General features: G+C 32.5%; 13 protein-coding genes and 2 long non-coding RNA genes across 30 annotated transcripts; 7 read left to right on the plus strand and 8 right to left on the minus strand.

Annotated features, from left to right (window-relative positions):
- Positions 1-24,276: 24,276 nt before the first annotated feature.
- LOC107421417 (probable F-actin-capping protein subunit beta) lies at positions 24,277-28,907 on the minus strand. The gene is made up of 8 exons (XM_016030649.3): positions 28,523-28,907; positions 26,955-27,025; positions 26,146-26,259; positions 25,907-25,989; positions 25,754-25,827; positions 25,480-25,599; positions 24,779-24,874; positions 24,277-24,611 (listed from the first exon to the last, which is right to left on the minus strand). Exons 1-8 carry the CDS (start codon positions 28,649-28,651, stop codon positions 24,528-24,530), a joined length of 771 nt encoding a protein of 256 aa, XP_015886135.1. The 5' UTR covers positions 28,652-28,907; the 3' UTR covers positions 24,277-24,527.
- Positions 28,908-31,236: 2,329 nt separating this feature from the next.
- Positions 31,237-42,175, minus strand: LOC107421405 (uncharacterized). 6 transcript variants are annotated; one of them, XM_060817721.1, is made up of 16 exons: positions 41,996-42,175; positions 41,374-41,433; positions 41,122-41,239; positions 40,675-40,747; positions 40,127-40,172; positions 39,202-39,312; positions 38,594-38,681; positions 37,151-37,247; positions 35,873-35,933; positions 35,629-35,759; positions 34,508-34,625; positions 33,716-33,839; positions 33,377-33,484; positions 33,203-33,274; positions 32,633-32,700; positions 31,237-31,782 (listed from the first exon to the last, which is right to left on the minus strand). In XM_060817721.1, exons 1-15 carry the CDS (start codon positions 42,104-42,106, stop codon positions 32,657-32,659), a joined length of 1,362 nt encoding a protein of 453 aa, XP_060673704.1. In that variant the 5' UTR covers positions 42,107-42,175; the 3' UTR covers positions 31,237-31,782; positions 32,633-32,656. The 6 variants fall into 6 exon arrangements, with proteins under 6 accessions (XP_060673704.1, XP_060673703.1, XP_048332314.2 ...); XM_060817720.1 differs by having other exon boundaries at positions 31,237-31,834; XM_048476357.2 differs by lacking the exon at positions 31,237-31,782 and adding an exon at positions 32,259-32,424.
- Positions 42,176-48,398: 6,223 nt separating this feature from the next.
- On the plus strand, positions 48,399-52,545 carry LOC107421418 (MA3 DOMAIN-CONTAINING TRANSLATION REGULATORY FACTOR 2). The gene is made up of 4 exons (XM_016030650.4): positions 48,399-48,547; positions 49,518-49,971; positions 50,173-50,267; positions 50,367-52,545. Exons 2-4 carry the CDS (start codon positions 49,746-49,748, stop codon positions 52,179-52,181), a joined length of 2,136 nt encoding a protein of 711 aa, XP_015886136.2. The 5' UTR covers positions 48,399-48,547; positions 49,518-49,745; the 3' UTR covers positions 52,182-52,545.
- Positions 49,838-60,848, minus strand: LOC107421407 (pentatricopeptide repeat-containing protein At1g05670, mitochondrial). 5 transcript variants are annotated; one of them, XR_009639035.1, is made up of 3 exons: positions 58,046-60,848; positions 52,949-53,101; positions 52,648-52,798 (listed from the first exon to the last, which is right to left on the minus strand). XR_009639035.1 is itself a non-coding variant. In XM_060817423.1 (2 exons), exons 1-2 carry the CDS (start codon positions 60,354-60,356, stop codon positions 58,101-58,103), a joined length of 2,073 nt encoding a protein of 690 aa, XP_060673406.1. In that variant the 5' UTR covers positions 60,357-60,848; the 3' UTR covers positions 57,822-58,100. The 5 variants fall into 5 exon arrangements, 1 of the variants encoding a protein (XP_060673406.1); XR_009639038.1 differs by lacking the exons at positions 52,648-52,798; positions 52,949-53,101 and adding an exon at positions 49,838-49,962; XR_009639036.1 differs by lacking the exons at positions 52,648-52,798; positions 52,949-53,101 and adding an exon at positions 56,750-57,738 and having other exon boundaries at positions 58,046-60,847.
- A 2,214-nt stretch (positions 60,849-63,062) lies between these two features.
- LOC107421419 (receptor homology region, transmembrane domain- and RING domain-containing protein 2) lies at positions 63,063-67,321 on the plus strand. Its single transcript, XM_016030654.4, has 4 exons — positions 63,063-63,560; positions 64,134-64,364; positions 64,931-65,335; positions 66,326-67,321. The coding sequence occupies exons 1-4, from the start codon at positions 63,431-63,433 to the stop codon at positions 66,898-66,900; spliced, it is 1,341 nt and encodes a 446-aa protein (XP_015886140.1). The 5' UTR covers positions 63,063-63,430; the 3' UTR covers positions 66,901-67,321.
- Positions 67,322-68,809: 1,488 nt separating this feature from the next.
- LOC107421415 (ubiquitin-like-conjugating enzyme ATG10) lies at positions 68,810-70,970 on the plus strand. 2 transcript variants are annotated; one of them, XM_016030645.4, is made up of 6 exons: positions 68,810-69,121; positions 69,210-69,281; positions 69,379-69,441; positions 69,559-69,658; positions 69,863-69,957; positions 70,734-70,970. In XM_016030645.4, exons 1-6 carry the CDS (start codon positions 68,957-68,959, stop codon positions 70,968-70,970), a joined length of 732 nt encoding a protein of 243 aa, XP_015886131.3. In that variant the 5' UTR covers positions 68,810-68,956. The 2 variants fall into 2 exon arrangements, with proteins under 2 accessions (XP_015886131.3, XP_015886132.3); XM_016030646.4 differs by having other exon boundaries at positions 68,814-69,109.
- A 5-nt stretch (positions 70,971-70,975) lies between these two features.
- Positions 70,976-75,134, minus strand: LOC107421408 (uncharacterized). Of its 3 annotated transcripts, XM_060817519.1 has the most exons (10): positions 74,847-75,134; positions 74,513-74,594; positions 74,151-74,230; positions 73,618-73,720; positions 73,346-73,502; positions 73,040-73,168; positions 72,523-72,609; positions 71,936-71,980; positions 71,204-71,399; positions 70,976-71,111 (listed from the first exon to the last, which is right to left on the minus strand). In XM_060817519.1, exons 1-9 carry the CDS (start codon positions 74,953-74,955, stop codon positions 71,244-71,246), a joined length of 948 nt encoding a protein of 315 aa, XP_060673502.1. In that variant the 5' UTR covers positions 74,956-75,134; the 3' UTR covers positions 70,976-71,111; positions 71,204-71,243. The 3 variants fall into 3 exon arrangements, with proteins under 3 accessions (XP_060673502.1, XP_048332492.1, XP_048332493.1); XM_048476535.2 differs by having other exon boundaries at positions 70,976-71,399; XM_048476536.2 differs by having other exon boundaries at positions 70,976-71,384; positions 74,847-75,131.
- Positions 75,135-75,781: 647 nt separating this feature from the next.
- LOC132803876 (pentatricopeptide repeat-containing protein At2g22410, mitochondrial-like) lies at positions 75,782-76,812 on the plus strand. Its single transcript, XM_060817666.1, has one exon. The coding sequence runs from the start codon at positions 75,931-75,933 to the stop codon at positions 76,810-76,812; it is 882 nt and encodes a 293-aa protein (XP_060673649.1). The 5' UTR covers positions 75,782-75,930.
- A 28,757-nt stretch (positions 76,813-105,569) lies between these two features.
- LOC107421421 (probable magnesium transporter NIPA4) lies at positions 105,570-111,700 on the minus strand. 2 transcript variants are annotated; one of them, XM_016030657.4, is made up of 9 exons: positions 111,073-111,698; positions 110,245-110,301; positions 109,496-109,586; positions 108,265-108,425; positions 107,616-107,743; positions 107,376-107,513; positions 106,441-106,533; positions 106,167-106,272; positions 105,570-106,073 (listed from the first exon to the last, which is right to left on the minus strand). In XM_016030657.4, exons 1-9 carry the CDS (start codon positions 111,242-111,244, stop codon positions 105,961-105,963), a joined length of 1,059 nt encoding a protein of 352 aa, XP_015886143.1. In that variant the 5' UTR covers positions 111,245-111,698; the 3' UTR covers positions 105,570-105,960. The 2 variants fall into 2 exon arrangements, with proteins under 2 accessions (XP_015886143.1, XP_060673591.1); XM_060817608.1 differs by lacking the exon at positions 106,441-106,533 and having other exon boundaries at positions 111,073-111,700.
- A 2,938-nt stretch (positions 111,701-114,638) lies between these two features.
- Positions 114,639-116,898, plus strand: LOC112492050 (uncharacterized). The gene is made up of 5 exons (XR_007241365.2): positions 114,639-114,744; positions 114,866-114,947; positions 115,801-115,964; positions 116,410-116,529; positions 116,683-116,898. It is a non-coding gene; the product is annotated as an uncharacterized LOC112492050 (long non-coding RNA).
- Positions 116,899-116,999: 101 nt separating this feature from the next.
- Positions 117,000-120,949, minus strand: LOC107421412 (alpha-(1,4)-fucosyltransferase). Its single transcript, XM_016030643.4, has 3 exons — positions 120,119-120,949; positions 117,936-118,109; positions 117,000-117,789 (listed from the first exon to the last, which is right to left on the minus strand). The coding sequence occupies exons 1-3, from the start codon at positions 120,626-120,628 to the stop codon at positions 117,223-117,225; spliced, it is 1,251 nt and encodes a 416-aa protein (XP_015886129.2). The 5' UTR covers positions 120,629-120,949; the 3' UTR covers positions 117,000-117,222.
- A 953-nt stretch (positions 120,950-121,902) lies between these two features.
- Positions 121,903-127,365, minus strand: LOC107421416 (uncharacterized). 3 transcript variants are annotated; one of them, XM_016030648.3, is made up of 6 exons: positions 127,208-127,365; positions 125,745-125,944; positions 124,387-124,488; positions 122,681-122,732; positions 122,434-122,578; positions 121,903-122,318 (listed from the first exon to the last, which is right to left on the minus strand). In XM_016030648.3, the coding sequence occupies exons 1-5, from the start codon at positions 127,302-127,304 to the stop codon at positions 122,457-122,459; spliced, it is 573 nt and encodes a 190-aa protein (XP_015886134.2). In that variant the 5' UTR covers positions 127,305-127,365; the 3' UTR covers positions 121,903-122,318; positions 122,434-122,456. The 3 variants fall into 3 exon arrangements, with proteins under 3 accessions (XP_015886134.2, XP_048331164.1, XP_048331165.2); XM_048475207.2 differs by having other exon boundaries at positions 121,903-122,322; XM_048475208.2 differs by lacking the exon at positions 121,903-122,318 and adding an exon at positions 123,116-123,234 and having other exon boundaries at positions 122,482-122,578.
- A 153-nt stretch (positions 127,366-127,518) lies between these two features.
- On the plus strand, positions 127,519-130,161 carry LOC107421414 (nuclear intron maturase 2, mitochondrial). Its single transcript, XM_016030644.4, has one exon. It carries the CDS (start codon positions 127,768-127,770, stop codon positions 129,931-129,933), a length of 2,166 nt encoding a protein of 721 aa, XP_015886130.2. The 5' UTR covers positions 127,519-127,767; the 3' UTR covers positions 129,934-130,161.
- A 4,514-nt stretch (positions 130,162-134,675) lies between these two features.
- Positions 134,676-137,209, minus strand: LOC107421410 (UPF0481 protein At3g47200). The gene has a single exon (XM_016030641.3). The coding sequence runs from the start codon at positions 136,393-136,395 to the stop codon at positions 134,836-134,838; it is 1,560 nt and encodes a 519-aa protein (XP_015886127.2). The 5' UTR covers positions 136,396-137,209; the 3' UTR covers positions 134,676-134,835.
- A 2,071-nt stretch (positions 137,210-139,280) lies between these two features.
- Positions 139,281-141,390, plus strand: LOC132803865 (uncharacterized). Its single transcript, XR_009639112.1, has 2 exons — positions 139,281-139,673; positions 140,070-141,390. It is a non-coding gene; the product is annotated as an uncharacterized LOC132803865 (long non-coding RNA).
- The last annotated feature ends 1,493 nt before the right edge of the window (positions 141,391-142,883 follow it).

The raw sequence follows: 142,883 nt of genomic DNA on the forward strand, positions 1-142,883 counted from the left end.
GTGAAAACTCTATTTTATTTTTTAATTTGAAAATAAATATCAAAATTTTATTTTATGATAATTTTCTATGATAGTAATTAAAAATTGTAATTTATTTATCATTTCAAGTTATATTGTTTATTACAATATTATAAAATTAATAAATAATAAAATAGTAATGTTATGTTTATTTTGACATATATAAGTGTGAAATAGATTTTCTATAAATTAATTTTATAAAAAATCAATTTTAAAAGTGGTAAATGATAGTTATCCAAATCTCAAAGAGTAAGTGATGATGATAATTATCCAAATCTTTGGAAGTAAGTGATGATTTTTTAAGCTTTCAAGAAATCAATAAGAGTATAATTATATGTTACCAGTAAGCATCTTACATAGCAATGGTCAAATGTTTATGTGACTTTTATATATATATGGGACCCAGTGCCTGTAAACTATTTTTACTTATATATATATATATATATATATATATACATGGGATCCATTACCATATAGGATGGTGATAGTCATTACTAGTGATAAACATCATTTTTCAATCAATAAAGGGTGTAGATGAAATTTTCCCTCTCTCTCTCTCTCTCTCTCTCTCTTTATATATGTATATATATATATATAGTAATCATTTCATTTATATAGAAAGGAGAAAGAACACAATTAAAAGACCAAATTATAGCTAAAAAAGGACCAATTAAACTTTTTTATTTTTTGGGAAATTAACCTTAATTATAGGTAATAAATATATAAAACTCCACTACCAAAATTTCCATGCTAGCAACTCACGAGATAGAAAAACATATATGACATAACTCCAATATGAGTTTGTATATTGTTCTTCTTTACCATCTTATAGCTCATATAACAATCATGAATCAATGGTTTAGAAAAAAAAAAATGGATAGCCTATTCATCTTTCAGCATGTCTAAAAAAACTCATAACCAAAGTTTAATAATTATTGCTAAATTAAAGATTGCAACAAAAATAAAATGCCAAAAACAAAAATAAATTATTGTTAAAGATAGGTAATATATATGTGAAAATGTGGAATAATAAGAAAAATAAGAAATAAAATTTAGAACCTGTTTATCTGCTAGCTGATAAATTTGTCTGAGACCTGTGTGATACCACAATATCCTTAAGACGATTTCAATTCCACCGGTGCAGATAGATCTGTGACAATCATCTTCCAGGATACAACAAATGCAAAGGCTTGGACATGGCACTACCAAAGCCTTTCTCTGCAAACCTTTCAGTCCCTTCACTTTGCCATATAATGCTCACACCACTAGAACCTTAGTCTGTTTCTAGATAGAGGACTCTGTAAGATGCAAAATCACATTATATTTTTTCAAAAAATACTTCTTTTTTCAAAAGACACATGCTTTACAAAAACCAAAATGTGAAAACCATGAAAAGCCTCCATCATAACACATTAAAGCCCAATAATGACAATTAAAACTCAATAATTACAAATCATTCAAAACCCAAAACATTTTGGACATTACAATTATATAATAATAAAGAATATTTTTTTCCTTTCCCCAAAAAAAGAAAACAATGATAATGTTAGCACATTGACATTCATAGTTGACTGTCAGGCTAACATCAGAAACCACCAAGCGAGCCGACCTTTGCCCAAGCCCATTTGCCCACAACCCAACGAGCACCTAGCCCATACCCTTAGCTAAGCCATCCAATCCTAAACGAGGTCAAGCATAGTGCATTGAAACTTTTTGTTTTACCGTTTAATATCTATTATACCCTTAAAAAATTTTCAAAAGACATACATGTCCTAAGTGTTTTACTTTCTCCTTCGTCCAATTTCCACAAAAACACCACACCACTATTTTTTTTTTTTCAACTTTTCAACTCAAAAAAGCAAAAACCCACTTTTTGATCCGGCATTCATCATTACTTTTTGATTCAATACAAGCAAAATTCGATCTTGGCTTTCAATCTTCTCCCTCAAAAAGCATCTCAGGTAAGGTTTTTCTTTTTTTTTTCTTTTTTCATTCGTTCGCTGTGTATATGTCTATATATTATAGACTTCATATTTACATAGTATACTTTCAATTTTAGATATACATGGCATTTTTGAGTACTTTGTAATACATTTAGGAGTTTGAATCGTTTGATTTACGTTTAAAACCGGTTGAAAATTTGAAATTTTTTAAATTTATGTTAGATTAAGGTTTTTGTATAGAAGTTATTATAAACTAGGTTTAAGGATAAACTGACATTGGGCAGCAGTAGGAAACTAAGAGACAAAAAAAAGGGGACCGGTTTAGCTGGAAAAGGTGGCTGAAGGTGGGAGATACGGCCGGGTCAGGATTCGGGTGCGAGACCCGGTCTGGTGGGTTCCGGTCGACCCAACTAAAGCTTGAAGGAGAGCCTGTGTCGTCTGGGCTAGACGTCGTGTCGTTCGGTCATCCAGACCAGACGACATGTCATTCTAGACAAACAATGTTTTGTCTAGTCTAGACAACCAAATAGCATGCCGTCTTTGCTGACGTCATTGAAGAAGTCAGCAATTTTTTTAAAAAAAATTTTAATTTTTATTAGTGTATTTTTAATTTTTTTAAAATTTAATTTTTTAAGTTTTTTTTTATCTTGCTGAAAAGAGGAATTTTTTTGTTTTTTTTGGTTAAAACATTAACATTACAATGATGGCATATATATGGCTTATAGATGCATCAATTTCTAGATGTTATTGATTCTTGAGTCAATAACTAATATTTTATAAAGTATCTTTTTGCAATAATTAATTTTTCTTGTATGATATATTATAATTAATTTAACTTAGAATAATTATAAATATGGGACCATAAAAAGTTATTTATATTTTTTAGCAGTTCTTAACAGTGTAAAGGATGTGATAATAAAAGTTTTATAATAAAGATAATAAGCCACATTTTCTAAATAATGTCATATCATTTAAATATATCAACCATGTAAGATTCATATAAGTGATTAAAAAAAAAGGTGGAATAGTTTGGACGAATAAATGTGTTTGTCAATTTTTATGTCATTTAAGTCATTCATACATAGTTATATAATACTGTAAATGTGGATGAAAATGAGCAACGTTAAGAATTTAAATTTATATGTTTATTTTTGCATTGGTTTGAATTATATATATTTTATTCGTAAGTTAGGGTTGTAGTTATTTATATATGTATACATAGTTGACAATGTGCTTAAAGGTAGACAAAAAGTTATTGGTGTTGTCAATTTATATTTATAGGCTGTACGTTAGAATGGCACCAAAGAAGAACCTACGATCTCAATCAAAGAAGGAAGGTAAGAAGCTGCGAACCAAAAGACGCAGTGGAAGCACATCAACACGTGACATGAAGCATCAACAAACTTCTAGGCAGCAATCCAAATCTAAAAAGGAAAGCACCAAGCTTCTAGGGCATGTTCCAATCTCCTCTCCCCCATCTAAGATGGTAAGTTTTATATTCTTTTACATAGCTTGGTGTGTTAAATGTGTGATTTGGTTTAAGTCCTAACTCATTCTTGTTTTACTATATTTTATAAATATGGAAAATTATGAGATTTTGATATTCATTTTTGAATTTCGTGAGGTTTATATCAGTGTTGTTGAAAAGACGTCTTTAACTATTTAGCCTCTGTTTGGCAAGACCTTTTTTTTGTTTAAAAGCTCTACTAGAAGGTCAAAAGCTATTTTATCAAATAATAAAGGTGTTTGGCAAAAATCAATAAGTACTTATTGACCAAAACAATGAGTTTTTTTTTAAGCTATTTTAGAGAAGCCCATTTTGAGCTTCTCTTAAAAAGTTCTTTTTTTTAACTTTATATGAAAATTTAATGAGCATTTAATACAGTTTAATGAGTATTTAAAGCAGCTTTTTTAATTTACAACAAAACACTTATTAACTTTTTAATAAAAGTTCTTTTTTAAAAAAATCTATTATACAAAGCTCTACAGGTTAAAACTCTATTTTCATCAGCTATACCAAATGGACCCTTGTTTATGAATGTGGATACAAAAGATAAACCTTGCCTGATGGCCATCAATCATTGCCAATAGGCCATCGAGATTATTTTTAGTTCATTGTAGCTTTATTACTGATGAATACCACTAGTGCAAAAATGTTAACAAATATGTCTTAAAATTGGCTTGAACATATTATTAACAAGTTGAGATGAGAAAATAGTGTATGAGGAAATGGTTGATTTCATTCCATTTATGTGAATTATTTTGTAGGCCAGTGAAGCTCCAATTACCAAGGAACGGATTTTTAAGGATGTGGAAATATTTAAATCTAGGGTACACTCTGACAAGAACCCAATGGAAGCCAATGTAGTAATTAAAAGTGTGCTCACAGTTAATCAACTGGATAAGTACAGGCAAACATGTTTGGGACCCTTGGTTGAAGTGAAGAACCTTAGGTTCTCTGGTCACATAGTTCATAACCTATTATGCAGACAAGTTGTGTCTGACGATCCTAATATACTTGAGTTTAACTTTAGTGAATCTGGAGTTCGGTTTACGAAATGGGAATTTGCATTTATTACCAGCTTAAAGTTTTATTGGTATCCCTCTGAGTTTGGTATGCAAAATCTTAAATCAACGGAGCTGTATTAAAGGTTGCTCAAAGATAAGTCTGACTTGAAACCACCTGAGTTGGAACGAATATTCAAGAGTACACATTTTGGGGATGATTGGGATGTAGCAAAGATTGCCTTACTATAGTTCCTAGTTCATGGTGTGCTTGAAATGGATCTAAGGGTCCAAATTAATAGAAAGTTTGTTGAATTGGTTGATGATATCGAGCTTTTTAATTCCTACCCTTGGGGTATTCTGAGCTATAAAGAGACGATAAAGTCCTTGTATAATGCATTCCATCACAAAGGAGATGAAGTAAAAAATAAATCACGCATGTACGATCTAAAAGGTTTTCCATTGGTGTTTTAGGTACATTTTAACATCAAATGTAAATAGGATTTAATTAAAAATTATATTTGATAACCAATATTTTATATTTTGTAGGTGTGGGATTTTGAAGCCATTCCAGATTTCGGTAAACATTTTGATAAGTGGTGGAAAACTACTTGTCCTAGGATCATTGGATGGCATTTAACAAGTCAACTAAACCATAGAGTTGTGGATTCTTGGTTCACCTCAAATAGCGATGTAAGTCAAACTATTTCGACTACATGTTTTACCAAACTTATGTTTGTCATACTAAATTCAACTTGATTGCTATTTCATTTAAGTTACATTACATCTTTTGCTACTGATATATAATTTTTTATTTTTTTCTTTCTTAATTTCATGTAGTATGATGCGCATTGGAGAGTAGATGCTATCGATGATGAGGAAAATATGGATTACTGGCGAACAGTAACAATTCACATACATAAGGTTCACTATGCAGAACCACCACTTGTAGAGCTGATAGCATCCGAGGCAACTGTTGGTGGTAAAGATGCATCCAAAGATGAAAAGTACTCTAGTGCCCCACCAAATGATAATGTAAGGTTATGTAACTATTACTTGCAAAATATGTATTACATAAGTTGATGAATGTTGTACTAATATATATTTACTTGTTTTTGGATATTGATATTGATTAGATTAATCGCATGGAGGCAAAAGTTGATAAATTAAAGAAATATGTGATTAATAAATTTGATGAAGTCAAGCAGGAGATGGCTGCTTTAAGGATAATGCTTGGTTTTGTTGTTGACCAACTAAAGCATCAGGTATCATTTAGGGTTTACATTATATTTTCTGGTTACATTATTATTAAATTATACATTGTTATTCAGCGATGATTTGTTGTTAGTTTTTGGAAACCACAAAATAACCATTATGTTATGCATGCCGAACATCAAGTGCACACACAGTTACCACTGTATTCGGTGTGACGGTCGTCCCTTTTGGCACCGTCTTATGGTGAGTATGGACGAATGAATTCTGAACGAGAAGAAGAATTTGATGCACCCATAGATGGTGCCAGTGGTAATAAAATGGATGAGGACTGTAAAACACTGCTCGATCTTATCATACCTGGTGGATCCCATGTAGATGATTCATGAGCTTTGGTGCCATATCAACGATTGCAAATGGGTTGGGATAGTACTGCTTCAGTCGATAGTCCATAACATGACCCATCTGTGGAAGGGGAGAGAGAGGTGGAGCCATTGAAGTATAAAGTTGTTTAGGAAATCCGCTTCGGTAGAGTTTACCACCAGTCACATCACGTCATCTCTCCATTTTTGAGTAATGGTATAGATTGGCACCAGCAAGATCAAGCATGTGTACATCTTATATGACGGTGGACAAAAAAAATTTTGATGTTCTACTTACCCCTGCTAGATGGTTGACATCCGATATAAGTTATATACTTTATTTTCATATAAGTTCATTGTATTTACAATTGTGGAATGATATTTTGTTACCTCACACTTGTTTATGATTTCCTCATAATCTTGTTTATATTGAGAGATAGAGATGGAAGAAACTCTATTATTGCTTCACCATTAAATGGATTTTAGTAAAGCACCCACTAAGCATAACCAGTGAAGCATACCAGACAAACATAAAAACACCTTGCTCGTCCTTTATTAAGTCCCAACTTATCTAGTAAACTACAGCAAATAAAAGGTGGTCCTAACTCCTAACAATTTATATGAACATTTTTTTTTCCCCATCTTCGTCTATTCTAGAAAGTTTTATCTAGTAAAAAAAATAAAAATAAAGCATAACAATAATAATAATACATATCAAACATGCTACTCCAAAACAAAGAAATTTTATTCAACATGCTACTCCAAAACAAAGAAATTTTAATCATAATCCCTCTACATCATTGGTTTTTTTTTTTTCTTGGTAAATTTTTTTAAAGGTATATGTCCTATTTTGCTCAATTCAAGGTGTCTATAACATTAGCAAAAACCTTCTCTTAAAGATTTCAATAATATGAAATTGAAAATATCAAAAAATTGAGTGGGTTTTGCTATGTAAATATGTACCTGCTAAGGTCAAATTGTGCAAAGTGTCCTTTGGGTTAAGGTCATAAACTTCACCACCATAATAAACCCAAAAAGGTAGCTATTGGGTGGTAGGAAAATGGAGGATAATACACTAATTAGTCTGTCAAAGTTAGAATTCTAACCACTAATTAAAAAAACACAAATGGCAGAGTCATAGAAAAGAAAACAGAGAAACGTTTTCTTCTTTTTTTTTTTTTTCCTTTCCTTTTGTTTTTATTTATTTTTTATTTTTTTAAGATCCTCAATTAGAGAACAATGTCTACCATTTCTCTGTAAAAACTTCAACGATGACCTTATGCTGATGGTGTGGATTTAGTGACAAAAAACAGGGCAAAAGCTGCTCAAGATCTTTAATCGAGAAGATTTGTTTCTCTATGATCATTTCCACCATTAAGTCCTAAAATCGTTGTGGGGATCACTGGATTTCTTCACCACCGCAAAGCTTCCTTTCAATTTCCCCTATAATGGCACTAGATCCACATTAGAACTTGCCTTTGTCCTCCAAAACGACCTATTTCCTTTACTCCAAGAAGAAGAATAACAGTGGTACCCTTGTTTCATGAAAAAGTAAACCTTTGTTTTTTATATATGGGTATTTTAGGAATATTGAAAAAAGAGAGGGCAAAATAAAAAGTTTCACGAATTGGCGGGTATAAATCCTTAAAGCCCTACCACAGGGGCATTCATCCAAGTTCCCCTTCTTCCTCCTTTAGCTGGGTCAAAATTTGACTTGAATTTCTACAAAATGGGTGACCCAATTTTGGACCGGATCAAAATTTGCAATTCTGGCCACCATTTTTTAGGTGAGTCCCATTTTATTCATCTCATCATAGGCGATGAAAATGAGTTGAATTTGGCTAAAAAAATTTACAAAAAAAAAAAAAAAGAAAAAGAAAAACAACATTTAAATCAAAGAAAATTAGCTACGAGAAAGCCAAATTTTTTTCGACCTCAAATTCCAGCTAACTTGATAGTAAACTAATATATAACACCTTAATCCAGGGGTTGATTGAGTGGGTTTCACTGTTGATTTTTTGATATGACTAGAGCTTGGTTTTGACTAGGACATCATTGTTCATCATGAGTACGTAAACTAGCAACACACCAAAATTAGAGTTGAGATGAGAAAGTTATGATTAGATCAATGTAAGATTTAAACTGATTGAACGAGGCCAAGGTTGACTTTTAATTTGTATAAATCATGGCTTTGACTAATGTATCATCATATAGTGCTTATTGATATGAGTCTATAAACCAGCATCATACTTTATTTGGATCCATAGTTGAAAAGTTATAGATCCATAGACTTTACCACGTAGTTTTGTTGAAAAACACGTAAAGGGATGTTTGAAAATATCATTGATGGGTGCAATTTGTCACCAATCTACAAGTGACACATCGCCAACTTCATTTTCATTTTCTTTTTCTTTTTCTCTTTCTCTCTCCTCACACACAATGGACTCCCTCTCTCTCCCCCTATCTCTCTCGGGTTTAGTCAGAATTGACCATTTTCTGGCCATTGGTGGTGATTTTGGTTAATTGGAGCTAAGTATTCTCAATCACTGTCTTACTAGCTTTTATTTGATATATAGTTTACCAATTATGGTTGAGTATTTAAAATATTACCATTTTAAAACTAATTTTAATAATTACTATAAAAATTAATGTGTTGAAAGTTTTTCCTAAAAATTTTTATTGCATATAAGTTCACAATGATTAATAGAAATTAATGAAATATCCAATTTCATGAAATTGAACATAAATAGGAAAATCTTAAATTTTTGGGCAATAGCTCATTCGGAGTCACTGTATAGGTGGACTCCCTTGGAATCCAACTTTGGAAATCTGAAGCAATAAAAGTAATTTTAGAATATCTAAAGCATTTCAAATATTTTTGGATAACTTACTTGATATCTAAATAATACTCATGGTACATATTAGGCACCTGAACGATAATTGTGACTAACCCTACAATAGAGCAAGGATGGGTAAGCATCAGTATTGTAAGTGATATAGTTTTCTAAATTATATATTGGGGTAAAATATATATATATATATTATTAAATTTGGATTTAATTTGTTATTTAATAAACTATTATTAATAGAATATTCTATAAATTTCTAAAAGATTTAGATGCTTACGTTTAGTTAAAATTATTTTATTCATTAATATAACTGTTTTAAATGTTTATCCATAGTTTGGTGAAATTCAAATAATTGGTTCATGCTTATTTATATCTTCCAGGAATTTACACTGTCAAAGGAGCATTTTAATATTTTAAGGTCTTCTCTACCAGGTTCACCAAAGTGAAATGATGGAAATTGGTGTTCATATTAATAAAATGTATAAATTTATTTTAATATATTATTATAATTATATATACCATATATAATAATGATTATTTTATGAGATTGGGTTGAAAGTGGTTTCTTTCTTTCTAAAGTAAATCGAGCACAATTAAATATATTACTTATTTATTTGCGTTAATTATATAACTAAAAAGGTATTATTTATACAGTTTCTTTTTAAATGCTTCAGTGCCTCAATCTTGACTATAAATATATTTGTGTGTATAAGTGTAAATCATATAAATATGACAAATATGTCATTTTCTTAATTAATTATGTTTGAGTTGTGAAAACATTTATTATTAATTTTAGTTTTGGTAAAGTAAGTATCATATTAAAACCTGTTCCTTTATATATATATATATATATATATATGTCTGTGTGTATGTGTATAAGTAAATACATGTATATGATTTCATAAGATTATTTATCTATCAATTATTTATTTATTTATTTATTTATTTTATTCATTTAATTATTCATATTGTTTTAAAAAGAATTAAGAGTAATATAAATATTTAATATTAAGATGATTTTAATAGTATATTTTGTAAAAATTATATTTGGTTTTCTTTTCAAAATTGTTATTACTAGTTATTGAATTTTATTAATACTTAAATGAATAGTTACGGTTTATTTTATTTTAAGGAATAAATAAAATTATTCATTAGGTTTAATTCTTATTATTTTTATTTATTTTTTCATTTATTATTCATTTATTATTCATTTATTTATTTATTAAAAACATTTATATGGATTTTAAAATGTAATTACGAAAACTCAATGATTTCATATTTATATTTTTATTGGTGAGTCGTTGAGTTCGGTACCAAGTATGTATTTAGTCATTCTTCATGTGTTATAGTGAGTAAGGATAGTCAAGTATTTTGCAATGATAGGATTAGCCACCCTCCCAATAGCCAAAGGATAGCACGTTATACTTAGTCATCCTATGGAAGCTAAGGTGAGCGGGGTAGGCATGTACAATGATGGCATTAGCTATCCTCCCTTTAGCAGTAGGGTAAAAGGTTATTCAGCACCAGGGTTAGGCAGGTATTTTGTAGTGATGGCATTAACTACCCTCTCATTAGTTGTAGGACGGCAAGTTATTTAGCATCGGTGCCTTTGGGACATTAAAGAGGCCACATGCAAGTCTCTCTCTTCTCCCTCCCCTTTTTGTCAAGCAATACCTGGGTTGTCAAACATCACTTTACAGCACTGGTATATTGTATAATACATCAAATGTAATTCTGAAATATATATATATATATATATATATATATATATATATACTTCTATGTGTTAAGTGTACTAGACAATACTATGGTAATAACCTAGTTATGCCGACGAGAGGTTTAATATCGTATTTATGTTGCCGACCAATTCGACAAGTTGGATGGTCATGGTAGACAGCCAACCCTGACATATTACTAGCAGGAAGCATACAAGTTATTACATGTGTGGATTATGCCTTTGGGCGATCGATACTATAGAAGTATGGTACATCAGGTATTTATCTGTTATGAGTAAGTGATTTAAATAATATAGTTATTGTTTTTAATGCTTTTCCTCTTCATATTATCCATGTTATTCAATTTTAGTTTAGTATATGTTTTATTTTTAGTTCTATGTTTATCTGTTGTATTTGTCACAATTGATGATTTTATGGATTTGGAAGTATGTGCATAACATTTTAAAGCAGTGAAAAAATAAGTATAGTATTGGTTATAAAAATCTAGATTAGCTTTCGGACAAATATATTAACTTACGGTCATATTCTTTAAGTAACTATATACATATTCATATTTGTGTATATATATATAACAAAATATGTATATACATTAATTCTAAATAAATGTGATATTATCGAAATTATTGTTACGACCCTAACTATTCAATTTAAAATAACATCTCTATACATTATTTTAATATAATTTATTTAGGGATCTCTTACAATTTCTTCTTTCTTAACGGCATTGCATCTTTATATTTCCTGGACTTAGGATCCAGGTTATCTTTATCCATTATTATTATTATTAGTATTATTATTATTATTATTATTATTATTATTATTATTTATTTGTATATGTATGAAGTGCTATAAATTTGTGGAACTTAGTAAATGGGTGGTGTGAAAGGCTATGAATTTATAGGAATGAGTTTCCTATGTTGAGTTAAAAACTTAGGAAAGAGCTAGAGCTATCCCAAGGTTCCAGTGGCAAACTCAAGGAATTCTTGAATTTATTATTTATTTACACTATTATTATCGAAATCCTACAAATTTATGAAAATTTGTAGTAAAAGAGGGAGGATTAAGGCAATTGTACCTTTTTGGAGTGTATTTTTTATGAAAGGAAGTTTTCAATAAAGTCCAATTTATAGGCAAGACGCTGCCGGATTTTTCATAGAATTTTTTATGGAATTTCTCCTAGTCAGGGCTGTCCTAGTGTTTTGGTAGGTAATTCTTAGAAGGTCTTGCAATAATCATATCTACCGCGGTAACAAAACCTACTTTCCAATTTAGTCCAATTTCAATTGGAAAACAATTCCCATACCTGAGATCAACCGACCTCAATCGGCCTTTGATATCTCACAAAAATACAAAGGTTAATGTAAGGCCGCATCGCCACTGGGGTTCCACCCTCTTGCTTTATCAATATTGTCTTTAATTTAACTACCGCACATCAAATGGTATTGGATTTTCTTTTTCAGACTTCCCATATAATCACCCATCCTAGGATTATTTTTAGAATTCTTTAAAAATTTGAATCTAATCTCTTTTAAAAAGCTTTATTTGTTAAGTATTTACTTTACATCCCACACTTGAGCGATATAGAATTGGACATTAGATAGCTTTTACTAATAAGATAGCCTACCAATACCTGGCATTCGTTTACAGTTACCTTGTCACGGACTTGTTTCTTATCCCTTCAAGCCGTGCGGCCTTAGTTGCTATTCCAACCCTTTGTTGCAACTAAGTAAACCTTTTGCTCACTAAAAGAGAAAGTTAAGCAAAGAAAGCTAGAGCACAAAGAGAGTTTGGGAGAATGAAAGTATATTGCTTAAAAGAGAGCTTTACAAGTGTAGCTTGGATTCTTGAATCCTTGGATAGTTTGGCCAAATGAGGCCTCCACCTATTTATAGGCATACAAAGTCTAATCCTACGGCTATAATTGCTCTAATCCTACGGTGAAGAATGGGTGTCTAGATCCTTCCCACCTCCTTTACAAAAATATCTAAAGAAGCATCTGGAAGTGGATATGTACATGGCTTGACCTAGAGTTCTCCATAAGGTTCTAGAGAATTCTACACTACTCTAGGTGCTTGGCCCATTGTAAGGCCCAAAATGGAGAGAATGCTCACCAAGTGTTTGATGAAATGCCCCAACCGTGACATTCTCCCCCACCTATGCCGTCGACGTCCTCATCGAGCTTGCTTCATGGAACCTCTTGATGTGATCTTCAAATTGCCAAAGCGCGGTAGCAGGTTCCCAACTTGCTTCACTCTTGGGTAGTCCTTTCCATTTTACCAAGTACTCATGACTCGGATGGTTGTCCCTTCCACAAACTATTCGATCAGCTAATATGCTATCCACATCCTTGTCATAAGTGTTGTAGACACCTATTGGTGCTCGCTTGGACTCCCCTCTTGTATGGTCTTCCTCATCCTTGTAGTATGGCTTTAGACAACTTACATGGAAGACCGGGTGAAGTTTGAGTGTAGGAGGTAACTCCACCTTATAAGATACCTTGCCCACCTTCTTGACGATTGGAAATGGTCCCTCGTATCGGCGAACAAGGCCTTTGTGTAGCCCTCGGGTAGACTTGTGTTGGGATGAAAGGATTTTGATGAACACCAAGTCTCCCACTTGATACTCCACATGCCTTCTTTTGGCATCCGCCCACTTCTTCATTTTCTTGGTGGCCTTATGAAGGTACGACCTTGATAAGTCCACTTGTTCATGCCAACTTTTGGCAACCTTGAATGCGGCAGGACTCCTTCCTCCATACTTGGTAACGAGTGTTTGTGGAGTGAGTGGTTGTTGTCCCGTGGCTAACTCTAACGGACTTCGATTGGTAGACTCGCTCCTTTGCAAGTTATATGAGAATTGGGCAACATCTAGTAACTTTGCCCAATCATGTTGTTTGGCACTCACAAAGTGCCGTAGATATAGCTCCAATAATGCATTAGCTCGCTCGGTTTGCCCATCGGTTTGTGGATGAAAACTTGTAGAAAAATGCAACTCCGAGCCCATGAGCTTGAATAACTCCGTCCAAAACCTTCCGGTGAACCTCGAGTCTCAATCACTTATAATTGATCTTGGAAGTCCCCAATACTTCACCACGTGCTTGAAAAATAGCCGTGCCGTCTCCTCAGCTGGACACTCCTTTGTCGCGGCAATGAATGTAGCATACTTGGAGAATCGATCAACCACTACGATTATAGTGCTACATCCCTCGGACTTGTGTAAGCCAATGATGAAGTCCATGGAGATGCTCTCCCATGGTCTCTCAGGAGTTGGTAGTGGCTCCAATAAACCTGCGGGTTGTCGTTGCTCCACCTTGTCTTGTTGACAAACAAAGCAGGTCTTCACATACATCTCGATGTCATCCCGCATTTGTGGCCAATAGTAGTTGGTCTCCAACAAAGCTCTCGTACACTTTTGCCCCGGGTGGCCGGCCCATTTGGTGTCATGACATTCCTTGATCAAATTCTTCCTTATGTTGCCCCACCTTGGTACATAGATGCGATGCCCCTTTGTGTAGAGAATGCCATCTTCAACCCAAAACCTTTTAGTCTTGCCCTCCATGGCAAGTTGTAGGAGTTGTTTGGCCACAACATCACGGTCCATGCCCTCCTTTATTAGGTTGAGCAGTTCCCCTTGGAACTTGGTTATCGATGCTAGTTCGGCTTTCCTACTTAATGCATCGGCAACTACGTTGGCCGTACTGGGCTTGTATTCGAGCTTGTAGTCGAACTCGGCAAGAAAGTCTTGCCAACGAGCTTGCTTGGGGCTTAACTTCTTTTGAGTTTGAAAATAGCTTGTGGCCACATTGTCAGTCTTTACCACGAATTTAGACCCCAGCAAGTAATGCCTCCAAGTGCGCAAGCAATGGATGATGGCGGTCATCTCCTTCTCTTGGACCGTATACCTTCTCTCCGTGTCATTGAGCTTGCGGCTTTCATATGCGATCGGATGCCTTTCTTGCATCAACACGCCCCCTATGGCAAAGTCAGAAGCATCGGTGTGCACCTCGTATGGTTTGGAGCAATCGGGCAATGCCAACACGGGTTCCTTCATAATCGCCTCCTTCAAATTCTCAAAGGCTTGTTGGCATTGGGTGGACCAACTCCATGTCTTGTTCTTCTTTAGTAGATCGGTGAGTGGTGCGGCTAGGGCAGAATACCCTTTGATAAACCTCCTATAATAGTTAACAAGACCAAGAAAAGATCGCAGCTCACTCACCTTGGTTGGAGGATCCCACTCTTGAATGGCTTTCACTTTGGCTTCATCCATGTGCAGCTTGCCATCCTTGATCTTATGGCCGAGGAAGTACACCTCATTGGTTGCAAATGAGCACTTCTCTTTCTTCACGTAAAGCTCATTATCCTTTAGAACCTTGAACACAATTCGTAGGTGGTGGATGTGCTCCTCGAGCGTCTTGCTATAGATGACGATGTCATCCAATTAGACCACCACGAATTTGTCCAAGTAAGGATGGAAGATCTTGTTCATGAGAGTGCAGAATGTGGCGGGTGCGTTGGTGAGACCAAAGGGCATGACGAGGAATTCGTATGCTCCATATCGAGTAACACACATAGTCTTGGCTCATCACCCTCCACAATTCTAACTTGGTAGTACCCCGACCTCAAGTCAAGTTTAGTAAAGTACCTTGCTCCTCCAAGTTGATCAAACAAATCGGCTATCAATGGTATAGGATACTTGTTCTTGATGGTAACCTTGTTGAGCGCCCTATAATCGATGCATAGCCTCAACGAGCCATCACGCTTCTTCTGGAACAAGACAGGTGCTCCATATGGTGCTTTTGATGGTTGAATATAACCGGCATCCAAAAGCTCTTTAAGTTGTCTCCTTAGCTCCTCTAGCTCCGGTGGAGACATGCGATATGGTGCTTTTGCAGGTGGTTTTGCACCGGGCTCCAACTCGATGCAATGATCCACCTCCCTCCTTGGTGGAAGTTTCTTAGGTAATTGTGGTGGCATGACATCTTTGAACTCCTCAAGGACTTGGCTAACCTCCTTCGGTGGCTCTTTGGAAGTAACTTCTTCTTCCTCGCGTAGAGTAGCAAGGAATGTAGGCTCCCCTTTCTTTACTCCTTTCTTGAGTTGCATGGTGGAGAGGCGATTGGAAGTACTTGGCTTGTGCATTGTTGGAATCATGCAAGGGCCTCCCTCCATTATGCACACCGTGTTGTAGCGAGGGAGTGGGACCACATTGAATTGCCTAAGGAATTCCATGCCAAGTACAATATCAAAATCATCCATAGGAGCAATGGAGAAGTTTACGTTACCTTGCCAAGTGCCAAGGTGCAACTCCACGTTACGGGCCATGCCATCTAGCGGTTTAGCCTCCGCATTCACAGTTTTCAACCACCCTAGACCTTTGTCGAGTTTGAGGCCAAGCCTCATGGCCTCCTCCTTCCTTATGAAGTTGTGAGATGCACCGGTGTCTACCATGACTTGGGCATCTTTCCCGTTGATACGCGCCGCCACGTACATTAGGGAGTTGTTCTTCGTATTGTTGGTTGGGATTGGACTAGCCTTCAGTGAGTTGAGGAGTTGTAGACAACCCATTTGTGTGTGCTCTTGAGTTTCCCTCTCTTCGAGCATGGCACTTAAGGACTTCCTCTTCGGACAATCTCTAGCCCAATGGGGACCATCACATAAGAAGCAATTTTCCTTCGGCTTGAATTCGGGCTTGCCTCCTTTCTTCCAATCTTTGTTAGGTAGTGGTAGCCTTCTTGGAAACTCCTTACTTTGGGGAGTTTTATGGAACTTGGCTACCCCCACCTTTAATATAATTATTCTTAGGCTTAGGGTTGGAAGACTCACCTCGCCTATATTCGACAAGTGTTTCGGCCGTAGTGAGGGCAGTGGAAATATCTTGTACTCCCTTTCGTTGAAGCTCTTGGCATGCCCACGGTTGCAACCCATCCATGAAGTTGAAAAGGAGATCCTCCTCACTCATGTTGCGAATTTGGAGCATTAACCCAGAGAATTGCTCCACATATTCACGGATGGATCGTTGGTGCTTCAACTCCTTCATGTGTTTCCTAGCATCATTCGCCACATTCTCGGGATAGAATTGCTTCTTCAATTCACTCTTTAAATCTTCCCAAGAATTGATAGCGCATATGCCTTTCTTCATTTCTTCATGCTTTCTACACCACCATACCGCAGCAAGATTAGTAAGATAGAGGGTAGCGGTGTTTACCTTTTGCTTCTCGTCTTGGAAATCCAAGGCCTCGAAGTACCGTTCCATATGCCACATGTAGTTGTCCAACTCCTTTGCATCCCTTCTCCCACTAAACTCCTTGGGCTTGGGAGCATCTACCCTTGGAGTAGAGACTATTTGTTGGGTAGTGACTGTGCCACTAGTTGCAGCTCTCTTGCATAACGCCCAATCCCCACGTGTCTCCTCTAAACTCTTCTTAAACTGATCTAATTGAGCTTGCATAAGGGACAAGGTTTCCATTACCTTTGCTTGGAAAGCTTGGCTTTCTTGACGCCATGCCTCGGTGTTGGCCTCGTTGGTGTCTTACATGGTACCTCTAAGCTCCCCCACTTGGTCTTCCACCCGACCATCGAGCTCCTCCATGCCTTGCTCCACCCGATCAAGCCGCTCCATCATGTCGGCAATGGCCAACTCCATCTTGACCACCTTGGTCTCCATGGCGGTGAGAACGTCCTTCGACTTTGAGCGCCCACGTCCCTTCCTTGCAGTTTCGAGGATGACCTCCCTTCCCCTTGCTTCTTCAACCACAACCTCTAATGAAGACATTGTGCTCTAAATGCTAGCTCTGATACCACTTGTCACGGACTTGTTTCTTATCCCTTCAAGCCATGCGGCCTTAGTTGCTATTCCGACCCTTTGTTGCAACTAAGTAAGCCTTTTGCTCACTAAAAGAGAAAGTTAAGCAAAGAAAGCTAGAGCACAAAGAGAGTTTGGGAGAATGAAAGTATATTGCTTAAAAGAGAGTTTTACAATTGTAGCTTGGATTCTTGAATCCTTGGATAGTTTGGCCAAATGAGGCCTCCACCTATTTATAGGCATACAAAGTCTAATCCTACGGCTATAATTGCTCTAATCCTACGGTGTAGAATGGGTGTCTAGATCCTTCCCACCTCCTTTACAAAAATATCTAAAGAAGCATCTGGAAGTGGATATGTACATGGCTTGACCTAGAGTTCTCCATAAGGTTCTAGAGGATTCTACACTACTCTAGGTGCTTGGCCCATTGTAAAGTCCAAAATGGAGAGAATACTCACCAAGTGTTTGATGAAATGCCCCAACCGTGACACTTGGCATGATCACATTAGTTCACCCTTGGTTGTAACAATGCATCCTAATAATATTATTCACTGATTTTACCCCTTCTTCTTTTGCATCCTATAGGTTCATAAGTCTTATATTTAAAGACTAAAGTAAGGACCAAAACGCAGTCCATTTTATCTAGAAATAATGTAAACCCAGGTTTTAGATTGTTCATAATTTTTTTTCTCAAAATTGTTTAAGAGAATATGGGTGTTCTTGTACATGTTTAACAAAAAGTGTCCGAAAATAAAATTCTACTGATCAGAAAGCTTGTCTAAAAACACTTCAACCAAGAGAATAATTTTTTTTTAGGTTATTACCAAAAACAAAAATGAAACTTCAATGATCAGTCTAGTCTCTAGATCAACGTGATCAACTAGTATGTCTAGATAGCTTCGTTCACCCAAAAAAATAACACAAAAGAAAACGAAAGAAAAAAGTCTTTTTGCAAGAGACATTAGTATTGATCAAGAGTGGAAATCACAAAAACTTAATTTCCAAAAAATATGAATCCTTTTACCACCTATTCTTGTTTTAAAACTGGAATACAAATGTGAGCCAAAAAACTCGTATATACAAATTGCGGATAAGGAAAATATAAACAAAAATATAAAATCAGGAAAATAAAAATTCCCAAAACTCATGTTAGCTTTCAGTTGAAACCCATAAAGATTCATGGTACACTGTTAAAGCACCTGTACACCTTGCTTAAATATCTGTTTTAAGATTGTTAGAAATTTTAAATAAAAATATAATTTACATAAGGATATGGGTAATTCAATTACAAATCATGCTATATTTACAAAAGCCTTGTAAAAATAAAATACATAAAGCTAAAAATCTTTACATAAATAATTAAGGCAAAATGAAAACAAACATAAATATTAATATAAAAGACCTAATATAATATGTAGGATTTGAACTTTAGGTCTGAGGCTTATGTTCTATACTGTACCTTTAAAACATATTCGTCCTTCATCGGTGTTTGTAAATCTAGGTGCATCTATCTCCTATTTGTCCCTCGTGTTTGTAAATCTAGGTGCATCTATCTTCTAAGGTATCGTACACTAGCAGAAGATTTAAATGTTGCACCTTTTAAGCTTCTCTTGATAAATTTAAAATTGTTTAAACTCCACTACATTGAAGATCTCAAGACATCTCTAAACAAATTTCAAAAGTATATAAGAAAAAAGCTATAGAATTTCTTCTCTTGCTCTCCTTATGTTCTATCTCAATTCTGTATCTCGCACTAAAGGAAGTTTATGCACTTTATAGATTTCAACTGAAGCAAGAGATTTAATATGGTTCTAAAACTTTTAATTATGTTTGCCATTGAATTCTCGTAATTTAATTAGCCATTATAAGCATTTGCCATTAAATTTTTATAATTTAATTGGCCATTGCAAAATTCAATCCAAAATTGTAATTCTCATATTAAAAATCATTTAACAAACCACTAAAATGGATATTGTAACTACTAATTCGGTTTTTAACACCAAAATTTTCCAATAAAAGATATATATAATCCGAATGCTTACCTTCAATCTCTCTGTATAACTTCATTAAAATGACAGAGTTAGACCTCTCAAAGCATTTGACAACCTTATCTAAATCAAAGTTTAAAATATCCGATATTTTTTCGAAATTTTTTTCGATATTTTCATTTTTTGAAGTGGTCGACATAAAATTTAGATTCGAAATGGAAATAGATAGAAATTTTCTGTAAAATATTTACATCAAATCCTTAACAATATAATTAAAAAATCTATAATTTCCATGCAAATTTCTAAAATTTCCATGAAATTTCCACTGAAAATTTTGAAAATATCTACGGAATTTTTTAATTTTTTTAAAAAATTCATAAATATTATGATATTTAGAAAAAAAATTATCAAATTAACTGCATTGATAATTTTTTTACTTTTTAATTGCTTTTTAGATATTTAGTGATATAAGCAAAATAAAATAAATTGAATTGAATAACATCAATAAGTTTTATTTATTGAATATCGATAAAGCAAAAATATAAAGATTGTGGATTATATTTTTGAACCTGAGAAATCTTATTGTCGGGAATATCTGTTTTACAAATATGGATAAATAGATTATGAAATATATGCATGTCAAATAATAATGTTCGTTTGAAAAATAAAAATAAAAAAATTCCTAACAATTGATAATTTTTTTTTTTTTTTTACATTTTTGAAAAGAAGAAAATTGTTCAAAATATATTCCTTATAAGTTATAACCGGTTTTATTTTTCATTTTTTTTAAGAAGAAGACAACATATTATTCAATTATATCAATCAACTAAATACTCTCCACGAGTTTTTTATGCCACGGAGTATCTTACAATAGTATTATAAAGTTTTAAAATTAAATGGATATTTATAGAACGTCATCAAGTAACAACTCGTGGGTACCATCTCAAACTCAATCATCAGATGGTAGTAGTTATGCACATAGTCAACAAATAATGTAAGATCTATATGATTGGTATATTAATAATTATATGCAAAATTATCAGGGAGATACATATTTTCATAACTACTTCTCACATTTCACATCTCAAAATCAAAATGAGGAAGAAACCGATAATTTTCAACCATGAAAAAGTTCTATGTGATATTAAGTTGTCATTTATGAACTATAATATAATTGTAATAATTGTTTTATATATTTTAGTTAATAAATAATTTTATCATATATGTATTTTTTTGACATATTTTTATTAATAATAATTAATCTATGATCATTAATGCTTATTATAAATGAATTTACTAAGAAGAATATATCATTCATTCAATATTTTAGCAAGTTTTATAATCAATTTGATAATTGATGGATTAAATAAGCTAATTCTAAAGTTTCAATAAAAATTTTCATTTATTAAAACAAATTTCTATCATTTTCTATAATTTTTTATTGATATTCGATATTTTTCGATATTTTCATGAAAATTTTCATATTTTAAATTTTCGATATTTCCATCGATATCGATATTTTAAACCTTAATATAAGTGTCATCTTAAAACATTTGATTCATTTGAAACATAGATTTCTGGATCATATAGAAATAGATTTATAGATCATATAGAAATTCTTTATCAACATAATCACCTATGTTCCATAGCATGGAGCAGAAAAGAGATCATAGTGCCTTGAAACAACAGAAAGGTAATTTCTGGAATGTCCAAAGAAGAAGCAAGCTTTGGTGCCCATGGCTGAAGAAAATCATAAATGACGAGGTCGGGTTTAATGGTGGAGAAGATGTAAGAGAAGTTGGGGCTTGACATTTCAAAAAGGCTTTCATGAGGGTGGGTATGAAGTTTGGTGGGACCCTTTTTGTTGTGTGGTAGTGAGGAGGAAGATGGAGCTCCACTGGGGTTATAGAAGATGAATAATTTTGGGCGAGTTTTAGTTTAATTGAAGTGAGATTTATAGGGGTTCAACAGTAGTATATTTGAAAGCCTTTTTTGCTAACTCTAAGAATGCAGAAGTATTACCATCAGCCAACCATGGAAGCATCAAAACTTTCAAATTTCTCTACCTATTATCATCATCTTCTTGCCTCTCTCTCTCTCTCAAAATCTTGGTTTTTCTCTTCCTCTTCTTAAATATACATCACCATTATATATATATATATATATATTATATTAATGGGAGAGGTACATACTAAATAAATTTACTATGTGTCAATATTTTATTAATTAACATATTAATAAATATTAAAATAATCTAGCAATGAATAAATAAATTTATAAAATGATATATGTAATTAAATAAAAAATAATTAAATACTGACATATGATATTTGATATACATCTTAATAAAACTATTTTGTAACTCTAACATTATATATATATATATATATATATATATATGCATATATATTTATATAAATGTTATATATATATATATATAAATTTATCTAGATGTTATCATAGGAACTATTTCTCATTTTATCTTGGAAGACATGTTGATATAGATATTAAAAATGGGATCTATATGATCCTATTAAAAATTTAAATGCTTATCTTCAAGGATTCATTTTCCCATTTTAGATTTAGTATTAAAATAATATTGTTTTTAAAGAATTAATATGTAAAACAAAACAAATTAGTTAATGTGGGTTCCATTTTTGTTGCCAACATTATCATGTCTTTTAGGATAAAATGAAAGATAATTTCCAAAAAATCAATTATGTATATATTATATATATATAAAGTTAGATTCACATCAGAACAACCTAATTATATTATTATAAAGTTCTTTTTTATTAGCCATAGTTTTAATATAAAATTATTTTTTATTAACAGTTTGATCACATCAAATATTAGAATTTAAAATTTAAAAATAATAAAATAATATATTTAATGATATACTAAAATCTTATTTAGAATAAGTTAACAATGTTGAAATCTGATAATTAATAAATATAATTTCAAATATTAACCGTGTTATGATTCAGATTTGAAAAAAAAAAATCCTAATATTGATGGTGATATTAAAATTTTGATTTAAGTTTAATCATATGCATATATAAATATATATATATATATATATATATTTGTGAGTGGGCAAGCATTACTTGAGATGTGGCATTCCCTTTCTTTCATTAGCAAAGGTGAACTTCGAGTGAAGGGAGCAAAAGTAATGAAGATACAGAATTCGGCATCCATTCATGCAATTTTTTTCTAGGTGTCAATCTCCAACACAGATTCTAATTCTGTCTATGTTTTTCTCTACCCAAGTTTAAACTTTTTCATCATTTTATCCAGTAATATCAGGATAAAAATTTCATCAAAATTTTAAATTAAATAATATGATCATTAATTATTAAATGTAAATAAATATTTTTTCATAATTATAAAAGGTAAAAATCAATCAAACAATGCCAATTGATCATCCATGATCAAAATTTTAGTTAAAAATTTGGTTGGTGGGTAGTAGATTAATTAGATCTAGTTCTCCTAGTAGCTCTAAAACTGGTAGTTCTAAAATTCTAATATAGTTAATGAAGAACATTACGGTTATCAATCAACTGAAGATATTGATTTTAGTGGTTGGAACAGTACCAAGAGTACCCCATAGTGAAGTGTATAAGAAAACATAGTCCTATCTCTTCATTCACAAGTGAACACCATGTCAAAACCACGGAACAAATTTATGCCATTAGTAAAGAAAATGAAGCCATTAATAAACATATAAAGGGTGGTCGTAATTTCCTTCATATAGGACTAGTCCAAGTTGGTATTGGACCATTAACGAAACTAGGTCTGAATACCTCAGTTTCATTATGTTTAAGAGATGCTGGTTCCACAGACTTTAGTGATAATGTATTTGGAGTCGTAGTGACACTCATATATTGGAAGTACCAACTTTGAACATTAAAAATTCAGGTTATAAAATTATAGATGGAAGACAACCTTTAGTCTTAATATATAGGATTCATTATAGTCATAGGAACATATATGAATTTTCAAGCCATTTTTAAACGTCCTAAAGATCAGATACTGTTAATTCAAAGTAGCCATCGAAACGCAAATGTTAAAAGAGTTCCAAGAAGAAGCAAGCTCTGATGCCTATGGCTGAAGAAAATCATAGATAAGGAGGTTAGGTTTTAAAGTGGAGATATTGAAAAAAGTAGGGCTTGCCATGTCAAAAGCTTCCTTGAGAGTTGGCATGAGATCTGGTGGTAGGCCTTTCCTGGTGTGGTAATAAGGAGGAAGGTCAGGTAAAGATGCAAGATTAAGCTTCACTAAGGTTAAGAATTGGAGTACCTGTGAGATGGTTTTGGTTTAATGGAAGTGAGATTTATAGGTGTCGAACAGAAATATATTTGAATTTTTCGTTTTGTGAGCTTCTTGGCAAGCACCAGGTATGAGTTATCAAAACCTTTATAAGACTCCTCTGCCTGCCTTCCATGGCCTAATCTCTCTCTCTCTCTCTCGGCAGAGAATTAATTGAACATGGATTTGCTGCTTTCAGTTTTTTTTTTTTTTTTTTCTTTGACTTTCTTTGATGGAATATAACATAAACAATTAACCATGCTCATCATGAATGCTATATTTTTAAAAAAGATAATATGTTTTCTAAAGATTCCTATACATCTTATTTAAGACAAATATGTTCTGATAGTTTTTTGTTTTTTGTTTGATTTTCCCTTAAATTATATGATTCTGAATTTTATTACTATGGTTCTATTGTCTTTTCACTTGTAAACTTTGAACTAATTTACATATTTTGCACCGTCAAAAAAAATCTGACCAAAAAAAAAAAAAGCAAATATGCAAATGAAAAATAAAAAACAAACATAATTACTAAGTGGGAGGAAAAGACAACATTGACGGAAATTACCTACAAAATAAGAGAATAATCTTGGAAAGCATACAATATAGTTCTGAAAGTGTTTCCAATTGAAAACTGCAAGACAGAAATGGCTTCCAAGAATCTACATAAGGAGTAAAACTACAAAACCAAATTATCATGTCTAAAATCACACAACATACACGAAAGAAGACTAGTGATCATTCTGTTAAGCAAATATAGAAAATAGAAACAAATGTTGAGAGTTCATATGCCATGTGTTGGTGATCAGCTACTATCGGGCAGTCTCATCACCACTTCAGCTGGTGGTCGTAAAGTGCAAACCATCTCCTTCGTCTTACCAAAGTAAACCTGCAATATTTGAATTCTGTAACTTGCACTGACCGTGTTTGTGATACAAGAAAGCTTTAAATGCTCACTAACAAAAATTGCAGAATAATTTGAAACATGGCATGATCTAAATAACAAAGTGATATTTAAAATGAAGTTAAAGACATGTATAAGGAGAACCATATTACCTGATCGAGGGAATTCCTTAACTTACTCTCCATTTCTTCAATCATCCTTCCCATGTTACAAAGATGGCCTTCTTGGACTGATAGGTCCATATTCATCTGCAAATGGGAAAAAGGAAATACTTGATTTTCTACCAGAACAGCATCATATACACGCAGACAGAACATAAAAGGCTCTAGATTAGGCCTGTGCTTATCTTACCATTTGTTATTCTAGCCAGCACAACAACATGCACTACCAACAAATAAAATTGAGGGTCCGTTTAATTGCTGGAACACAAGGGTGAACCTTAAAAAGTGCATTCCCCAATGACTAGAGCATTTTGATTCTATTTGTTTCTCAAAACCAAATGGAAGGAAAAATCACGTATGACAAACTGACAACTCAGAACTCCAGTGTAATAGTTGAAATATATATAGAATATCATACTAAAAGAGAATATCCAAACAGATATTTTGAAGTGTAAAGACAAAGATCTGCTATGGCGCATATTTATAACCTTGCTATTGCAGAGAACTTACAACATTGTAATGAACCTTCAATGTCATAAAACTTAAATTCTTCAAATTCCAGAACTCAAAAGAAGTACAGGTAATTTCTCTTTAATTTGAAATAACAGCATCTTTCAAAAAGAATGCTTAATCATGATAACACGGTAAATAGACCAAACAACTTCACATCAAAACATAATCAGTACAAGTACCTCTCGTCTAATTGATCCAGACAAATTGAATGATCCTGACGACTCATTACTTGTAGTCAAAGACAACATGACGGTACTGGTTAAACGATAATGAGCTGTTCCTTCCTCATCTGGACCAACCTGGACAAAAAAATCAGAGTTGCAGCACTGGAACCATATATGCTTGAAATAAAAGACTATTTCGAAACTTGTAATAAATGAGAAAGATGGGAGAGCATTATTTTGATATCCTCCCAATATCTATATGTTGTTCAACATGGCAATGGAAGTTTACCTCAATTACATGTATGGCATCCCACGCTCCCTCCTGGAGATAACCCCTTCTACCATGCCCTGTCTTCGAGCCATCTACATAATAATTAATAATAAATCACTGAAAAGGGTAATCACCATGTCTTCTAAAAGCAAGTCACAATAATGAAATTACCTTTCTTTATAAGAAAGCATGCTACAAAACCTTCATTATCATCTTCCCACATATAAACTGATGAAATCCCACCTTCATAATACCTACCAAACTAATGGTTACTCAAGCCGCTAGATATAAAGAAGGAAACCCAAAATGAACCATTAAATTATCTATGGAAAAGAATTTATGAAATTGATTCAACATACAGAAGTTAATCAAATGACTAAATCAAGAACGAGGTAAGTAAAGGACCTCACTGGTCACGATATATAGCAAAGATGTCATTTGCTTCAACTTCAAGCTTCCTCAACTCCTCAGATGGGAGGGCACCATCCTCTAATGGTGGATGGTATTTATTTGACCAAGGTGACCTACAAAGGATGAAAAATAAATAAACGACATATTTATCAAATATGAAAAGCCAGTTTTCATAGAACAGGTATATGAAAACAAAATAAAAAAACAAGCCAAAAAATAAACAAATAAATTTGACATATGGCTCTGAAGCATGACACAAAACCAGTTGTGTTGACCCTCATCCATCCATACACTTCCAAGTGTATATGCATTGCTGATTCATAATTGACAAAACATGCATAGTTACAGGAGCAAAGCAAGAGTGAGTTATATGTTCTCTCTCAGTTTCTTTTATGCCTAAGGTTCACAACACTGTAGTTTTTCGCCTAAGGTTCACCAACACCATACCAAAAAATTAAAAAAACTATACCAGTATGTTTATAATTGCATATCTTAAGATGAACCAAAAAAATTGCATATGAATGCAGAAGGATAAATAATGAGAGGTGAAGATTTTGACAGAATTTGAGTGATGATATCTAATGATGGAAATTCATGTGACTCGTTTTCTGTAGACTTTGTACCAAATGTCCATAAAATATCCACAACCTTTGGACCCAACACCCTTTCCTGATCCACCAATAAGGGCAGATCTCCTGAAGGAAGAAACAATTATATATGTGCAAATCCATCACTATAAAATCCATGTTAAATAGCAAATCTGCCATGATATAATAGTAACTTTGACTGTTCAAAGCAGAAAGTCTACCTAAAAGAGTCCGCATCTCTGTTATATTCGCACAAAATGAACTCCTTTCCACTGTCCGTGTCACATAAAACCTGTTTACCTCAGTCCAGAAGTTTTTGATGATCAGAGACAGTTTATGGAACAACTGGTCATGATCGAATTAAATCAGATTCAAATTGAAAGAAAAATTTTTGATTCACACAATCAAATTTTATTTATCATAAAAAACAGCCTGTCAAAATAGTATATAGATGGTCTATATAATAAGTTAAAAGTTACAACTAGGCACAATACACCACATCCTCAACTAAAGGCAAAACAGGATGGTAAAACAGATAAGAAAAAAACAAAAAAAAAAAATATAATTACAAGGAAAAAGTTAAAATTTGCAAAGAGCTCAAAAGGGTAACTACATGTTAGTTTACTGTTTACTTGAGGGTTTCAAATGGACGGAGAATACATACATATTTCAGGAGCCCTAATTGAGCATACTGCATATGTACTATAAAAATTGCACCACTAGAATATCTTCCACCCTCCCTCATTCATTTTTATCCTACCATGGAGGCTAAAGGAGATAATCGACACCAACACGTAGGAACAAAGAGATAAAATATTGGACTATAAGAATGCTGCTTTAAGTCATAGAGCTAATATGTAGAGGAACCAAAACTGGATGGCTCTAAAGCATACAGGAGATCGAAATGGCAGTTTCAAACAAAAGTGATCCGCTGTTCGCAACGGTGAAAAAATGTTGAAGGGTCCCAATCATTAAAGAATCACATATAGAAGTTCAAGCAGATGCAGTTAGATCAAACTCCAAATAATAAAAAGCCCAAGTAGCACCTCTTAGGAACAAATGGTAATGAAAATTTTAATTTCAATTTTGAATCCTTTACTATTATTTTCTCCGTAAGTAACTAAAACTTCAATAAACTGATGCTAAACATACATTTTAAAATCAACATCAATGCGGAATGACAATAACCAGTGTTTTCCTAAACCAAGTACACACTTATTGTTTATTTGAAACCTAGGAAGCTGGAAAAGCTAAAATCTACAGTCATTTAAGCACCTAGACCTCGTTGATAGATTTCTTCATATATTAGTTATTATCATTACCATTGCTATTATGGGTTACTATTCCCCTTTCAATTTTTGAATTCAAAGAGAAAGTCAAAGGCTTTGATCTCTTGACAAATACAAAAACAGAGGATATGGTTGCTCATGCTTCAAGTTTACATTATCCACAAATAATACCACGGGGATTAACCCAATTTCCAAAATGATAAGAAATACAATTATGGGTCTTCGTTCAAATTGCAAATACAACAATTTACAAGAACATTATAAAAATAAAATTAAAATTAAAAAAATCATTTTTAAAGATTTGGGTAATTCCGTAACAACATAAAAATTTTCTTTCCTTTTTTTTTTTTCCCATTTAATTCCATTTTCAGGTAAATTGAAGCAATAGAACCGCTAAGGCCAAGAGACTCACATTTGGGAAACATCTTTAATGCGACCCAGAAACCAAAACAGAGAAATGAAATAGAAAATCCAAAAAAAAAAAAAAAAAAAGGAAGAACCTGGAGGGGCTGATCGACTTGAGAAAGCAGATCGGAGGAGTGTTGGGGTAGGAGAGTGAGAAGAGCAGAGAGAGCAGTCTCAGTGTGCTTTGGAGGGATTCTCCTCATCAATCCCATGGCTGCTTCCATTTTCTTCTCCTCCTCACTCTCTCTTTCTCTCTGTTGTCTTCCTCAGTAGACGAAGAAACAAACAGTGTGAGATATTCAAAACAGAAAATGGAAATTCAAAATCGTATTTTTATTATATAAAAAATAGAATAAAATAAAATAAATTCCCTTTTTTAGTGTTTGCTTCACAACGGAGGAAAAAAAAAAACTGATACATGCCAAAAAAGCCAAAGAGGCCCGTTTGATCCGAGTTTCTCTCGCGGGAACCACTCTGTAAACGTCCTTTTTTCTTTTTCTCCTTTCTTTTTATATAAATATTACATGATAATATGAAAAATAAATAAATATATATATATATAGATATATAATTTTTAAAAAATAACTTCATTTATGCCTGTTTCAATATTTGATATAAATACAAAAGCATCTTTCAAATTTTTAATAATTTCATCACACTTTGGCTTTCACTCTTTCTTTTTATTTAGCTGTTTAAATTATTTTTATAATTAAAGGTAAATTACTTTCAACTTTTTTTTGTTTCTTTTTTTTTTTTACAATAATTAATTTGAAATTTTCAAATTTTTTTAAAAAATATTTTCAATTAATTTTTATTTAAACTATGTGATAAATTTTCCTTTTTTAAGAAAAAAACAACTATATGATAATTTTGATGAGATAAATTTTTAAAAAAAAAATAAGTTATATATTTGACAAAATCATTTAGTATAATGTAATTGAAATATTATAATATATTTCATAAAATATATTTGATAAATTATGAAACATTTTAATTCATTTAGTTAAGTATATTTGATAAATTATCATTTATTTAAAATGCTTTTTAATTAAAACCATCGTATAGATTTTTTTAAAAAAATAAAAAATTATCACATAGGTTAAATATAATTAATTAAAATATAGATTAATAAAACAAATTTTCAAATTAATATTTACAAAACCATCAAAAAAATATTTTTTTTGCAAAAAAAGGAAAAAAGAAAGAACCTACTAAAAGGTAAGCTAATTAAAGAAAATAATTGTTACAAAATTAATTAAAAGTAAATTAATTCTACTAAAGGTATATCATCATATAAGAAAGAGAATGAAGGTCAGAATGTGTGGATGAAATTATTAAAAGTTTGAGAAAAATTTTATATTTACCCAAAAATGAAATATTCTCTAATTTTTATGGTATAAATCTTGAAACGTAATATTTTTTAAAAAGAAAAATAATAATGTAAAGGATGGAAAATTTTGAGAGAAGAACAAGAGTAAATTTATGAGTTAATTGGCTTTTTCTCTTTTTTCCTTTTTCGGTAATGTTTTTTTTTCTTTTTAATCTTTTTTGCATGGTAATTAGGTTAGTTTTAATTTTAATAAAATAAGCTAACACATGTAACCTAATTAAGTAGTTATCAAATTAACCAAAGTCAATATTGGTATTGTAGGTTTGGCCCAATAGTATAATTACTTAGAATAGATCTTCAGGTTCAGTTAATTTTGAATAAAATACCCTCCCGTTATTGAAAATTTAGAATCCATTGTAGTTCCAATCCAACAATTTAAAAAAAAAAAAAAAGTAAAGGTTGAAAATTTGTTTATTTTAAATACTCCAGCTTTGAATAGAGTAATGCTGGGGACAGTAATTTTTTTTTCTTTTTTTTTTTTACCATATTTTAAATACCACATATGCATAGGGAAAAATGTTGATTGCAGATCGGAACCTATCAATTGGCATCTAAAATTGGTATCTTATCAGCTGGTATCTAAAATTTGATAAATAAAACTTAACTATAACAATACTCTTTATGAATTCTTGGACTAATACAAATGAATTGTATTTTGGAATTGAAACTGAGAACTTTTGCACATTTTTCTTTTTATGTCTACTTTTGAACTGCAAAATAAAGTTTTTGTTGTTGGCAAGACAATAATATTCTTGGAAAGCTTTAATAACAATGTGACATGCAAACCTCCAATAAGTCATTTTGTTGTGATGCACAATTATTAAGTTTCAAGAGGACTTACATTATAAGAATACACTTCTTGTTTTGAAATTCATCAATGTACCATTTTTGCGCTAAGTGCAATTGTTTTCAATGATTTTCAACAATAATTACATTTAAATTCTACCTTTTCCCCGTAAACTAATTACCAAAAAAATAATTATTGGAAAATAGTTGACTTTTTAAGACTTTACCATCAAAGCAAACGGGATCTTAAAAAAATAAAATAAAATAAAATCAATGATACTTTCCCTAGATTTACGTATTTTATTTCATAAGAACAATTTAGAAGAGATTTATGATAATTTAAGCTGATTTATTCAGGGAATATTTCATTAGACCCCCCATATATACTTTAAGTACAATTAGACCTATACGTTTGAAAAATTCTGATTACTCTTTCATTTTTCAGTTTTTACAGTTTTAATTGTTAACAGCGAGAATTGTAATTTGATAATATTATTCAATAATGAAATATTGATTTTAAACATCTCTTTTAGCCTTTAACTATTAAAATTAAACTGGTAAAAACTAACAAATAAATCTATTTAATAGATACAGAGTAAACAAAAAAAGATTAATGATAATTTTAAACAAATATGAGTTTAAATTATGGCAAAATGGCTTTTGCCCTTTATTAGATAGGTTATAAAATAAAATAAAATAAAAAATAAAAGAGGACAAAATGAGAATGTCTATTCACTGGTGCAACCACACATCTGAATCTCCTATTTTTGCCCCCAAAAAAAAAAAAAAAAAGGACATTTGAATTTACAAATGCATGGCACCCCTTAACTTATTCACATACCAAAAAGGCATTTCAACCAACTTTTTGTTTATACTTTTTTCCAATTTTTTTGTATATTCAATGTTTTCAATTGGACATTTGGATAAAAAAGGGAAAAGTTGGTACAACTTTTCCAAAGCTATAATAACAATAATACACATCAAGAAGTTGATTTAAGGCACCGCGACAAGCACAACAAACCAAAGAGTTAGGGGTAGATAATTTGCTTTAGTTTTGGACCCCACAAGCATATCCAAGAGTGGGTAAAATGATTGGAGTTTATGAGGCCTAAATTGGCCATGCCTTTTTTGACTGATTGGGAGTAGCGTAGCATCACCTGGCCAGCAAATAAATGGGACCTATATACCATGTTCAGATTCAAAATGATGCGTTTCGTGCTCTTCCATCATGCTGTCATGTTAGAATCTTTATCTATTTCATGTCATTATGCAAATTATGATTCAGATATTTTATATAAATTTTCTTATACCGAACTATATCCCAAATGCAGTTCAACATATGGACTGTTAGCTTCTAATTATATATTAAAGTAGACATAAAATTGTCATGTCATTATATCTTATATTATAATTTGCATTATACATTTTATATGCCACAAGCATCCAACCTTAACCTTTAATATTTACCATCTTACCATGTCTCCCATTCCCATCATAGATTGGGTGACAATTCCCACAAGAACAAACATGTATATATTGATGTCGTTAAGATGAAATAAAGAGAATTGAAAGAAATTTGTTCATGGTGAATTACTAGCCCATTACTTATGCATAACCTCTTTAAGACAGGGCCCTTATTTAACTTTGAACAAATGTGAAATAACTGGATATTCTTATTTTTTATTTTTTCTCAAATTTGTGAATTGTTTAAGTTCACTGGTCACGTTATAAATCCACCAAATCAGCCAAATGATTACAGCAGAGCGTTTACCTGTTGTCTAGCAATTTTGGTTATTAAGCCATGAGCGTAAAATTTCCAATCTGCTATCTTTGTAGCATATTTATGATTGGGGAAAAAAACAAGAAACAAAAAACAAAAAACAAAAACAAACCTCAAATTATGGAAAAAGAATATATCATTAAAACAATTACTTCTAACATATCATGGCAACCGTACTATGGAATAAAAGTACTAATTGCATATTATTACTATATTCGTCAAATAGGAAAATATGGAAGATTGTCATACCCTCAAAACGTAACCATAAATTCTTCACGCTGCTGAGTTCAATTTGGCACGTCGCTCTGCATATGATGCTGGAACCATTTCAACAATTATTAGCCAAAGGCTTGAAACCTTTTTACAAAAAGGGTTAACAATTTTTTTTTTTTTTTTTTTTTTTTTTGTTTATCTTTAGTTTCTGTAACAACTTAAACCAATAGGAAAATTTTTCACAATAATTTAAAAGATATGGCAGTTACAAACTTCTATCTAGGGTAAAGTTTCCATTTTCCACTGGAAATGATGGACTACAGAATATATCATCATGACCGCACATGACATGCGATCATTTCAGTTTGTTGCTAGCCAAACCACATCAAAGCAAATTTCGTTGACAATCTAATAAACTTAAACTAAAAGCCAGTGAATTTGATTAGTTTAACCCTTCTTTTGTCGTCTCATCTGGTACTATATGCACTTGGTAAGGCATTACCAATATATATTGAGAATATAAATCACATGAACAATTATGGTTTATCATAATGCAAGGTTTCTAAGCAACCAAACATATAACATGAAAGGTATTCAAGTTCTTACGCTCGGTTGGGCGTGACATGAGAGGAACATGTGCAGCCTTCTTCATTTTTCCATTGTTTAAGGAGCTCTGGTCTAAAAAGACAGAAAAGAAGACAAAGTTATACAAAGACTTAGATATAGAACATATATTACAAAATTCATTGGAAACTTAGGGAAAAAGTTTGTTTTCAGCACCATTTGTCATAGGCACACAGCTTAACAGAGCTTCCTTGAAAATAGCAGCTTGGAGCTGGAAAGTCCGACATTCTTTTGCCAAGTGTACACGCAGAGCTAGTCCAGCATCTAGTGGTGTAAACGATACGATGATTTTTGAAGTTATGCAAGATTACAATTGACAATTTCCAACTTTGAAAGCATACCATGCAATTAAAGGGGATAAACTACCTAATAGATGAATACAATCAGTTGAGATTCGTAATGACCCTACAAGATTCTGTGATTCATTCCTTTACAATGTCTTGTCAGAAAATATGCATATATATGTATATATATATAAAGTTTTACTTCAAATACCTGACGAACAAATAAACTTGACGTCTTGAAATTCACAAGATTGAAGAACCAAAGGGATTTCCGAAGCCATGATGTATTGAGGTTTCCTTGGTGTCTTGGTGGTATCCAGTAATGCATCTACCACCTATGAATGGACACATGTAATCTGAGTGAGCAGGTATTAGTAGGTATAGATTATATCTTTAAGAGGAGTTAATAGGTCCCTCTAAAGCAAAAGAGAAAATTCTAATATATCTCAGAAACACAGCCAAAGAGGTTCACAAGAAACTTATGGGCCAAAACTTGGTAAATGCTTTTAAAACCTCTTTCAAAAGTTCAAATAATGAATTTTTCCATAGATATATGGAAAGCTTATTTACGATCCAAATTAAACACTGGTGGCCAAACCGCTTTCACAATCATTTTCAATCAAAGAACTCATCTTTTTTTTTTTTTTTTTTTTTTTTTCCTGTTCTGTTCTCCACGGGTTTTTCTAATGCATAGGTTTTAACTCTTTATGTAGAGAATTTGGGGAGTACTGTGCACAAAAAATTCATCTTGAATTTAATTCAATGCTCAAGCAGGTCATGCTGTATGCTAAGCAGATAAAAGTTGTGTATCAGTACAATGTTGGCCACCCTTTTGTTATGTCTGACCTCAAAGTCAAATTATTCACATCGACATGATGATTTGGACTTGCAAAAACTGCCAAAATGGTGGTAGTATGATATTTTCAAATAGAGCTTCACTTTGAAGTAAGACAAGTCCTAAGAAATCAGAAAACTAATCTGTAATGAGAACAGGCTTCCGTACATCTGGAGATTCGAAACCTTGTCCAATCAAGAATAGTACAGCAACCATGCAACGGACCTGGTGCCACAAGAAAGCACTACCTTTGATTTCAAATGCCCAAAGCTGGTTTCCATCAAACCTGACAAAGGTCGGAAAATTTTAATGTAATATTCTAAGCATTCCAGCCAAACAAAACCAATACTTCATGTTGAGACATACAGCAATAATCTAATAGAAAAGGATGATGCCCAAGATATGAAAAAAATTTGGGAAGCAATTTGCAGAAGAACTGAAAGCAAGAGATACATCAAATGCCCTAAACAAGATCTAAGATTCACATAGATGTTATTAGGTGTGTTTTGTTTAACTTGATACATATAGTTAGGCAACTGAACATGATATCAGCACCTAATTGTCCATCGGTCTTGTATTGGAATCCTTATGTTAATGTGTTGCATGTGTCAAGCCCACATACACATAGTTAGGCTCATTTCCAATGTAAGCTTTTGCTAGTTATGGTAACTCATATAAATGTTAACTTTTCACTCCTGATTTTGGAAATAGATGACGAAATATCATCTCCTTCCCGAACACATTTCCCCCAAAAGAAAAAAGTATGAGCTCTGCTATGCACATATGAATATTAAGCACAACAGCATCAGAAGTAAATCACCAATTATGAAGAAAATCACATGGTTCCCCACATATCTGCATTTCATGCTCCAAAATGAGCATTACACTGCAAAAACTGCATGCAAAATTACCATACTGACCCATTATAGAGAAACCAAAACTTAGTGACATTTAGCTAATGGAAAAACTCTTTTAACAAACTCCAATTTTTACCCTAGAGGAAAACCAAAAGTAATATGCCTTCAGGGATAGAGAACCTCTGTTCTTTATTGTTATAATCTAGTTCTACCACCATCATGGTCTTAAACATAAGCATGTTGAACACAATACGTTAGTAATATGTGATAATTACAAATACCAACAAAATCCACTCATACAATTTATTAGAGTGAAAACTCGTGAACTAAACCATTAGAACACAGATTGGTTGCTTGAATAAAAACAGGGAAAAAATGAACAAGCTGATTGAAATAAGAAATGGGTCAGAAAAATTATCTACCAATGTCAACCTCACATCATAAGGAGAAACCGCAAATGACGAGATATGACGCCTATAGTTGTGCACATTCACTGCATCCATTTTACAGAAGTTTCGGAAATCATGTTCGCCTATTAATCTTTTACCAGCATCTTCCATAGCCTGGTGAAACATGATGTGGGAAATATGAATTTACCAAGCATCTTAATTTAAAGTGGAGTAACATAAAAAGGGTTTGCAACGAGTTGCAAAAAAAATGAGAAGAAAGAGCATACTGAGATATTTAGATTTTCTTCCCAGAAGAAATATTTATATTCCCTGCTCAAACAGCTAAACCTGTAATTTGGAAAGCAAAGCAACGGATTATGTCAACGCAACAGAAGGAATACAAAAAAATAGAATTTCAATCAAGTCATCAAGTCAACCATGAAAACCATTAAGATTTAAAAGGACAAAACTAATACTCTGCAAAAGAAGCACTAGAAAACAACACAGAGAATAAAGCAGAGAAATTAAAATAACATTCAACTGATTATGCCTATAGGTACTAAAATCATGTAAGTATGATTAACAATTATTAGTAAGAAATCCAATGACAATATAAAATATTACCCACATTCAAAAGTTCCTTTAAAGTCAGAAGAGATACTCATATATGCACTCCAAACTTTAAATCATATTACAACCTAAGACAATATAAAACGTTTTTATCACAGCAGGTGGAAAAAATGGTTATGAATGCAAATTATCAAAGTGAGACTTTATGACAATCTCCAGATTGTCCCCATCTCACCTCACTCCGCATGAATGGCCTGCAGAGTCTTAGTTATCCTGTGCAACTGCATACATTGCATCCCCAAAGGTCATTGTTTTGTACACATAAAGGTAATTCTGAAATAATTCACCACCATTTTCTTTATGATGGATTAAAAAGGACATAATCTCTTAGAATCCATTAAAAAATTGAAAAAATAGCCAAGTAACGAATAGTTTTTTTTTTTTTTTTTTTTTGGTATGTGTGTGTATGAGTGGGGGGCAGGGAGGTTAAAAATCAGCTACTATCATCACCATGCAAGAAATCTAATTACTTCCTAATCATCAAACGTAAGAAAAATATAACAATTTGATTACAACTTGACCTAAACAAATAGAACTACAAGCAGCTTAAGCACTCATTATTAGCAAGCATTCCAATTCATCACTGATCTTAGCACGTCATCGTTGAAAGGTAACCATAAAGCTATCTGGTTTCTGTTATGTAAAGTGAAACTTGGGCAATTCAGCACGGTATGGTCCATCCTGAAATCTGGCTGCAGGTTTCAACTCACTTAATCATGACTGCAAGTTTGATAGAATGGTTTTCCCACATTTATATCATCAAATCAGACAAGATTCCAGTAATTGTTCTCTCCAAATAACTTTGAAGCCTCGAGTATATTTCAGTTTGAAAAGAACACACAACAAAGGAATTCGTATCTTTTACAAACTAAAGATTGCTTGCAAACATTTATTATCAGAAAACTGAGACAACGTTCTATACAGAGTAGACAAACCTTGCACTGAAACCAACTGGAACAGGACACCAGCCTAAAACACGTATATCACTCGGGAGTACTCGATTCAGCACCCTCACATAATCAATTTCTCCTTCTAAGAAATACATGACAAAGAGAGAGAAAATGCATGTGTAAGTGTAAGTGAAAATAAGAGTCATTTACTAGTTCAAACTAATACAAATATGTTAATACAATCATTAACTAAGCTTGCAATGAGTTATATGTGGCTCAAACTATATCGAATAAGTTATAGGTATATTTTTGGTTGAGACCAAGAAAATCAATTCGAGACTTACATAGATGTAAACGTACGCATAGATTAATCATTTTAGTTCATTTTATTTAAGTGTATGTTTCTTTATAAGAATACTCATGTTATTTTCTTATCTTACCTAATTGGATTAGATTAGCTTTATATATAAATAGACTTTTGCAATCTGAGAGGGGCATACTTGATTTTTGAATTACAGATACAACAGTTCTCCCTCAATTTCTTTATTTGCTCCCCCTTTCTTCTGTTTCTGCTCCCCAATCTCTATCTTCTTTCTATTTCTCTCCTTTTCTTTCTTCTTTATCCTGCGTCAGTTTTTCAATATAAACCATACTGCTAATTCTCTTCTTATATTTTTTTCTTTCCCCCCAACAAACTTCTCTCATCAATATTTCTTTAACTAAACATAAAGACAAGCAAGTTCTCTTACTAGAAACAAACCTGCAGTTCAAAATTTCCAGGCTCGACTTATATCATCCACAACTCTAAATACAGTATCTTTAAATGTACTTATGTCCACTATATATCTTTTTTGTATAAGAAACATAAATTCTATTTAGTGTAAAGGAAATACAAGAATTCAGGGGGATGACGAATCCTTTAAATCGTAAAACATAATGTACCGACAAAACTACAGAAAATTAAACAAGATCTTTCCAGCTTAATTTAAACAAGAACAGGTATCACTAAAATTTGTTGGATGAGGAAGCTCACAACGATTTCCCCCAAAGTAATCAAAATTTTCAAATCTATCTTCAGATGCTAATGCATTGCTCTCCAATTACAAGACCAAAAAAAGGACTTAACATAACTGCAGACTTCTATATAATTCTCACTACTACTACACCCAAAATCTTTAAAATTGCCATACAACACAAAGCTAAATTACTGAGGAATCACCCACGCAATGCCAGCTTCATTTGACAAACAACATGTCAACATCAAACCTTTAATCCATCTCGATGGAAAGAAACTTCTTCGACAAGGTGATGAAACTAGAATCTTTAATATGTCACACAAAACCATTGGTTCCTAGTAATTATTAGCTAGTAGCTCGTGGACCAACTATAATACAATTGAAGAAAGGACAGCTTTTTACATCTAAATCTCAATATGTATTTATTTACACCCAGAAAAAAAAGCTTAATGTTCTTTATTAAGTAGCTAACCATATTGCTCTTTGGAAACAAATTCACTAGACTTTTCATGGTTTGGCAAAGTTCCTTTGAGCTTTGATCTTACAAAGAGAGCAATCACCTGCATCAAATAATCGTCAAATATCAATATCCCATCCTCTTTAAGGAATCATGTCAGTAAAAAACGTGGTGTGCATGTAATCATCCACAATCTTTATTAGATATATCAGAATTAAGCACATAAGTGGATCATGCACTGCTGATTGGCACCACACTGGAAAGAAATGATTTTAATAGTGGTGATATGGATGATTGGCCTATTTTAGACTGGTAAAATATAAATGGAGGTGGTCTTCTGAAAAGCTTCAGTACTAACCTAGTCACACTTAAAGAAACCTTAGTATCCTAGTTGATTTTTTTCACCATTAAATCAATAAAACACTACAAATTTCGTAATGCAAGTAGATAAAGATTTAATAAATTTTCTTAAGCATGAAAGAAGGATTATTAGAACTCCTAATTCAGGTCAAGCAATATTTTCCTTTGAGAAGAAAACAGCAAAAACACTTATATCAAGCACAAATCTAACAAATAAAGATATCCAATTTTAATCTCAAATAGATTGGTTTCTTTCAACTGACCTGCCCAACTGAAGAAACCCCCTTGTCTGTTCTACCACATCTTGAATATTGTGACTCCTTCTTGTCACCAACTAAAAGCCTCGTCTTCTCAAGAGCTCCGAAAATTTCAGACTGCAGAGAGGATGGCTCAATTGCTAATAACATACACTATCAAAAATGAAACAGAAATATCCACATTTATACAACCCTGAAATTCTTAGAGTCACCTTCATGGAGCACAAAGTGTGAGAGTACATTCCACACAATAAATTATTGAAAAATGATCAAGTGTCAATACGTCTAAGATATATATCTACGAACTCTACAGGTAAAGTAATTGATGCAAAGATCGTAAGGTTTAAAAGAAACCATTTTTAGGGTAGGACACTGAAAAATCACATAACATTTAAGTCAAAGGATTCTTAAAATCACTGTGAAACCAAAAAAATCTTTCCTTTCTTTTCCAGATAGCATTTTATTTAAACAAACAGTTTATTTTTAGAAGGAAGATGATTGAGGTGTGTATGCAACATTATAAAATCTTCATTCAAACTCATGAACGTGACTAAAAAAGCATTGAAATTAGGTCCCATCCAAGGTCTTAAGGGAAATTGACACAAAGTATAGTGAGAATAGTTGACTCAGGTCTAAGATGAACACAGTCACAGAGCGCATAGTAATTATACTTATTTACACTCAATACCATCAGTAACTACTAGTCAAGGAAAAGATCAGCTTCGAAAGTGCATCAAATAACCAGAATGAAAATAAAAGTGAACCATTCTTACAAGTTCCCACAAAAACAGGCAATTACACAAACAATTATGACATTGAATAATAATAGTTATTGCATTTAGTGGCATGTCAATGCACCATTAGCACAAACTTTTTTTTTTTGTGGGGGGGGGGGGGGGGGAGAAGAAAGTGCAAGATTAAGAAACTGCACCTCCACAGTTGGATCCATTTGTGCTTCAGAAGCAAAACCATAAAACCTGAAATGCAGCATATTAAATAGTCTCCCATTATTGTCATTGCACTATAAGTTTGTAAAATAAATCTATTCTAAAAATAAATTAATCCATAAAAAATTATGCATCATGGAAAAGAAACATATACATAAGAGGACTTCTTTTTGAGTAGGAGAAGGAACTAAAGCTAACTCTTTTATAAGGATTTTGAAACCAATATTCAATATCCCATTCCAAATGCTATATAACAACGACAAATATTAGGCACTTTTCAAGTACCAGAGAGAACCAGGCCAGTATTTGTTTAACATAGTTTCAAAGTCTCACTTCTTCCATAGTTCTATAACAATCCACATTCGCTGGGAATGGACGCTACTTTGCTACTTTTTCAATCATGAATATATTAATTTTTCAATCATGGATAGGGGAGAGTGGGGGCATGAAGCAAGTTATAGTGGTTATAAGATGGAACAGAAAGAATATTTCTGAATAGATAAGGCTGACAAATAATAGTTATATATTATACCTCTGTCCAAAGTACATAATTTTTAGAGCAACATATCTTTTACACTGGTAATTCACAATGCTTGCGTTGTAACCTGCCCATAAAAGAAATAAGTACAAATGAAATGCACGTGTTAAAAACTATGAGCATATTAAAGTTTCTAGTGAAGGGATGACCTTGTAAGACAACAAATCCAGTTTTCTAAAACAATTATAACATTTGATTTTGAAATTTTAAAGTGAGTATCATGCATAAAGTAAATACTAGAGTCCATGGTCCCTGCAAACTAAGCTATGCTACAACATGAAACATATTTTGTTACATAATAAATCACCATGGCAATGAACAAGGATATCAAGAAATAGAATAAAAACCATCAAAAGAAATTCAGATCCCTGCATTGGCTATAATCCGCATCTTGAAACGATTTTTAACAATTCTTTGGCCATCAATACAACAAAGAAGAACCTGATATTTTCTCTTGCACTTTCTTCTTTGTGGTGTTACTACCACTAGATTTTGATTCCCGACTTTTCTCCACAGGTCTACTAACAGTTACAGCAGAGCCATCAACCATCTTCTCCTTCTGCATCATTATTAATATATCAAGCTCCATTACAACAAGCTTAGCTTCAAAATGTAAATGAAAATAACACCACAGAAAGAGCAAAATAACTTTAAAAAGAGAAAGCAAACATATTAACAATGCGAGCAGCTAACCTCATTACAACAACAATTTGTGAGTTGGGACAACAGTTTCACATTTTCAGCCTCCAATTCCTGGTTAAAGTTCCAAACCGGCCGGTTAAATCCTAATACAGTAAAAACCCAGAGGGACAAAGTAAAACACCATTTCGTTGCTGAGATTCTTCAAGAAAACGAAAAGTAAAAGTTTTTCAAAAAATTTCATGCTATGCTCAAATCCAAGATATTTCTTTGGGTGCCACCAAAAAAAAAAAAAAAAAAGGAAACAACAACAACAACAACCCATTAAAGTCTGACTAGTGGATAATTTATTTTCTGAGCTTTTAAAAGCCACCACTTAAGAAATCAATAATTATTCAAAAGCTCATATTTTCCGCTGAATGATCCTGAAATGCTTTCGCCATTGGCGAATTTTTGCAAACTGCTTATCTGCTTCTAAAAAAGCAAACAAAAATACGTATTTCTACAAAGACAAAAGCCATTGAAAAAAAGCAAAGAAAGAAAGAGCTCGGGAATGTAATTCAGCAGGAAGTAAAAGTCCTTCGAATTTCCCGTCATTCTCACACGGTTTCTCAGCAACCAAACGTGCGTTAGTGAAGGCGGAAAAGAGAGAGAGAGAGAGAGAGAGGGAGAGCACCTTAACTCTGAGTTGGAGAGAACGAACAAGAGATTGTAGGCTGGCAAGGAGGGCACTATCACCCTCTTCCTTCGCCATGGCAGATTTTGAAGCTCCTTCCACTGCCTCCATGAGACTTCCTATACAACTATGCTTATAATTTCAAGCCTAAGCCAAAATTTGTGCCTTGTTCTTTTCAAATGATCAATGCCTTCAATTTTTTTTTTAAATTAATAATAATATTATTATTATTTAACTTTTTTTATTTTGAAAATCTAATTAATAGATTTTTTTTTTTTTTGTAACTAAAAGATATAACAAGATCAAGATTAATTCTATTTTTGCATATTGTTTTTTCTTTTCTTTTTTTTTATGAATTAAAGTGTGAAAAATAGATGTCGCAGACAGCAAGACAAATAAAAATAATGGTCTGAAGTTGTTAATTTAAATGGAATTGAAGATTATAAGACCTCAATTCAATTAAATTGTTTGAAATTAGAATATGTAAAGTATATTAATCTCTTTCTTTTTGTTTTATTATATGCTAACATAAATTTTAGCACTTCAATTTAGATTTTTTTTTTTTTTTTTACATATATATTATGCGGAAACAATAATTTTGTCATTGGATTATTTTTGAAAAATCTTATTCAAATTAATGAAAGACATTTAATTTTACATAACTTGCATTAAAAAAAAATTAAACCAATAATATGTTTGTTACACCCCTGATCTAATAATGCATATAGTCGTTTTTTTTGTTTTTTTAATTATTATTGAAAGTGGAGAACTGAATTGGGAGTCATTATATAATGGTTTTGTTACCAAATTATCCCCAATGAAACAATTATTATACATACATATATAGTCTTTTTGAGTATAATTTATGAAAACTATAAAACAAAGCGTTAATATATGCATTTTTATTGCCCGGAAAAAAAAAATTAATATATGCATTTTGAAATTATGTTATATCTTTTTGTCTTTGGACATTAAAATTATATTCACAAAAGTTTTGTAAAAGATTTAACTATGCTGCCTATCATCTATTTTTATTTTTATTTTTTTATTATGTAATCCAATAAAAATTAAACAATATTCTATTATTATTATTATTTTTTTTCTCTTTTAACTATAAGAATAAATTTTTGCCTAGATTGCAATCATTAAGAAAATAATAAGGAAGCAAATGGAAGTAATGAAGCTGTGACTCTTACGCATAACATGTTCTATTATTATTAAATTACATCCAAAGATCCACCAATCAAATATCAATGGGTCTTCTCTAAAAATATATGTAAATTATGTTTAAAACATATACAAAATCAAAGATACATTAAAGTGTTTTAGATAGCCCCTAATACTCTAATATGTATCAATTACATAATTAAGAAAACAAAAATCATAAAAAAAAAATAAAGGAAACACACCTAAATCATCAGTACTGATGAATAACACTTTCTTTTTTTTCTTTTTTTTAATAAATTACAAATGAAAACATAAAGCTGCGCTACAGAATTGATTCAAATCACCAGTAATAGCAATTTTTGTTTCTTGAGTGAAAAAAGAAGTTAATTGATCGAAGCACCACCACTACCTCTGCTTATTCCTGACTTTGTAGGAACACCCCTTGAAGTGATGCTTACAGTATTCTGTACACACATATATTCAAACACGTATCAATATCAATTAATGTATATATTCACACACACACACACATATATATATATATAAAGAGAGAGAGAGAAAGAGAGAGACCTAGAGAGAGAGAGACTTACAATGTTTACAGAGGTTGAAGAAGAAGAAGTTTGGTGAGGATCAATTGTTTCAAACAGGACATTGTCATGTTGTTCCTCTTGATCAGCTCCAAATTCTGCAGACTGGGTTTTTGTCTCAAAACCCAGAGATTTTAGGACAGCCCTCATTGCTTCTTGAAGGAAAGTATAAGGACTCAAGGACTCCATTATTTATTTATTTATTTATTTTTCTATGGATGATCTCTCTTCTTCTCACTGACCTTAATTCACACAACTGCTTCTGCATGTATGTGGTGCAAATGTATATATATATACACGGCTGATCTTTTTTCTTCTTTTTTTTTTTTATGAATATACATATATAAATATATATATATATATATATATATAGCTGATCTTATTATAAGGATCTTGGGCATTCCTTTTTCACGTGTAAATGAACTGCTCTCATTCAAATCTGATATTGAAACGTGTGCAGAGTCAGCGTATATGGAATGGAAGACCTTATATTATATAATTATTTTTTTAAAATTATTACGTTGTTGGGTTCTGACCGAATATTTTTGGTCCAAATTAACTTTTTTCTAATGATTAAAAAAAAAAAAAACTTTTTTCTTTCGCAAAATTAAATTCCTATATACTCGTCCACGGTTTAATTTTAGTCATTAAAATGAAAGTATGTACACTTTCACCTGATAAAAAATGCTCTCTTTTTCTTTTCTTTTTTTTGGGGAACACAATAAAAAAAAAATTAAAACAATTTTTTACTTAAATGATAAATACCTATCCATTAATTTTTTGCATTACCAGTGAACATGGCATATTTGTCCGCAAAAAAAAAAGGGCAAATCTTTAACATTGCCCCCCCCAAAAAAAAAAAAAAAAAATCTAATTTAATAAATTCAAGAATATTTCGTTTAAGATTTTTGTATACAGTTGACAGTAGTGCAAGCTATTTGTGAATTTTAGATGGAATGAAAAGAATTATATTACATTATATTTTAATTTTTATTGTTAATATACAAACTTCCACGAGATGTAAATTGTTTTTTTTTTTTTTTTTAATATGTTATGGTCAACAACGTGCAGCAGATGATTAATTATTTATTCCGTTTGCAATGGTCGATGTTTGACTCGAATTCATTCCCTTACAAATTAAGAACATAAACGTGCAAGTTTTGTTCATTTTCTTAATTCAATTCCAAGTAAAAAATATCCCATCAATTTTCTTTGTCAATGAAATAATTAAGTAAACCTTATGGTTTATATCATGCATGTTTGACTCTTATGATGGAATTAATTCAATGGACAGCAGAAAGTTTTTACTTTTATGTGTACTGTATAAAATGATCCGATTTGGTCCATTCACACTCAATTTCATCCATATATTTCATTTTCTGTTTCTATTCATAATCTTCTCAAAATATATATATATTTATATAGGAAAATGTTGTACTGGATTCTATGTCCATTGTACACGTCTTGGTACGATATGACAATTTCACAATATGTTGCAGGGTAAAAAATCAACCATTGCCAAAACCATTCATGCTGATTTTGATTTTTTTCTTTTTTAATGACAAAGTTGCAAAAAGAAGTGTTATTTTTGTAGTGAATTATTTCATATAACATTTTACTTGAGAGGCATCTAAAAGTGCTCATACCAAACGGGGTTGGCATGTTCAATGGCATTGTAGATTTCAATCTATGTAGCAAAGAAAATGAAAAGGTTTCCAGTTTATGCCTATTTGAGAGACATTCAATCATAAAATCGATTTTCTAATAGGTATGTTTAAATCTTACTATTAATTAATATTGTATATATTTAAATTTTTTTTAAAATAAAATAGTAATAATTGATAATATTCATCTATTTATTTTTTTTACCTTTTAAAAAAACTTATATTTTTTTTATAAATGGTATTATGCTGAATCACATTATTTAACAAACTATTTTTTTTATAGCACATAAGCTTCATATGTTGTTTAAACAGAGTCATTAGAGGTATTTTTTTAATGAATGTTTATATATGTAATGCGATAAATAAAATTTAACAATCTATAGAATCATTGAAAATGTTCTAAATACTTATGTAAAAGCATCTCTAATGACCTTATAAATTGTAATATTTTTATCGCCACATCAAAAATATAGATAGATTTAAAAAAAAAAAATCATCTCTAATGGCACTATCTATGGACTCTTTTAAGTTGATGCGGTAAAAAATAAAATAAACACTATTAAAGAGATTGTCTATTGTTAGACAATGTAACTTATCAAAATATTTCTTATCAAATATTTTCGAAAAAAAAAAGATAAATAAATTATTATTTTTTTTAATGGGAAAAAAAAATTATATATATACATATTATTGATTAATTAAAATTTTGGCGAAACCATTAAAGAATTATTTTTGAATTGAGTGTTTATCAAGTAGACATTCATGTCACATAAGCTATAAGTTTTTTCAATTTCTGTGCTACATAGATAACAATCCATAAAGTTATTAGAAAAACTCTAATTATCAACTAATGTGGTAAATCATGATTAGCAATATATTAATGATTGAAAATTTATAGAAATCATAAGTGATTTTTTAGTTAAATTGAAAAGTAAAATTCTAATACTACCCAATAAAAAAATGTTTGGTAGTATTCAAACAGTTGATTATTAACTACTTTTTTTTTTCTTTTTTTTTTTTTGGATAATAAAGAGTTGATAAAAATGTTGGATGCATTACTACTACTTCTCTGATACCAAATGGTAACAAGTAAGAATACATTTCTAGATAACAAAATTAAATTACATATATATATATATATATATATAAAAGAGCATTTCTAATGGTTTTATTTATTATTATATTTTTTTTTATCAATCATAACAATAAACATCCATTCTTAAAAAAAAAAAAAAAAAAAGCCCAATGGATTTCTTTGGACACCATATCAAGTTGTGGCAAAAAAATAATAATAATAATAAAAAATAAGTATTATCTAGGTGACCTCTATTTCTAAATAGTCTATCAGATATTATAAATTCCTTAAAATCAAATTTTTCCTTAAAAAAGTTAATTTTAAAAAAACTTAATAAAATATATATAATTAATAAATAACTTCAAATATTTTTTTTGCACATTACCAATGAAAAATAATTTTAAACTTGTTTATAAATTTATGCAATTTAAATTTGAACAATATTAGTTGTTATGTTATAAAAACAGTCATCCAATTAACTGACCGTTGGAAATTCTCTAATGCCACTAGCAGTGTGCATTGACCTCAAAATAGATATTGAAGAAGAATTTCTATATAATTAGTTTGATCAGTAAGTGCTACATGAGTTTATAGTTCAAGTCTGATTTTAAAGTTCATTGACCGCTAACGCTAACAGATTACATTTCTATTTCTATTTAAATTTTGTAATTACATATTTATTTATTTTACTTATTATTATTATTCTTTTTTTTGTAAAAAAAAATATATATTACCTTCCCTTAATGATTCAACCATACTTTAAATTTATGATCAGAAAGAAAAAAATTCTAAAACTATATACTCTTTGTTTAATTCGCATACAGATCCTCTTTTGCAAATGATAATAATAATAATAATAATAATAATTATTATTTTTTGTTTAATTAATAGTGAAAAGAATAAAATCATCATCTGGATTCGTTATTAGATAAGAGAGGGAACAATAATCTTGCAGAGATTTCATATTGTCTCCTATTTTAATGAAGAAAAATTCATAATACCAATATTTAATGTTCTAATGGTACACTCCAGTACTACCTGTGAAAGTTGCACAGTTTTGGTTTTTAATGCTCTTCAATTTTTATTTTTATTTTGGTTAATTGTTTAATTCCACACATTTCTAAATGCATTATGCAAGATATCTATTACATTAACAATGTTTCCATTTTTTTATCTATAAAGATTTTTTTTAATTATTCCATTTTGCATTTTTTTTTATGTAACATTTATATATATATATATATATATATTATACACACACAAATACCACATCTTGACACTCATGAATCACACAAGTTTTAACATATTGAGATCAATATCTAAATATTTTTATATAATATCTATGAGCATATATATATATATATATATATAAATAAAGGTTATAGTACGGTTAATTCACATGGGGATTTATTATAAAATTGATATATGTTATGTATATATATACAGTAAAATTGATATATTTATATATATATATATATATATTTTAAATATTGAGTTTGATGCGGATTAATGCGGACGGACCTTATTTACTGTAACCTCCTATATATATATATATATATATATAGTTAAATAAATAAATAAATAAATAAAGGAAAAAAAAAAAAAAAAAAGAAGAAGAAGAAGAAGAAAGGGGGTTTCAGTTAGATGAGGTACGGCTATCTCGGGCAATTTACCTCATTCCCGTTTCAAAAGGCAAAAAAAAGGGATGGTCTTGGCCCTTGGTAGAGGACCAATCCTTAAGACCAGCTTTCCACTCTCAACGGTTTCAAAAACTAATTTGTTACATAGCTAACGACTTTCATTTTCCACCTTATTTTCTGTCTTTCTCTTCTTTAACAATAATAATTATAATAATAATAATAATAATAAAACTAATTCGATTAAACTTAATCACTCCAAAACCAAAAAAAAAACGCTACATTTTTTTTTTTTTTTCGGTAATGGATAGATAATACTCTCACCCTTAGCAAGTTGAAGACATTCATTTATATTCTGCACCTACGCCGGCGTGCATTGTCGCTCCGGCCGGCTAATTCCATCTTCCAAAAGCTTTCTGAGGGTTAGTCTTTTTTCCATCATCTTTTAAAAGTCCTCTACCAATTGCTTTGTTTTTGTTTATAATGTACAATTAGTACGTTGGTTCCAGTTTTCTTTTATTATTCTTTCTGGAAACCTATCCTCTAAGGTACATCTAGGCTAAAATTCACCATGATGTATGGTCACCAACCCACTGCTACCATTTTGGTTTTTGTTGATAGTGATATGGTGATTATGAGTTTGACATTATTTGTCATGATTCTTTTGTTTAAGTTGTTTTGCATGCTATAACATTTCTTAAAATAATATTTATAGATTAATTTTTTGATCTTATATGTTTGTATGGTAGATTTAATGTTTCTAATACTCAGTACTTGTATATATATATATATATACACATATAAATTTCTGATATCTACTTAATACAATTGGGACTCTTGATACATAAAAAGCAAAGCTCCAAGACTCCCAACCCATGGGTTACAGAGCAACAAAACTCTAGAGTATATCTCTTTTGAGGAAGTCTTTTTTCTTTTTTTTTTTGGTTTTGAAATGTTTCTGTTTCTGTTTCCCTTGTGAGTTCAGTTCTTTTGGTTTTTGAATCCACCATTTGTAGCCAGCAAAAGCCAAAAAGAAAATTTAAAAAATAAAAAAAATCCAAGTCCAATGCTTATGAAGCCCAAGTTGATACACTCCATTCATCATTATGTATGAGATCTCTTTTGCAAAATTCGACAGGTGTATCAATTCTTCATGATAATCTTTTTATTCTGACTGCTTAGATCTTTTTCGTCAATCTAATTAGAACAATAATGGGATTTGAATTGCTTATATTCCTTCTGTTTATGTTATAACTGTGTTATTTATGTATGATTTTTGTGCTTTTGTGCTTAACTTCATATACTTAGTTGAATCCTTTTTCTAATAACTCAAAAACTTTTTCTGCAACTATAAATATTGCCTGAAAAATAAGCTTGATATGTGTGAAGCAGGAGGTGATCTAAGCTTAATGATCCATGCCAATCATAGTCAATAATAACAGGACAGATATCAGGTTGAAGAATTAATGGTGCTTTTGAACTTTTGATTAGAAGAGGAGAAGATCCAAACTGCTTTGAATTTCTTTACTAGAAAGTGTTTGCCTACACACAATGGTTTCACTTCTTGCATTTTGGAACCATTGAGTGAGTGCTTTTTCGAGTTCAGAATACCGAGAAATAATGGATTTCAGTGACGGCTTCGTATCGAAAGAGCACAGGGAGCTTCATCGTTCTGCTTCAGAAAGTGCAGATCCACTCTCTGTTTCTCCATTGCAGGTTTCACCAAAATCTCCAAGGTCACCAAAGTCTCCAAAGTCCCCAAAAGTGCAAGCAAAGCATGGCAAAGGAAGTCCACTTAAGCATGACAAGCATGCATGTTCTTCAAAATTTGGGAGTCCTAAAAAAGGTAAAAAAAAAAAAAAAAAAAAAAAAAAAACTTTGCAATGTTAGTCACCATATTTAAGCAATGATAATAGCATAAATACACTCTAATGCATGTGTCCTTTTATAACGATAGCTTCCAAACCCAAATTTTATAAATGAAATACATAGCTTACGGATTTTACTCCAAATTGCTCAAGACCTGTAAAAAAATTTAAATACGCAGGAGGCTCTGGGGGAAAAGGTACCTGGGGAGGATTACTTGATATGGGTGATGATTATATTCTTGATCCAAATGACCCAAATTATGATAGCAGCGAGGTAGCAATCAGATAAAAAAAGTCTTTCAATTGTGTTTCACTTACCTAATAAGATTTTGTCATAGTTATTAAATGACATGTGCATGTAAATTGTGTATAGGAATATGAACAAACAAACTTGAAAAAAGAGATCAGAGCAGATTTCTTGGACTACAAGAAGAAGGCCACCATTATAGTGGAAGAATACTTTGCCACTGATGATATCACCTCAACTGCAAATGAACTCAAAGAAGTCAATATGCCTGGCTATAACTACTATTTTGTGAAGAAGCTTGTCTCACTTGCCATGGATAGGCATGACAAAGAGAAAGAAATGGCTGCTGTTTTATTATCTACACTTTATGCCAACATCATTGATCCCCCACAGGTTTACAAAGGCTTCAGTAAACTGGTGGACTCAGCAGATGACCTTATTGTCGATATACCAGATACGGTTGATGTTCTTGCACTATTCATAGCTCGAGCTGTTGTTGATGACATACTTCCTCCTGCATTCTTGACCAAAAAAATCGCTACTTTACCTAAGGATTCAAAAGGGGTTGAAGTCTTGAAAAGAGCTGAGAAGGGCTATTTGTCTGCACCTCTCCATGCAGAAATCGTGGAGAGGAGATGGGGAGGTAGCAAGAATAAAACGGTTGAGGATGTGAAGGCTAAGATAAACAATTTCTTGATAGAGTATGTAGTAAGTGGTGACAAGAAAGAGGCTTGTAGATGCATCAAGGACTTGAAACTTCCTTTCTTCCACCATGAAGTAGTTAAAAGAGCTCTAATAATGGCAATGGAGAGGCGTCAAGCTGAAGGGCGACTGCTAGATCTGCTGAAGGAGGCTGCAGAAGAAGGTTTCATCAACTCAAGTCAAATATCAAAAGGGTTTAGTAGAATGATTGATTTAGTTGATGACTTATCCCTTGACATACCAAATGCAAAGAAAATATTGCAGTCACTTATCTCCAAGTCAGCATCAGAGGGTTGGTTATGTGCATCATCTTTGAAATCAATCTCACCAGATTCACCGGGAAATCGATATTTGGAGGATAGAGTTGCTAGAATTTTCAAGATAAAAGCTCAATCTATTGTTCAAGAGTATTTCATGTCTGGTGATATTTTTGAGGTAAGTAGCTGTTTGGAATCGGATAATGAGACTTGTTCTGCTGAACTGAATGCTATATTTGTGAAGAGACTGATAACTCTGGCAATGGATAGGAAAAATAGAGAGAAAGAAATGGCATCTGTCCTGTTGTCATCCTTGTGTTTCCCACCTGATGATGTTGTAAATGGGTTTGTAATGTTGATAGAATCTGCAGATGACACAGCTCTAGATAACCCTATTGTTGTTGAAGATCTCGCTATGTTTTTAGCTAGAGCTGTGGTGGATGAAGTCTTGGCCCCACAACACTTGGAAGAGATTGGGACCCAGTGCTTGGGACAAGAATCAATTGGGAATAAAGTACTTCAAATGGCAAAGTCATTACTTAAAGCTAGACTTTCTGGGGAAAGAATTTTAAGATGTTGGGGTGGTGGTGGAGGAGGAAGCAATAGGCCTGGTTGGGCAGTTGAGGATGTGAAAGACAAGATTGGGAAGCTGCTAGAAGAATTTGAGTCTGGTGGGGATGTTAGAGAGGCTTGCAGATGCATAAAGGAGTTAGGCATGCCATTTTTCCACCATGAGGTTGTCAAGAAAGCACTAGTGACAATCATAGAGAAGAAGAATAAGAGGCTTTGGGTTTTGCTGGAACAGTGTTATGGGTCTGGACTTATAACAATGTATCAAATGACCAAAGGTTTTGGGAGGGTTGCAGAATCTCTAGATGACTTGGCTTTGGATGTTCCTGATGCTGAGAAACAATTCACTCATTATGTTGAACAAGCCAAGGATGCTGGATGGCTGGATTCCTCATTTTCTTTTAGCAGATAAGAATCAGATAAGGTGAGTGGACGGCTCAGGTAGCAATGATCATCACCAGGTCCTTGGTTTGTTTAGGACTTGTGATTAAAAATCCTCAACCCATAATTTAGTATATGTCCCAAAAAAAAAAAAGATGAACGGATATGCTTGTGACAAAGAACTGCATCTACTAGCTACATGATTATATATATAGTCTAAACTTCGTAATATTCAATGCATACAGACATTCATACACTAACATTTACCATAAAAAATTTTCCCCATGCACAAATTAAGTCATTTTGCTCAACTATTTGCTCTTGTTTCAAAGGGCCAATTAAGATCAACTGTTAGCTTTATTCCATCTTGCTTATTATTAAGATAATTTTAGTTATTCGCTTTTAGTTATTTGCTTTGTCCAAGTATTGATTAGCCTAACCCATTATGAATTCTACAAATGTAAACATGGATAAACCTTTAAAGTTGTATACTTGCCTAATTTCTTTTCGAAGCGTTCAGCCTTCTAAATTTGTTTTCTGACCACTGCATATAGCAAGCCAAATTTAGAAGCCTCTTATTACCATACAGTAACAGCTTAAAGGCATATTGCAACTCTGATGGCCTAACCAGAAAATGCAGCGCCAGTCCTGTAAAAGATGATAATAAAAAAGTGCAAAATACAAATAGGAAGATTCTCCCAAAAATGCTAAAAGCGAAATTTAATATTTTATCTTAAAAAATTTAGAAATCTTTTACATGCATTGGAATGTCAAAAAACTCTAGAAACTTTTACTCACCTAAACACAGTCCAACACTTTGCCTTCTTACTGAGCCTCAACTTCAATGATCCCTTGTGCTCCTTTTGAAACACACTCAGTATTTTTCTCTTCAAGACACTTCATTACAAGCATCCATGCTGCATTCTTGTCCATGAATGTCAACGATTGTGTCTATTAATTTAGTGGAGAGAACGCTATAAGAAACTTTTAGTTGCTTTTCAAATAATCTAAAAATATAATTTATTGCCAAGAACACTCTTTCCAAATTATTGTCAGTGATCCAACCTTAAGATCTACAAAAGTTGAACATAAATAGAATGAAACAAAATAAGATGTAGAGCAGTTTTATCAGGGGAAATTATAAGGTGTGAAACCCTTGGAAATGTAACTTTCTACTTTAAAACTGGTTTTGTTGTCTTCACTAGTACACCAGCTAAAAAACACCATACAACCTAAATACAAGCAAAAGAGGAATATTAAACTGGTATCAATGAGGAGTCACACTGACAAAGTGAGAAAGAGAGATGAGAAATGTACCATATTTGTACCAAAATTTCCCTCAACTTTCTAATCTTTAGTAAACAATCCAGTAATAAGCCCCATTGTTTTATTGGCAATATCATCTGGAAGAATACCTTTCTCCACCATTTCACGAAATAATACAATTGCTTTATCTCTATTTCCGAGTCTTCAATACCCAGAAATGAGAGCGCCGTAAATCATCACATTAGAAGCAACATACTTTTTCTCCATCTCATCAAACAGAGAATTAGCATTATCCATTTGAGGCAACTTGAAATATCCATCAACTAAACAGGTATATGTTACAGGCTTACGGCATTGGGTGGATGACCTTTTCTCTTTGTACATTGCACGAGCCTTCTTGAAACTTCTTGCCGAAGTTGGTCTAGAACTAGACGTTTAATCTTGTAACTTCTTGCTGAAGTGTTAATAGAAGTTAACAAAGAAGTTACAAGATAAAATATAGGTTCAGGACCAAATTGAGTCTGCTCAAACACATCAAAGGCATTCTCAAGCATTGAATTAGCGGAAAAAAGCTTTCACGAAGTGCATCAAATGCAACAATCAACAATAACCACATTGTGAGGTGAATCCAACAACTTTGGGAACTGTTCCAATGCATCATAGTTTGCATAAGTTCAAATGCATCATAGTTTGCATATCTTCAAAAGTAAACCAAATCTCTAAGCAGACAATTACCCTCATTACCGCTGACCCGAACAGGTCAACAGTAATTTTAAATGCATCTAGAGAATGGGAAACTCCATAATGTTTCACAGCCTTAGAGAACCTTATTTTCTTTACAGCATTAAAACTCATAAATTTAATCACTTTAAACACATAGGCATAGAGTTTGTTCGTTCTCCTGATACTTGTCTCTCACTTATAGGTACCTTAACTTCATCGAGTACATATGGACTTCTAAACACAAGGGCAGTGGTTTTGATTTCTGAGGATACTAGATTCATTTCTAGGAACCTTATCGTCATCAACTACATTAACTTCAATTGAATGTGGATTTTCAGCAAACATATAGTCGTCAATTAAGAATGCAGAATTAAAAAGCAGAAGATATATATATATATATATATATAGAAGACAAAAGACGTCTTTCATGGAAAAAGATAAGAGCTCCGAAGCAAAACCCACAAAAAGGACAAGAATATGGAACATCGGCCAACGTCCATTAATGCCCAATTTCTTCTTTGAAGAACTTCAACATAAGCTTGATCACAACCCTTAAAACTGTGAAACAAAACTTAGTTCCACCATTGAAAGTCTTCCAAAACACAAGGCCTTTTTTTTTTTCCCTCAATTCTCCAAATCAAAGAATACCCAACAGCATAAATCTTGAAGATGTAGATGCAAATTACATATAAATTTGATCCGAAAAAGAAAAAAAATATTTCCGAGCCAAAAAAAAAAACAAAAAATTCAAACAGAAAAGAGACGAAAGAATACTGAAGGGAAAAAAAAGGCCAAATGGCTCGTAGTCTTACTCCATGACACAAAAACGCGCCGTTTTGTTTCACCAACTTCACAAAGCGGCAAGCACTAGCTGTTGCAGTGTATGTTGGATAAACCAGCAACACTGAAGAAAGAAGCCAAGTTTCGGCGCGACGCAGTGAAGTGAATGCTTTGATCGCACATTTTTCAAAAAAATTAAAAAAAAAAAAAAGGGGAGAAAATATTTTTTTTCCTTAAAAAAAAAAAAGAAAAGAGTTTTGTTGTGTTTTAACGTGTTTATTTCAAAACATTATACTCCGTTAAAAATAACAACAATAAACATTATACCTACGAAGTGGGTAGTTTTAATAGTAAAATATTTTTACTTATTTTCATAAAATTATAAATTTAAATTTGAATTATGAAATGAAAAAAAAAATAAATTTTTTAATAGTTTGCAAATTAAATGAATTATTATTAAAAAAAACATTATACCAAAAATATTATTACTAAAAACAAATTGTCCTACAAATAATTTTCAAACTAGCTAAGCTTTTTTTTTTTTTTTTTTTTTACTACTCCCTTATAACAGAATATTGTAACTCTGATTTATATTTAAAAAAAAAAAAAAAAAAATGCCGCTAGGAGTGGGCATTAACCGATTCCAACCAAACTAATCTAACCAAATTGGTTTGTTTCGATACGGATTATTTTTTACCCAACTCAAATTCAAGCTCATCAAATTTAATGTACTGAAACATTTGGCAACAACTTTTGATAAATGTTTTATCTATTGAATGTATAATTGATTTTTAGTTTTGTTAATCTTAAATAAAGTTTATCAAAGGATTGTTGATTATTTAATAAGAATTTTAAAATTAATTTATTAATTAAAATGTCATAACATTAAACATGTTCTCATCTTATATAGTAAACATAGTATATGATCCTCAAAACAAAAGTAAAAAACAAATAACCATCAAATCTCACATAAGATTTTGAATTTAAATCTTTCATAAATACTAAAAAAAAAAAAAAAAAAAGGGTAATAAAACAAAATCAAGGTGAGAATGTGCATGGAAAATGTTCACCAAATTTCGGACAAGTATGGAGTTCTTAAAATACACTTTCAGGTTTTTGGAAAAGTCACATATATTCATGAATCATGATTTGTACTGGATATATATACATATATATATATATATGTATATATATAATTTTTATATGTAATCAGAGACCTTTTTCTTATGAACAGATGTCGTTTTTGAAAAAATCACATATATTCAAAAATAAAATTAACTAACAATGTAATATAATTACGAAGAAAAGGGAAACTGAGGTTATAATTAAACTAATTATAGGGTTATCAAAGAGCCTCTCCAAACGTTGACCAAGAGATGTTGCAAAGTGATGTATTATTATTTTGTTGGTTTAAATGGCACGTCCAATTTCAATTATGTTAAAATTTCCTTCTCTAATTTATCAAACTAAATAGATAAGATTTTAAAAGGATAAATGTAACTAAATATGAGCTAAAAATAATAACATTTTATTTTTTTTGTGTCTCTAGTATGATTTTTTATAAATTATTATATTTCAAAATGGGATCAAATTCCATCTGTGTTCTTATTTGGGGTTTATTACGTCAAGTTTCCTTTAAAATATCCCATAATATGGCCATTGTCACATGAAATACATTAATACTTTTTCTCTAAATGTTTAAGTACATATTACATATTTTTTATTTTTAATATTGGGGATAGACATTGGCTTTTACCATTGCCCTGTAGGAACATAAATATTTCTAAGTTATACATGTGATTATTATTATTTTTTGTTTGAACATAAGTTATACATGTGATTAAGAATACTTTAATCTAATAAAATAAATAAAAAGAAAAAGAATACTTAAACTAAAATGGATCAAGCTTCTCAGTAAAATACTGTCTTGTATTAGCTGTTCTAGCATGCTTTATCCATACGAAAATTAGATAATTTTTTTCAGTTGTCAACAAGACACAGTTGCACATCAAGCATAATTAGATCACCATCTGTATATGGCAGGTGAACCCTGAAAACTCTTGATTAAGAAAGATCAGAGATTAAAATAATGGCGGATACAGCAGTAGGCTTTGTTATTGAACACCTCACTCCCATTATTGGTCCAATAAGCAAACTTGCTGAGAAACATTCATTCTGAAGGTTTGGTTATGGAGTGCATCCACCGTTGCCAGAAGACAGAAGCCGAAGGAGACAATATTACTAGTGATGGTGTTAAAGCATGGCTGAAAAAACTAAGGGAAGCACCGTTTCATATCGAAGATGCCATTGATGGAAACATTTTTCACTTGGCACAATATCATTGCGGCAGCGGCTGTTTCATGGACCTCCTCTATAAACTTGGCCACTACATCATCAAACTCAAACCATGCCCACTGTACTGCCTCTTTTATAAAGATTTAAAAATGGAAATTTGTGAGATCAAGGAAAGAAGTGGAAAGGATGGCTTTGACTCCATTCGGGAAAGATCTACTATTACTACTAATACTATTACTACCACCTGCATTTCGAGGTATGACCCTCAAAATGAAGCTGTTTATCTTGACAAAGCTTAAGTCGTGGGCATTGAATCTCCAGGAGATAAATCGATTAGTTTGCTAGATGGTCAACTATCCTTAGTGAAGGAAAAGTTTGATTGCTATGCTTGGATATTAGTGTCTCAATCACACCAGAAGGATAAGCTACTAGAAAAAGTGGTAAAGAAATTCCTCCAGCAGAATAAACAGCCTATTCCTGAGGGCACAGAGGCAATGGATGTGGAGACATTGACAGACAAGAGACTGTTTGAAGCAAAAGAAATATGTTACATAACCGATGTATACCGACTGTTATTTTATAAATTTAAAAAAATAAAAAATTAATCTAAGAAAATTTAGTATAATATTGATACACCAATCTAAGAACAAAACCTAAAGAATTGAATAATATAATACATAGATAAAATAATGAATCATGTGAAAAGAAAAATCATTCAGCACAACCAACTTAAAAACTGTACAAACCTACAAAACAAGCAAAGGAGGAATATTCAACTGGTATACGAGGAGCAATATTATACGAGGGATGAAAGGGATACGAGAAATGTACCATCTAGCAATCTTTGCATCAAAATTCCCTCAGCTTTCTAATCTTCGGTAAGCAATCAAGTGCTAAGCCCTGTTATTCTAAGGGAAATATCATTTGGAAGAACACCCTTCGCCTCCATTTCACCAAATAATTCACGTGCTACTTTAATATTTCCCTGTCTTTGATAGCCAGACATGAGAGCATTGTAAGTCACCACATCAGGAGCAACATCATTTTTCTGCATCTCTTCAAACAGCAAGTTAGCAATATCCATGCGAGAAACCTTGCAATATCCATCGATTAAACAGGTATACGTTACAGCAGTGGGTCGATGACCTTTTCTCAACATTTCACCGTACATTGCACGAGCCTTCTTCATGTCTCCAGTTCTACAAAATCCCGCAATTATAGATGTGTAAGATTTCTCATCAGAAACCAAATGATTGTCAGTCATTTCCTTAAATAAGAGACAAGCTTTACGCATTTTGCTTCTATGGCAGTATATATTAATAAGAATTGTATATGCAACTGTATCAGGTGTGACACCAAATTTTAGCATTCTTTTGTACAACCTCAATGCCTTCTTATAATTTGACTGTCTTGCAAAACCTTCCATCAGAGTACTATAAATTACAACTTCTGGAAATACATTCCTCTTAAACATCAGAGGAAAAAGCTCCAATGCCTTTTCAGGTTTTCCTTCTCTGCACAGCCTGCTAATGACAGCATTATAGGTGTATGAGTTAAGGATTATGCCTTGATCTTGCATTTCATGCATCAGTTCCAAGACTTCATCCAAGTGTCCTTCCTTGCAAAGCCCATCCACAATGAAATTGCAAGTGAAAGTATCAGGTAACACACCACATTGGAGCATGATTTTGAAGACTTCCAAAGCCCTATCAAAGAGGCCTAACTTGCAGAAACCATGGATCAGGATGCCGAAATCAGTGGCAATAGGAGTTAAATTGTTACCCACCATCTCCTCCAAAAGTCTGAGATACTTATAGCCGTAATTCACCAGATTATGGAACATATCTTGTGAGATATCCACCAGTTCACTTCTACAAAGACCATAAAAGAGTGAGCTGTAAGTAACCATTGATGGTTTTATTTGATGATGACCCATTTCCTCAATCAAATTCAGACCTTTCTTAATATCTCCCTTCTTGCAAAAACCATCAATCAAAATGCTATAGCTATAAACATCTGGCAATATCCCACATAACTTCATTTCTTTGAAAATCTTTGAAGCTTCAAGCACATCACCTCTTTGGCAAAACGCCTGAATTATAAAATTGTAACAATGAGCATTATGAGGCTCGTTTTTACATTTTAATTTCTGGATGAATTTCCAAGCGAACTCAATATAACCATATTTACAGAGTCCAGAAATATAGGTACCATGCGTGACGGCAGTTGGACTTTCCCCATTCTTCTCTATTTCTTCTAGAATTTCAGTAGCTTGCTCAATATATACTTTCCGCCCATGATGTCTTTTACAGTAAAAGTTCATCATAATTGTGTAGGAGTAAATATTTGGTGATGGACCAGAGCACTTTAAATCATGAAATAAAGTGCTAGCACACTCTATTTTGTTAGCTTCTATTAAACACTTGAGCAAGAAGTTACAAGATTTAATGTCTAGCTGAAGACCAACTTTCTTAGCCCGCACAAACACATTGACGGCACTCTCAATCATTGAATTTGCGGCGAAAACCTTTATGAGCATATCAAATACAACAATTAATCTTGCTACATTATGAGGTGAATCCAATAACTTTAGGAACAGTTCAGATGCATCATAGTTTGCATATCTCCAATAGCAAACCAAATCTCTTAGCATATGATACACCTCTACCCTCATTCCCGCCCATGCAAACAGATGAACAATAATTTGAAATGCATCTAGACAATGGGAAACTTCATAATGTTTCACAGCCTTAGAGAACTTTATTTTGTTCGCAGAACTCCAACTCAGAGATTTGATCACTTTGACCACAATGGCATAGAGTTTGAACTTTCTCCTTATACTTATCTGACTAATAGGAACATTACCTTTATCAGTTACATTAACTTCGACCGAAGATTGGCTTCTAACAACAAAAGGGCGCTGCTCATGATTTCTTAGGATACTAGATTCTTTTCTAGGAACCTCAAAGTGATCAACTACATTAACTTCAACTGAATGCGGACTTTCATCAAACACATAATGGTCATTTAAGAGTGCAGAATTTACAAACGAACAAAAAAGACGTCTTTCATGGAAAAACATAGAGTTCCGGAGCAAAACCCATTTAAATGACGAGATTATGGAACATGGGCAAATACCCATTAATGCCCAATTTCTCTTTTTCCAACGATTTCAACATAAAAGGTGAAACAAAACCAGTTCCACCATTGAAAGTCTTTCAAAGACGAGGCCTTTTTGCCAATGGGTTAACAGAAATAGAAGAGAAATACTAGAAGAAACTTTTTTTTATTCAAAAAAAAGAAAACAATAATTCCCAGCAAAAAAAAAAAAAAATTGAAGAGAAAGCGATGAAAGAAGACTGGAAAAATATAAAAGGATGCCAAATGGTTCGTGGTCTTACTCCAAGATACCAAAACGCGCCGTTTTACTCATTAACTTCGCAGAGTGCCGAGCAGTAGCTTATGCAGTGTCCGTTGGAGAAAGCCAGCAGCGGTAAATAAACTGAGACAAGTTTCGGTGAATGCAAAGAAGATGATTCTTTTATCAATGGCGCCTTTTTTATTTTTCAGAAGAAACAAAGTTTTTTTGTTTTTTTGTTTTTTTTTTTGTTTTTTTTTTTTTTTTTGGCTCAAACAGAAGAAACAAAGTTTTGTGTTGATGTGTTTATTTCGAAACATTATATTAAAACAATTATATTAAAAAATATTTTATTTACTCTTCGTTCTTGAATTATACATATAATTGTACTTTTTTTTTTTAAAGCATTTTGATACTTAAACTTTAATTTAAAAAAAAAAAAAGGAAAAGCTCTAGTTTTAAACTTTTTTTTTTCTTGTTTACTTCTAGCAGTTTTAATACTTAATGCATCATGTAAAAGTATTATGAAAATATATAATTTTGCAATTTGGTTGTTTTATACTTCCTACATGACTAAAAATTATTAAAAATAAAATGGAAGTATTGGAAAAAAAAAAAAAAAAAGAAGAAGAAAAAGAAATTTTAAAGATCAAACCGAATTTAAAAGAATTTGATTCTGTTATTTGGTCAAGTTAGCAAGGAGATTAACCATGTAGCACACGGTATAGCTTCTTTTGCTTTATCAGCTAATGGTTTTAGGTCATGGTTTCTAGTTAATCATGGAGATTAACCATGTGGTTAACTGGTTTGATTAAGAACAATCTATGCTCTATTATTTCTGAGCGATAAAGTTTTGGTTTTTTTGCAAAAAGGTCAAAAAAAAAAAGAAAAAAAAGTGACGGAAGTGAAAAGGAAAAAACAAAAAAAAAATTAAATATCAAAGTGCAATTATGAAAGTAGTTCAAAAGTGATAGAGTCAATAATCTTTCTAGAAAAGACAACGATCAAAAGTTCAAAACATCATTTTTTTAAGCAAATTTTTTTTTTTAATTTTAAAAATAGTTTTTTTTTTTGAAATATTAAATATTAATTGAATAAGTTTTATATTGTTGGCAAAAAAAAAAAAAATATTATGTATTATTGAACTTGAAAATTTTAATAAAATAACAAAAAAAGAACACTTAGAAAATAATTTATTCATAATTTTTTAGTATAGTGCCTAGCCCATAGATCCATCTTTATTTTATTTATTTAGTTTTTGGCTGAAACCATAGATCCATCTTTAAAGCCCAGAATGGTAATGCTCATGTATTTTGCAACTTTTAATTTAGATAAATCATTAATGTATTCTAATATATTTGTCGTGTGGGGATGCAGCTATTACCATTACTATAGAAAAATTCAATTTATATAATTTTTAGAACCCAAATACAATTTTTTTAAATGTGAAGATTGAAAGTGCAACTATTTCAAATTAAAAGGTATGAAACTACAATTATGTTTCGTTAGTTATAAAATTATTAATCATTTCTTTTTTAATTCTTTCATTCCATTAATATAAAACCAACACCAAAAAATCTTTGAGCCATTCATTGCTTTCTAATCCTCTTGGCTTTTTTCATACCAAAAATGAAAAAGGAAATGAAATATTAAAATTTGTAATTACCTCAACTGGATAAAAATGTATATATGTATAAATATACCAAACCACAAATCAAATTCATTTTACTTAATTAATTTTCTTTAACAAATCCTTGAATGAATTTTCCCATCTGAAAAATAAAAAAATAAAAAAACAAAAAATTTATCGTACAATTAAAGTTTTAATAAAACTAATTAAAATATAAAAAAAAACATTTTGGTAGGTAAAAACTTAGAACAAAACAAAATTAATTATATTAAAAAAGTTATTTTAGAGGATAGAGATAATCTAGAATATGTCCAAACATGATTGAGACTGTTATAAGATATACCATAGACTCCACCTCAGACCCAATCCAAGTGGCCAACTTGTTTTTGTCAAAATAAATAAATATATATATATATATATATATCATATTAAAGTTGATAGTTTTTCTATAATAAACATTAAATATACACTATAATTAAGTGCATATATATATCATATTAAAGTTGATAGTTTTTCTATAATAAACATTAAATATACACTATAATTAAGTGCTTAGTATCAAGACAAATCATACATATATATATATATATATATCTATGATAATTTTATAGTGCGATCTATATCTATTTGTATATGAATCGAAATTGACGTAACAATAAATTTAATATTTTTTTTAAAAAACATTAATCTTGCTACGAATCACATACGAATGCTAACACCTTAATCCCATTCTATATATATATATATATATATATAAATTATATATATATATATATTTTAAAAATTCAGTTTTGTTTGGTGGTGAGGATAAATATATATATATATATATATATCAATCAATCATATGTGATATATTTAAAACCGTACCAAACAGTTTTATTTTTTATTGCCAAACAGGGCAATTTTATAGAGAATATAAAATAAATATCATTATTTTTATAAATAGGAAAATATTTCTTGAATTTATCTGGAAATTGAGCTGTCGTCGTTGTGAGGAAAGTCTCAAAAACCCGATCGGAGTAGGAGTTAATTCGAAGATTGATTGTTAAAAAAAGAAAAAAGAAAAAATTGATTTTGATATGGAAGCCGATGTATCAATTAATTTTCCTTTCGGAAACCTAATTTCTATGTGAGCAAATTTTAATAGTCGTTGCTTGTTGAGTGAGAAAAATTTATAAATCTTTTTGAGTTAATTTTTGAGGGTTTTTGGAGGCATTCTTAGGGATCCATGGGTTCTGTGAATTTGGTAGTGGTTTTGGTGGTTTGGCTGCTAAGTGGGTTTTCTATGGCGGTGGCTAATGTTGTGCTGATTGGAAACAATGTCACTCTCTCTTTCGATGACATCGAAGCCAATTTCGGTAATTTTTTAAAATTTTTTTATTTGTTTTATACATAATTTCATGCTTTAGCTTCTGTTTGGCTGCTGGGAATTTTATTGGGGGAATTGGGGTTTTGTATTATTCGAATATGGTTCTATTTGATACGAGCTTTTGATGATAGGAACAAAACAGCTTGAAAGTATATTGAGTGGGAAATTTATTTTTCTTTTTTTTTTTTTTCTTTTTTCTGTTCATTTATTTTGTGGGGAAGACAAGCTCTGAGTAAAGGCGAAAGCTTTAGTAGATTATTGCTTCTGGGAAAAGGGAAAAAGTGAAGAAGTTAGAATTTATTATGGTGTCACACTATGAAGAAGAATAATTGTCTTCGTGAATTATATTTGTGTGGAACGCGTTTGTGGGTGTATGTTGCTTATTGATGTTACTACTTTGCTGGAAGAGAGGGCTTATTAGATAAAGTTTGCACTTTGAGTATGTTAATATTTGGAGCGTGTTGTATTAATGCTTTTTTTTTTTTTTTTTTTTTTTTTTTTTTTTTTTTTAATTTGGGTTGTGGTGGCTTTGTTTTTGTTTTTGTTTTATTTTTTTTTTCAGCTCCCACAGTCAAGGGCTCAGGGGAATGCGGAGTATTGTATGTTGCAGAGCCTCTTGACGCATGCTCGCCATTGACTAACAAAATTGAGCAATCCGCAAATGCAAGCTCCCCGTTTGTTTTGATGATTAGAGGAGGGTGCAGTTTTGAAGAAAAAGTCAGAGAAGCACAGAAGGCTGGGTTCAAAGCTGTAATTGTCTATGACAATGTAGCTGGTGATGTCTTGGTTGCAAGTAAGGACGTTACCATATAAATTGTTTGTGTTTTACAGAGTTCTTTGAGCTGTGTCTGTGTGCATGGTTGTTTTTTGGCTTACTGGTTTAGGTCAGTTTAGTGTTTTGTCGTAATTTGAGAAATACACAAGTTTGTTAAGTGCTTATGTATTTGTTACTAATTTTTCTAAATTCAGTAAGTGTACTAGTGACATCCTATGGGATGACAAACTTGCTGCTCGCATTTCTTGCTATTATAACATTTATCCTGATCATTGGCACAATATTTGTCTTGAAGTTGTTAAATTGGTGACTGGGGAGTTTCCACAAGTAAGGACTATATTTATTCTCTATATCCTGTATTCCACAGTGACCTAGATTTCAAATGCAAACAGGCCAGGTCTAGTGATTGATATTTGTAGGACATCTTGACATCAATCAAGTAAATATCATGTTTGATTAAATTGGTCATTATGTTTCATAATGTTCTCATCTTTGACCACAATATAGCACAGAATGCTGCTGGAATTATTAGACTTTACCTGTGTAGTAAGAATCTCTAATTCCCAATTGCGTGGAAAATTCAGTGGCAGGAGATTCATCTGGCATAAAAGTGCACGCCGTTTTTGTATCGAAAGCTTCTGGTGAAACACTAATGAAGTATGCTGGACGTACAGACATGGAGTTATGGCTAATCCCAAGCTTTGAAAACTCAGCATGGTCAATAATGGCAATCTCCTTTATTTCTCTGCTTGCTATGTCTGCAGTGCTGGCTACTTGTTTCTTCGTTCGCAGGCATCGAATAAGACGAGAACGACCTCGATCTTCTCATGTTCGGGAATTTCATGGGATGAGCAGTCGCTTAGTGAAAGCGATGCCTAGTTTGATATTTACTGCAGTTTTGGAAGATAACTGCACTTCATCAACATGTGCTATATGCCTTGAAGACTATAGCGTTGGTGAGAAGCTCAGAGTTCTACCATGTCGACACAGTAAGTTTTCTATTACCAAATAAAACATGGCAATGTTTGCAAATACATCATGTAATTGTCTTTGATGTTGGTGGTAACAACATCTGAATTGCTGTGGGCTTTTGTCTCAATTGTTGCTTGCTCTTAGCTAAGTCAGAATCATTTTAAACTTTTGTGTTAAGAGTGGGTAAAATTTCCTATTTCTGAACAAGAAGGTTATGAGTTTTGGAAACTTTTAAGAAGTGACCCATCCATGCTGTTTCCACTGTTCGGCTTGTTTTGATGTAGTTTACTTGGGTTCTGTGAGCTGTCCTTTTGGGGATGGACAGAACTATCCCGATGCAAACTGCCTATAGAGAAACATTAACTTTCTTACCAAAGGCTTAAAATTTCTTAGGTGTAATTGGCTACTTATAGATTGCTTTAGATATTGATTGAAATGGGCTCGCATATTTCAGAAAGCCATTATTATTACAGAAACTATACCTAAAGTTTGCTTGGCTCCTGAAATTCACCTGCCCACTTCAACCAATATCTCAAAATCTCTAATCTGCTATTCATATCTGTAAAAGCTTTCAAATAATATTTTAAACATTTTGAAATTGTTCAAGAGAGTTTGATAGAAAATATTGGGAAAAAAATAGAATACTTTATATAATATGATATTAGGAAAAATGATCACTTGTAATATAGGCTCTGAATTAAGTTACAAAGGATAATATAAGAATAAACAAAAGGTTAATCTAGAAAAGCAAATTAGCGGACATAAAATAACAATTTTTTACACTTAACAGACCAAATTTAATTTTCAGGTGGTTAGTCTTGTAAGTTCGGCCTTAAGCTTCCCAAATGCTTATTGCTTTTACAAGCAATGAAATCATGATTAACTTGTTAGATTTTTGAATGTATTTGTCTGTTAGAATAAATATCAGCTGGTTGTCACAGCTATTCTTTCTTAAATCTGTCTAAAATATACATATTTCAATAATATGGTTGTGGAATTTTTGACAGAATTTCATGCTTTCTGCGTGGATTCTTGGCTTACAACATGGAGGACCTTTTGCCCAGTTTGCAAGCGTGATGCAAGAACTAACATAGGTGATCCAACAGCTTCGGAATCCACACCATTGCTCTCATCCAATGCTGGTTCTATTGCTTCATCCTCCGTAGTATCGTCATTGAGATCTTCGTTAGCATCATCATCAGCCATACAAATAGCTCCAGCAACATCACGTTCACCTTCAGTTTCTCGTCCTTACTCTCTTGCTAGCACTCCTTATGTGCAGCAGTCTCTTAGGTCCTATCACCAATTGCCTTCCTTGAGTGCGAGCAGAAGTTCAGTAGATCTCCAGAATGCATCTTCGCAAAGATCTCATGCCCCCCATTTGGTTTCCGGCCACTCCTTGGGTTACCCTTCTTTATCGTCCCTTAACTCCAGATACTTGTATCCATATATTCCAAGCCCTAGCAATGCCTCACCGAGCTTTGTCAGTTCTTCGAGCCATCACCACAACCCGCTGCATTGTAGTGAGTCAGCTGCGAGTTTTTCTCCTTTTGCTTCAGCTCAATCTCTTCCAGAATGCTGATTCAAAATATAGAATGTGATGTGATTCACTTTGTCACAGTCGGTAAGTAGAAGGTGAAACTTGACATGTTTTAGACCACCTCTGGTTTATACCACATGTTCCCTGGTTTCATCTGATGCAGTTGCTTGCTTATGGAGTTTGATATGAAATACGACCTGTTGCCAACTGGATTGTACATTGTAGCTTTAAAATTGTCATTGATTTTGATTTTCCAGTGATCTCTGTGCGTCTTACATCCGATGTATATTAAGTAATGTCAAAAAGTTACAGAATTTGATGTTGCTGCTTTGAATTTTTTCAAAATTTATATCGTCGTTGACTTTGGTGCATATAGTGTTACTAACATGACTGCTATTTGTATTGGAGTATAGTTTTTTCAATTTTTACTTTATGTTTATGAATAAAGACTTCTCATTCTTCCTCTTCTGGTTTTCGTTCCAAAGGGGGTATTTTTTGCTGCAAAGGAAAAATAAGAGCATTTCCATTAAAAATATGGATGGTTAAAATTAATATATTATAAGAGCAATAGACATTATTTAAAAAAAATAAATAAATAAACCTTCAACGTAACATTTAGAATGAATGTCAAGTTGATATGGATTATATCTTTTTCAAATTAATTACTTTAATAGGTTCTTTCTAACATGGAAAATTTTTTTTTTAAAGCAAAATTTTCTTTACAAAGTTAATTTTTTTGAAAAAGAAAAATAAAATAAAATATGTGATTAATTAATAATTATCAATAATCTTTTCTTATACTATAATTGAGAATAATTTTTAAATTGATTGTATATCTATACCAATATTACTGTATATAACACATAGATATCAATTTACATTCTCCATTAAAGATGTTTTAAAAGTACTAAACTATGAAACAACCAAAGACATTAGGTTATATAAAGGTTTTGCCGTTTGGTTGGTGTCATTCTTGAAGGAAATCCAGGATTAATCTAAGACAAAATTATAAGTGTGAAAAAAGTTTTAATTAAGAAATATGTGAGTTGGGAGCAAAACCTAAATTATTAAAGTATTGTCAATACAGTTGCTAAATTGACCATAAAAAGTTGGTGTCTAAAATTGATAAACCAATCAGTGTCAGTTGTTTGTAGTATATTACGTACAACTACATTATTGTTTATGGCAATTTTACCTAAATTTTTAAAACACATAAAAATTTTATATTGCATTTCAAGGGAAAAAAATAAAAATTCTGCTTTGCCTTTAATATTTCAACATTTTTATATTTTATCCTTATATGGACTTAGCATAATATCCCCCAAAATATTTTAACATAATTTTTAACTACTAAATCATATGAATAAAAATGAAACAAAATTTTCATTATTATTATACTCTGTTCGGAAAATCAAAATATTTATTTTACGTATATTTTAATAGTTTAAAAAATGAGAATCATTCTATATGCATTTTAATAGTTAAAAAGTTTAGGGGTTAAAGATTTTGAATTGATATTGCAACGTTGATAAATATTAATAGACATTGCTGCTAAATTGGATACTACAAGAGTAAAATGTAAAATTACTAAAACCAATAGAAAAAGCACCAAATAGAAAACCCTTTTTAAAAATATGCAAGCCGAAAACCGTTTAAAAAAAACAATAATGCTAGAAAAATAAAAAAATTTCAGCAAAATTCTTAATTAAATAACATAGTATTTGATATGATCATTTATTATTGGATGGAAATTAATAATATTTTTTTATTATAGAAGATAAAAATCAATAAAAAAATACCAACTCATTAGCAATCAAAATTTTAATTTATAAATTTGATAAGAGTAAAATTACTTTTAAAAAATACAACGCTAAACACTATAGTCATGTTTGGTGAGTGGACTGGACAAAACCGGAATGGAATTAAAATAATCCCAAACTCACGTTTGGTGCAAGCGTTACAGGGGATCCTCATATCCGGGATAGGAAAAATCCATCCAAATAGAGTAGTCTTCTTCTCCGCGTGGAAATCCAATCACCAAAAACCAATAGAAAAAGCACCAAACAGAACCCTGTGGGGGATGTAAACCGAAGCAACCATGGATGTTTCTTCATGGGATGGAACACTCTCGCCTCATGAATTCTCCATTGCTGCTCGCACTCTTGCCCATGAATGGAAAAGATTCAATCCAGCTTTCCCTCCATGGACATGGGTTCCTAGTCAAAATCGTCTTGGTCTTGCTTCTCATAATGTTTGTTACTTGGTCTCTGTACCTCTGTGACAAAAAGCAATTTTTTTTTTTTTTCTTTTCATGTGGAAATAAATCTCAATATTTTCTTTCTCTCTCTCAGGTTGATGGATACTTAACACTGGAGAAGCTCTGCATTCATGGAGGTCCAAGTGAAATCCATATGCCTTCTCAGGTTTCAATGGTGGATTGTCAGTTCTTCTAAGAGCTAGTTTTTTGTTTTTGCCTTTTGGGTTTTTCCAAAAGTAATAACTTAGGTAACTTTATTACAGGAAGAAAAGGTTTATGAGGAAATATACACTGAAAAAGAGGAACTTTCTGATAATGCCACTCTGGTGTGTACAATATTACAAGTGCTTTAATTGTTTTAGTTGGGTTTGTTTTACTCAAATCTTGGAGCGTGATTGTATTGTATCCTTAATACATTTTTCATTCTCTTTTTTGTTTGCAAGGTTGAGAGCAATAGCTGTGAATTGCATTTTTATGATTTCCATATAGTGTACAGTGCTGCATATCGGGTTCCTGTGCTATATTTCCGTGTCTACAGCATTGGTATGCTAATCTCTTTGAGTCTGTAGAACTTGGGTAGCTTGTTCTTCATATTTGGTTAAAGATTATTTTGAACTTGGATTGTGTGTGAACGTGATTGGTTTATTCTGGTTAAGTAAACATGGGCATATTTTTTTTTATTTATATGCTAATTTATCCGTGTCCAGCAATTGAGGTGGTAATAGTTTGTACTTCTATGCTTTATAGATGGACAACCTTTGGTGTTGGATGAATTGAAAGACCTTCCTGCGTGCTCAGAAAAGTTGCTGCTGGAATCAAAATGGACATTTATAACCCAAGAGGTGCATTTCTCTTATCCTTTTTTTGTCATTTGTTTGATTCTGTTTCTCTTCGTAGTTTTAGATGCAGTGAAGTTAGATACATATCTCTTTGTAACAGCTTCCTTCAATGTAAAGCTTATGTTGCAAATAGGAAGATTAAGCAGCATGGATTCAAATTCTGAGTGATTCCACCGTGGCTCTGACTTTTAGCGTTCTCGATTCATATAGGATACTCATGTAGTTAACATTACAACAAGTGCCAAAGAAAAGTGCGTTTATGCTTTAAAACAATACTCATCAACAATGGAATAGGTTTTATCATATGACAGTAGCTGATGTGTAACAAAAGAAGCTTTACTTGTATATACAAACACGAGAAAGAGATGTATTTTCCATTTCAATGGGATTACTTTGATGAAACTTAATACCATATATCTGCTTTGTGATCAATTTTATGATATTTTCTAAAATCTGGAAAGCTGGGTTAAAAACATTTTAAACTTGTAAGTTCCATTGGGGTACTTCTTTCATGTCACCAATTTGATAACCAAAGCAGGCCAACATCATTTCAACTTAGTAGGTGATTTCTTTTTTTATAGAAAACTGTGTGCTCCAACCATTTTTTGAATAATGGGTTCCTTAGATCACTGGTCACATTGTGAAGGATCTTTCTAATTGCTGTTAGTTTTGGATGGTATGCATGTTTATTTCTTGCTAAACTTGTCATGTGCAGTCAAATATATTTTTAAGAGATGCATATTTTATGAAACTGTAATTGTGCTTTTTATCAATTTTAGGAGCATCCACACTTGAACAGACCATGGTACATGCTACATCCATGTGGAACAAGCGAGTGGATGAAGCTGCTTTTCAGCAGTGACGCTTCTCTGGCCAAAAAGGGAGTAGTTGTTGAACTATACCTTGTTTCGTGGCTCTCAGTTGTTGGGCAAGTGGTTGGCCTTACCATCCCATTTGAATTACTTAATTGTCTCAAATCATCGTTGTTAAGTTGCTGCAAACAAGATGCTGGATAACAAACTGCTTTGAATGGATAAAACATCTTCTTGGAGCAGCGGTTTCTCAGATTGTTCAAATATTGCTTATACATTACAACCGGCTGTCACATTCTTCTATCTAATTTTGTCGGTGGATGGACCCTTCTGTCACTTTATACTCTGTAAATACACTGCAATAAGATCGAGGATATAACCAAGAAACAGAGATGCAATAAGTTCCCCTCACCCAAAATTTCATGTCCAAAGTCTACCTGGAAATGTAATAGATTTCCCCATAGCTAACATTGATAATCAGTCTGCAGTTTGCTCAGCTTTCCTAACAAAATGAACAAGGAATTCTATATTACCCTCTGCACCCTTGAGAGGAGACTCTATCCATCCTTTGCAGCAGAATCCAAAATTCTCTACACCCTTTATAATCTTTTCAAGAACCTGCACAATAGAATCCTATAATATCATAAATTTATTTCATCAATTTACAAGCCAAAAAAGTTAAAAGTAGAAGCATGAAGGTGCAAATTAATAAAGTGTTTGCTTGATGCTCAAATTAGTTTTAATTGAAAAACTAAAACTCATAGGCATCCATGAGTCATTTGATGCAAATATAAACATGTTTAAATGGAGAAAAAATGGAGTCAATTTGCTTGTTTAGTCCTATCAAATGCCTTATTTGAGGAAATATGAGGGCAAGTAAATCATATTTGCAACCTAAGCATCTGAAATTTCCTACTGAACATTAGTAAAGTAACAAATTTAGGAAAATGTAAATTTGACTTCGATAATCATGTTGCAATATTGCGAAGCAGTTCGGCCTAATCAGATAAAACAGTTGAAGGCTTCATATACTCATTCAATGAGGATAAATAACAGTATTTGTGGATGAGAAGCTCTAAAAAAGATGCATAAAATCATTGTTTCCTCACAGGTGTTGTGCTGAATGAATGATTAGAAAATAACAATAAAAAATAGAAGCAAGTACATACCTCTTGGTGAACGAGTGGATCTCTTACAATCCCACCACCACCAACCTACAACAAAAATGGAACGCTAAATTTATGAATAAATGCTCTTGTACGTAATGAAGTATGGTGACCTTTCGCTTGTTTCTAAAATATGACCATGCATACATAAGAACCCATTATAGACAAAAGTAATATATCATTTGAATCTTTTGTACCTTAAAAATGTAATACAAGTTATTATAAAAAGTTGAGTTAGAAGAAACTCCAAGATAGAGACCAATTAAGATCTCACTAACCTTTATGGAAGTATTACATCTAGTAAGGATTCCTTACACCAGAATTGCATAAACACATGCAAAGAATATTATAAGTCACTCGAAACATAAGAGAAAGAGACTGCTTATCCCACACATATGTAAAAGTTAAAGTGGATGATAGTAAGTGTAAAACTCATATTAGTTTTATCTTAATCCACCAATAATAGAAGGGTAAGCTATACTAAGTTGCTATGTTTCTAACATTCCTCCTTTGTTGGATAAAAAGTAGAAGGGTAAGGAATCCTCTATATTTCTTAAGAGAATTTGCTTAAAAAAATTTAAGCTTCTTACCTGTGATCTGCGAGCTTCAAATTGAGGTTTAACCAAAGTAATTAATGTTGCCTCATCATTCATTACTTTTACTACAGCAGGCATGACCTGATTCCAAAATAAATAAAGAAATAAAGAAATAAAGATCATAACAGAGGGGAATGGTATGCAAGTTTGATCAGCATTGCAAAAGCTTGAAATAGATAATAACGACAATGATAAGTTCTCCAAATCTTTATGTCTCCTAGCATTTTCATTTTTTCTTAATCTTTCTTGGTGGTGCGAGGAGGGAGGGGGATAGTTCTATAACATCAAAAAATGCGATCAAAGAAGTAAGAATCCTTCAAATATAAATAATCTAACGGAGGATTATATAATTATAACCATAAAATTTCTTCTGAAGTCCCATGTTCAATCCTGGGCTAAGCAAAAAAACGAAATCCTTGCAATTTTTCAGAAACTTTGCAAAAATGAAGGGAGAAATTGAAATCAATAAACAGATAGCAACAATTAAAGCTACCATTTTTTGAAGGCTTACCAAAAGAATAGAGATGAATGAAAGGTCCAGAGTCACCAAATCAACTTTTTGAGGGAGTGCAGAAAGGTATCTTAAATTTGTCCGTTCTATAACACAGACTCGTTCATCTCGTCGAATTTTGTCTGCCACCTAATGAAAGTATGATTCATAAGCAACAGAGAAGCACAATAATAAGCAATGCAAAGTAGACCATGGAACTTCATCTGGTATGCTTCCCTATCTGTGCAAGTATAAAAGCAGCATCTATGTAGGAAAAGATGAGGTTTAAATATACACATAACCTAATTCAAGTAATAGGTGTTTTACCTGCCCATAACCTACGTCAACTCCATAAACAAGTGATGCACCATACTGAAGCAAACAGTCAGTAAATCCTCCTGTGGACAACCCTGAATCAAGAGCTACTTTTCCAGAAACATCAATGTCCAACTTTTCAATGGCAGCTTCTAACTTGTGTCCCGCTCTGAATGAATGAATGAACAGCATAAAAATATTAATATTACTAGTCTCATCAATATTAATGTGGAAATCAGACTTCACAGAACAAAAGTTCATGGATTGTTATAAGAAGTAATCACCTACATACATATTTTGGGATTTCAGCCATTATCTCTACAACAGCTTTATCTGAGATAGGTGTTCCAGCTTTGTTGACCACCTTTCCATCCACAAATACTTTGCCTGCATTACTAGATCTGTCAGAGACAGAAAACATAAATGCAGATGGAGGATTTTTTACTCCATGTCTTTGGATGTGCTATTTGTCACTGATGGTAAACACCAATAACAGGGCAGCTTATATAACAACCATCAAATGGTATTCATCTTACACCCTCTCAGAAGTGGGACCACCACCACAGGTAGCCACATCGCTGATACCTCATCACCAGTACTAACAAATAATATTTTTTAAATCCGTATCAATCAGAACATAGCCTTAGCTAATGAGAGTGCTTAGTATTGTGAAAGACAAAATCTAAACAGAAAAAAAACAAAATCAGAAAACAAAACAATCAAAGTCTAGTGTTATGTATAGCTGAAAACTGTAGACAACTCGACAATATATGCGTATTTTCCCTTCCACTGTTTGATAATCAATCAAATAGCTCACCTTGTAATATCCATGACTGTATGAATGTCCGGCTGTATTGTTGAAACCTTTCCACGCATATCTCATCAAGCCTCCTTTTCCTGAAACTTTCAATAGTCAGACACAAACACAATTCAATCAAAGATAATACAATCTTAACATAAATGGGTTATGTATAGAAACAGTGATTATTGCGCGCCTTCATATGTTTACTTACACAACCCATTTGCTACAAATGGTTTTTCCAGTTCAGTTTTCTATACATCATTTATAAGCCTTACAGAAAAATGCTCATCTCAGCTCAAACTTTCAAAATACAAGACCATCTGATGCATTTTCTACTAGAACGATAAAAACTTGAACATAGGCCACAAAAACCTTACTTCTTGGATGCTTGAACTTTTGCCAACTTCACAACGGCAAAGCTTCTACAGGGACTACGCATCTGGGCTCCAACCCATCTCACTGGAAACAGAAACATAACAAAAAATAATCAAACTGTTAGAGCAAAAAGCGGAAATTTTTGTGAGAGACATGACATTAAGGAATAAGGGGTTTCAATTTTGAACCCCATTTGGCCAATTTCCATCCAGGACTCCATCAATACCTGGAAACCCAGGAGGCCAACAGGTGTTTGTGAAAATTCCTAACCGAGTCTTTTTCAAAGTTACATACGACAAACCATAAAACAGATAAAGAGAAGGAAGAGATACACACCGGAGAGCTTATTAAAGTAGGAAAGAGAATAAGAAAAGTAAGTTGAGCTGGTAATGGAACTGCGCGAGATGATGATGTCGTTGGGAAGCTTCAGAAGCCGTAGAGCCATTGTTGGCCAGCAAACGACAACAATTATCTTCTGAGCCTCAGCCTTTCCTCACAGGCTGTGTTTCGGAGAGCTGAGTAATTTATTTATTTATTTATTTTTCCATCTTTTACGACACTGTGTCGTTTCAAATGATAATTTTCTTAACAAAATATAATGCCACTCTGCCCTCTTTTTGCATAATGAAATGAAGGGGGTGTTTGTTACTTGGGACTGGCAGGACCGGATAGGTTATAGTCCCAATTTGGTGTTTGGGAAGGAAAATGGAGGACGGGACACACTTATTCCGTTAATCAAATTATCCGAAACGAAGGGGACAAAACTGACCCACCAAAACACCTGGGTCACTTTTGTCCTGCCCTCTTTCGATGCTTTCAACCTCTCAGCCTCTCACACAAAGTTGCTTCTGCCGGATCGTTCGCCACTTCTTTTCGGTTTGAAGCCACAATTCTTAACCTCGAAGACGTTTCCTACCAGCATGCCTTTCTCAACATGAAGCAAAGCAATGCGCAACTTCAACATCTCCATTATCGCATTGCTTGAATCCCACCACAAAAGTTGCCATAATATCCTTCATATTCTCAGTTCTGCCATTGTTTCCGGCCATTTCTCCGGCGACCCCTTTGTGTCTAGCAAACTCCTCCTTCACTCTCACTCCGACGCCGATGATGATGATGATGATGAAGCGGCTTTCGCATTCTCTAAGGCCCTTTTCTTTCACATACAGAACCTAAATATCTTCGCCTGGAATTTCATATTCAAGGCCTATTCTCGGAGCTCTTCACCTCAAGAATTGCTCTCTCTTACAATCTCATGCGACGCTGCGATTCTCCTTTGTTTCCCGACAGCTATTCTTTCCCTTTCCTACTCAAAGCTTGTGGGCGTTGCTTGTTTCCTCAAAAGGGTCAAGAGCTTCATTGCTTGAGCTTCAAACTTGGATTTGAGCTCGATGTCTTCGTTCAGAATGGGCTCATTTCCATGTACTCTCTGTGTGGTCTTATGGAGGAAGCTCGAAGAGTTTTCAATTTGCTTCCGGTTTTTGTTCGCGACGTGGTGTCTTGGAATAGCATCCTTTCTGGGTATTTACAGTGCGAGCGCAATGCGGATTCCTTGAAGGTGTTTGTGGAAATGATGGAGGATGGTTCGGTGTGGCCTGCTCAGGTGACTTTTGTGGGTGTTCTGACTGCTTGTGCTAGGATTGGATTTCTTGATTTAGGGTGGAAAATCCATGGATTAGTTTTAGGAAGTGGACTGGAATTGAATGTCTTCTTGGGTTCATCTTTGATCGATATGTATGCTAAGTGCGGGAAGATGGAGGATGCGAGAAAAGTTTTCGACGGTATTTCTAACAGAAATGTGGTCTGTTGGATTTCCATGATAGTGGGTTATGCTCAGTCAGATTCATTCAAGGAGGCGATTGAATTGTTCAGAGAGATGCAATTACGTGGGGTTGAAGCAGATGCGGCAACAGTTGGCAGTGTTGTATCGGCATGCGGGAATTTAGGGGCATTAAGCCATGGTAGATGGGTGCATAGCTATTCTGAAAGGTGGGGTTCTTTGATGAGCCTCTCAGTGAAGACTTCTTTGATTGATATGCACTCAAAATGTGGAGATATAGAAAGGGCCCTCCAGATTTTCCATGAATTGTCTAACAAAGATGTTATTTCTTGGACTGCTGTGGTTACTGGTCTAACCCTGAATGGGGAGTCCAGGAGGGCTTTGCACTTGTTTTCACAAATGGCAATGTCAAGGGATGTCATGCCAAACGAGGTCACTTTTCTGGGAGTATTGTCGGCTTGTAGCCATGGTGGATTTGTAGAATTGGGTTTTGTCTATTTCAATGCCATGTCTCAAAGTTGAGCTCACTCCTCGCATAGAACACTATGGTTGTATGGTTGATCTTCTTGGTCGTGCCAATCTTTTAATCGAGGCAGAAAAGTTTATCAGGGAAATGCCAATTCAACCTGACACAGTTATATGGAGATCCCTGCTCTTTGCATGTAAGACTCACCAGAATATAGAATTGGCAGAGTTTGCTATGAAGAAAATAGAGGAATTGGAACCAAGGAGATTGGGGGTGCATATTTTGTTGTCAAATATCTATGCTTCAGCATCAAGGTGGAAAGATGTGAATAAGTTGAGAAGAGATATGGCTCTCCATGGAAAGCCAAAGCAACCTGGTTGCTCATTTATAGAATTAGAGGGTCTTGTTCATGAATTCTTTGCCGCAGATTGTTCACATTGCCAAATTGATTCCATATGCAAGACCGTTTATGGAATTAATAAAGTTATACGATTTGAAACATTAGACTTTGATATCTTAAATTGTCAGCAATAGTGAGATGATCTTCAAAATTGAGTTCTATTGGATCTTTACAATTACTAGATGATTGTTTTGGAACTAATTTTGTTATCAATATGATCTCACTTGAAATTGAAGGATGAAATAATTGTTAGTGGAAAGTTGAGTACAGAAAATCCCCATGGAATGCAAGTGTCACTGGTAGAAATGGAATTATGATAACCCCAGTGGAAACTATGGTTCAGGTCTCATGCTCATATGAGACGAAAACAATGTTCTGGAAGTCTAGAGAGACATTGACTGGCCACATATGTGTGTCTTGTATTGTAGCTGTGGTCTAAAGCACTGGAGCTGAAGGGAATAGCAAAGTTTGGCTATGGCCTTGGACTCCAGAAATTTGTCATATTGAGTGCTCAAGTGAGATTGGATTGGCTAGCAGTTTGGGATGATTGATGAAGAAACCAGAATAAAGAATTTGATATACTAAAGGTATGTATAAAAATTTTACTTCTGTGGAATGGTTATTTAGTTTACAAACATAAAGAACAAAATAAGTTACATTGGCCAGTGTGATTAGTTTAGAAGTACTTGCTTTAGGAGATACAAAGACTTGAAAGAATCATATTTTTGTTCACCAAAGAATATACAAATAGAGAACAAACACCAATCCAGCAGGTGCCCTGCCTGCCGCTCACTATTAGTCCATAAACATTAACAACAACAAAAAAGTGATGGGGTGAGGGGTTATTCAAGGGATTCTGTTCTTACTAACATTTTCATTAAGCATTTGACATATTGCAAAAGATTTAACAGTAAAAATAAAGGGCAAAATACATACGACTTTAGTCCTTGCTTGACCATGAGCTAAAAAATGGTATTATGATGTGAATCTATTAGAAGTCAGAAATAGTAATATAAACTGAATAAAATAATTGCAGGATGAAAAATAGAAATTGCAATGACCTTCAATAGATAAGCTGAAATTTGTACAATAGAAGTAGTAAAAAAATTATATTAAAATTGTACACTTTTGAAAGTAAGATTATAAAATAAAAACTATAATTATAAAATAATCCAATCCAATCCGATCCTGCACCAAACATTGGACAACTAGTCCAACATTCAGTCCAGAGCTATACCAAACACAGTACTGCACTATTCGATCCTGTCCGATCCTGTCCGATCTGAACCTATCATGTCCGATCCTGTTCGATCCGGACCTATCCTGCATACCAAATGCCTTAGTGTCAAAGTCCCCTTTATGGGTAGCTATTTAAACTTTAAAGGGGGCATTTGGTACGCCGGATAGGTCCGAATTGGACAGGATCAGACATGATCGGATAAGATTGGACAGGATAATTAGTGCAATACTATGTTTGGCATAGTTCCAGACTGAATGATGGACTAATTGTACCATGTTTGGTGCGGAATCGGACTGGATATGACTATTTTGTAATTATATTTTTAATTTAAAAAAAATAAAAATTTTAAAAGTTAAATTTATATGAAAAAAAAATTATTACATCTAATTAAAGTTGTACATTTATATATTTATATATTTATATATACATGCAAAATATACAAAATTTGTTGTATACACCCACAAATAATATTAATATATAACTTTAGAAATAGCTTAAAATTAACTTAAAACATAGTATGCCATAAATAACAATTAATTAAAAATAAATATATTTTAATGGTATGCATAAGACAATTGAATATTTTTTCAACCCATAAATTACATAAATATATTGTTTCCAAAACCAATAAAAATAAAATTTTAGTATGGTAAATCATAAATAACAATTATTCACAAATAAAGAAATAATTAACAGTATATGTAATTAAGAACTTGTTGATAATATAAGAATATCCATATCCAAATTATACGTATATGTATATAAATTTCACATGTAGCAATTCAAATAACAAGTACTACATAAATATAAATATATTGGATTTTACAAGGATAATTTACTTATAAAACAAATAAGTAAATACACTTGTTGATAGCAATCCAAATAAAAAACCTACTATAAAACCATTACGCCATTCATTGTTCAATTGAGCATGTGTATGTGCGGTGGTATTTCGTATTAGATTTGCGTCATTATGATTCCGCATCCGTTGTTCTACATACTCAACATATGCAATTTTAGCTTCTTGGGTTGTATTATATGCTTGATATAAATTATCTCTAAATCCTTGCACTTGTTGATGACATTCAGGCCAAGAATTATATATCCCTGGTTCTCTACCTTTAAACACAACATAAACTCTTCTCTTTGCCATTTAATATTCCTGCATATAAGAATACATTATAATATAATATAGTAATACAATTAAAAAATCAATAAATCAACTCAATCACGCGCATATGAATATTCTAAAACATAACACATAATCATAAAATTATCCTTACATGCAAATTTAGAAACAAACATCCACCACCATACAACAAGTTCATAAGTTTCAAACCTAATTGTTCATAATTATCATCCTCCCATACATAAACAGAAATATGTAGTCCACTACTTTACTAAATTAGTTATTCAAAAAGTCACGAGCATATGCAATCTTCCCCGCATCCATTTTAATAACCTTAAAAACCTCTATATTCGATGGATCCGATCTCATTACCTTAGAGATTTTGAGGTTATCACTGGCCTCAAATCCTAACCTGTCAAGCTCCATAGCTAAATATTGTGGATAATAAGCCTCGGATTTTTCCAACTTTGCAGCCAATTTATCAAATAATTTCTCTGCTGCATTGCCTAACCCGGCTACAATGTCATCGTCCTTCGATCTAGATTTTCGTTTACCTCTTGTTTGGACTTGTGTATATGGTTCACTACCTCCTCGATTCACAGACATTGGAGAATCGACATTATCAATTGGTTCATTTGCAGTGTCCAGATTTATTTCATTTATCATATCAATTGGAGTTTGTGCTCCATGTCCGGTTGTCCGATCCTTCCCAAAAATATTAGCAAGCTTCTTATAAATAGGAAAAGATTTTCCTCTCCAACCTTTTGTACTTGGGGCACTCTAAAATACAAAAAGCCAACGTTTAGCGAAGAAAAATTAAATGCTAGATAACAAACTAAAATTGAAATTAACATATATTTTCAAATAATATTCAAAACCTGCACATATGCTTGCCAAACTTCTTCACTGTCAACCTCCACACATTTAAGAGAGTCATTCCATCCAAATCCACTTTTGTTCAGCATGTCATATATTATACCATATTGCTTCTTCCACTTTCTCATCTTTGACTCAATATGTGGATTGGCTCGCAGTCTCGAATTAGGACACAGATCAGATAGTCGCCTCTCAATCATAGTAAGTGTGCCAGGCTTAAATGACCCTGTATCACAACATTGCCCACTAGCTACAGCTTCATCTAAGATAATCAGTAAAGCTTCTTCCACTCGTTGAGTCCATGTACGCCTAGAGTCACCACCCCTATTATCGTTACTGCTACCTCCAGCTTCCATTGCTATTTATGTAAAAATTCCATGATTCCAAAAATACCATAAAAATATGAATTTAATAACAAATAATAAAAATCTCATACGTTATATTTAATATAATGTAGTCTTCATACAAAAGATGCAACAAACACCATAAAATTAAACAGTTACAAAATTATATAAATCATAACAATCAACTATTAACCACGACGACTTCTCCATTCATCAAACATATGCCTAGCTAACTCATTTCTCCAATTAGTCCATTGATCCGAAGAACCAATTGATCCAATAATATCTTCATCCCCACTTATGTCAGCATCGTTACTCATATCAAACTCAGCTTCTCCAGGATCAAGTGCCATTTCTCTCCTAATAAGATTATGTATCAAACAACATGCAGTAATTATCTTAATTTGGGTTGAAATTGGATAGAACGATGGACTTCTTAAAATTGCCTATCGCATTTTTAGAACCCCAAAACATCTTTCTATTATATTTCTAGCAGATGCATGCTTCATATTGAAATACTCTTCATGATTTGCAGGTGCACAACCATCTCTCCATTCAGAAAGATGATATTTTGTTCCCCTATATGGTGCAAGAAATCCTTCACCATTAGTGTAACCAGCATCCACTAAATAATAATAACCTAACACAGAAAAATGGCTCCTATTAGATAACGTAATGTTAGTCCACTACAATATAAACTTTAAGAATTGCTCTTACCGGTGGGTACTTTTAATCCATTTGGCCTACTTAATGCATCTCGAAGTACTCTTGAGTCTGAAGCGGAACCTTCCATATTTGGGTTACATACACCTAAGACATTTGTGGTTATCTCACCCTTCCTGGTTCGATATCTCGGCTTATCGATTTCGGGTACATTAACCTTAATATAAGTTCCATCTAATGCTCCCAAACAATTCTAGGTCACAAACAAAATTAGTTACATAAGATATTGCCACATATATCTACGAATTAAATAAAGTAACCAAATTAATTGATTAACATACCTTAAATATTTTCCATTTATCATCCGAATAATTATCTGACACAGGTTCAGGATGCCTCAACAATGTCCCATGTAAACATAACACTCCATTCAACACTGAATTGAAATATCTACTGACTGTTTCCCCCGATCTATTGAATCTAGTGATAATTGTACGGTTCTTTGTATGATGAGCAATTATATGCAAAAATATGCACACTTGCTCTTCCAATGTAACAGTACCATCTCTTTTAACATATCCATCATGGCGTAATAACTGACATAAAATACCAAATGTTCTCCTATCCATCCTAAGTTGACTAATACAGTTAACATCATTGTCCAACAAACTAGTTACAAAAGACGAACGCAACTCTGCAGTCCTATTTATTCGATTCCTAACACCTCTATCATTTCTCAATCGCATTGCTACATACATGTACATAAACCCGACAACTATAAAGCATGTACAAAAATATTCTAATGCCTTATCATTTGGAAGCATCAATAATGCAGCTAATTTTCTTCTATCCATATTCACTACAAAAAAGAAAAAATAAAAAAAACAATAAAAACAAAACAAACATAACATTTTAATGTACAAAAAAATTATAATTTACAAAAATATATCTTGGATGAAAATTAGTAAGACTTCTAATAATTATAGTAAAAGTAATAATCCCGAGTACAACTAAATATTCAAATAAATATATTACATTAATCAAAATGACAGATGAACATTAATCAAAGAACTAATAAATTTTTTTTAATTTTTGGCTAAAAAAAATAATCCCCATTTCAATGCCAAGGAATGCTTAACCACCGAAGAAAGGGATCATGTGGAAGCACATGAGGCTGTTGGAGAAAACAAATTCGATTCAAAAGGGGAGGACAAATTAAAAGAGAAGGATAGAAAGAGGAAACATGTGAAGCACCGAGATTGGGGAGAAAGAGATAAGGAAAGAAATGATCGTAGGAGCAGTGTGTTGTATAATATATATGGCTAGTATAAAATTAACATTGATGCTATTAGATCGAATGTGGAGGAATTAATAGTCACCAAGCTAAAAAAAAAAAGAAAATATTTGTCTGGCCAAATAGCATCGATCCAGAACTAACATATTAAACAAGGAACATATATATGCATAATCCACGGAAGAAACTACAGTTTATTCTTCACATATAAGGTTATCATATCCCATATGATTTGTTTGAAAACATTGGTGAAAGAATGTATATTATGCAGCTAGAAAACTATATTCACTCACAGACCTCACTTTATAATTATATTATCTGCCTTTGTTTTTTTATCATTAATGTTAGCTAGAGATTTTAAAATACAAAACAGATTTTCCAGCTGCTATTATTCACTAAGGATAATTCATACACCTTGCTTTCGGAATAAAAAATATACAAATATGGTAACCATGTCTTTGAAGCTAGTGCAGAGCAGAGCTAGGAATGTCCCCAGGAGGGGGTCATATGTTATAAATATAAATACTTAGAAATTGTGGGATAAATATATATTTATGCTTTTAAAAAAACAAAAAATTAATGAACATTATAAATAAAAGAAATGTTAATTGAATTTTTACAATAATTTTATATGAAAGAACATTTGGATGATACGTTTTTTAGAACATCATACAAATTTTTCATTATTTGGATGGATTATTAAGATATAAATAATAATGTTACAGGATGTATTTATCTTAGATAAACGAAAGATTTCTAGATCTAATTTTATCTTTCTCTGTTTCTCTAGCATGATGTGGCTACACTTATTTTTATTTTCCATATTAAATTTAAAAGCAATGCATTCAAAGGATAAATTGCAGTAAACTAATAACATAAAAAAAAAAAACAGTACAGTCTAATCAATGAATGTTAAAAAGAGAAAGAAAAATATGTTAGAAATACATTGACAATCATATCTGTAGGTTGATAGCTGCATACCTCAACTTTAGATAACGACTTTTGTTGGCTAATTGATTTCCAAGTTCACTCAACTCTGATACAGAATCAGCATTCACAGCCTACGCATAGAAGGACAAGTCCAACATTAACAATGTATAAACTTGACATGACTGTACACTAAGCATTGTACATATGGAAGAAGAAATAAAATTGCAGAAAAAAACAATGGCAGATGGAAGGAGAAGAAGAAGGACGAAGATGAAGAATGAAGAAGGAGAAATTTTTTCTACAAATATATATTAGCAGATTGAAGAAGAAGAAGAAATAAAATGGCAAAAAAAATAAAATGGAGGCCTTCTTCAACAATATGTATTAGCAGATTGAAGAAGAACATATATATGCATAAACACTAGAATATTCATATGTATCGGTAATCTGCTCTTATACTTCAAGTAAAAGCAACCCCTTTCAAGAGTAGAGATTCTATTAGAAAAGTTCCCTGATGAGTATAGATTCTTTTGACAAGTTCCATCAAGTGTAATGATAAAAACAAAATAAGATTACATGTAGGACCGATTCTGAGGAGAGGGAGAGATTGGGGTAAAGGTCCATGGCAAGGAAAATACCACAATTTCATTGCAGCTGGATCCCACCAACTACTTGAAAATCTTAAATAAGGCCCTTACCACTTTATAGACCGCCATACTTAAATTAAGATAGTGTAACTGCTAACTTTCATCCAACAAGATGAAACAAAGTTCCAAATATCACACTAAAGTCTGATCCAATCTAGTCTACGCTGTTCTAAACATGTATGGATAAATTCACACACATGATCCAATTCAACGTTAAATACGTGAAGCCTATATACATGGATACACATAATGAGGGTATACGGAAAAGACAAAAGATGATAATAAGGCATAAAATTAGACTCTATGTAAACCATATATATATATATATATATTAAAGAAAAAATCATAATGCCATGTCGAAATTTTGTCGTAAAAACTCTCTAACAAAAATTTAGGCCCTTTTTAAGTCATCATTATTTCGTTTGTGAAAAATAAATCCGCATTTAATTTCTCAAAACATCAAATTCACCTACCATAACCAAACCACCATGCAGGGCAATTAAAAGACATCACCATAATAATAATAATAATAATAATATTCGCAAAATGAAGGCTCAACAGCTAAATTGTAAAGCACCCAGAATCAAAAACCATACATTTAACATGACATCAACTCTAAATTCCAACAATAACAGCCATTGCCATTGCCATCGCAGCCATAAGACAAAAATTGTCCTACCAGATTGAAGAAGAAGAAGAAATAAAATGGCAAAAAAAAAAAAAAAAAACAATGCCAGATCGAAGGAGAACAGAGAACGAAGAAGAAGAAGACGAAGAATAAGAAATTTTTTCTACACATTTGTACTCCCAGATTGAAGAAGAAGAAGAAATAAAATGGCAAAAAAAAAAAAAAACAATGCCAGATCGAAGGAGAACAGAGAACAAAGAAGAAGAAGAAGAAGAATAAGAAATTTTTTCTACACATTTGTACTCCCAGGTTGAAGAAGAAGAAGAAATAAAATGGCAAAAAAAAAAAAAAAAAAACAATGCCAGATTGAAGGAGAAGAAGAACGAAGAAGAAGAAGAAGAAGAAGAAATTTTATCTATAGTGCCCTACCAGATTGAAGAAGAAGAAGAAATAAAATGGCAAAAAAAAAAAAAAACAAAACAATGCCAGATCGAAGAGAAGAACGAAGAAGAAGATATTTTTTCCTCCAGATTTGTACTACCAGATCGAAAATAAAATTGCAGACAAAAACAAATTGCCAGATCGAAGAACAAGACAAACGAAGAAGAAAAATATGGCCCGAAGGAAATAAATGAAAAACGAAGAAGAAGAACAATGTAGATGAAGAAGAAGAAGAACGAGAACAGAGAAGAAGAAAAAGAAAAAGTCTTTTCTGGCAGATCAAAAAAGAGGAATATGGGCAGATCTAATAAAAAAGAAATAAACTGAAACATGAAGAAGAAGAAGCAGACAAACAATAAGAAGAGAAAGAAGAAGGCAAACTCACAGATTCAAGAAGAAGAACACTAGAGCTTGATCTGGGCAGAGGCACGCGAGAGACACCAGCAACGCCTTCGATGAGCTCCGGACAGAAACTTGACCTAGGGGGAAGGACGGGTCAGCTTAATCCTCCTCTCGGGGGATTATTTTACTGTAGCGGCTAACTTATCCGCTTCTTCATTTGTTCCTTCCAAACACCGGATTGGGACACAATCCTATCCAATCCGGTGAAACAAACACGCCCTAAGAGGGTAACAATAAATCTATGAGAGCATCTCATGCGTTTTGATGGGCACGATCTTCACAATGAGACAGGCATAAAGCATACTAGTATTCAAAACACATATGCAATCATAATAGGAGTATAGGTTTCAAGAAGGAAGAAAAAATTTAAGAACTCATGTTTTAAACAAAAGGATGACGATATTATTAGTTTTCTGATAATAAAAAACAAAGGAAACCTCTCCTTATGAAGACTGAGAAGGAGGAAAATGACAAACTAGCCTAACGTAGAGGAATATGCTTTTACGACCCATAAATACATCACTAAACTGAGGAATTTGCTTTTACAACTCATACACACATTATTAAGCTGAGGAATTTGCTTTGTACGTAAAACATTTTAACAAAAGAATGAGTACCAAAGCTATTCTGTGACAGGGATAAGATGTAATTGGTGTAATTTTCAGAGTCAATGGAGGAATCATATAGATTGGCCCACCAAGGTTTGGTAGGTGATTCTTACATATGAGGAAGCGAGTCAATCTCTATATTATGAGGGTAAGTCATTTGGATTTGTTCATGTTCTTATGAATCCTAAGAATCTTGGAAAGCATTTAGAAAATCTTGTTCCATGGAGATCTCCATTGGTGTGAGATCTAGTTGTGGAATTGTTAGAAGACTTGAAACTCTTGAAACAACCTTTTCATCTGACATGTCACCAGCTTGTGTGGTAATTATATCATCTTAAGGAGGATTATAGTTGTTAAGTTTGTAAACAAACTTCGCTAATGCTGCCTTGATTGTATATGAAGTGTCTCAAAAAGTTGTGTTCCATTCAAAAGCAGTATTTTGGGACCAAAATAGGTTTGGCAATGTGGTTACAGAAATATGGCATGTTTACCATGAAAATGGATGTGACCTTTTGAGCATATTCTATATAAATTTTCCAAAAGTTATTTTCCCCTATTATCCTTCGACATGTTTTATCCAATAGGAAATATTTTATCCTTTGGCACAAATAAAGAGAAGTTCTTATTGAAGTTCCTTGTAGTTTAGAGGTACTTTTTAGGACAATGAATATAATTTCGGCATTTGTACAAAAGCATTGAACTGGTTATGGAATTTAAATCCTTTGGGAAGGATTTATAGCTTTCTTGCTTCGGAACATACATCCATATTTAAATCCTTTGGGAAGGATTTATAGTTTTCTTGCTTGGGAACATACATCCATCCCAACAAGGATGTCTTTCATTAGAAGTCAAAAACCTAGAACCTTTGTCCATATAATATAGTTAAAAAAGAACTTGACTTTAATTAGGGTTTAGTAGTAAAGTCTGACCTTATCCTCTGCACCTTGAAACTATTCCTTATGAGGAACCCAAAATTGTTTCGAAAGAATATTTGGATTCATCATGGTTTTGTGGGCCCTGTGTCCATATACACAATGACTTCAATTAGTGTTGCATATTTTTTGTAGGACTTGCATTTAGACCTTTGGTGTTGGTATCATACTCATGCTGAATGCTTTCTTAATAGATCTATCTTTTACTAGTGTAGCCATGAATGTAACAAGCTCTTCTTCTTCTTTCCTTGTGTATTCTATGATGGCAAAAATAGTATCCTCATCTTACTCACTATGTTATGAGAATACTAATTCTAGGTCTACTTGTTGTTTGTACATATCTACTTCATCAATCTATAATTGCTTCAGAAGATTAACTACTTTCTTCTTTTTGTTAGGACATTTTCTAGCATAATGTCTTTTTAGGACACAAAGAAAAAAGCAATTTGTCTTTTGTATGCCTTTTTTGAATTTCTTTCTGAAGTACCTTAATTTTTTCTTTTTCCCAAATTGATATTTCCTTGGTGTACCTTAAAAATGCTACTCTTTCTTCCTTTTGCCATCACAATTATTCTTACATATTGATTTGTACAGAGGTTGCCTTTTCATCAAATTTTTGGAAGTAATGGTGTTGCTCCCATAGCTTATCAAAAGTGGTTAATGTCATTTTGTGGATTTTGCATAACGTAATTTGTGACATTTTTATCTTTGCAACAGATATGGATACCATGAGATAGCTGAGGTTTTCTGGGCCAAGGAACTACCTTGGTTATGCATATTAAATTCAACACCTTCATCTTTTCATCTTCCGACAGTATAATTACCACAAGTTTTATTTGGTTCGGAGTTTGGTGTGTTGTTGAGGATTATGCAATTATGAGTTGAGATGTAAGCTTGTTCTATTTCTGGGTTGGTATCATATGATGTAGAATTAGAGTAATTTGTTGTTGATTCAATATTCGATTCTGATGAACTTGCTAGGGTCATAATGGTCACCTGATGGGTTATAGCCAGGGTTGGCAGAGGACAGGTAGGTGATGAAGGTTCTAGAGATTTTGGGGGAATAGTTTTGGCAGTGATGTTGAAATGGAGGAAGAAGGGATCGATTTGGATGGATTTAATGGTAAAGACTTCTTGAAAATTTCATGAGTTATCTTGAAAACAATAGAGAAATGTGTAGGACTGAAAAATGAAAAATTGTTTGGCCCTTGAAGATCATCATCTATCTACTTGAGTCTACAATTCGGATCCCTAATCTTCTTTTCTTTGGCTGAGAATTCTTATTCAAAAGTCTTTTGACCAATTATTGTTTTAAGCCATTGATTTAGAGTTGTAATTGAAGAGATAAGCCTGTTCTTTAGTTATTGTATCTCTTGAGAGAGTTCCTTAATTCTAGCATCAATAAATGTCACCTGTGTGACCACCTTTTCTAATTTATTATCAATTCATCGAAGGATTGAATTTCGAGCTTTGGCATTCATAGTTTGCTAATTTAAAACTGCATCAGATTAAGCGATGGGAGATGGGATCTCATCGGCTTGGATTTTTCTTAGTTGAATGAAATGTCTGAATGGCACATTGTATGTAGGATGCTCTTACCTTTTCAAGGTTGAAAATTCTTCATCATAAGCTTGGGATGAAGAAGAAAAATCAAGCATTGATTGGGTTGAGGTACACGAAACCCTTCTGCTTTAGGATTAACAATCTTTTTCTATAAGTAGGTGGAGATTTGGAGATTTGGCAAGTCCAACCCAGGAGAATCTGGATAATCTTAAGAGTATGGACTTCTTGGCTTATAAAGGCTATGACTTTTTCTTTTTGGAGAGTCTTGATGGTAGCTACATTTATTTTTGCACATCTTTAGAGCAACATCCCATAAGAAATGCCCTTTTTAATGGCTGATGTAAACATTTTTCCCATTAGATTCAAAGTATTTGACAGGGAGCTGATTTGAAGAGGAATCTGAATAGTAGTCTGTCTGAATTGGGCTGACGACCATTGTCTAAAACAAAGTAGATACTGAATTTTGCAAAAAGGATTTAGGCTTATTAAAATTGGTTTTAATAAATCCATCTTTTCTAGATAAATGTTGAATCCATGATTATTAAGGGTTGCTTGCTGATAAAGCTTTTCATAATTGGTGATCCATGCGAGAGTTATTATTTTCTCAAAGTCTTGCATAGAGATCCTTATAGGAAATTGTGTTATACACGCTCCTTTTTCACTATTTGTGTTGACAAAGATAGGATCCAAAGATAATTCTGGGATCTTAAGATTTACAGCATAGTTTTGAAGTCTATACATCAACTGGAATTGAAGAATTGAAGCATATGTGTTTGAAATCTAGTCTGCACTTGAGAGCTACAATTGAATCTTCAAAAGGTTTGAAAGATTAATGTCGTTCGTAGGGATATTGAAGATGAGATAAAAAGTGATAACGATATTTTCTGGATTTAGAGTAGATAAGATAGCTCCAATTATAACATGCTCATAGTGAACAAAGGTATGGTTTAAAAGAGCAATCCTTAGTGTGATACGAAGATCAAGTCTGCCATGTAAGGAGAGAACTATCTTTACAGCCTAAAAATGGATATGGGTATATCCTTTATTTACCCAACTAGAAATTAGTTGCTGAGGTATATGTAGATTAATGTATTGCTTTTGGAAAGAAGCATGGATAAGGTGATTGTCCATTTTTGAAGATTGGACATATTCCTTAATGAAATCAGTCAGAAACTTGATTAAGGTTTTAAGAACTTTGAAAGCAAACTGTTTCTTTTAGAAGATCCCATAAAGATTGAGAGAGATATAGTAGTAGGTGAAAATATATAGAATAGTGGTCCCTATTGCTAGAAATAAATTTTCTTAAATAAAGGAGAAGATTGCTCGATCTATTTTTATGTTGCATTCTCCGAACATTATGTTCTTGGATTAATGATTAGTTTCTATACTTTTACTAATATGAATAGAGAAGAAATGATAGGCTCATTACATTAGAAAAAGCTAGGGAGCTTCCCCCATACATTTGGGCTCATATTAATATTCTACCAGATAATCTAATTTTTTGGAACTTAAACGAGGTAAACAAATACGATGAGGTTCTTGGTTATCCATGGAGATATTCTTCCTTACTCAACATCACTATATTATAAAATAAGAAAACTTACTAGGATATTTAGATTAGTCCTTATAAAAGATCTTAGTCTTCTAAATCTTTTAAATATTCAATTCCAACTCTTAGGTGCAGACCAGATCTCGAGTGCGTATGTCGAACCTCTTTAATACTGGTTAGCGTATAGACTCCAAAATCATATGGTAAATCTCAAAATCTTAGGATTGTCTTCTAATCCTCTTTTTATCAACATTGGTTGTGAAGGAGTGTGTATAACATAATTTTCTAGAAGAATTTCTAGAGAAGACTTCAAGAAACTAATACCTTTCACATGGATCACTAATTATGAGAAGCTTCATAAGCAGGCCAAACCCTTCGTAACTATAAGTCCAACACTTGTCAAAGGATGAAACGGATTTTTTGAAACCAATTTTTATAAGCCTAGATCCACTTCTCAAAATTCAGTGTCCATTTTGTTCTAGATAATGGTATTCAACCCAATTCATATAGACTATTATTCAGATTCCTCTTCAAAATAACTCCCCATCAAATATTAGCGTGATGGAAAAAATGTTTACATCAGTCATTATAAAAGATATTTCTAATGGGACATTACTTTAAAGATGTGCAAAAACAAATGTAGTTGTCATCAAGACTTTCGAAAATGGAGAAATTGTAACCCTTGCAAGCCAATAAGGTCATACTTTGCAGATGATCAAGATTCTCCATGGATTGGACCACGCTAAACCTTCTAACCTCCACGTACTTATATGAAAGGATTGCAAATCTTAAAGCATAAAGGTCTTGTGAACCTCAACCCAATCAATACATGATATTTTTTTCTTCATCCCAAGATTATGATGAAGAACTTCCAGTCTTGGAAAGGTAAGAGCATCTTATATACAAGGTGCAATCCAAACTTTTCATTCAACTAAGAGAGATCCAAGTCAATGGGATCCCATCTCCTATCTTTTAGACTGATGAAGTTCTAACCTGGCAAACTATAAATACCAAATTTAAAATTAAAACTTCCGACAAACTGATACTAAATTGGAATAGGTGGTCACACAGGTAGCATTAATTGATGCCAAAATTGAGGGAATTTCTAGAAAGATACAATAATTGTGGGACATGTTTATCTTTTCAGTTATAATTATTGATCCATATCTTAGGATAATAATAGCTCAAAAGACATTTGAAAGCCAAAGAAAAAGAGATGAAGATCTCGAAAGAGATTAAGGATTTGAAAGCCAAACTTAAGCATATAGATGACGATCTCGAAAGGCCATTAAATTCTTCATTTTCAATCCTTTAATTCCTCCATCTCGCTATAGATTTCTCTACTGTTTTCAAGATAACTTATGAAATTTGCAATAAATCTTTACCACAATATCCATCCAAATTGACCATTTCTTTCTTCACTTAAGCACCACAGCTAAAAGTGTTCCGCTAAAAATCTTCAGAATCATTGTCACCTACTAATCCTTCGTTAACCCTGGCTATAACCTATCAGATGACAACTATGGCCCTGGAAAGTTCATCAAAATCCAATACTGAATCAATAACAAATTACTTTGACTCCAGATCAGATGATACTAACTTAAAGATGGAACAAGTAAACATCATGACTTTCATGATGATGTAATCTGTCACGACACACAAAACTCCTAACCAAACAGAACCTGTGATCTCTAAACCATTGAAAGATGAAAAAAATGAAGGTGTTGGATCTAATATACACAATCAAGGTGATTCCTTCATCCATAAAACCTTGGTTGGCCTGTTGTTCACTTTCAATGACTTTTATCCTTTTTTATGGAAGAATAAGATGCATAAATTTGAAGTTTGGATCAACAACCAAATAAACAGTCCTAGTGCAACTTTAGTTCAAGTTTTGACAAAATTCGTATCTAGATTCACTAGCTCTCTAAGGGAATGGTTTCAAAAGCTGGGTGAATATTGCCAATCCAGTTCATTCAAGTTCCAAATGCTAGTGACGCATTAAGGACTATATACATAGAGTTTATAGAAGATAACAATCTTCTAGCAGCATAGACACAACATGAATTTTCCACAATGAAATATTATTCTCTTAAAACAAAGGATATTGAAAGCCATTAAAAAAGGATATGAACAAGATATTACATGATCAATGGCACCAATGATCCGAATCTCAGGCAGATTTATATAACTTTTCTTCCAGAAGAGTTACAACTTAAAATTCAAAGACCCATATCTGTTACAAAGATGCAAATATCATAAATTATGCCAGATCAAATCTACCAAATGGCATTAATTGCTCTTGATAAGTTGTGTAAGTAACAACATTACTTCTAAAATTTGAAAAGGCAACCTCTATACAAATCGGTTTGCAAAAGATAAGAATTACACATTGAATGCCCCTAGGATAATTGTGATGGCAAAGGCGAGGAGTATCATTTCCAAGATACACCAAGGAAATATCAATTTGAGAAAAAGAAAAAAATTTAGGTACTTTGGAAAGAAATCCAAAAAAGGTATACAAAAGATAGATGGCTAATTTGTTGTGGTCTGAGAGGACACTATGCTACAAGATGTCCTAATAGAAAGAAGAAAGCTTTGATCTTCTGGAGTAGCTACAGATTGATGAAGCAGACATGCATAAACAATAAGTAGAGCTAGAATCATTATTCTCAAAACAGAGTGAGTAAAATGAGGATACTATTTTTTCCATCATAAAGGACATAGGCAATGAAGAAGAAGAGGTTTGTCACATTCATAGCTACACTAGTAAAAAATATATCTATTTAGAAAGCATTCAGCATGAGTATGATACCTACACCAAATGTCCAATTGCAAGTCCTGACAAAAAAATATGCAATATGAATTAAAGTTATTACATTTATGGACATAAGAGCCCATAAAACCATGATGAATCCAGGCATTATTTTGAAACAATTTTGAGTTCCTCAAATGAATGGTTTAAAGCTACAGATGATAATGAACTCAAATGAATGGTTTAAAGCTACAGATGATAAGCTCTTTGCTACAGGCTTGATTCGTAAACACCCAATTGGAATCAAATTCATTCTTAAATGTGTTATACAGACAAGGGTTTTAGGCACTTGATTTCTAGACAAAGAAATCCTCATTGTGATGGATGTATACTCTCGTAGCTTTCCTAAAGGATTTAAGTTCCATAATTATTTCAAAGCCTTTGTACAGATGCCAAAATTATATTTATTATCCCAAAAGGCACCCCCAAATTACAAGGAACTTTAATAAAAACTCCTCTCCATTTGTGTTGAGGATCATGCTTGCTTTAAACATCCTCATCCCCATGGAAAAATGAGACATTCTTTATTCATCTACCTTTCAAGCTCAATGATGATGCCAACCCTACAAGAGCCTCCTATCCATGGATGGCCCATTCAGATTTAGTCTTGCTAGAAAGGAATGCTTTATACTTCTCAAACATGGATTAATCAAGCTAACGAGATCAGATTAAGCTTGCCAGGTTTCCTATGTGGAAGAAAAGAAAAGATTAGTCATTGATTACAAACCACTGATTCAATTTCTTAAAGATGACAAATTCTTCTACCCAAAATTAATTCTTTATTTTTCCATCTCTATCAAGCCCATGTATTTTCAAAATTTGATCTAAAAATAAGTTTCTAACAAATTAGGATTCATTCCTTAGACAGTCATAAAATGGAATTCTGCAATTTCTATGTCCAATACTAATGGATTATCCTCCATTTTCTGCGAAAAGTAGCCCCTTTCAAAAGGCTTTGACTAGCATATTTAAGCCTATTCTCCAGAGTGCTTTCATTTGTAAAGATGATATCTTGCTCTTCTTGGAAACCCATGAAGCTTATAGAACATTATAAGTATAATTTTATGAGTTTGTCCAAAAGCATAGGATCATGTTATTTGAAAGAAAAAGTAGATTAGCCAAGTCCTGGATCGACTTTCTAGGAATGCTTTTCAACCAAGGAAGCTATAAACTGGGACCACATGTCACTGAAGAATTATTGTCTTTTCTTGACTCCGATTTATTAGTAAAGTAGATTTTATGATTTTATAGTTACTTAGAATAATAAACTATGTCAGAAACTTTATTTTGAACGTTTCTCTCCATGTTAGCCACTTGTCCAAACTTTAAAAGAAAAAAAAATTTGTCCACCACGAAGAAAGGACCAAACTTAGGTAGTCAGAAACCTTACATAGATAGTAAAAAAATCCCTTCCTCTCAAGATTACAAGCATAGGAAAAAGAACTTAGTAGACAGATGTAAGTGATTTGCATTGAGATGCTATTGTAATTTACAAAGATTGAAGGATATCATTGTTATTGTGGCCAGATTAGTGGACAATTTAAGTTATCTGAGCAGCATTACTACACGATTTACAAAGAAATTTTAGATGTGAATTATGGAATCCAAAAGTTTGAATTCCACTTGATTGGATATAGATTTCTTATACAAATGGAAAATTTATCATTCCCAAGGATTTTGAAATTCAAAAATAATATTTGCCCAATCTTCAATTGTTAAGATTGATGGATTGGTTTGCAAAGTATGATTTTGAAGTATCGCATATAAAGAGGTATCATAATGTCTTGGTGGATATGCTATCTAGAAAACCTAAGTCCATTAATATCTTATCCAGGTTGGCTACATTTCTTTTGATCCTCATAGCTCAATCATCCAGTTCTCCTCCTAAAGCTTTCAGCCAAAAGCTTTTTGGTCTAGGTCTCACCAACCATTCAGCTCTCAAGCATATCGAGCATTTTGCTAGAGGCCATTATTTTCTTTCCTTGCAAAAATCCTACAAAGATCCAATACAACAGACTTGGTCTGTGATCCGGCTTTACCTTTTTTCCTACCATACAATCTTAACCCAAAGGCCACTTTCAGTGAAGATGATATATGGTTTTATGATGTGCCATTGTTCTGTACACCATACCTCTATTCTCCAACCCTATTGATATTCTTAAATGTCTATAGGATGACTCTAAGGTTGATTTCCTAGTTTGAACCTTTCTAGAATCATTTTAATCCATAACCTGTTGAATAAAACAAGTTGAAAATATAATGGGATATTGGCAACCAAGCACCTCGAAATTTATCGAAGTTGATACATTGCATCCTAACCTTTTTTTCTGGCATTTTGCACCCCAAACTTCCTTTTTACTTGCACCGTTGGATCTTCCATTAAAAATACATAACGCAATGATCGGGTGCTTCGTACATGCTCATCAAACGAGGGGTAGATAAGGTAATTTCACTATTCTTAATTTAGAAATTAGGGTTTGTTTGGTACATGGGATTGGCCAGGATTGGACGAGACTGTGTCCCATTCTGATGTTTGGTTTGTCATTTTGAGAGCGGGACAAGCTTAAACTAAACAATAAATTTATCCCAATCGATTGGGACTCATCTAACCTGTCTCCCCTCGGGTCATTTTTGTCCTAAACTCAAACGAAGCCCTAGTCTGTTCTCTCGCTGAAGCAGATCGTTGGCTCGTGGTGCAAAATCGAAGGAAAAATCACATCTGCATCTCTGTGAGTATGTTTTCTTCTCTACATCTCTGTATCTATTTTCTTCTTCCTATGTTGTGACCTTTCTTCTTATCCTTTGAAGCCCATCTTACTCGATCTGGAAGGCTTCGATTTGTTAAAAGTGAACCCTAGATTTGCAAGGACCTAGGCAAGTGTCATCTTCCTCTCTATTGATGTTGTTGTGGGTGTGGATTTGAAATCCAATTTTCATCTGTCGCCAACATCTCTTAAAAAAAAATACTTAAAATTTTTACCAAGATCATTTATTTTTTTCTTTGTGTTTGGGAATTTTTTTTTACAATTTGTGTTTTCTTTTGGGTTGGGCAATTTTTATATTCGTTTGGTTTGGGCCTTGTTCTTCTTCTTCTTATTTCATTGTAGACAAGGCTGTTCATTGCAGAAGATCGAAGGAGCTCGTCGGACATCTGCATCTCTCGGACAAAGAAACATGGTCGGTGAGTGGTTCTTACCCTCCATCTCTGCATCTCATATGTTTTCTTTTTCTTCCTTTTATATCGTGACCTTTCTTCATGTCCTTTGTTGAACCGAAAGCCGATCTTACTTGATTTGGAATTAGGCTTCAATTTGCAAGTAAATCCCGTAGTTGAAACCTAATTTTCTTGTTAGAGTTATAGGTTTTAACTTAATGTATTGCATTTTTTTTTTTTAATTTGGTCTTGTGTGTCTGAAGTATGTGAAATGGTTCTAACTTTGTTGTGATCTTCTATGTGCGCTTTTGATTTGGGTCATTTTGATTTTTTGTTATCATTTGGTGTTGATTTCACTTTGGGTTAGTGTGGTATCTTGAGATTGATTTGAATTTGGAGTGTTCTATGTTGGTTCTATGTTTAGATATTGGAATGTCATTGCATTTCTTTTTGGGTGAATTTCATTAGCACTACAATTAAACCAGAGAAGAGGTAAAATTTATGCCTAATCTCTACTACTTTCATTTTTGGGTACAAAATCAAACTCGCTGAAGGCAGAAAAGGATGAAAAACTAGTGGATAATTTATTTTGTACATCTTTTTGAGTATTGATGTTTATAGTAGTTGAGAAGGAAGGGAGTAAACTGAGTTTAGAAGGTGAAAACTTGAACAAAGACAGGCCCTTCTCATTAGGCAAAACCATGCAACTTAGCTAAACTAAGCTAGTGAATAAGCATTACGTGAGCATTGTGTGTATGCATGAATTATGTCATAAATTGTGTTTCTCCCAGCCAAGCATGGATAACCCCAATTGCATGCTGTTTAGCCTTTTGAGAAGCTTTTTTCAGTGATAGTATAGCAAATTTTACTCTGTTTGTTGCTATGACAAAAGAAGTGCAAACATGATTAACTTCAACATCCAAAGACAATTCAATTATTGTTGTCATCTATGTATGTGGGGTGGCTACTCCGAGCCTAATGTCTTGACAGAGAGAGTATAATATAACAACAAATAATATGGTTTAGCAACTTCCCAGAAGGTTTTCCAGAAGGTATAAAATGTTTAAGCTTTCATTGCCACACTGTAATATAGTTTGTTTATATTGTTCAATGAAATGATAGGGTGATAGAATGGTTCTTAGAAGTCGGTCTTTTTGATAAAATATTGTAGGTGCTTATAATATTCCAGCGGCTTTGTAATTGTTGTATTTGATGGAAATACAGAAAATAATATGTGAAACTTCGCTGGATGGATTCTATATTTCTTAATATCTATTTGATACAAAATATTGCTGGTGGTTGGTTTCTCATCTTTGATTACCCCTCTTTTTTTATGCAAGTTTGTTCATCCTTTTTCCTTCATTTTGATGTATGCGCTTAATATTTGTAAATGATGAGAGTAATCCAATGTCTAGTTGGGGTGCAATTTGATATGCAGTCTGGCCAAGAAGAATAACGTTTTTTTTTTTTTTCAATTTGATTTATTTTAAAATTTGTCAAGATAATAAATACCGGATTTTATCTTTTCTTTTTTGTAGGTTTTCTTGGACCCTATTGAGTACAAATTGGAGAGTTCTGTTGCAGTTTATCAGCAGCTGACAAGCAAGGATTTTGGTTTGGAGGACTTGTTAGAGGATGTTTTGTGATGGATGTTCTATTTTCTGGCCGTACCGAATGTTCATGTTATTGCTTGATTTGGTTTTTATATTTTTGAGATAATATTGTCCTCTTAATTCGAGTGTTGAAGCCACTTTATTAGTTTCGGTCATGAGGCATACACGTCTGTTTGGTTTTATCTTATCTCTCTTGGCAAAATATACATGATTTAGTTGAATAATTTAATGTCTTCAACCAAAACAAACTCTTTTTTGCAAAGTATCTGGACATACTAATATGTTGACCTAATATAACTAATTCCATGTTTTCTAAAAGTTCCCCTCTCACACATAATCAAACACAGTTTTCTGTACTGACTTGATCCACTTTATTGAAATGAGGTTATGAAATTGAAATAAATCTATTTAAAAAATGTAATAAAAAAAAGAATATAAAATACGTATTAAATTTAACAATAACAAAATATATATTTGATTAAAAATGAACAAATGTTAAAAAAAAATAATAAGTTGAACATAAATTAAATAAATATTAAATAAATATTTTTTATGTTAATTTTAATTCTACCACATTGCCATAATCAAATAAACAAAAAAGTACATTAATGATTCTGTTTCTTTATCTTTTCTTAGTCCCAGAGATAATTTTTCCTATTTCATCCAAAATAAATTATGTATGTTAAATTTAATGTGCTTTCTATTTATTTGTTCTATTTTTTATTTTGTTTTTTTGTAGTACATATGGAGCGAAGAAAAGTCACTGCATTCTTTTTGCTTCTAAATGATTCACAATTAGAGTCTTTTTGTACGGCTTTTATGTTGCTTTTGCTTATGTATATGTACTGCACATATATAAGGCAACATGTTAGAGGTTACAGGAATCAATTACCTAGGAATGCAGAATTGCGTATGTCTTTTCTAAATAGTCTATTAGATAACTGATGTTAATTGTATTAGTCAGCTTAGGATGGTTAGGAGAACATTTGATACTTTGTGTTAGTTATTACAAGAGGATGGATATGTTAAAAGTGATGGCATTGTTATATTGGAAGAGCAAGTGTGTATATTTTTGCACATAATTGCTCATCATACAAAAAGCCGTACAATTATCATTAGATTTTTTAGATCGGGAGAGACGATAAGTTGATATTTCAATTACGTGTTGCATGGAGTACTGCGCTTACGTAAGATTTTGTTGAGACATCCAGAACCTGTATCAGATACTTGTTTAAATGATAGATGGAAAGTATTTAAGATATGTTTATGGAATAGCTTGGTTATTAATATTATAGTTCAATTATTTGTAACATTATCTGATGTTTGTAACTTTGTTAATGACGAAGAATTGTTTGGGAGCTTAAATGGAACTTATATTAAGGTGAATGTACCAGAAATCGATAAGCTAAGATATCGAACAAGAAATGGTGAGATTGTATTACCTGTTGGGAAGGTTCCACTTCGGATTTAAGAGTACTCCGAGATGCATTAAATAGGCAAAATGGGTTAAAAGTACCAACTAGTAAGACTAATTCTCAAATTTTACATTGTAGTAGCCAACATTGCATATACTAATAGGATATATGTTTTTGCTTTTTCAGTTTGTTATTACTTAGTGCATACTGGATACACTAATGGTGAAGGGTTTCTTGCAACATATAGAGGAATAAGATATCACCTTTCTGAGTGGAGAGAAGGTTGTGCACCCATAAATCATGAAGAGTATTTAAACATGAAGCATGTATCTACTAGGAATGTCATAGAAAGATGCTTTAGGGTTCTTAAAAAGCGGTGGACAATTTTAAGAAGTCCATCTTTCTATCCTATTGCAACACAAATCAAGATCATTACCGCTTGTTGCCTTATATATAATCTTATTAGAAGAGAAATGATAATTGATCCTGGGAAAGTTGAGTTTGATAGGAGTGAAGATGTTGACATTAGTACCGAGGATGACATTATAGGATCGATTTCTTCCTCGGACCAATGGACTCACTGGAGAGATGATTTAGCTAAGTAAATATTTAATGAGTGGAGAGGTTGTTGTGGTCATTAGTGGTCGATTGTTGTCCTTAATGCTCTTGTAACTGTTTTATTTTACACTGTTTGTTAAACATCTTGGATCATTTGTATGAAAACCAATTTATATTTTGTGCCATTGTTGTTATCCGTGAATGATTTTTGCTTACTTGCTTGCTGTTATTATATTGTTGAAATTATAAAAATTTGTATTTCGATAGCAATGGAAGTTAGAGGTAGCAGTCACGATATCCGTGGGTTGAATCTACACGTACATGGATTAAAGGGGAGGAAGATGCTTTGCTGCTTATTTTAGATGAGGTTGTAGCTAGTAGGCAGTGGTATGACACAGGATCATTCAAGCCTAGCACAATTAATATGATTGAAAGGCGATTGTCTGAGATATGTCCTAATTCAGGGTTGCGAGCAATCCACACATTGAGTCAAAGATGAAAAAGTGGAAGAAACAATACGGTGTAATATATGATATGCTAAACAAAAGTGCTTCGAATGGAATGACTCTCTTAAATATGTGGAAGTTGATAGTGACGAAGTTTTGAAAGCATATGTGCAAGTTTTGAAACTTTGGATATCTTCTTTCATTGAATTTTTTAACTTGATATATGAAGTTATGTTTTTCTATCCTTTATAATTAAAAGTTTATTTTTTTTATTTTAGAGTAATCCAAGTGCAAAGGCATGGAGAGGTAAACCGTTTCCGATGTATGAGAAGCTTACTAATATTTTTGGACAGGATCGGGCAACAGGACATGGAGCACAAACTCCGATTGATATGGTTAATGATTTGAATTTGGAAAGTGGAAATGAACAATTTAATGATGTGTGTTCTCCAATGTCTGTGAATGAAATACATAGTGAACCTTCCACCCGACCCAAATCAAGAGGTAAGAGAAAATTTGGATTGAAGGATGATGACATTGTAAGCGGGTTTGGCAATGTAGCAGAGAAATTGTTTGATAAATTGGCTGCAAAGTTAGATAAATCTGAAGCCAATTATCCACAATACTTAGCTATGGAGCTTGACAGGTTAGGCTTCTCTGTTGATTGCAATCTTGAAATCTCTAAGGTAATGAGAAAATTATTAGAACGGATACGGGCAAGATTGAATTTGATAGAAAATTTTTAAATTACTAAGTATCGTTGTGGATCATATATTTAAGACTATGTATGAGGGGATGATAATTATGAACACTTGGATTTGAATTTTATGGACATATGTTGTGTGTTTATGGATATATGTGGTATGGTAATGGATGTTGGTATCTAATTATGCATGTAAAGATACTTTTATAAAGCATGTATTATGTTTTAGTGTATTAATATGCACTTGATTGATTTAGTTAATTGTTATTTTGTTTGGTTATATTATTATATTATTATATTATTATATTATGTTATCATTTATTATAATATGCAGGAACATTGAATGGCAAGGAGAAGAATTTATGTTGTGTTTAATGTTAGACAACCAATGATATATAATTCTTGGTCTGAATGTCATCAATAAGTGTAAGAATTTAAGGATAATTTATATCAAGCCTATAATACAACTGAAGAAGCTGAAATAGCATATGCTGAGTATGTAGAACAAATTATGAGGAATCTAAATGAGGTAAATCCAATACAAAATATCACCACATATACACGTGCCAACTTGAACAATGATTGGCGTAATGGTTTTATAATCGGCTATTTGTTTGGATTACTATCAATGGGTGTATTTACCTATTTGGCATATAAGTAGATTATCGGTGTAAAATCAAATATATACATTTGTATGCGGACAAGTATGTGAAATCATAGTTATCAACAAGTTCTTAATTAAATATGATGTTAACTTTATTTATTTGTATATATGATTTAACATATTATAATATCATTTTAATTGGTTTTGAAAATCATGTATTAACGTAATTTGTGGGTGTAAAAAAAAATTACAATTACAAAATTTCATTAATTTTCATTTATTTTTAAATTATAAATTAATATAGTTTGTGGATGTAAAAAATTAAATTTTATATGTAAATACAAATATATTAATTTACAATATTAATTAAGTATATATATTATTTTTATTGTAATTAGAAATAGAATTTAAAAATTTTTCACTTAAAAAAAATAAAAAAAATTATAAAATAGTCCAATCCGACACCAAACATAGAACAACTAGTCCACCATTCAGTCCGGAACTATACCAAACACAAGACTGCATTATTCTAGTCTGTCCAATCCGAACCTGTTCTGTGTACCAAACACACCCTTAGGATTTCATTTGAGAAATTTTTTCATTGAAACCCCTTCTTCTTTTTCTTCCTTCCACACCCATGTCTATTCTCTTTCATTCCTCACCTTTTTTCACTTCTCACATGCTCTTTCAAATCCAAAACCCCTTCTTTTTATTTTTTTTCTTCTTCTTCCAAATCACCACTCTCAGTAACACCAACAATTTCAAAGCTATAAGGGAATGAAGTTCTCTCTCTCTTCTTTCTCCGTATTTGTCTTCTTCTTCTTCTTTTTTTGGTGTACTCTCTCTTTCTCTAACTCTCTTTGTCTCTTTCTCTGTCTTCTTTTTTTTTTTGGTGGTGTCTCTCTTTCTCCGTAACTCTCTCTGTCTCTCTTTATCTCTGCTCTTTCTCTGTCTTCTTTTTATTTTTATTTTTTAGATACTCTCTTTTTCTCTGTTAATCTCTCTGTCTGTCTCTGTCTCTGTCTCTCCTCTTTGTTTATCTCTTTTTTTTTTTTTTTTTTGTACTCTCTCTTTCTCTGTAACTCTCTCTATCTATCTCCTCTCTCAAACTTATATTTTAGGAGCTCCATTTTAGCAATGGATCAAAGCTTTTTTCTCCTTAATTTTTTTCCTCCACATTTCCTGAATTCCAAACAAAGCCCCAAAATTATAAAATTATCTGACCTTCCCTCATTTGAAGAGCACGTGTGAGACACTGATCATTTCATTATGCATTTTTAACAGAAGCACCAACGGTGCAAGTAAAAAGGAAATTTGGGATGCGAAATGTCAAAAAACAAAATTTATGGTGCAATGTGTCAATTTTGATAAAGTTTGGGATGCTTGGCTGCCAATATACCAAATATAATAAAGAAAATAACCTTTTCAAAATATTTATAGAAGATGCTCTATTTTCATTATAAACAGGCCATATTTCTACAGCCACATTATCAATCTGTTTTGGTCCCAAAATATCGTTTTTGAATCGACCACAACTTTTGAGACTTTTTCTTCTACAGTCAAAGTAGCATTAGTTAAGTTTAGTTAAGTTTGTTTGCGAGCTTAACAACTATGATCCTCCTTCCTAGGATGATATAATTACTATAAAAGTTGCTGACATACCAAATGAAAGGGCTGTTCTAAGAGTTCCAAATCTTCTTATAATTCCACAACCAATGGAAGTTTCCATGGAACAAGATTTTCTATATGCTTTCCAAAATTCTCAGGACCTATATAAACATGAATAGATCCAAGTGACTCACCATCGTGATATAGAGATAGATTCACTTCCGTAGATGCAAGAATCACCTACCAACCTTGATGGCCAATCTATATGAATCCTCCATCGACTCTAAAGATAACACCAATTACAATTTTGTCCCTGTCATAGAATAGCTTTGGTACTTGTTCTCTTGTACAAAATGTTTTTATGTATAAAGTAGATTCCTTTGCTTAGTAATGTGTGTACAAGTTGTATAAGTAGATTCCTTTACTTTAGGCTGATTTGCTATTTTCCTCTTCCTTAGTCTTTATAAGGAAAGGTTTCCTTTATTTTCGATCATCAGAAAATTAATAATGTTTTAAACCTTCCAACATGAGTTTTCAAAATTTCTTTCTTCTCGATAGCCTATACCCTTATTATCATCTCATATGTGCTTTGAATGCTAGTTCTAGCCTACTTTATTATAAGGATCTTGCCTATCAAAAAGCACATAAAACTCTCCTAGATCTGCTGTTACATTCATATAGTTTAAATGGCTAACCATAAAGGTGGCTTTGAAACAAGGGAATGCCTTGGTCATAAGTTGGTTTGTCATTTCACTTTGAAAAGAGGGCAGGAGTGGCTACTTGCCCAAATAATAATAAAGAAAATAGGCAAGCAAATGTTGTCTCTAAATTTGTTTTCTTAGTGATAGAACTAAGAATATTTGAAATATAATAAGTGTATTAAATTAATTTAACTCATATAATATTGCTATAGATTTTGACCAATATATAATTTAATATAATTCTTATCTTGTTGTTATTGTTTATTTTATTATGCTAATAAGTTATATATTTTATAAAAGTTATTTTATAGTAATCGTGTTTAATATTGTTTAGAAGATGTCATGAACTGACACTCTTTTATGCTATTTATTATTATTATTGTCCTGATTTGAAGATATAAAAATTCAAGATTATTTACCAGAGAATGCTACCCAAAGAGAAGGAAATAAAAAGGTAATAGAATAACAAACAAACAAAAAAAAAAAGGTAAAAGGAAAACTCTTTTGACATGCCCAGCTGCAGAGGGTATGCAAAAGGTTCATCCTTAGTAGGAGTTCAATATTATATGTTCAACCAAGTAGACAAAAATGTAGGAGCTTTCCAAAAATACTGATTGGATATGCATAGCAGATTTTATAGGTATAGACCTGATTTTATAGGCAGTGTTGTTAAAAATGGACGATTCACAATATAAATTATCCGATTTGTATCGAGATGGATGTCAAATGATACAAATCGTTTGTTTGAATCAATTTGCAAGTCAATTTCATATTTCACCCAATTGATTTGCATGATTGATTGAATTGTCAATTTAAAACTTTCTGATTTTGTTTGTAATTGTAAAATACTTTAAAAAAAATCTATTTGAGAAATAGTGAAGAAAACAATGATGATCCAAAAGTAAGTGAAGAGATGGAAAAGAGAAGAAAATGATAATAATTTATTGAAAAAATAGAAAAGAAGATGATGTAGAGGCAGAGATAAGACGAAAATGATAATGGTAGAGATGAAGAAAATTTATCATTTGTCTTATTTATTTTTTTTAATTTTTTATTAGTTAAAGAGATGAAACAATAAATTGACAAGATGGGAGATAAAGAACAAATAAAATAATAAAAAATTTATTATCATGTCATTTCATTTTTTTTTAATATTCATTGGTTAAAGAAATAAAACAATAAATTAATAAGACAGAAATTCACATGCAAGTGAATAAAAATATTTATTTTTTATTATTTATTAAGATGTGATACTATATATATTCTTTCAAGGCCATGTGGAAATCCAATAACAATCTTTTTTATTATCACGATTTATTATTGTTATTATTACTATTTTTCGAAGAATTTTAATTCAATTTTAGATATATTAGTATTATAAATAATACAAATTTTGAATATTATTTCCGATTTGATTTGATATGTTTTCTTTTATAATATATTATTCCGATTCAAAATTTTACGATACACATTACATTTTGATATTCGTTTTACAATTTTAACAAAACAATTTACGCTTCAATTCACGATTTGACAACATTGTTTATAGGTATAATCCTGAATGATACTTTATGCCAATTTTCTTTTTTCTAAATTTCATAGCAAAACCCAAACATGCCCCAAGTAATGCATCCTTCTTTCCTAAACTTGAAACATAAAGAGTAAATGAATGTGCTCAAAAGTTACAATTTTCCCAATTAGCTCCTTCACAAGGACCGAGGGGAGGACGTTGAAGGGTGTATATTATAGCGACCTCAATTTTGATAGCAATGGCAATGGGTATCAGCCCCAGTCAAAGATTCTTTCATTTTCTTTTCCACTTGAAAACGTGCAGGGCGTGCTGATAAAGTTGTTGAATAAGCCCGATGGCTGCGACACTCTCATCCCCCAACACTTTCAATATTCTTGAACAAACATTATAAGACCATAAATCAATCGGATTTATTCGGATGCTTTCGAGGATTCTTGTCCCCGAAGAGGCATAGCTTCAATGCCAAATCCATCCTCTATTGTGTGCTTTGAGCCACGGAATGAATGTGATGATGGTGATGAAACTGCATATTTAAAATGTTCATATTGTTAATCCATCGCTGAGGAGTTGAAAAGAGAGGAATACAAACCCGGGAAGAAAGTGTTGGAAAACCCACCTTCAGCCATGTCTTTAGTTTTGTGTAGAAGAAACGTTCCAGAAAGAATTGTCACAAACCCACACATCTCCGTCATAATTTGAGTGGCATTTTGTCGATCCCAGTCCTATACAAAGAGAAATATTTTGTTGAGAACATTATGCCATATTTTCACAGGTTGAGAAAGAGAGCTTCATAACTCACAACAGAACTATAAAGAATATAACATGTGATAAATCAATCAGATCACTTGTATTAAACAGTAAGATTTAGAGAGTGCCTATCATTAGGATACCTTGAACATGATTACACTAGCCAAAATGGTGAAAGATGTAAACATCACATAGTATATGGGTGATACAACAGCCGTATTGAATGTATCAAGAGCCTGCAAGCACAAGAGACAGAAATCTTGTTTTATAAAGTAAATCCAACAACAAAACCTAGCATTAAGACAGAAATACAGCCAACTCAAAGAGTTTAAATGTTAATTATCCCCCTTTCAGTTTATAAGACATACTATGTGAAATAAAAGAGGCCTTTTTTATATATGCATCTCATTTCAATGTACCATATAAAAGCAAAAAAAACCTCACAGGGGGGATTCTCCTCTCTTCTTCATACTAGTTACAACTTCAGTGTTGTGAACAAAATGCAAATTCCAAGAGGATGAAAGAATCCTCTAAATCTTGAACATAAAACATCAATTAAAGAAAAATTAAATTGCAAAAATATTTTTCCAGCTCAGTTCAAACAATAAGGTTGTAACTTTGAACTCTTTCGATATGGAAGCTTACAATGACGTCTAAATTTTGAGTTGACCCAAAAGTACTAAAAATCTTGAAATCTATCTTCACTAAGCATACTACTTCACTACCAATAGAATTGACCATAAACTAATAGCAAGTGCTTGTATAAAAACGCTTATATTGGGATTTAATGCTCAACAAAATCGCAATTAAACGAGGATGACGATGATTAAATAGATCAGAATTTGCCAAGTTCCAATATTCATTTTCCACTTTCATAGCAACATTGATTGCTCTTGGAAGGATTGCACATTATACCATGCTCATCCTTGGTCCACCTAAACAATTATAAACCAAATTAGATTCAAGCTTGGTTTACCAGGATATGGTAACACCCACTAGTTTCATGAAAACCACTTGGAATGAGCTACTTTTAATAAATACACAATGGTTCTGAAAAGCTCCCCAAATCGGTAATTACCTTGTTCAAGTAATTCATTTGAGTGATCACACAGGCAAGCACAACCATGGTGAACACCCATGTCTGGGGATAAACTAACTGATTCATTCCCGAGAATGTTAGCTTTAGAGCAATTCCAAGTGCTTTAACACTCATGACCTGTTGAACAGGTTAACAGAAATTAAAACTATACAAGGACAAAAGAATAGCAAAACACATATACAGAAAGTTATATAAATAAGGAAAGAACTCATTACATACCGACAGAGAACCAACTAGTGAACAAACCCCAATGTAGACCATAACATGTGTCTGCCCGTACTGTGGTATAAAATGGATTATGACTATTATAACTGCTGCTATCACAAATGCCGCATACAAAAGAAAAGCTGAAAGGAAAACATAAAATTCAAAATTAAAATTTGACAACGTGTCATAAAAAATGCAACCCCAGAAAAAAAAAAAAAAAAAGATAAATAATAATATAAGATTTGCAGCAATATCAACTCATAGTGCAGAAATAACTAAACATGTTCTCTTTAGACTAGTGCCACCATGAAGACACTCAGATAGTATTGCCCAGAACTTTCCCTGGAACTGTGGAAATTTAAGCTTCTAACCTTTCATAGTAACTAAATTATCAAATATATTAGGATAAATATTCATCCAAACCAGATGACACATTACTGAAGTTGATAAATAGGGGTTTGTGTACTATTTAAATTCTTCAAGAAGTTCAGAATATCTGAACTGCTTACAATAAATCCATATCTCAAGCAGACTTGTACTTATACTCTTCTAGCTAGTTTATCTTATATTTTAAAACAGAATACAGAAACCAGTCACATTGAGAGCTCTTAATAGTACTTTCATTTCTAAAAAGAAATGAATAAAAGGAAGAGCTAGTTACCTGGTTCTGTTGCCAGGTCCCATACTTCCTTCACGGACTCAATTTCACGCTCTTGAGGAGCATGTAGAACAATTGATGTTGAACCCACAACACATAAAACACAACCAAGAACCCCAAAAACATGTAGCTTCTCATTTAATATAATATGGGCGAGTGCAGCACTGCAAGGGAATACCATATTAACAGATAAAATCAATATGTAGATTAGAAAAATACATGTATATACACATCCACATAGAGTTGTTCTAATATGCATACATTCTAAGACATATAACTGCAAAATGATTTAGTTTCCTATTCTCCATCTCTCTCTCTCTCCCTCTCTCTAGTACTGCATCTATGTACTACTCTCTCCGTTTTAGAATATGATTACTGACCATCTGGGTGTCTCCCTCCAGTTGCTCTTTATTCTTTATGTTTCTCCCTATTATCTCCATGTGTCTGTCCCTATTGTTTCACCTTCTTCCCTTGCCGTTATTTCTTTCAGGCTAAGCTCCAAAATCACTGCCTCTCTTACTTACATACCCATACTTCCTCTAACAACAAGCTCTTTATCGATTTTACCAATCGTCCATTTCTGTCTTGATATTATAACCACAACAAGATTTTTTTTCTTTTTTTTTTTTTCTTTTTTTTCCTTTTCCATTGATTAAGAATAAATATGAAGTCTGAATTACTCACCATCTATACTTATAATCTAGGCCTGAAATCTAACTTTAAAATAATGGTCAATTAATATATATTAGGGACCAAGAATGCGTATAAACCCAGTTTGTCCATTTCTTGTTCTATCCAAACAACCTCTTCAAATCCTTTCAATCTTAGCCTCAAAAGAAAAGTGGGTATTGTTTCAAGGCATTCTATCATATGCTAACCTAAATCTTGCTAATTCCATAACCAAACACCTTCTCTTTTTGGTATCTTATTTTTGACTTACACAAATGAAGGACTGACCTTTGGAACTAAAATGGCAAGAGAGTAGAAAAGAGATGAAGTAAAAGAGAGAGGGAGAGAGAGGGAGAGAAACAGAGGATAGCAGCAAAGAATAAACTGAACTTACTTTAAGGCTATTTGTGTCTTAGAAGGCAAGGTGACAGTAGAATAAATTAACTTAGAAAGAAAGTCACTTGTTAAACTAGACAGTCATTTTTTATAGTATGAGCAGCTTTGCTTAATGGAACAATTCCCTATATATATATATATATATATAAAATAGATAACTTTTCTTTACCTGATAATTATACTCAATGCGCCAAGAGGAGTGACTAGTATAGCCGGCGCAAACGCATAAGCTGCAAAGTTTGCAATTTCCCCTACAATCACTGCCACAGTAGTTGCACACATTAGAAAACGCACATTGTTACCAACATGTGTTACACACTTTTGATATTGAAAATAATCATATTCGCTATATACACAGAATACACATACATCCATTTTGTGTATGATTGCATGTTACATCTATCAGAAGAAAGAAATTCCATGATTTGGAAAATGGTTAAAGAATGTAAAAGGAAAAGAAAATAATCAAACAAGTTTATGCAACTTAACTAAGCCTTTAAACCTTCTAATGGATATATCTACAGAGCTCTATTTTCCAAACACATAACTTAGACAAACAGATATTTTATCCTTTCTATTACTAGAAAATAACTTTAAATTAGTGTTAAAGTAATCATTGATTTCTCTTTGAATATTAATTGCACATGACTCTTCTGTATATTAAACTAATGAATGTGTTCTCATTCTTTGTTTCCTTTGGATAAGTTATTTATTTTTTGAATATACTCTCTTTGATATGTTCTAGACTCACATTCATAGAGTTGGGAGAATGTTGGAGTGCATAAGAATTATTTCTTTTTGATTCTTTGATTAATTCATCCATCAAGAATAAAATTATAAGTTCCCTTTGCCATGCTCAATGAACAATGTAAAATAACTAGTATATACATAAAACATAACAAGCCAAAAGGAACTTACTTGTTATCATGCCAACCCACCAAAGTGGCTCAAACAGATAAGAATAACCTCCAACGCCTGAAATGAGATAAAGCAACAAAAATTCGTAACCACAAATTGAAATGGAACAAATAATGCTCAGTAAAAAAACAATAGCAAAAGATAGCATAACCATAGTGCATGAAAAACTAGTCCATAAGGCATAAGAACAGTTCATCTTCTAAAGTTTCCCATCCTCTATTCTATTCTCTTCTATTACTTCTATGGGTATAATGCAGATAAAAGGAGAAATACAAGCAAAAATTGCACTCTCCACGATCAATACACAGAAGAGTACGATGGACCAGACACCTGGCAATTTCATGCCCATATGCTTGAAAGTGCTGTATTAACCCACCAAATAATGGATTTCATTGTATCAAAAATATAAAAAGAATACTTCAGAAACAAATGATTCACAGATCATAACTAAAACCACAATCAAGCTTGCAGAAACTATAGTCCTCACCTGTCACATTACAGAATTAAACCTTTAACAAAAATGCATTTTCGTTCCATAAATCCAAAATAATGTGGTTGGGGGAGTGGAGAAAAATTAGAACAAACATATTTTCAAAACTAACCCATTTCCTAACCACCAAAAACCCCTAACATCAAACAAACAAAACCCAACAAAACGCTTTAGACAAAATTCAGATGAGAAACCAAAAATCAATTTATGCTGTTTCAAACCATCATCAACTCTAGTAAAAACCAACCCACTAAAGTGTGTATAAAGAAAATGACGCCCAATTCAGAATCCAAAGCAGACTAATAAAACCCAAATTGAAATTTAAAAATGGTAAATACCTGCCCTGACCCCAGAAGCCCCAGCTTTTTTTAAACCCTTCTTTTTAACAATAAAACTGGCCCCAATAAAGAAACTTGAAGACAAAGCCAAAATCAATCCCTTGATGTTATCAGAGGACATTCCTTTATAAGAGTCGGTCCAGCTTTCTGCACCAACCCCTCCATCCGCCATGGCTGAAACCTTGCCAAATCCTCAGAAAAAGTCACAAAAAAAGAGGTTCCCATTCCACATGATGATCCATGCAAGAAAATAACCTCAAAAATACCATAACCCAAATTCCTGTTCCCTTCTTCTTTTTCTTCTTCTTCTACTTCTTCTTCTTCTTCAAAATTACCCAGAAAAATACAGAGTACCCAGTACTCCTTCAACGTGTAAAAACCAAAAAAAAAAAAAAAAAAAAAAAAAAAAAAACAGCAAGTAAATTTACCAAAGAAATGCCTACGACCTTGTTTGGGATCTTAAAATATTTTTCTTTGTTTTGCTTTTTTCTGATGATGAAGAAGATCGCAAAGAGAGTTGCAGAGCAAGAGAAAGAGATGGTAACGGAAGATGTGGTTTTTGGTGTGGTAGATCGGAAAAGCACAGGAAAATGACCCCAAAAAAAAAAAAAAAAAAAAAAAAAACAAAACAAAACAAAAAATACAAAAATCTGGAGAAAAAGAAAGAAACTGAATTTTTGTTCACTTTTACAAGCCTAAACTTTATAGTTTTGTGTGTTTCTTCTACGCAAATAAATAAATAAATATAATAAAAATATTTTGCTAAATTTATAAAGTAGGGCCTCTAATTTATTTTTTTTAAGGATATACCATTTTATATTTGAAAATTATAGATTTATCAACTTGCCTTTATTTTTAAATTTTTTCTTTATTTTTTTTTTCCATTTCATCAAAAAGGCATATCAAGAACATTTAATAGCATAATGATTTTGATGAAAATTATTCAATGAAACAGATATATATTTATTTAAAATAGTTAGCTAAATGAACCATTTCCTTCAATAAAAGTAATTGTATTAAAGTTTTTTACTTGTTACATTGTTAGAGACACACCAAAAACTATAAATTCACAATTATTATATATTATATATATGTATATATATACATATATATTTTGGTAACACTGCCTTTTAGATTTTTACACTTTAGCATTTTGATTTCTAAATTGCAAAATTGATCAATATATCATTTAAAAATCACATAAAAAAAATAATTGATATGGTTTTGGGTGCTTTAAAGGGTAAATTAATAATTCATATGCAAACAAAAATGGTAAATTATAAAATATTTAGGGTCTATACTGCAAATAATCTATTTATATGGGAAAAAAAAAGTTTTTACTTTATTAATTTTTTTTTTAATGGAAAATAGAAAGGCTGTGTTTGGGTGAAGATGAGTTGGTGCTTTGGGATTTCTCTCTGTCTGACAGAGACAGAGCCAGAGCCAGCACAAGGAGTCATGGCTTTGTCTTCATTGGGTCTTCTCCGCTACGAGAATTCTGTTTTTGTTTTTTCAAAAATAGTTTTTTACTTTCTTTTTTTTCATTGTTGTTCAACTAATTATGAACACTGTTATTTTAATTGAAGGAAAATTCAAACTTTGAAAATAATTATATATTTTTTATTTAGTAAAAAATTACTTTTGGGATTACATATTAAATATAGTCTTATACATTTTTTTAGCTTATTTTCTTTGGAAATTCAATGTCATCAGATTTCAAATTTGACACATTAACCTAATTTTTGACAATTGGTTGATTTGGACAATTGGTTAGAGAAATATTGTTTTTAGAATTATAATTTTTCTTTATTTAACCTAAACAAACAGAATTATTATTGGTGATGATGGGTTTGATTATAGAGGGGTAATTATGATTTAGAAAAAAAGGATTTTTGCATATTCTTATTTATAGAGAGAGAGAGAGAGAGAGAGAGAGAGAGAGAGAAATAACCTCAAGATTTACACATATCAGTGTCATTATATTATTTTTTCTTTTTTCTTTTTAATTTAGCTTTTTTTCCTGGTTTTTTAAAGAGACATTTCATTGAGACATTGACCAAGAAAAAGATAACCTCAAGGTTTATACCATTGGTCGCCCCTGAAGGAGCCTCTCCCAGCCAAACAATTTCACCAAATAACAATTAGTTCCTGCAGTTTATAAATGTTTTGTTTTATACTTTTTTTCAATGCTAATTTAAACTTAAAATCATTGTCTAAGAAAGGATATCCCTGAAAAGCACAATAATAAAAAGGTTGAAAAGCCATAAAGATAGAACATAATTCTTTCTTCCTCTTATCTGGTGACAGAAGTGAAAAAAAAAAAAAATTAATTGCTAATTTACCATTTTAACCATTTTTATTGTTTATGAATTGTATTTTATGAACCACCAAATTTTTCATTGTCACTTTTTCCTCACTCCTTTTTTCTCTCCAATTCTTATCAAATAAACAATAATGCCTTGTTTGAAAAGTTTTAAATTTTTTAGGAAAATTGATTTTCAAAAGTTCAGTTTTCGACTGATTAATTTTTTAGGAGTATTTTAAAAGTAGTGCTCTTTCTTAATATTTTATTAATATTAAAAAATTAAAACTTAAAAATAATTAAGTTTTATGTTACAAATTAAAGATAAATTTATCTTTTTAGAATATTCATATAATTAGTTTTCAAAAAACTTTCAAAACAATACAACGGTCCATAAACTTCCTTTTTTCTCATTCCCACCCTACCAAATAAAGTAACAAAATAAGGGCATTGCCCATATCCATCACTTAGCCTTGGTTTAATAACTTGTTAAGGATTCTTTAGACAAGTCCTTGTACTATCTTAGGCTAATTGTTGTGTATATATATATATATATATTTTTTTTTTTTTTTTTCAAATTTTGGTTGAAATTTGATAAGGCTCCTTGTTAAAGCCCACCTTTGACTTTTATGATTAGTCTCATCCTTTAAAGTTTTCTGTAAGGAGATCTCAAACATGCTTTACTTAATGTTAAAGTTTTCTGTAAGGAGATCTCAAACATGCTTTACTTAATGTTCAATCTTCACTCCTAACCTAAATATTGTACCATCTTCATCTTGGTACTCTATTTTATTTATTTATTTATTTATGGTAATTCATCTTGGCACTCTATTGTTTGCTAGCTTTGTTGAAATCCATGGGAAGGTGGTAGCCACTTAAGTACAAAAGCATAGGGTCATGGTTTTGCTTAAAGAAGCATAGGGGCATGTTATGCCCATATGATCATGTCTTATATAGCCCTTTTGAAGCATAAATGAAATACAAAAAGATACATATCAAAAAACAAAATCCATGACAAGTATAGATCTTCTTGTACTTTTGCTTTTCATTTTCCTTCTAGAGATTTATTCATTCAATTTTTTTTTAAAAAAAATTTACTTGTATCTAGAAGAGCTGATAAATAAATAGTGATGGTGAATAATATTTTTGTCATATTGCATGTAAGGAGAAACTGCCACATGGAACATATGTGTGGTACTGTAATTAATGATGCTTGAGAGCCTAACCTTATTATTTTATTTTTTTGGGTATTATTTTCTGTAATGTTAATCTTATCCATAAACTCTCTTTCATGTGCAATTTCTCTCCCCTTCAAACTCCCAACACCCTCTAATTCAAAGAGTAATAGCGCTGGACTCTTTACTTTGTTGGTAAAGTTTTTTCCTCTTACCTTCTGATATTGGTTTCTTATTTATTTATTTATTATTTATATATGGCTTTGTGTTTGACAATTGTGAATACAAACTCTATTATTTTTCTTTTCTTTGACAGTGTTGAAGGCTTTGGGCTGTTCTTGACAATGGTGATCGCGAAATTCCTCCATAACCAAGACTAAATTATTCAATAACTAAATGTTAGCCTCTTCCACCCATTAAGACTCTACCCATTAACACTTTTTTTATTTTATTTTATTATTATTTTTGGCTTCCACAACCCATTAGCATTCTTGTTTTGATTTTATGCTCTAACATACATGATTTATGAATGCTTATCTATTCTCTTGATCCTGCTTTAGACTCTTTTTTTTTTTTTTTTGGTGAGATTGGACATGTGGGGTTTCAATCTTGAGAGCTTTTGCCTAGGAATTATTAGCCCCAAGGGGACTATTCTAAAATCACCCTATGACCATGGATATAAGGGAAGTAATGCTTCCCAAAGTGGAGATCCACAAGGGCAATGCAATTTGGCCATATCAAAAAATAACACATACAAAATAAAATCTTCTATACAAAGATGTAGATCTTCTTTGCCCTATTTTTCAATTTTCAATTTCCATTTTGTTGACCATAAAGATGGATATTTTATATCTCCATTTAGTCCCTTTAGTAACAGGATAAGAAAATGGAGATTGAAAATTCTAATACTATTGGAAAATAATAATAATAATAATAATAATAATAATAATAGTAAATCTAGAAAGAAAGTGTGGAGAAAAAAAATCAGAAAAGTAAAGATCCACTTTTGCAATAACATTTTGCCATTAAATGCTTTATAACTTGCTATACGGAGTCACCCTATTTATTTATTATGCAAGACTATACCTTTAGCCTACTAATTTTTCAAACTTACCAAACATGTAACTACCATATCTCTGTTTATATATATATATATATAAATTTTTGATCTTAATATATATATATATATATATATATATATTATAAAGCCATGCATGCAATCTGATTGATTGAATTCAATTATTGATTCAGAGGGAGTTATAAAAGAAAAGATGTCTACAATGAGGGAATTAGAAAATAATAAAAAGAAGAAAACAATAATAGAGGCCAAGGATATTTCTTGGCAGGAGAAAAAATGTCTTGCAGATCAACAAGAGGATGCTCTCTACGAAGATATACAAAATCTCACAACATGGGTATGTCTTTCTTTCTTTCTTTTATTTTTATTTATATATATTTTTTATTTTTTGGGGTACGTTTTGGATCCTTTATATAAAAGTTAGGTAGAAGCATATAAAATCCATATGAAATGAACATAGATGGATAAATAATATAAGGAACGAGTAATGTTGCTAAACAATTTTTTTTTTTTTCCCTCAATAAACTTTTATGCTATGTAAAAATAAATTAGCATCCTATTTTTATTTTTTTTTCCCCCTTCATATCTTTCCTTTTACCCCGTATACATGAACATAATGTGCAATCTGTAGGCATAACTAAGTTTGGGAAAAAAAAATGTTAAAATTTAAGTCAAAAAATGGAGCTTTACCTAATCTTTGCTTAGGAGATCAATGTTCTCTCTCTATGTAGATATGTATGTATATGCAAGTGGATAGTAATTTTGGAATGCCATATTTTCAGACCAATATGATAGATTCCATGAATGATAAACAATTGAAGGACTATCTAGAAAATAGACCAGAGGAGTTAAAGACAACCAAGATCCCGAAGACCAATCCTCATCATAATCTAAAGCACAAAGTATGGTTTTTGGCTTTTTCCCCCCCATTATATATAATATGTATATAATATGATAATTATAGTTTACATCTGGTTTCGTTGAAGAATATTAACTAATGGTGTGTTTTGAGTGAAAAAAAATAAAATTAACTAATGATGATGATAATATTGCAGAAGGTTGGGAAATCAAAATCCTCCACTTCTAGTGGAATTATGGCTTCAGTATGGAAGTTCCACAAGGAAGATGATGATCAACACTAGTAGATACTAGTGAAGCTATCAAATTAAGTGTTGAATCTTCAACTTCATTTTTCATACACTATTTGGACAAAATAACTATGGTGTAAGTACACATATTAATTATATAGTTCATGAAGTTGACCTGCCTTAGACTTTGGTAAATTGAAGAAATAAAACATATATTTGAAGCATAGTAAATATGGCAGACAAACATTTCTGATAATAAATTGAAGAAAGATTTAGGAATGATAAAAAGTGAAACTCTAAAGGAGACTTGAGATATGGATTTTCGTTTGATCAGAGTGAAAAATCTGACAATTCTCAACTGTATAATCCACCCAGAGTTCATTAGTTTCTTTATACAGTAAGTTGCTCTTTCCTGTGTACACCTTTAGATATAGGATATAAAATGCTAATCCTGGAAACACTAAAATGAGAAAGAATCAAAATTAAATGTAACAAACTTATATATTACTAAGCTCTTGCATTTCTCCCACCTCTTCTGCTGACCTCCTTACACAATCTGCATGGCAATGTATCAAGGCTTGCTGAACGGGTCTTTCCATAGTTTCCTAATACACCACATCTTCTCCATGCATGGTACTCTGCATAGGCGACTGGATCATTAGCTAGGGCTTTGACATAGGAAGCCAATTCCTCCACGGAGCTGAATTTTGTCCCATCAATGATCGAATGTGGAGGGATAAAGTCCCAGACGTTAGGTGCACCAAAGTATATAGGAACTGCACCGGAGTCTAATGCATAAAATAGTTTCTCCGTAACATAACTTTCTGTCATTGTGTTCTCAATCGCGAGGACAAACTTATAGTAAGACATGGCACAATGTAAATGATCCCACCATTTTGGGATCATATTGGCATCGTTGGCACACTTGGGATAGAAAGAAATGGCCATGTCTCGGGCGCCAACATTGTTTAAGCACCTACCAAATGAATGATGAGGCAGCAAGCTCAGAAGCTTCTTGGCAAGCTGATTTCTTTGAGGAAGACAACGTGACGATGACCAATAAACGAGCGTATCCTTCAAACAAAATCACACATAAAGTTACAACTACTTGAACATATTGCCCAACTACTTGTACATATTGCCAGCATCATTTGGTTGGTGAATAGATCAAAGGAAATTAGAAAAAGATTACCAAAAATGAAAGAGAACCAGATATTTACATTGTTCTTATAGGAAGAAACATGATAATTTCGACCATTATGAAACAGTCCACCAGCATAGGTAACTTGTACATCATCTTTGGCATGATAACTAATGAAAATATCCTCAAGACCGGATCGCTTCCTGCCAGCCTCAAGATCCATGTATACACGAAGTGGATCTCCATCGCGTCTCTAACAAGCAAGAAGGGAAATATGTCAGCAAAACAGTATAAGAAGTAAAGAATGAACACTCAAGGGAAACAATTTTGGATTAATATAAAATGGAAGCTGAAAATGCAGAATTATAATTGAGAAAACCAATTGAGGATAACCATCAGACAAAAAATGCAGTCTTGGCTTATCCACACTGTACAAGTATAATTAGAAGATATAAATCTGTATTTCTAGAACATAACGTCTATTTTTACCAAGATGACAAATGGTCATCATTCATTTGTAGCTTGGACGATTTTCTTGCAATATTATTATATCCTACATACGATGGATTCGCTACTAATTTTATATTATAACTATCCATAAATACGATGGCCATGATCCAAAGCAATAACATTATATTAATTGAAGTTTCCTTAGCAACATGGAACTCCTCTGATGGATTGGTCCTGGTTTCAACTTAAATGGAATAAACAATTGAATCCCCAGGTGCATTGACTCACAAAGCAAAATAAATAACTAAAATTATCAACTATAAATATGACCTAGATTTTCTTAGGAAAGTATCAATATATAAAGGGAAAATGACTTTGATCAAGCTCTGCAAGTAAGACAGTTCATATCAATTCACTCCAAATATAAGATGAATAACCGTAATTCCCATCAAATCTAATCATACCAAGACAATGCCAATGAATCAACAAATATACATACAGGTACATATATATATATATGTGCAAGGAAACAACAAGCAGATCTGTTAAGACCATCTACAGAAAGTAAGTAAAGATCGATGGGCTTGTAAAATTTAGAATTTATTTCAAGGGGAAATAATTATAGCTAGGTTTGCGGCACTGATTAGAGTGTGAAAATTCATTTTTGGATTCTTTTGTGGCTGTGAACTGTATCTATGAATTATATCTGAAAAGGATAATAACTAGAAAAGAAGAAATTTGAAACGAAGGAAAAACTCCTAAAACACATAGAACTCCTTGAACTCTTTGAAGTCAACCTAAGTAATGGAACATAAACTTCTAACACTGGATTTTATAAAACTCCGTCGTTTCCCTACAAAGTAAAATGGCTTTAGACTCAAATCAAGAAATGAAATAATCTAAAGGGTCCTAGTCACCATAAATTGAAACTATAGATGTAAATCTTGATGGATTAATTCCAACTGGGAAATAAGAACAAAAGTAAGAGTGAAATGCACCACCTGTTCTATATCATGTTTATTTGGAGCATGTTAGCATGCCGAGGAGTGAGGATAACAAGCCAATTATTTTTTAATTTTTAATTATCTTCATTTTGGGGGTGGAAGTAATGGGGGAAAATTGTCATTAAATAGGTAAAACTGGTTATGCAATATTCATATTTAAAAAAAGGAAGCATCTTTAAAATGCACAAGATGTGAACCGACCTTCCCACACAATCTTGTCATATGGAAACTAATCACTTATAAGTGTAGTGGAAGAAGATTATCAATTTACTTTGAGCTCTTAACCTCTTAGATTTCTAGCCATTTGCTCTTCACACCTCATTCAAACAAACAAGAAAGAATGAAAAGGAAAAGTTCACCTGTACGGTTATTCTTCTGTATGTCATTACCATGTCCAAACAAACAAATAGAACTAAAAGGAAAAAAAATCACTTCTATTCTATGGTTATTCTTCTATCTTGTTATTTCGTATGCTTTCCCTAATAAAGATACCAGATTTTAAGGATTTGCTAATTGCAGCATAAGAGAATCGATAATGTTCCACTGCATGCCTTTCAAATCATAGATTACTAAGAACATTAACATATCCTGGTAAATCATGGTCTAGATAAAATAAATTTCTACAACATGCTTCTAATAAGCTTACTAATTGCCTTTGATTTTCAGCTAAATCTCATGTATTCTGCAGTACAAACATACTAACCTTCATAAACTAAATTAAACTACAGATCTTCCAGTTTGTCCAACTCTACGGTATTGAAAAATCTTCCAAAAATAACAATAATAATAAAAGCAAATTATGGCCAACCTGAAGTGGAGGTGTAGTGGTCTCAAATAACAGGGCCTCAGGCTTGTCAGCAAGAACAGGAGATTTAGTCCACAAACAGCTCAACCCACAAGGACACGAATACAAATTATCCAAATTATCAGGAATCCAAGTCCAACCTTTCACCAAAACACTAACATGATTGAGCTTCAACTCCCCAACACCACCACAATCACCACCATCTTCTTGCAAAGAAGAAGACCCGTTTGACCGGTGGTTGTTCTGGTTCTGGATCAACCCCCTGTGTTTCTCTCTAAACCAAGCACAGCCCACTTGGGAATCCCATTTCTTAAAGGCACCGACCAAATCAATAAACGGGTCAGGCGGCGATTTGCCAACAGAAAGAGTGAGATCGTTAATGGCGGCTGCGGTGGTGGGTCTGAATGAGGGGGGTGCAGAAGGGAATTCGAGAAAGCCAGAAAAGAAGAGGATCAAGAAAGCGAAGCTGAACATAAAGACGACGGTGAAGGTGTTGATGGACTTCAATGGCATGGTGGGTCGGAAATGGCAACTGGGTCTAAGTCTATCCCTTTTTTCTTTTCTTTCTCTCTCTACATTAGAGAGAGAGAAAACAGAGAGAAAACGGTCAATGGATCTGATGCATGGGAATAGTGAGCAAAAGTTTTGGGCTTAAGACTGAAAACACAGAATGAATCTGACTTGCGGATTCTCTACCGTCTTTCCAAGTAATCAAACAACAGCACGAAAATTGTCTTCGTTTTTCTCTCTCCCCCTCTCTGTGCCTCTGTGTGTGTTGTGGCTGCTATTAATGGTGGAGACATTTTAACATACAACTTAAAGAAGACGTAACGGAGGAGAAAAACAAGCCAGTTAACATTAATGAATGATTTTTCTTTTATGCGTTTTTGATAAGTCAAAATTTTTTTATTTTTTTTAACATACATATTTAATTTTATACTGATTTTTTTTTTTAATTTTCTTTAGTAGTACATATAATTTTATTATTATTTTTTGTTAATGTATAATGGACTTATGGCTGAGGATAATAGTTAGCAAATCGCATGTAATTTGTGTGATAAATTATCAAAATTCAATTATGTAATTTGGCATCGATATCAAGTGAGGTTGTATGCATGTTTTTTAATAAAATGGTCACTCTCTCTCTCTCTCTCTCTCTCTCTCTCTATATCTATATATATATATATATATATGTTGTTTCCGTCAAAGAACACTAAAAGTCTTAGTGGCTAGAAAGATATTTTAAATAATTAGCTTTATATTTTATGTTTAAGTCATGCCGCCTTGTAAAAGCAAGCGGAACTTAATTACATAAAACTTTTGTAGCATTGTTAACTAGCATTTGAAAAAACAATAAATAATTAATTTACATAATATTCAATTTTAAAATGTTCAAAAATAAAACACTTTTTTTTTTTTGAAAGAACAATATTATAATAAATATGTCACACCTTTTCTAGAAAAGACAATACAATACGTAATGCGTATATTTATTAATTAACAAAATGGAAGAGTCAACCCCATTTTAGCCTTTTTTAAGTGATTGAATAAAAGTTTCCAATGATCTTGAAACACACTGTTTCCTTATGCATAAATTTTCTTTTTTTAGGCGCCATGCATTGATCCGTGATAAAAATGGGAATGAAATCATAAAGTAAAAAAACATCCAAACATTTTAAAGCACAGAAGAGCACATAAATACACCTATAAAACGATGATTTCAAGTCTGAATCCTCTAATCCGATATTAAAACAAAAATAAATAAAGAAAAAATGAACACATAAATATATGAACCAATATTAAATAATTTAAACGAATTAATGCAACGTGGGAAACACCCTTCTAATCACACACAGAGACTTACAGATTTCCCATAAAACATGTTTCACACAGAGAGATCCTAGCCAGAAGCTGGAAAAATCAAACAGCAAAAAAATACATGTTTTACAGCTTTCAGTTCCTTCTGTCCACAGGCTCAACACAAAATGACCATAACAAGTTTCTCAAAAGTAAATTAAAAAAAATAAAATAAAATAAAAAATAAAATAAAAAAAAAGAGAGAAACAAACAGCAAACACAGTCGAAATGCTTGTCGAAAAGCTCTAAGTATCGGGTACAAATTCTATATATCCAGGAAGTGAATTTGTACTCTGTTTTGCATGTAAAATGAAGAATCGCCAAGTTTATATGAATTCTCTGGGCTCTACCTCAAAAGTGAAACAAAAATGAAATGTGAGGTGGCTATAGTGAAATTTTCCAAAATAGAGATGCATTTGTGAAAAAATATTCAAAATGAATGGGGTCAAAGTGATATTTACCCTGAAATTTTTTGGTAGGCATTTTAAGTTTGTGATGAACCACCGTGGCGATAGTGGAGTACCGAACGATAAATTGCAGCAATATGAAAGAAGAAGATGAGCACTATAAGGAAATCATCCAAGAGACCAACTATGCCCAATATTCCTGCGTTAAAAAGCCATTGTAAAGAATGCCAATTACCAAAACAAGCCTCATATAAATATAATCCAACAAATAGAACGTACAAGGCATAAGATAGTAAGGTACCTTCTGGAATGATGTCCACTGGACTCAGCACGTAGACAAGACTTAGTGCCGTCTGTTATGAAAGAGAATCCGTAAATGCATGAAAAGTACTTTATAACAAAAAAAGTGCACCATACACTTTGGCATGCAGCCACAGAACGAAAAAGAATATACATAATCATCTAATGTCAAGAAAGAAGACCTTTCAACTTATTATAAAATTGGAAAAGAGATATAGCATCTCTGGTTTATCAGCTCATATTAGTCCTTTAACAATCCTAGTCATTTCCAACCAAATAACAGCACGGTATGGTGCCTAAAGTGATGTGCAAGTGCTGCTTGATACATTTGCCACTATTACCAATTTGCAAATGGGGCATCATACAAACTTAAGGCGTAATTCCACAGAAGCTTTTATATGTAGACAAATTTACAGGCAAAGGAGGAATTGCATACATCACTCTTGAAAATTTAATCCTTTTTAAACACCTTCCCTTCTCCCTATGTTTCTCAGTTATTATAAAACTTAAATTTAGTACATGGCCATGTACTGCTTCCTGCAGTCCACAAGAAACCTATAAAGAAAATTGAAGAAGCAATAAATTAATAAATAAGACAATAATAAGGATTTTATTGTTTACGCATTTGAGTATTTTCAGAATTAAGGAGCTGAATTAAACAATCCTGCAATCGGTAGAGGCTCAGACCAGTCTGTTCTGTATCATTCCTCCACATTCCATGCTATCAGTTCAATAAACTCCATACACCACATAATCACTACAAATGCTTTATGTGCTATGACCAAGACAAACATTACTTGATTACATACTTCTTTTGCCTTGGCAATTGGCTTAGCTGTTAAGAAGGCAGTGAAGCTAAGAAAAGATTTAAACTCAAATTTTACAACCCCATTCCCCTCACCCTCACCCCAAAATTTCCTGCTTTCTTTTGAATGTCTTGTTCTCCAACAAAATGAATGTACCCATAGTTCATCCTGTTGCATTCATTACTTCCTGAACCATTCCCACATTAGAGTACATATGATTATTCTGGTTCAAATAGTACTGTATACACTTATCTTTTGATAATGCATATTCTTTAAGATTTACTTACAGAGATTTGTTAATCTTCCTGATATGGCCTGGCCCACTTAATTCTAAAGTTTCAAATAAGACATTCCTAAAAGCATTCAAAGGACAAAATGGTCATAAAAAGTGGTGCTAGTGCTAGATAAGTTGCGTAGTCACCCAACATGTGGACTGGTCCTTCCTTTTCTCAGAAACAAGCCTATTGGTCAATTGGGGCGGCAGCCAAAAAGAAACTAAATCTCCAAATAGATTTTTAATAGAAAGTGGCTAATGTAGGACCATGAACTCAAATATCAATTAAGGTTCAGGCCACTCAATGGTTTTCACTTTATCAACAAATACAACAAACATACGATATGCATAAGTAGGAACATCCGAAAGACAACATACTTCCTAGATGTAAGATGCAAGAGTTATCGACTATTTAAGATAATCTAATTGTTCTTCTGGAAAAGTTCCTAAAGTTGATAAAAAGAAATATGTCAACTCTCTAAAAGCCCATGTAAATTCTAGACAAAGAAAATGAGTGATGCGATATATGATCAGGATGATAATTATAACAACATTTAATTTAGAAACATACCAGCAAGATTTGAGCACATTTGAATACATAGTTGTGAGTTGTGACATTTACTTAACTGCAATATAGACACGAGCCCTGATGAAAAGTGGAAGAGATCTCCGAGGATCTAATAGTTCTCGCCACAGCCTGCGTAGCAGAAAAGGGAGATCTTGCATTCTCTACAGGAGGGGGGGAGAGAACCATGTCAATTTTTACTAGAACATAAATGCAACAGAAACATGGAAGAAGTAATATTTCATGCAAACCAATGGTCTCATATACATAACTAAAAGACACAATCATCTCATAGCAGACATATTCCCCCCCCCCCCAATAGAATTCTAGTCTTTAAAAATCAATCGACAATGGTTAACAGTAAATGCAGTCAGAATAAAGGAAACTTATCAGACACGTTCCCTAATGACTAAATGCTCTTAAAAAGCCATCATGATAATCTTGATACAGTATATAAAAAATACAGAGCAAAGAAAGTGAAAAACAACCTATATTTCTGTATAACTAAAATCAAATTACAATAAGATCTCACTAAAAAAATACTACAGTATGTTAATTGAAAAAAAAAAAAAAAAATTCTGATAAAGAGAAACTAAATGAAACAAACCCAACTTAACATGTATCATCAAGCTTCACTGTTAGATTTAGGTCTCGCTGACCTATATAAGCAATTAACATAACCATGCATGGACCTTCACAGTGAAAGTTACCCGTTACATTGATTTCCTTTCATTTGATTCACTCTGTGTAAAATACTGCATGTAAATATTCTAGTTTTTATTGCTTTGCTTTGGCTTTCTTCTTTCCATACAGATACCAAGTATTTTCAATACATAAGTTAGGCCATGAAATGTGATATGGCGAGTAACCTTGCTCAGACTTTGAATGAAATGGTTTGCCTTCTTCAGCTCTGTTGTTCACTTAATCACTTATGCTGTCATACATTCGCTCATTCATTTATTCTCTTAAACACTAATATGCATTTGACAAATACACTCATGTCCATTGTGACATCAACTAAAGAGGTATGAAACTATAATTATTGACACTAGTTAAACACAAATATGCATTTGACAAATACACTCATATCCATTGTGACATCAACTAAAGAGGTATGAAACTATAATTATGGACACTATATTTCCCATGATGAGAGTATGAGTATGATTTATGGACCACTTATGCACATCCCCCTCCATCAACATGATTATAAAACATCCTTTACAACAACTTCATGCTTAAATCCTACATGCATCTGGCTGTCAAAATAATATTCAAGGTGCCCTCAATCTCCATAAGCAAGCAGCAAATTATAGAGAAAAATAATTAGCAAAAAAATTCCCCGATCATACTAAAATTGCCTTCGTCATTGCTAACCTACTAATTGAATTGGTATAACATAATACAGAAACTATATTACCTGAATGATGCTACAGGAATGCCCAGAAAACATACGATTGTATGTTTCTATCTTTCTTAGAACCTCAGCAACATCATGGTTATCACGCTGTCTTACTGATGTCTCACTTGGAACCAAAAGAGTAATTTGACGACGACACAAGGGACATTTACATGGCTGAAGTGCTGAACCATGTTGCCAAACAAGCATAATACAATTTCCTGAGTAAAGGCACAAAGGATGCATTATTTGGCAGCTTGGACAAAAATTCAGAAAATCAGTAAACAAATTTAGAAAATATGTGATGAGATACACTATTTATATGTTCGTCTAAAGTAACATGATAAGGATAAAAATGCAAAACTGCCATCATTATACTCCTACAATGCTATATCTGATCCTTTATCCTCAAAGCTCAAACTACAAGTGTGAGCAGAAGAGAGAATAAAATGCAAACTATGAAATTTACCAGCCGCCAGTCACATTGTTGCATTGCAAAAGATAAGGACAAACTCATAATTCAAAACTGTTTCGACATCCAGGTACGTGAAAACCAAACTTATCCAAGGCAGCAACTGACTAAAACGTTGTTATTAATTTACCACATATATATACTAGTACTAGCATATAACATTTTCTAACACAATTATAGCTGGGAAGTTAGTCATACTTTAAGGCCTTGACAATAGATAGCGTCTTTATAGTTAAAAGTCCACCTCAAAAAAGCCTTGAAGTGGAAGTCAATCATATAATTACCCCTTTTTTTTAACTAAAAGGGTAGGTATTATACTTTGCTTGACTTTAAGGTCCCTAAAATTATGCTCAGGATTGAAGAGGCCATTGAGAAAATTGCTCAGAAGGAAAGGCAGCGTAGAAGGTTGAAACAACCAGTTCATTTTGGTAACTATTGAAACAAAAAACTTGATGAAACATATAAATGAGATATCATACTAATAACTCATTCCAAGAGACATCGCAAGAAAATTACTTATATTTCCAGATAGAGCATACGCTAACCACAGCATTTTATCCTTTATGGACATTTTGAAGCAAAATAGTTCTCCAAATCTCCATTCAGCAACAATTATAGGACTAGCAACAGTCTTGTAAAAACCCCAAAAATCCACCTCCAACTCAATTTTCTTTCAAAACCCAAAATTGGTCCCAAAAAAAAAAAAAAAAAAATGTAACAGCAAAAACCAGCAACTTAAAATTTTGCACTATTGAACAAAGATTATCAGATAGCAGTTTCAAAAACCCATCTAGTATATTTACCCAAAAAAAAAAAAAAAAAAGATCTAGCATTCATAAGTAGTAAAGCAATGGCATCAAAGAACCAAACCAACCAAACGAATCTTTCTAATCAGTTTCAACTATGCCTTTAAAGCTCCGATTTTTCCAAGAAGGGTCGGTTTTGATTTAAAGTTCCATATAAAAATGCATACAAGAATCGAAATCAAACAGAGAGAGAGAAAGAGAGAAACCGCAAAACCAGTGAGAGCAATTGGCCTGACAGGGGACGTTGAAGTCATCATGGCAGACCGTACAGCAATCGTTCTCCGGAGGTCCGTCCGTCCCCATTTTTCTTGCACTTCTGTCCAAGCAAAATCCCTCTCTCTCTTGTTTGGTTTTAAAAAAAATTAATTAATTAAAAAAATTAACACAACCCAAAATTAATTAATTAAAAAAGATACACCTGTAGAATGGATGACGTGTCCAACTGTCTTAAAATTATTTTATTTTTATTTTTTGACAACGAATATATAGAACAGAAAACAAAAAGGAAAATTTTTTAATTTGATTATTTATTTATTTTTTTGGGTTTTTGCAATTGAATTGAAAAGAGAATTATCGAAGAGAGACCAGGGTTTTAGCGAGGTTTACTGCTTTACCTCTTCTTCTTCTTCTTCTTCTTCTTCTTCATACAATCTATCTTTAGGGTTTTCTGATTTTTCAACCATATATATATATATATATACACACATAGTTCCTCTTCTGCAACCTAACAAATGACCTGACCAAACTGAGCTCTTCCCATTTTCAAATGCATCGCCGTCTTGCCATTTTCACCCACCGGAGTCTCAAAAGCTTCAATTTTTTCGAACCCACAGGTTTCAATCTCCAAAACCCTCGAACCAATGGAGAGTTCGCTACCTTCACTTTCTTTCGCTTGCATTCCTTCACCCCTCTGCACCGACGCGTTCCCGATCCCGAAGACCCCTCCACCCTTATGAAGGAAGATGGGGTATCGGTTTGTTCTCAAATGTGGATTGAGAATTTCCGGCAATCCGATCGGATCGTAACCAATTTGGCGTCTTATCTACGTCGATTGGAGTTGTGGGTATTGGCTTACCAGAAGGTTTGTGCCGACGAGATGGGCGCGTATATGCCGCGGAGTATGATCCAGAGGTCTGCAATGGAGGACCTTTTGGCACTTCGGAACGCGGTATTGGATAACAGGTTCAAGTGGGGAGCAAGGTTAGAGTTCTTTATCAAATCTCCTAAAGATACGACTGAGTATGAATCATTGTCCAAGAGGAAAATCAAGACCCTTTTGACCACAACTCAACCAGCCCCATTTCAAGATAGGATTGTTCAGGAAGTTTTGCTTATGATTTTGGAGCCTATATATGAAGCTCGGTTTTCGCAGAAGTCGTTTGCATTTAGGCCTGGAAGGAATGCACATACAGTGTTGAGGGTAATTAGGAGGAATTTTGCGGGCTATTTATGGTATATAAAAGGGGATTTGAGCACAATTTTGGATGGAATGAAGGTGGGGTTGGTTATAAATGCTTTAATGAGGGATGTGAGGGATAAGAAAGTGATTGATTTGGTGAAATCTGCGTTGGTTACGCCGGTCATCACTACGCAGGATGATGGTAGAGAGAAGAAGAAAAAGAAGAAAAGGAAGTATCAGAAGAAGAGAGTATTGGCGGAGGATGAGCCGAAGCCGGACCCGTATTGGTTAGAAACATTCTTTGGGTTTGCCCCTGAGGAAGCAGAGAAGCTTCCTTCTTGGGGCCATTGTGGGATACTAAGTCCCCTCTTGGCTAATGTTTGTTTGGACGAACTGGACAGGTGGATGGAAGGAAAGATTAAAGAGTTTTATCGACCTTCCAAGAGTGATGTGATTTGGAATAGCCCTGAAGGGGAAGCAGAACAGGGAAATACATCTTGGCCTGAATTTGTGCCAACAAGTGGACCCGATAAGACCAGGAAGATGGATTATGTACGATATGGGGGACACATTTTGATTGGTGTTAGGGGACCTAGGGCAGATGCAGCAACATTGAGAAAGCAATTGATTGAGTTTTGTGATCAGAAGTACATGCTCAAGCTAGATAATGAGAGCCTACCTATAGAACACATAACAAAGGGCATAATGTTTCTTGATCATGTGTTGTGTCGCAGAGTTGTGTACCCAACTCTTCGCTACACTGCTACTGGTGGTAAGATCATTAGTGAGAAGGGTGTAGGAACCCTTTTATCAGTTACTGCAAGCTTGAAACAATGCGTCAAGCAGTTTAGGAAGTTGAGCTTTCTAAAAGGGGATAGAGATCCAGATCCACAGCCTTGTTTTCGGATGTTTCACGCTACTCAAGCTCACACTAATGCACAAATGAACAAGTTTTTGTCCACAATGGTTGAGTGGTATAGATATGCAGATAATCGGAAAAAAATTGTGAACTTTTGCTCGTACATCATTAGGGGTTCGCTTGCAAAGCTTTATGCAGCAAAATACAAGCTTCGTTCTCGGGCAAAAGTGTACAAGATTGGTGCGCGGAATCTGAGCCGTCCTTTGAAGGAGAAAAAGGGTCAATCACCTGAGTACCATAATTTGTTGAGAATGGGTCTTGCTGAGTCAATCGATGGGCTTCAGTACACCAGGATGTCTCTTGTACCTGAAACTGATTATTCCCCTTTCCCAAGTAACTGGAGACCAAGTCATGAGAAAGCATTGCTTGAATATGTAAGGCTTGAGGATCCAAAAACTCTGGAAGAGCAACGTAGATGTATTAGAGAGCAAGGTCTTGTTTTGCCTCAAGATTACATTTCAATGCTTGTTTGGAACTACAAAAGGAATGCTATCATGTTGGATCAACTTTCCTTGGTAAAAGATGGTAGCAGCAATTTTGGAAGAGATCAACAATTTCTGTTGGGCTCAAACCAGGATAACCATGAGCATAAAATCAAAGAAGAGGACTCTTGACATTGGGACCATGTTGTACGTCCCTTTTGCTTTTTGAGCTGGATTCTTCAAAGTTCAAAATATTAATGAAACCACATTGTAGATTCAAAGAAGAGGAAAAAAATTTCGGTCTTCTCATTTTAATTAATGTACTGTACTGTAGAATTATGGTATCGAGATCTTATTGTTATTGGATTTCAGATTTCATAATTGAATGCAAATATAGAAAAGGAGAACCTTCTTTTCCCTCTTCTTTTTCTTTTTTTTCCTTCTATTTTTTCTGATAATGCATCAAGATTGATATAATGGCATCGGGCACATTTGGTCGTCGGGGAGCATTTCCAATTGATTTCACCTATTTTGACTGCATTTACTGTTAGCACTATCGGTTGAGTGTTATATATTTTTATTCTATTGTCTACATAAGATTTTTATTTTATAATCCCCATTCTTTCTTTTAATTTTGTTTTGTCTTATGTTCGCTTGCATGAGATGATTGTGTTATTTAGTTGCTTGTGTGAGTCCATAGGCATGCAAAAAAATCTTATTTTTGTTGATGTTTCTATTTCATTTCATTATATGTAAACTCCTCCAGCACGTTTGACGTCAGGAATATGGTTGTCTTTTCTGCAGACTATTCAAGACCTCCCTTTTCTCCTATGGAGTCTGTTATGAGAAATATTAGATCTCTTCCACTTCTGTCAGTGAACGTGTCCATATTGCATTTGAGGTTTGTGGATATGTAATGCTGTATATATTTGTTCATACTATTCTCACGCCATTTAGATTTGTACTATTTTTGCTGCATTGCATTTTCTTTTCTTCCTTTGCCCTCACTTAGGGATCTTATTCCTTTAATTCTAACAAGTCTTGTTTATTTTATAATAACCCTTATCCAATACCTTTCCTTTTGCTTTTATCCTGAATTGGAGGCCTTCGCTGAGGTTTGGATGGTAGCCAAAATGGTTGGATTGAACTAACTTAAGCTGGATTGGGCTTTAGGGATCTGCTTGTGTGTGATAAATGTGTTGTTGAAAAGGTGGATGAGGCAATATGAAAATGTTGTATTACTTCTAAAATGAGCTTTTCCAGGGGCACAGGGACTAAATATTGACAAGCTAAAGGATTCATGAGGTGTTGATTGGAATGAGTAGTTAGCTATGCTGTTTGTTGTGTCTAAGCTTTTACATTTGGGAGGGATTTTTTTTTTTTTTTTTTCCCTTTTCTGCTCTCGCATCCATTCTAGGTAATTTGTGCATAGAAAGATTGGCAATGTTTTAGCTTTTTTGTGGGCTTGTTTCTTTGGGCTGAACTTTTGCTTGTGGTTCAGAGAGTGTCTTGGCAACTTCTAACATGGGAGGTATTTGTATGCACTTATACATGTTGCCTTTTCAAGTTCTGTTTCTCTGCTGTTTAATTTTAATTTTTCAAGTTTTTGGTCTTTGTGTCTTTTTGATTTACTACTTTCTAAAAGTGGGTTTCTTTTATTATATTAAAAAATTTTGAGCTGGGGACAAATGGGTATGCTCAACCAAGTGTAGTTACACGTGTGGAAATGATTATTGACAATGTCACTTGTCAATGCTGCTTTTTTGAAGTGCTGTTGATTTAATGGTATACATGGTGATCTTTTGATGTTATAGAGAATGACTTGAAGGTGTATCATGATATCTCTGATTGGCATTATAGTTCATGGATGCTTGAACACATCACAAAAGATAATATTTCAATTTTTTTTTCTTATAAATTCCCTTATTCATTTCCCCAGTATATGGTTCCTTTTGGTCTGACTGGTTGCAAAAAATCAGTATGTACCAAATGATGATTTTATTGAGGCTTTGACACAATAGAAGTGTTGCCATTTAAATTTAATTAATATTTGTTGTAGTTAAATATAATATGTAATAAGCTCAAGAAAATGTTGAATCTACACCTTAAAACTGTATTCATTCTTTCATAAGTTAATTTATTGTGATGTTATATATTAAATATATGTATATGTAATAAATACATATACATACATATCTGTATATATGTGTGTGTGTGTACCGAGCTAACTAGAATACTAGGATAGTGTTACTGAAACAGAGTTTACGAGAGTTTAATAGTGTTGCCAAAGCTTTATCTGCAGTCTTTCAAAAGATTAACCTGCTTCTTCTTCTTCAATTTTTTTTTTTTTTTTTTTTTTTTTTTGTTTTTGTTTTTTGTTATGATTAAACTGTAATAATATGGTGATAAAGGATATAGTGATTAATATGCATTCCTTGCTTAATATGAACATTAGAAATTGGAGAAATGCCAGAATCAAAAACACAATGGAACAATAATTGGGTGGCTAATTGTCCTACTGCATTTTGCAACCTTAATACGGTGAACTTTATTTGGGGTGTTACATACTTCATAAATGGGGTAAAGATTTGAATGATTGTATCATTGTTTACCTGTCATGATCCATCGAAGTTTGAATGATTGTATCATTGTTTACCTTTCATGATCCATTGAAGCTTTCTCTATGAGTTTATGTCTATTTTCTTAGCCAAGTATGAGATCCTGGCAAATATTAGTTTGCAAGTCCTAGCAGCATATCATTTTTTAGTATTTATGATTCCAACCACCGAAAAAAAAAAATATATATTTCTTCGGGTTAGAAATATGCTAATTATTATTATTTTTTTCCATATATAAATATGCTTAATCTTCTTTGGCTTATTTTCTTGCTTATCAATTACATTCAATTTATTCTTGTTGTAATGCTCAAGAGTTCATCCAACAATAATACTAATATGTTGGGTTCAGGAATAACTGCTCAGATGAGTAGATTAATAGAGATTATACTTGTAGTGTAAGTGGTTAAGGAATTGAGTTTACCAGAGCTTCTAAAATTTTCTTATAAATGCTATTTAAGTGTTTGTATAGAAGTTTCTGTTTGGGATAGGTTATGGTTTGTTTGGGATTATTAATAATGGTGCTGTATGTGTTAAATATTTTGGCCCTAACAAAGAAGCATTGTAGGTTGTCTTTTATGAGTTTTATTAGAATTCTGTGTTTAATGCAGAGTGAGGTTCTGGAGTTATGGAATTTTGCTTTGTTTGAATGGTCATTTTCTTAACATGAAAAGAAAGCAGATACATTGTGGGAATATATGTCTTCGCTTCGGACAACAACATGTAAAAATCAATCCTTAGAAACTAAACCGTATTGAAAGTTCTACCATGTGAAACACATGGAACCAGCAATGATAGTTGAAAACATTCTTTGTTCCTGATTCCAAGGTTATAAAAGAAATGGTCTACTTTGGAAAATTGCCTTGTGCTACTAGCTTAACGGACACTCTTCTCTTATTGCACGCTTTTTAATATTTTTTATTAATCCTTTATATATACACTGCAATACTTTATTAGTTCAACTGCTTTATTTGCTGTCTTGCCATTGCGTGTTTTGTTGTGAAAGTGGCAATCTGTCAGAAACATTCCGGCCTTTTCCTTAAGAGTGCCAAGCAAAAATCAATCCTTAGAAACTAAACCGTATTGAAAGTTCTACCATGTGAAACACATGGAACCAGCAATGATAGTTGAAAACATTCTTTGTTCCTGATTCCAAGGTTATAAAAGAAATGGTCTACTTTGGAAAATTGCCTTGTGCTACTAGCTTCACGGACACTCTTCTCTCATTGCACGCTTTTTAATATTTTTTATTAATCCTTTATATATACACTGCAATACTTTATTAGTTCAACTGCTTTATTTGCTGTCTTGCCATTGCGTGTTTTGTTGTGAAAGTGGCAATCTGTCAGAAACATTCCAGCCTTTTCCTTAAGAGTGCCAAGCTTTGATCTGGGGAAGTATGTTGTTGGACCAAAGATCTTTTGTGCCATTATTATAGAATTAGCCAGTAGATTTTATGAAACTGGATGGTGATCTGAAATTTAAGGAAAATCAGCTGGGAAGTAAAATCTGTAAGTTGTATCTTATCTTTCTTCCTTACATGACCATATTAATATTGTCTAGTTTTATTATAAAATATGAACGGCTTTAAGGAGTTGTTTCAACCTTCTGATGCATGCTTAATGGGTAAAACCCTGAATATGATTCCCCACCGATATATGATTACTTCTGGTGGCCAATTTATTCTATATAGTCTGACTTGAAGTTTGTGACTGAATGGAATAATGAAAAATCATCCTTTTGCTGTATTAAACAACCAATTCATCTGTATTTATTCATTTATTTTTTTAACTAAATCTAAGAAATATTAGGGTCATCTGTACCAGATTCATAAGAAATATTAGGGTCATCTGTACCAGATTCATACTTTATTTCACTACCCTTTGTTATTCTCCAACTTGGTTAGACTTAAGAAAACATTGTCTACAGAGAATTTGAAAGAGTGCTTACAGAGCATGTAAAGGGCATTATTATCTTCCTGCATAATCATAATTGCAGCTAAAGTAATAGAATCCTAGGATGCCTAGGGGATCTAATATTGTCTTATTTGAGGTTTTGCCATGATTAATAACTTAATTAGTATGGGATAATAAAATTGATTGCTACCTTCTACAACACTGCAACGAGAACAAAAATCCCATGATTGGTCCATATAACCAGTCTTTATTATGGGATGGTATAGTATAGAGCTGAGGACCTTGAACCTTCAAGCAGGCTGAGCCATGATGACCAAATCCAGCATGTAATGAATTGAACTCATCCAACATAAAATTGGTTCCAAAAATTAGTTTAGATTTCTAATTTTAACTCAAAAGAAAAGAAAAAAGAAAATAAGTTCTATCTCACTTTTGTTATAATTATGAATTATTAGAAAACAGTAAACAACAGCTCTCAGAGAATAAATACAGAATCTATAAATATAATCATGGTAGGAAATTAACAAATTGTCTCCCATGAGGGAATTTTCAAAAGATTTTGCTTACAATGTCATGTTCTTGCAGAAATTATCACAGGGACCAGGATCAGGAAACACAGATTTCCAAGTCTGTATACCGCTCAAAGCTAGTGCAACCAAGGCAGCACTAAAAGCCATGATAGTCCATGGACTGCTAAAATGGTCGTGACAGACTTGAGCCATCCATGTCGTCCACTTGTTTTTGTAGTGTTTTTGGATTTTGGCCTTCACTTTCATGTATGCCTCAGGATTAGGAACCAGATCGGTTCCTATTTCATTGAAGAGTTCTGCTACTTCTAAATCACTTCCAAGAGAATTCTCAAGTATGTTTGCAGACCTTAGATCTTTAACATCCTCTGCATTATCAATGAGAGAATCAAGGAAGCTTACATAGGAGGTAACTTCATATTTGGTCTGGATATTATCTGGACACATCTCATAGGCTATGAGGTTGAAAAACAAAGGCCCTGTTGAATCATCCACTATCAATTGAGGAAGTTTGAGGTAACCTGCAAAGCAAAGAGAATTAAAATCTATATCTTTTAAGGAGGAAGTTGAACTTGGCTTCAACTGGATGCCAGCAGCTTTTAGTTCTTGAACATTGCGATAAGATATCCTACAATCCAATTTCTTCTTATTGCGATAGGGATCAGGCTTTTTCCTTTTGGATTGAGACTGTTTCTTTTTGGGTGGTTGATAAATAAGTGCTGATTGGAGGAGCTCCAGAAGATGAGCTGGTTCTTGCTTCTTTTCCATGTTTACATCTATTTGGTGCATGTATTTCTTAGGTGCCATAACATTCATTCGGATAAATGTCCTGATGGATTCCTCATACTTATTCTTCTTCTTCTCCTCGTCATTTTGGTTGCCTACTTCTCTGTCATCATCATTCATCAAGAGTTTGAGCAGTTGATAGGGAAGTTGGTTCTCCAACAAGAAGAGATCCTGTTGAGCAAAAGCAATTTGATCGTTTTTGATCTTGAAGATCTTTAGCTCATTCGTAACAAAGCTGTGAATGAACTGCAGTGTTGAACAGCCATCCAAGAACAACATCCAGGCTAAGCTCTGGTTGTCCCAGTTTCTGGTCACTGCCTCATCGTAGCAATCCCTCAGCATCTCTATGTTGTTCCAAATCTTCATGTATAAATCTTTGCCATTGTCAGCGCTTCTGTTATTTATGAATTTCTTTGTCAGTTTAGGCTTGTATTTCTCTGCAACCTGGAGCTTTGGCTTGCCATGATGAAGAGGACCAATGGATACAGCCCTTGGCTCGAAGTACTTTTCGAAATTCTTTTGACCTCGAAGCATTGGTGGAACCGTTTGAATCTTTGGCTTGTGGGATGTCGCTGGATCTCCTCCTTGCTGTTCTTCTTCTTCCACCATTAACCTTTCCAATTTATTCTCCCAACTGGAATCAGTTGATGATATTACTTTCTCGGTGCTGTGCTTCTCATGAGCTTCAAAAGTGGAAACCACAGGCTGATCATGGCCTCCACTTGAATGAGTGTTGTCCACTCTCTTGACAACTTTCCTTGCCGAAAGCTCTTCTATGGAAACCACAAAATCAAATTCATTTTCAGCCATTTTTTTTCAGAACCAAAGATCAAATGGCTATAGGAAGAAGCTCTTGCAATCTTCCAACAGATCAAAACTCCATATATATATATATATATATATATTATTATATATATATACATATCCGTGACAGAAACTGATTATATATATATATATATATATAACTATACATGTGATTCCTACATTATTTTGAATATATAATTGAAGAAGAATTAAAGATCTACTTTAAACGAAATGTTGGATGCATGTGGAGGGTAATTTATTTAACTTGTATACAAAGTTTGGCATAATTTTAATGAAAAGATGTGCACATATTAATTAATTTAAGATGCAGCCGCAAAGAAAAAGTTCATATGCCGTTATCGCCAACTGGAAATTAAAGAAAAAGAGAATATATAGAATACACACACACACACACACACACACACAGAGTTCCTCCAAAAGTAGAACTTTTGGAATTAATCTGTTGAGATTGATCTTCTTTCTCTGGTTTGTACCAATTTCGTATGCTTTTGTTTGAATGGTTTTTTTCATTACGTGGAAAGGAAGTAAAGATAATGTTGTGGGCATTGAATACATGTCTTGCTTCTAACGACAAGGATCAATCCTTCAAAGCAAATAAGGAAGAACGAGTGGAGAAATGTAACATATGAAGCACATCTGAATCAACAGATTATGATTAAAGACATTCTTTAATTTGAATCTAATTCCGAGGTTAGAAAGAAAGACGACGACTAGTTAGGACGTTCTCATTGCTTTGAAAAAGATAATGAGGAAAATTCCCTTTCGGCGGCTTCTTTTCTCATCCAACTACTTAATTAATTTTTTCCTCTGATTTTGAATGGCGTTAGATGAAAGTATCTATATATATATATATATATATTAGAGAGAGAGAGAGAGAGAGAGAGAGAAAGAGAGAGAGATTTGATTAGGGACTATCTATTATTTTACAATATTGATATGAAATGAAAGTAAGATGGATGTATTCAATTTAGAGTTTGATGGATTTAAAATAAATTATAGACTTTAAAGGATTTGATGGATTGTTATGTAATTTTATAGACTCCATAAAGATTTTATAAGAATACAATGAAATCTTTGGATTTAAAGCTGGATTTTATATTGACAATTTTCTTCACAATTTCCCTATAAAATCCTTTCAAATTCATTAAAATCTATCTTTTTTTAAAGTCTTTTAAAATCAATGACTTTTTGAATACCACCAGATTTTAAAAGAATTCTATAAAATCCTAATTGAATACATCTAGATTTTAATGGATTTTTATAAAATCCATCAAAATTTGAATTGAATATCATTAGATTTGCATGTACTCTCTTAAAATCTAAATCGAATACCTCAAAACTTTAAAAGTCTTTTAAAATCTTTCAAATTCTAAATTGAATACATCCCCCTAAATGAGAATAATGAAGAAAATATATAAAATTTTTATTTTTTAAATACTATACGTTAATTTAATTAGCTTCCATTAAAATATTTATTTTCACTTACTAGTGTTTTAGTACTAAAAAACAAAAATAAAAAAATATTTTAAATTAATACTGCCATATATAATTTACTGATTCTACTCTTTGGTATCTAATAATGAAAGTGAATTAGATAGTTTACTAGATCATTATTTATATATAAAAATATAAAAATGATATGATAAATAATTTATAATCATATGCTTAATTTTATTAATTTAATAAGGTCGTACCCAAAGAAAAAGAAATGGCTGAGGAAGCACTTAGGATTGTTTGGGGAAAAAAAAAACACATTTTTACTTTAATTGCTCCAAGGATTCAAAACCATACATTTAAAGTTGTACAGAATGAAAACATAAATTGAAGATAACATATATATATATATATATATATAAATCATATAGTGTGGACATCCGTTTAATAATATATTATTTGAGAGAACATATTTTTGTGTATTTGTTAGATATGCATGCATATAATATCATAATCAATTAGCTAATGGTAGAATAATTTGTACACTTAGAAATGTGAACTCTAAAAGCACCTTAAATTGGACCCATATGTGGGTCCCATATATGTTTGTTTTGAGAGTTTTGTACTCTTCAAAACATCTCCAATGGCATGCTATTGACAACAAAAAATGGCAAAAATTTCCTATTTTGCTACTTCAATGGGTAGTGGCAAATTTTGTCAGTGACATCTTTAGCACCAAATATGGTACTAAAAATGCAATTGACAAAATTGTAAGTGAATCCTATTGTAACACCTCAACCCAAAAAAATAAAAAAATCCCGAATTTGAAATTTTGATCGGATTTGACCAAGGTTGATCTGGATTGACTAGGAAAGTCCTACAATTGAATTTTTACTATAAGAGAAATTTTGTATTAACTGAGATAATATGACAAAGTACTCATAGACACGGATTCATAGACTACTAGTATGCCAAAATTGGAGTTAAGAATAGAAAATTATGGTCAAAACAAAATGCAATCAAAACAAATTGGCGAGTCCAAAGTTAACTTTTTATCTATATGGATTTTGATGTTGATACATATACTATGTGATAGTGGTCGTTGATACAAGTTATGTGATAGTTCTCATCGATATAAGTCCGTAGACTGGCGATACGCTTAATTTAGATGTATGGTTGAAAAGTTATGGGTTTGTAAAACTGTGTCTGTCTTATCCAAAACTGATTTTTACTGGGTGATAAAATATTTAAGGGAGCCTTTAATTGGCACCACATGTCACCATTTGGAAGGTGCCATATGTCACGATAGAAGAGGGCCATGTGTCATGATGGAAGAGTGCCATGTGTCATCTTGAATAAAAAATAAATTTTTTCTTTCCTTTTTCTTTTTCTTTATCTTCTTTTTCCTGCTCTCTCTCCTCCCACACGTGCAAAAAATAAGCTTCCTCTCTCTTTATCTTTCTCTCCCTTCCACCGATGGGAAGCTCTCTCTCTTCCTTTCCTCTCTCTCTCTCTCTCTCTCGGCTTCGGTCGATTCGCTGTCATTCCGGTGACTATGGGCCACATGTGTTAGCCATGAGGGAAGCCCACCTTACGGTGGCATGGGCCCTCAAATTTCCTGATCAACTATTGCCGGAAGTGCCTAGATCAGGCTGGCAAAGTTGGGGGTGGTGAGTTTCCTTTTTCCAGTGATTCTGTCGTTCTTCAGCATACCCAACCCGTTTTGATACCTTACCCCTTCTATTTTGGACCTTCTGATCCAAATATGACCTTCATTTACCCAGATTCTAGATCATTTGAGATATACACGGAATTGAAATTCGATCGAGGTTTTTTGATCCTTCTCTTACAAGCTTTCATTTGCTATATAATTTGCTAATTATGTTTATATATTTAATATTTCACCATTTTTGAGCTAAATTAAAAACTACCATAGAAATTGGGTTGTATTAGGAGTAATCTATAAGAAAGATTATCATCTATAGACTTACAATGGGTATTAGAGATTAATGGGATAATTAATTTTATGAAAGAAATTATTAGTAGATAGAAAAACCCCGAATTTCAAATGATAGACTAATTTGAGATTACTATGTAGTCAGACTCTTCTAGAGCCCAACTTTGGAATCCCAAGTTAGCGAAAGTGAGTTTTAGAATATTTAGAATATTCTAGTATCGCTAGAAGATATACATGTTAATTGGGTAATATTTTTTGTGTATATTAGATATCGATTGGACTCGTGGCAAAATTTGTAATAGAGCAAGAATGGACAACATCATTAGAGTGAGTGGTCATTTTCAATTTATTTTTGGATTATTGTTTGCATACACTTTATGTTATTTAAGATTCCAAAAATATTATGTATGTTTTAAAAATTAATTAATTAATTAAAAATTGTTATTAAATTTTATTGTACCATTTTATTTGATTTATGTATATTTGTTATATAAAATTTATTATATGGTTTTGGAGAAATTATTAATGATTATTTATTGTTGAATTTATTATTAAATTTTACTGTCATATTTAGTTTGCATAATAAAATGTATTTATGTAAAATCAAGTTAGATGTAAATTTTATGTGATTTAATCTAAAGTTGTAGAAACAAATTTTAAGGATTTAAGAAGAATAATATTTTTTAGTGTACAAAATATATTTTTATATTTGGATAATAGTGGAATTGGAATTATTTTGATAACAATTAATTTTATAAAATTGTTGGATTTTTATGGTTGTTTAAAAAAAAAAACATAAAATTTTATGGGTTTGGTAAAACTATATAAACCCAGTTGTATTTTATTAAATTTTGGTATTTATAATATTATAAAATTTTATACTTTTTACTTGTAGCATACAGTACTTATATTTTGTACTACAGTATTGACTAAGCATGCAAGTATATATGGTTATCCTATAGAAGCTGTAGACCTGAGAGTTGGTAAATATAATTGCACCATGAGTATCAGTTGCCCCCCTCTTTGGCCGCAGGATGATTGTTTATTATATTATGGTTATCCCGTGGGAGCCATAGACTTAAGGGTTAGCAAATATATTTGTACAATGAGTATCAACCGCCCCTCTCCTTGACCATATAATGGTTGTTTATTATGTTATGGATCAACAAGTTATACTCATGGTCATCCTTATGAGTTGTATTGAGAGAGGATAGCAGATATAATGCAGAGTGAGCACCAGTCATCTTCCCCCTTGGCCGTGGAATGGTTGTCATTGTGGATTAGTGTGCATATATGTATGGCTATTCTATGGGAGTTATGGGCTCGAGATATGACATGGATAGTGCATAGTGAGCATCAGTGACCTTCTCAGTAAAAGGATGATTGTTTTACCCATAACAACTTATTAGCAATTGGAGCCGTGGGTTTCCAAAGTGACCGATTGTAAGTTTCTTTCTTTAACCTCCCTGTCAGATACTGCTCGAGATGCCAGATATTGTTCGATAACACTGGTATATCATATGGTGCATCAAGTATATTTTTTTAAATATATATGTATATATTTTTTAATATATATATGTATATATATATATATTGTGTTATATTTATATGTTTTACACCGTATTGGCGCAACGATTTGATTCGACCCATAAATAGCATAATTTTGTAACTTTGTTGCCTATGAGTTCAAGGGATCAAACGACCATTATAAGCAACTAACCCAGACTATATGGGTAGTAGTATTCCTACGATAGCTAATATCATTGGATCGCATATTAGCATATTATATGGTATCGTATATACCTTCTTTACAAATGTGCATATTTTATAATATATTTATAAATTTAAAATTTTATTTTACTTTATTTTATTTTATTTTATTTTATTTTATATATTGTAATTATAATTTTCTATTATTACCCTTGTTTACTATTATTATTATTATTACTATTAAAATTATTAATTGTTATGGGATTATTATTATCCATCGTTAATGAGTTATTATTATCATTTTTATTATTATTGCTATTTATCAGTGTTATTGTTGTTATTATTATTATTATTGTTATTATTATTATTATTATTATTTATCATTGATATTATTGTTAATTATTATTGTAATTGTTATTATTAATTATTGTGATTATTGTTATTTTTATTATTATCATTATTGGTATTATTTATTTATTATTATCATTGTTATTATTATTATCATCATCATCATCATTGTAAATTATTATTGTATTTATTATTATTATTTATTATGATTATTTTTATTACTATTATTGTTATCATTATTATTATCATTATTATTATTATTATTATAAGGTAATCGGGCAAATATCGCAGTCTTCAAGCAAGCGTGGTAGCTTTCGGATAAGGATGGTAGTCCCCGAGCAAATTGTATTATTGTTATTAATATTACTATTATTATTATTGTTTTGTCACCCTTTTATTTACATTTATGTATTTGGTATGTTTGTACAGCGATATATAAATGTAGTACTATATTAAGTGGATGGTATTTTATTAAATTATTCCTTGCATCTATTTCCCAGTGTTATTGTTATAGAAGTTTTGAAAATTTGTGAAATCTTTGCAGTAAGGTGGGAGGAATAAAGTGACGATGTATAGTAGTATGTTTTTACACAAGAAATTTTTGGAACATGTTTAACCCTTAGAGGAAATATTATCAGATTTTCCGTAGGACAGTCTGATAAGGTTTCTTTATGAGTTGAGGACTTATTTAGGGTTATGATAAGGGATCCTGGATGAGTCCTGACATCCATTATCAAAAAATTAATGAGATTTATATATTTATTAAATTAAATTTATTTCTTCAATTAGTTAAAAGAAATGTGGATTCCATATTTTTTATTCTTCATGCACAATCTCTCTAACGTGGATCCCATAATTTGGTTAAAATAAAATTTAAAATTGACAATGCTATTTTTTGGCATTTATTGTGTTGGAGTAATAATGTTAAAAGTTGACATTAACATTAGCATTTATCATTAAAAACTTATACCGATACCAAATACCATTAGGAGCACTAAATTTGCTCCTTTGATATAAAAATGGT

Source organism: Ziziphus jujuba, chromosome 5, assembly GCF_031755915.1.
Source record: "Ziziphus jujuba cultivar Dongzao chromosome 5, ASM3175591v1".
In the NCBI taxonomy this organism is placed as follows: Eukaryota; Viridiplantae; Streptophyta; class Magnoliopsida; order Rosales; family Rhamnaceae; genus Ziziphus; species Ziziphus jujuba.

What these genes read in the sequence shown, in the direction of transcription:
- LOC107421405 (XM_060817721.1), bottom strand. Translation starts at nt 42,106, where the DNA reads ATGGAGGCAGTGGAAGGAGCTTCAAAATCTGCCATGGCGAAGGAAGAG. An exon ending in AAATGGATCCAACTGTGGAG is followed by an intron (nt 39,313 to 40,126) that starts GTGCAGTTTCTT and finishes TCCTCTCTGCAG; the next exon opens with TCTGAAATTTTCGGAGCTCT. An exon ending in AAGGTTTCGAATCTCCAGAT is followed by an intron (nt 33,840 to 34,507) that starts GTACGGAAGCCT and finishes GTCCATTCATAG; the next exon opens with GTGGTAGATGCATTACTGGA.
- LOC107421414 (XM_016030644.4), top strand. Translation starts at nt 127,768, where the DNA reads ATGCATCGCCGTCTTGCCATTTTCACCCACCGGAGTCTCAAAAGCTTC.
- LOC107421410 (XM_016030641.3), bottom strand. Translation starts at nt 136,395, where the DNA reads ATGGCTGAAAATGAATTTGATTTTGTGGTTTCCATAGAAGAGCTTTCG.
- LOC107421416 (XM_016030648.3), bottom strand. Translation starts at nt 127,304, where the DNA reads ATGGGGACGGACGGACCTCCGGAGAACGATTGCTGTACGGTCTGCCAT. An exon ending in TTGCTCTCACTGGTTTTGCG is followed by an intron (nt 125,945 to 127,207) that starts GTTTCTCTCTTT and finishes GCCTTTACTCAG; the next exon opens with GAAATTGTATTATGCTTGTT. An exon ending in GGGCTCGTGTCTATATTGCA is followed by an intron (nt 122,733 to 124,386) that starts GTTAAGTAAATG and finishes CTTTCATAACAG; the next exon opens with ACGGCACTAAGTCTTGTCTA.
- LOC107421412 (XM_016030643.4), bottom strand. Translation starts at nt 120,628, where the DNA reads ATGCCATTGAAGTCCATCAACACCTTCACCGTCGTCTTTATGTTCAGC. An exon ending in CCACTACACCTCCACTTCAG is followed by an intron (nt 118,110 to 120,118) that starts GTTGGCCATAAT and finishes CTTGCTTGTTAG; the next exon opens with AGACGCGATGGAGATCCACT. An exon ending in TTTCTTCCTATAAGAACAAT is followed by an intron (nt 117,790 to 117,935) that starts GTAAATATCTGG and finishes TTTTGTTTGAAG; the next exon opens with GATACGCTCGTTTATTGGTC.
- LOC107421418 (XM_016030650.4), top strand. Translation starts at nt 49,746, where the DNA reads ATGGATTTCAGTGACGGCTTCGTATCGAAAGAGCACAGGGAGCTTCAT. An exon ending in ATTTGGGAGTCCTAAAAAAG is followed by an intron (nt 49,972 to 50,172) that starts GTAAAAAAAAAA and finishes TTAAATACGCAG; the next exon opens with GAGGCTCTGGGGGAAAAGGT. An exon ending in CAAATTATGATAGCAGCGAG is followed by an intron (nt 50,268 to 50,366) that starts GTAGCAATCAGA and finishes AATTGTGTATAG; the next exon opens with GAATATGAACAAACAAACTT.
- LOC107421421 (XM_016030657.4), bottom strand. Translation starts at nt 111,244, where the DNA reads ATGGCGGATGGAGGGGTTGGTGCAGAAAGCTGGACCGACTCTTATAAA. An exon ending in CACTAGTTGGTTCTCTGTCG is followed by an intron (nt 107,514 to 107,615) that starts GTATGTAATGAG and finishes CCTGTTCAACAG; the next exon opens with GTCATGAGTGTTAAAGCACT. An exon ending in CTAGTGTAATCATGTTCAAG is followed by an intron (nt 106,273 to 106,440) that starts GTATCCTAATGA and finishes CTCTTTGTATAG; the next exon opens with GACTGGGATCGACAAAATGC.
- LOC107421415 (XM_016030645.4), top strand. Translation starts at nt 68,957, where the DNA reads ATGGATGTTTCTTCATGGGATGGAACACTCTCGCCTCATGAATTCTCC. An exon ending in CTCATAATGTTTGTTACTTG is followed by an intron (nt 69,122 to 69,209) that starts GTCTCTGTACCT and finishes TCTCTCTCTCAG; the next exon opens with GTTGATGGATACTTAACACT. An exon ending in GGACATTTATAACCCAAGAG is followed by an intron (nt 69,958 to 70,733) that starts GTGCATTTCTCT and finishes TATCAATTTTAG; the next exon opens with GAGCATCCACACTTGAACAG.
- LOC107421408 (XM_060817519.1), bottom strand. Translation starts at nt 74,955, where the DNA reads ATGGCTCTACGGCTTCTGAAGCTTCCCAACGACATCATCATCTCGCGC. An exon ending in ACAGTCATGGATATTACAAG is followed by an intron (nt 73,721 to 74,150) that starts GTGAGCTATTTG and finishes CTAGTAATGCAG; the next exon opens with GCAAAGTATTTGTGGATGGA. An exon ending in ATCCACTCGTTCACCAAGAG is followed by an intron (nt 71,400 to 71,935) that starts GTATGTACTTGC and finishes ATGATATTATAG; the next exon opens with GATTCTATTGTGCAGGTTCT.
- LOC132803876 (XM_060817666.1), top strand. Translation starts at nt 75,931, where the DNA reads ATGTACTCTCTGTGTGGTCTTATGGAGGAAGCTCGAAGAGTTTTCAAT.
- LOC107421419 (XM_016030654.4), top strand. Translation starts at nt 63,431, where the DNA reads ATGGGTTCTGTGAATTTGGTAGTGGTTTTGGTGGTTTGGCTGCTAAGT. An exon ending in TGACATCGAAGCCAATTTCG is followed by an intron (nt 63,561 to 64,133) that starts GTAATTTTTTAA and finishes TTTTTTTTTCAG; the next exon opens with CTCCCACAGTCAAGGGCTCA. An exon ending in TGGTGATGTCTTGGTTGCAA is followed by an intron (nt 64,365 to 64,930) that starts GTAAGGACGTTA and finishes TGGAAAATTCAG; the next exon opens with TGGCAGGAGATTCATCTGGC.
- LOC107421407 (XM_060817423.1), bottom strand. Translation starts at nt 60,356, where the DNA reads ATGGGTATTTGCCCATGTTCCATAATCTCGTCATTTAAATGGGTTTTG. An exon ending in AATTATAAGAAGGCATTGAG is followed by an intron (nt 58,414 to 58,596) that starts GTTGTACAAAAG and finishes GGGATTTTGTAG; the next exon opens with AACTGGAGACATGAAGAAGG.
- LOC107421417 (XM_016030649.3), bottom strand. Translation starts at nt 28,651, where the DNA reads ATGGAAGCAGCCATGGGATTGATGAGGAGAATCCCTCCAAAGCACACT. An exon ending in ATGCCATACATGTAATTGAG is followed by an intron (nt 25,600 to 25,753) that starts GTAAACTTCCAT and finishes TTTTTTGTCCAG; the next exon opens with GTTGGTCCAGATGAGGAAGG. An exon ending in TAAGGAATTCCCTCGATCAG is followed by an intron (nt 24,612 to 24,778) that starts GTAATATGGTTC and finishes CAAATATTGCAG; the next exon opens with GTTTACTTTGGTAAGACGAA.